The sequence below is a fragment of the Hordeum vulgare genome, chromosome 1H (assembly GCF_904849725.1).
Source record: "Hordeum vulgare subsp. vulgare chromosome 1H, MorexV3_pseudomolecules_assembly, whole genome shotgun sequence".
NCBI lineage: Eukaryota > Viridiplantae > Streptophyta > Magnoliopsida > Poales > Poaceae > Hordeum > Hordeum vulgare.
The window spans coordinates 497,116,073-497,260,251 of NC_058518.1; the positions used below are offsets into that span (position 1 = coordinate 497,116,073).

Genomic DNA, 144,179 nt, shown 5'->3' on the forward strand with positions numbered 1-144,179 from the left:
CATCCGCGCGATCCTGTGGGCCGTCGACTACGAGCTCCCGAAGAACGTGATCGCGCTCCCTGACCCCGTCAAGAACCAAGCCGGCGTGCTCATCGCCTGTGGGGCGACGCTCTACTGGGCCGACGGGAAGATGGCCACCTTCCACTGCTCTTTCCTCACCAACCTCACCATGGACCTGACCGTGGTCGGCACGGACGGCACGCTCCACGTCACCGACTTCGTGATCCCGTACGAGGAGAAGTCCGGCCCGTTCAGCGTGGCGTCCAAATCAAACTTTGCCGAGCTCCACACCGGATGGGCTCCGCAGCCGAGCAAGCACGTTGTCATGACAGACCTGCCGCAGGAGGCCCTGATGGTCAAGGAGTTCTGCAGGCTGGTGCAGGGCATCAGAGACGCCGGCGCCAAGCCTGAGAACAAGTGGCCGGCCATCACCAGGAAGACGCAGGTTGTGATGGACGCCGTGAAGGCTTCCATTGACAATGGATTCAAATCGGTCGACGTCGCCAGCTGAATAAAACACATCACCGGTCATTCCGGTATTATGTTCTTCCAGAACATGGCGTAATTTGCTCAGACTGTACTTCTACGCGGCATGAAACTACTTATATATCGGAATAACTCAAATGATTCTCGTCGTGCCAAGGACGGCATTGCGGTTATCAAGTTAAAAATATCGGCATTGCAATTGTCAAGTTAAAATGTCGTATTACTGCGGATTTATTGTGTGTGATACCTGGGGAATATGGATGCTTTGCGTGATCCACGTACAAATGTGACTGTCCATCCTAACCCAGGTCAATGGAAGGGGAGGTTCAGGGTTCAGTTATGTGCTTTAAGCATTTCAGCTTTATGCTGCAACTGCAAGCTCGCAATGTGTTTTGACCTGCTCATCTGAAGTAAACCCTGTACTATGTGCTTCACCAGAAAAAAAATCAACAATGTATATACAACTAGGAGAGCCGCACTTTGCCGCACTCGACTGTAAATATGACCTTCAAGTAATCAAACATATCAGCCAGCGCGTACCGCGGTTAGAAATGAACAGAAAATTCCAACAGAAATTGAAATTTTAAATGCAAGGCTTTCAAAAAAGATAACTTGAATGCAAGAGAAACGGTTGTAGGCCGGATACAACATTAGAGGAACACACGAAAACAGGGCCCGGCCTATGTGGCCGGCGAAAAAAAAAAGAGGTTGAAGCCAATGAAGTTCAAATTTCAACGATACTGGGCGTAGAAAAACAGACAATTCTTAGAGAAAATTTAGTACCGTCCAGCTGATCCAAAAGGACAAAAAAAAATTCCTATGAAAGCATAAAAAAGAGCATATGTAAACTGATACTTTCTCCACCTGTGGTACAAGGCTTAATTTATCAGAGAAACTAGTAAAAGAATATACGAGGTATTCCACGTTAATAATCTAGCCTGAGTGTAGAACTTGCGGAATTAAACAGGTTATGCTCTAGTATCCTTTTGCTGGCTTGCATGTTAAACATCTATTTCTTCTCTTCCGAATCACTCGCTGGACTCTCCAGTTTGCTGTCCTTCTCAGAAGACGTAACCACGGCGTCTGCGTTACCGAACCCAAGCTCTGCCATATCTTGCTTTGCCATCAGGTTCCTGGATTGCACAAGAATAGCGTGATTTGGAATCCTACTAGATAGAGCAGCATCAAACCAAAAAAATTCAAATGAAAAGCATTTTGTTTATGAGCATGAATAATGAATTTCAGATACCAAAGTTGGTAACAAATCTTACCAATGCAAGTCAGAACTTGAGCTATTCTACAACAAATCATAGAGAAACATCGACAATTGCAAGCATTAAACATCCCCTAAAAGGCTATAGCTAATAGTTCATATTTGTGGTTGCCTGGTTGGCAAGATTGGTTGCTTCAAGCAACCATCAGATAGACAGGCCTGGATGTAGCACATTACACATGTGTTGTCACCACAGGAGGCAAATTCGCTAAAAAAAACATAGGAGGCAAATAACCGAACATGGATGGAGGCCAGGCTTGGTTTGCTGTAGGCCAATGCAGCAATAAACTGTTCATCACTCAACTACTCCCTCTGTAAACTAATATAAGAGCATTTAGATCACTAAAATAGTAATCTAAACACTCTTATATTAGTTTACAGAGGGAGTACTAAATATGGTTCAGAAAATGATCGTAACATGCTGCAGCAATAAATAGACTGTTTTTCTAGTGTGGCAAGATTTGCTAGCCCGTGCATGCTACTCCCTCCGTTCTTAAATATAAGACCTTCTAGAGATTACACTATAGACTACATACGGAGCAAAACGAGTGAATCTATACTCTAAAATATGTCTATATACATCCGTATATAGTCTATAGTGTAATCTCTAAAATGTCTTATATTTAGGAACGGAGGGAGTATAAAACCTTTTAGGGATTTCAGTAGGAGACTACATATGAAGCAAAATGAGTGAATCTATACTCTAAAATATGTCTATGTACATCCATATGTAGTTTATAGTATAATTTCTAAAAGGTCTTATATTCAGAAACGGAGGGAGTAGTTCCTTTGGCAGCCTAGCGAAGCCAATTAATATAAAGTTTGCTTCGGAGGCAAATCCACCCTAGATCATTACACATAAATTGATGGATGTGCCAGAAACAGGTTGAGCTAACTGCATTACTACAATTAATATAGTAGTTTTGAAATTATTACACAGAAAGTAAGCATGGTAACCTCTCCATCCTACTCCCCCCGTCCCAACATACGTGTCTCAACTTTATAGTAGCTCTAGTACAAATTTGTATTAAGCTTGAGACAGTTATTTTGGGACGGAGGGAGTACATTCCAAGTATTTCTTCGAGAACATCCGGCACTTTTCAGACTGAGCTCCCGTCGACTTGAGGCAGGCAAGATATCCCTTCTTCTCCTGTTTGAACATGTAGCTCTCGAATAACGCATACTGACACTATACCCTTCTTCTCATGTTCTCCTGTATGAACTCAGGTCTCTGGCTGGAGAGAGAGAGGGGCAGGATACCACTGGGCTAATGGTCGGCTGGTGAACACGAAGGCGGGTCATTTTCTTTATTAACTAAACCCATGCTGGCTGGAGCTTCTCTCCCAGCGGAGAAGCCGTCGAACGGCGGCGACAGCTGGCTTGCGAGGCGGCGGCGGGTCTGCGGAATCCCATGGGGGTTCCATTTGAGAGCTGGGAACGGCGTTGCAGCGAGGGCGCATGAGCTCGCTGCTCTCAGCCATGGCGGACGGCGAGCAGGAAGCGGTCCGCGCGCGGGGACGCGAGGCAAGGCGAGCACGCGCGGCTTGCCGACGAGCTGCTGCGTGCGCGAGGGGGCTACGGCTACGACACGGCACAACACACGCACAGCAGCAAGGCCACAAAAAAAGGGACTTGGCCAGATCCATCCCCGGGAGCACAAAGATGGCATGGATACTACGACGAGCTCGAGACGAAAATAGGGGACAAGAAAGGGCAGGGATGAGGCGAGGACATGTAGCTTCTCGGAGAGGCTGCAAGGAAGCGCAGAACTTGAAGACCTTCAGATCAGGAAGAAGAGGAAACAGACGCGGTCGGAGAGAGGCCGGTCCGGGAGCCGTCGCGTCGATGCAAGAGATAGAGGGGTCGCCGGCCGGGGCGTCAATCGACGACAACATATAAGTCGGAGACGTCCACAGGCGGCTACCCCGACCACGAGCTTGTGCTCCGCCGAAGCATGGTAGGCGCGGCGATGGCTTTGGCGTGGCTTCTTACCTGAGCGGCGGTGCGAGGCAGAGGAGGGAGGAATGGAGAGAGGGATGCTAGGTATAGGGTTAGGACATGGCTTTTAGGTCTCTGGAGCACCGGACGGCCGTCAAATCACCGAGGCGTCGACGTTTCTCTGCTTTTTTGTTTTTGAGAAAAACTAGTAACAGAAGAAAAACTATCAGGTTATACAGGTGTGATAGATATAAAGAAAAGTATGAATCCAATGCAAATATGACATAAGGATTTTTAAAATGTTATTTCACAAAGTATATCTGAGTGATGGCATGATGAGATAAGGCACTTTTAAAATGTAATTTCAAAAACAAAAAATATAATGCTCATCGTGACTTGATTTGTTAAGGGGCCACAACAAAATATTTTGTGGCTGAGCAAATTGTAAATCACAGACACCTTTTTGTACCCAACGCGAGGGACTAAATAAAATCATAAAATGACCTCTAGAGATTTTCTAATAAAACCTTTATGTAAGTGACAGTTAGTTATCTTCATTATTTAGAGATGTGTTTTAATTTTTGGGAACATTTTCTAAAAGTTGATAGACATGTTTTTCAAATTCCTTAATATTTTTTGAATATCTGATCATTTTTAAAAATCATGAACATTTTTTATTTCATGAAAATTTATTTGAAATCATGATTTGTTTTATAATATGTGAGCAATTTTTGAATTCATGAACATCTTATGACTTTTCGAATATTTTTTAAATACACAAACAGTTTATCATTTTCCTACTTTTTTTAGACTGGCAACTTTTTTTTTGTTCTTTTGAAATCTGGAATTGATTTAGAGAAGAAAATCAAAACAGGAATAAGAAAGTAAAAAAAATACTAAACAAGGGTGTCGTTAAACAGGAATAGAAAGTAAAAAAATACCTGCACATGGCCCGGCCCATGCATAAGGGAGGAAAAAGAAGAGAAAAAGGGTGTGAGAACCAGGGAATGAACCCCTGGTCTCCAGTGTGGAGGGTTGAGGCTTTGGCCATCGGGCTAGCCCATGTTAGTTGTCTTTTAATATATCAGTCTATTAAGAACATACAACGGCGCGACGATTTTTGAAATCCGAAAACTGAATCGTTTTTTGACTTACGGGTGGCATTGGTGGATAATTTTGACCAACTTTAAAGGCAACTTCGATGACGTACGGACAGAAGTTATCCGTGTTTTATTAGTAGGTAAAGATAAAGATGACGTTTCTCTGCTGGATGGACACCGTACAGGAGGTAGACGAAACGCGTGCGGGGTTTCCGGCTGGGCTGCGATGCTGGGCTTTCCTGGCGCTCGCTGGGTCTGCGGGGAGGCAAAGGTCCAAGTTGGCCGCGAACTCTCTTGCTCTCTCCCTCTCCGAAAACAAAAGGGTTTTTCCTTTTATATAAAACTAGAGAATAAAGAAAAGAACCAAGGGAGTTTGGAAAATAATTGGAGCGAAAGTAAAATAGTTTTGGGATTATGAAAATAACTACAATTTAATCAAATTTAATCGAGGAATTTTAAGAAAGAAAACAAAATGCCCTTTTAACACCATTTGAATCTGTTTTTACAACAATACATAAGCGTGGATAGAAGCACATGGCTGAGTACTATTTTTCCAATGATCTTAAGAATATTAGTCATATTAGCAACATTTTATTTAATGTTCTTAGGGAACGTAAAAACACCAATATTCATAGAACTTGCAAAATATGAGATGGAGGTATTTCAAAGCATTTGAAGGTTTTTTTCACACATGGGCATACCACTTGGGTTGCAACACATCATCACAGCTCACACTCAGTCCACATAACATTATGGAAACTTATGGGATGAATGCCATGATGCAAAATGATATGAAGCAAAATATTATTTCTTAAACCACATGAGGCATAACATGGAAGGTTCACACATGGAATATACAAGGATTCGAAAGGATTGCAATTGGTCTGTTACAACTCTCCCCCACTACAAGAGGATCTCGTCCCAAGATTTAGGAACGTAAGGATTCGGGATATTCGGAACGGAGAAGGTTCTCACGTTCTCAAGTGTCTTCTTTGTCAGAGTGATGTGACCACTTCACCTTGAGGAACTTGATATGCTTGTTGCGAGTCTTGCGCTCACTCTCTTCGAGGATAGCAACTGCATGCTCATGATAGGATAGGCCTGCTTGGAGATCAATGTCTTGGAAATCAACGGGGCGCTCGGGAGTCTTGAAACACTTCCCGAGCTGAGAGACGCGAAACACATCATGCACATTTTAGAAATTTGAAGGGAGTTTGAGTTGATAGGCAGGGTCGCCTCTCTTGCCCATAATCTTGAAAGGACCCACAAAGTGTGGAGCAATCTTTCCTTTGATGCCAAAGCGTTGAGTGTCCTTCATGAGAGACACTCGGAGATACACAAAGTCATCTTGGAGCTATCTTGGATTGGTTGTCACCTAAAGCCTTTCCTAAGGATTTTTGCTATTTGCGGTGCTCATAAACGATCCAAGTTTTCTCCTTCTCCTCTTGGTGAAATAATTTTTGCATATGTTGTTGATCCCAAGCAATCAATTGTTTCCGTTGGTGGCCGGTTGTCACCTCATAATTACGAAACGTTTTCCATAAGTCCACAACAAGCTATTATTTTCGTTGTTGATTTTCCAACAACTCCGCTCAACCCTTTCTTTGTTAAGAGGTTTCAAATTTGGGTGGTAGATGTTGTCATTTTCTTCTCTGTTCTTTTCTTTCCAACGATCTAGTTTCTATTCATTTCTTCCGGAGATTGCTCTCTTCGACCCATCATCTTGTTTTGTTAATATTCTGTTCTGTCCTTGCTTATCAAATTAACCAGAGTATTTTGGCTCTCTTCTCAAGTTCATTTTATCTTATCAAGTTTTGCTTCTCTTTTCTATCGAAGTGCTGCCCAAATTTCTTTTGAATTCTTCCTTGTTCCTCGTGGCATTCTTCATGTCTATGCAAACTTCAAGATTCGTTGGTTCCAGTAGTTTGTCAAAGTAGCAACTAAGTTTTACCTATTCCTTTCTTCTTCCTCTTCCCCTTTGTTGGTGTAAAAATCGACAGATCTCAGGTAGGGGGTCCCAAACTATGGACCTTGGATCGATGGGTTGTAGGAAGAAGGGGGAGACATCGGTTTACCCAGGTTCGGGCCCTCCTATGGAGGTAATACCCTACGTCCTTCTTGATTGTATTGACGAAGATGATTACAGAGTAGATCTACCTCGAGATCATATATGCTAAACCCTAGATGATTCAGCCTCCTCTACACTGATAGGGGTCTCTGGTTTATATAGAAACCAGGGACCCTAGGATTTACAAGTTACCGTCTATAATCGCGGACAGATGAGCCGACCTAGTCCTTCTAAGCTTGAAGTACACACCAATCTTCGGAACATTCCTTCTAGAGTAAAGGTCATCATAAGGCCCGATCTTCAACATTACGGCCCAATGAGCCAACGCGGCATTGACCTACCGGCCGCCCAAGGACCCCAGAATCCCGGACTCCCTCAGTAGCCCCCGAACTAGGCTTCAACGCCGGTGTGTTCAGTCTTCGGCTGCCCCACATATCGATAGTAATCGGCTTCCAAGGTGAGTTCCACTCGTGCTCGACTGACTCTAATTTGCTCACTTCAGTAACCTGCATGTCTTTAAAACAAGTATCTTTTTTCCTCAAAGTCGTTGAAAAGCCTATGTGTGAATAGTCCCTCAATTGGCTGGCTTTTCAAACGAAAGGTCGTCTCGAACCGTGGCTCGAGACCATGTTTCAAGGGGCATGTTCTCTCAACGAGGAGATCGTGCCTCCATATTTAATGGGATACGAATAACTGCATAAGCTTACCAACGCGCACAATGGCTCGATAATTTTCAGGGAGTGCCAGAGCAATCGGCACATTAAGAGGGACCGTTGGTATTACTATCCCTTATAAAAAGGAACGAAGATCCAAGAATCTTTACCACCTGCATCCTCGGGTTCTCTCTTGCCGCCTCCAAGCTCGAGCCCTCAGAGCTAATCCCCTTTCCGCTCTCCTTTCCCGTCGCCGTCCTTGAGCTTGCACCATGGACGGCTCTCAGGGCAAGTGGGAGGTGCCGACCGTCTCCGACGCTGACATCCGGGAACTAAAGCGCTCCGGGTATGTTTCCCCCAACATTACCAACCGAGCAGCGGAGGCAGGCCAAGTGATCCCTACACCAAGATCGGGTGAGCGGTTAGTGTTCATTCCACATTTCCTCCGGGGCCTAGGCTTTCCCCTCCATCCTTTCGTTAGGGGCCTCATGTTCTACTATGGATTAGATTTCCATGACCTTCCTCCTAACTCCATCATGCACATCACCTCCTTCATCATCGTATGCAAAGCTTTCTTGCGGGTTCATCCGCATTTTGGACTCTGGCTCAAGACGTTCAACGTCAAGCCAAAATTGGTGACCAACTAGCACGCCGAGTGCGGCGGGGCGGTGATAAGCAGGCTTTGCAAAGTAGTACGGCTGGAGGGCACATTTATAGACACTATCAAGGGCTGGCAGAAGAACTGGTTCTACATCACCGAATTACGGAAAGCAAACTGGGAAGCACCCACCGAATTCAAATCCAGCCGAATAGTGTGCTCGATCGGTGTCTTGCCAAGACGAGACATCAACCACACGGTCATTGCCGATAAGAGTGTGCGTTGGTTTTACACCGGCGTGGATCGATCTCCACCAAAATACCCCCGCGAGGTGTATGAATACCCCAACGAGGTCGTCAAAAAGTCGGATGATGGAAAATTCCAATGTAAATTCGAGATTGCAAAAGGAAGTGAATATGATGATAAATCAATATCCATGAGCCATGCAAGTTGAGCTTCAGTTTCATCGACGAGGTTGAGAGGCAGAATCTAGTGTACATCCATTACATGGGTACCGATCGGGACGGCGGGTTCGGTGTTTGTTACGAGAGGGAGACGATGGTTTCGTTTGGGGCATGAAATCCTGCGCAGTGGTCGATCGACAATCGGTAAATCGACTAGGCCTTTACTGATCGAGTGGCCAACAAAAGGAAACAAAAAAAAACTCTGGAAACAAAAGGCCTAGCTAGCTACTCCGGTAATTAATACTGGATGACACAAGGTATAAATTAAGGTAGTAAATGTACGTTGCAGTAGGTGGTGCACGTACGTAACAAGACCCTTGGTCAAGAAAAGAATGTCAAACGGTAACAATGAATAAGCAAATGTACGTACTTGTACATGCACATTCAGTATATAGAAACATACTTATACATGAACGAATGAATGACAAATGTATATGTACACGAACGAATCATGACTACAAAAGTGCAAAATCAAAAAGCAAAGACGACCGTACTTTACAAACAAAAACATCTTTCATTTCACGATCAACCTTAAGTGCCTGACCCCTCGATCACAGAATCATGAATCCATCCATCTAAGCTTGGAGCTAACTAGCCTCTCTTTTCGTAACAGTCGCACGTGCTTTTTACCCTGTACGGTACACATACATAGGTAAGTTGCAGAAAGCTATATTATATGTACAAAACAATATCTGGACTAGGTAGTAAAAGCTTTGAGCGAGTAGTACTTACAGAGGCTTGGCCACTGCTGCAAGGAGGGCAATGTAGAGCTCAGCCAAGTCATCTTTAAAGTAGCTCCCCATAATGAGATGGACTTCCTCAAAGTGCGTCAACAGTGTGATGATTGGAGTCTAGCAAGTACTGCGGGGCGTGGACCTCAAATATACGCAAGAAATGGGATCCGTCGTAGAGGTTGTCTGTCTTGTTGAAAGGAACCATCACTTTACCCGTGTCAGCCCTAGTGTTCACGTCTTGCATTAGCTTAACAGCCTTGACGAAGTCCCTCCAGGCGTGTGGCTTGCCGGTGGTCTTCTCCCTTACGGTCATAGCCTTCTCTATCTTTGCTACTTCAGAGGGCTCCAAGCACTTAATTAGCTTTCCATAGTTTATAAGAAGAGTCTGCTGGCGAGCAAAAGATGCCAGTGCCATGTGATTCCTGACGGATAAGAGGTACTTCTCCTTCGCACTGCTTGACGTGTCAAATTCTTGGGGAATGTTTAGCAGGAGATCAAGCAGGTGATCCAAAAAAGGTGGCCTGCAAGGACCTGGAGGAAAACATGCATGCGTGTATCTGAGAGAAGTCGAGTGCGACATTGTGCGCGGTGCCCAATTCAGTGGGGCGCATTCGAAAGGTACAGGCTGAATTTTGTACCAGGACGTCGTATAGCTGCAAGGTGCCACCAAAGGAACCAATTGGTCCTTGAAGAAGAGGGTCAACGGCTCGAATCATAAGAGAATCAAGTACACGACGAACCTCCTCCCTCAGAGGAAACGACTCATGCTTGGTGGTAGGATCAGAATGAACTGACGCAGCACGGGACGTCTGCAGCGCAGAGGGTGAGCATTTTCAATAAAGTCTGGCAAGGTCATAGCGTCCAAAGCTTCCAACAGGTCCAATGACTCTTCTGCGATCCTCAACACCTACAGGGCGCAAAGACGGTTGACATCTCGCTCCTCCAAACTAGACTAATTAAGCATGAAAGCGACGATCTAGCAGGCAGCCGGCCGGAGAACCAGAAGCTGATATCCAAGTTTGGAGGCACACGCATACCTGGAACACCACGTGATGGGGATCGTGATCGGGCAGTAGCTTCGTCTCCGCGAGCTCCAGGAATCTCTTGTACGGCTCGACATTTCCGAGGATGAACGGCCGATCTCCAACAAGATAATGTGGTAGGTGTGCGATTCTTGGCCTTGGAGGGACTAGCCGCTCCGCTGGTGTGCACCTCCTTCTGCGGGTCCTGACTGTGAACGAATCTTGGGTCTTCGAGGTTGAAGGATCTCTAATGATCACTGGCACCACCAAACTGTTGCGTGGTACCACGAAGGGGGCGGGGGCGGGGGCGCGAGGATGCACTCCTGGACGTGGAGCAGCTGTCGCCGCCCCAAGCCCAAGCCCGGGATCCCGATGCACTCCTGGTCCTGGACGCGACTCCTGACGCGATCTTGATTTTGGACTTGCGACCGCTCCAAGGCCGGGAGCCCAAGCATCTACTCCCGGCGGTGGTGGAGGAGGCGTCGCACGACGGCGCTTCTTGGGCGGCAGCAACATGTCAGGAGGCGCCCCATGCAGGAGCAGGACGGGGGGAGGCCGCTGCTGCTGCGCCGACGCCGCCTCCGCCTCCGCTTGACCTTCAGATCCAAATCTAACCCCGAGTTGGCCGAGCGGGGTCGGCTGGCAGCCTTGCTGGTGCTGAGGCGGCTGGAGGAGGGCCGCCGCTTGACCTCCCGATCCATATCCGACCCCGTGATGGCCGAGCGGGATAGGCGGGTAGCCTTGCTGGTGTTGCTGTGCCGCTGGCGGGTACCACCCGGTCCCGGCTTGAAAGAGCGCCTCTGCGTTCCCCGCTTGAACTCCCGGTCCGAATGCGCCGCCGTGATGGTAAGCGAACCCATGGAGGGGCGGCGGCGGCCACGGCCGCGACTGGTGGTGCTGGTGGTGCGGCAGCTGCTGCTCGGGCGCCCACGAAGACGGGGGAGGGGGAGGAGGAGGAGGAGGAGGCAGGCAGCCCGCCATGGCGGCGCGCGGCTTTTGCCTCTATGTTTTCGATATCTAACCGCTCAGAGACAGGGCGTGGGGAGGACGCAACCGCCCGGCCGGGCAGCTATTTATATAGTATTACTCTACCCCTAAAAAAGGACTAGTACTAGTACAGTGGTATTAATTAATTATTTAATTTTAATCTGGGTTTCTGAGATTCGTCTAGAACCCTGCAAGGCGTATCCAGACGGATTCGGTGTTTGTTACTCACTTTATAAACTTTTATTTATATTTATTATTAGACGTTTTAGTTTACTACTCCCTCAATTCCTAAATATAAGTCTTTGTAGAGATTTCACTAGCGGACTACATACGGATGTATATAAACATACTTTAGAGTATAGATTCAATCATTTTGTTCCGTATGTAGACCCTTAGTGAAATCGCTTAGAAGACTTATATTTAGGAACGGAGAGAGTATATACTTTGGTGATGTACTCTTCTTGTTTCTAAATACTCCATAAGTTTTTGAAGAGCATCTTCAAATAGACGCGTTATATAAACACCACGTTAAAAAAATAGTGGTTTTTGCTCGTGCTACCGCAGTATTTACTGGACTCCAATGGAGGTGCAAAAACCACGCGCGGCATAACTAGTTCAACGCGCGGGCCGAAGCACCATCGCGCGTCGTTTATTTGCTGTGTCCGCTTCCGCGCGCTGGACATTCGAGCGCCCGCTCGCAACTCCACCTACCCCAACCAGCCGTTGGCGCCGCCGTCGCCGCCCCATTTCTTCCGGCGACCATTCATGCGCTTCCCCGGCCTATCCCCGCGCCGCCGCTGCTTCCTCCGTCTCCCTCTCGTCACCGCCGCCCCTCGCGCGCGGCAGTCCTCCGACGAACGGCGCCCGACCGCCCAGTGCCGCTCGGGGCCCGCAAGGTGTTCGACGAAACTTCACATTTTTTACATGAATTTGGTGCATGTTGGTTGTAGTTTTTATAGCCTAGTTTAAATTAAACATTATAGATGAGTTCGTCACATGATTCTTCCGAAGAAGAATTTGATATGGAAGAGGAGGAGGATCTTGCAATGATCCTAGCTATGCACATCAATAAAAAACCGAAGCCCGGTGGTTCGGTTATGGGTCGACAGAAATTTGGAGGGATAAGATCGATGCCCACAACAGATTGATCAAGCACTATTTTGCGGATAATCCCGTGTACCCCGAGTCGTACTTCCGGCGCTCGTTTAGCATGAGCATCGAGTTGTTCAGGCGCATTGCAAAGAAACTAGCGAGCCATGACCGGTTTTTCAGCAAAGGAGCGTGGCCAAGATTTGATCATGCACAACATGACCATCGAGAATGAGTGTGGCCTGTGAGAGCGCGCGTGCAGCATTTTAGCGCACCTGCTGGAGCTACGCGCGTGCGTTAAAGTTTACAGCGGCCGCTGGAGCCAGCGCTCCCCACCGTGCCAAAACAGGCGATCGGTGCGCTGCAAACGCATTTTTAGCACGCCGCGCGTTGGCGGCTGTTGGAGATGTTGGGGAACGATGCATGGGAAACAAAAAATTTCCTACGCACACGGAGACCTATCATGGTGATGTTCATCTACGAGAGGGAGATCGGATCCACATACCCTTGTAGATCGCTAAGCGGGAAGCGTTAAGAAACGTGGTTGATGTAGTGGAACAGCTTCGTGATTCAAATCACTGCCGTCCCATGATCCATCCTCATCTAGCACCGAACGGACGGCACCTCCGCGTTCAGCACACGTACAGCTCGATGACGATCTCCACCTTCTTGATCCAGCAAGAGAGCCGGGGAAGTAGATGAGTTCTCCGGCAGTGGGACGGCGTGCCGGTGATGGTGATGATCTATTCCTGCCGGGCTCCACCCGAGCTCCGCAGAAATCCGATCTAGAGGAAGAACTACGAAGTAGAGGTTTAGGGTTGCACGTGGCAAAGTTGTGTCTCAAAAATCCTAAAACCTCTAGTATATATAGAAGGAGGAGAGGGGCTAGCCTTGAGGCTCAAGGGAGCCCCAAGGGTATCGGCCGAAGGGAGGAGGGACTCCTACTCCAATTCGGTTTGGAAGGAGGAGTCCCCTCCTTCCTTCCCACCTCCTCTTTTTTTTTCTCCTTTGATTTTTCCCTTGGCCGAAGTAGTCCTATTGGGCTGGCCTCACCATCCCACCAAGGGCTGGTGCGCCACCGATGGGCCTATTAGGTTCTCTCCCGGGTGGGTGGCCCCTCCTGGTAAAAACCTGGAACCCATTCGTCACTGTCGGTACACTACCGCTAATGAACGAAATCTTTCCGAAAGCCAAATGGAACAATCATATATATCAATCTTCGTTTCCGGACCATTCCGGAAACCCTCATGATTTCCGTGATCTCATCCGGGACTCCGAACAAAACTTTGGTCACCAGCACCTATAACTCAACTATACCGAAACGTCACCAAACCTTAAGTGTGCAGACCCTACGAGTTCGAGAACTATGCAGACATGACCTGAGACACTCCCCGGTCAATATCCAATAGCGGGACCTAGATGTCCATATTGGATCCTACATATTCTACGAAGATCTTGTCGGTTGAACCTCTGTGCCAAGGATTCATATAATCTCGTATACCATTCCCTTTGTCCTTCGGTATGTTACTTGCCCGAGATTTGATCGTCGATATCCCTATGCCTATTTCAATCTCGTTACCGACAAGTCCCTTTACTCGTTCTGTAATACAAGATCTTGTGACTAACACTCTAGTCACATTGCTTGCAAGGCTTATATGTGATGTTGTATTACCGAGTGGGCCCCGAGATACCTCTCCGTCACACTGAGTGACAAATCCCAGTCTTGATCCATGCTAACTCAACGGACACCTTCGGAGATACCTGTAGAGCACCTTTGTAGTCACCCAGTAACGTTGCGACGTTTGATACACACAAGGTATTCCTCCGGTGTCAGTGAGTTACATGATCTCATGGTCATAGGAATGAATACTTGACACACAGGAAATCAATAGCAACAAAATGACATGATCACATGCTACGTTTATAGTTTGGGTCTTGTCCATCACGTCATTGTCCCAATGATGTGATCCAGTCATCAAGTGACAACACTTATATATGGTTAGAAAACCTTAACCACCCTTGATTAACTGGCTAGTCAACTAGAGGCTTACTAGGGACATAGTTTTATCTATATATCCACACATGCATTTATGTTTTCATGCAATACAATTATAGCATGGATAATAAACGATTATGTTGAAACAGGAAATATAATAATAACTATTTTATCATTGCCTATAGGGCATAGTTCCAACAGTCTCCCACTTGCACTAGAATCAATAATCTGGTCTCACGTCGCCATGTGATTTACATTGGAATGAATCTAACACCCATACAGTTCTGGTGTTGATCATGCTTTGCTCGTGGGAGAGGTTTAGTCAGCGGATCTGCAACATTCAGATCCGTGTGCACTTTGCATATATTTACATCCTTTCCTTCGACATAGTCGCGGATGAGGTTGAAGCGTCATTTGAAGTGTCTGGCCTTCTTGTGAAACCTTGGTTCCTTGGCTAGAGCAATGGCACCAGTGTTGTCACAGAACAAAGTTATTGGATTTAGTGCACTCGGCACAACTCAAAGATCCGTCATGAACTGCTTCATCCAGACACCCTCCTTAGCCGCCTCCGAGGCAACCATGTACTCCGCTTCACATGTAAAATCTGCTATGACGCTTTGCTTGGAACTGCACCAGCTTACCGCATCCCCATTGAGAATAAATATGTATCCGGTTTGAGACTTAGAGTCATCCGGATCAGTGTCAAAGCTTGCATCGACGTAACCCTTTACGACGAGCTCTTCGTCGCCTCCATAAACGAGAAACATTTCCTTAGTCCTTTTCAGACACTTTAGAATATTCTTGACCGCCGCCCAGTGTTCCACTCCTGGATCACTTTGAAACCTGTCTGCCATACTTATGGCCAGGCTGACATCCAGTCTTGTGCACCATATTGCATACATGATAGATCCTACGGCTGAAGCATAGGGGACGGTACTCATCTTTTCTCTATCTTCTGCAATTACTGGACATTGAGTCTTACTCAACTTTATACCTTGTAACACAGGCAAGAACCCTTTATTGGATTGTTCCATTTTGAACTTCTTCAAAACTTTCTCAAGGTATGTTCTTTGTGAAAGTCCTATCAGGCGTCTCGATCTATCTCTATAGATCTTAATACCTAATATGTAAGCAGCTTCTCCTAGGTCTTTCATTGAAAAACTTTTGTTCAAGTAATCCTTTACGCTCTCCAAAAACTCCTCATTGTTTCCAATCAGCAATATGTCATCCACATATAATATTAGAAACGCTACAGAGCTCCCACTCACTTTCTTGTATATACAAGATTCTCCTACAACTTGTATAAAACCCAAACGCCTTGATCACCTCATCAAAGCGCTTATTCCAACTCCGAGATGCTTGCACCAGTCCATGAATGGATCGCTAGAGCTTGCATACTTTGTCAGCATTCTTTGGATCGACAAAACCTTCGGGTTGCATCATATACAACTCTTCCTAAAGAAAACCATTAAGGAACACCGCTTTGACATCCATCTGCCAGATTTCATAATCGAAAAATGCAGCCATTGCTAACATGATTCGGACGGATTTAAGCATCGCTATCGGTGAGAATGTCTCATCGTAGTCAACCCCTTGAACTTGTGAAAAAACCTTTGCCACAAGTCAAGCTTTATAAACGGTCACATTACCGTCCACGTGCGTCTTCTTCTTAAAGATCCATTTGTTTTGAATAGCCTTGCAACCTTCAGGTAATACTTCCAAAGTCCACACTATGTTTTCATACATAGACCCTATCTTGGATTTCATGCGTTTACTATATTGCTAGGCTGTAGCTTTAGTAGTAATAGCATAGATAGCACGACAACCTCGATGGCGGCACGATGATGGAGATCATGATGATGAAGATCATGGTGTGGTGCCGGTGACGATGAAGATCATGCTGGTGCTTTGGTGATATAGATCAAGAAGCACAAGATCATGGCCATATCATGTCACTTATGAATTGCATGTGATGTTAATCCCTTTATGCACCTTATCTTTCTTAGAGTGGCGGTAGCATTATAAGGTGATCCCTCACTTAAATTTCAAGATAAAATTGTGTTCTCCCTGACTGTGCACCATTGCGACAGTTCGTCGTTTCGAGACACCACGTGATGATCGGGTGTGATAGACTCAACGTTCACATACAACGGGTGCAAAACAGTTGCACACGCGGGACACTCGGGTTAAACTTGACGAGCCTAGCATGTACATACATGGCCTCGAACACAAGAGACCGAAAGTTCGAGCATAAATCGTATGGTTGATATGATTAACATAGAGATGTTTACCAATATTTTATGTTGTAGATCAATGGCTCGCGGAGTAGCAACCCTGAATTTCAATACGTTCCTAGAGAAAGCAAAGCTGAAAGATGATGGTAGCAACTTTGTAGATTGGGCTCGTAATCTAAGGCTTATCCTACAATCTAGGCAAAAGAATTATGTCCTTGATGCAGCGCTAGGATATGAACCACCTGCTACGGCTGATCAAGATGTTTTGAATGCTTGGCAAGCGCGTAAGGAGGACTACTCAGTAGTTCAATGTGCAGTCTTGTATGTCTTAGAACCGGGACTTCAACGACGCTTTGAATGTCATGGAGCATATGAGATGTTCCAGGAGTTGAAGTTAATCTTTGAGAACAATGCCCGGATCGAGAGGTATGAGACCTCCGATAAATTATATGCTTGCAAAATGAAGGAGAATTCGTGCGTCAGTGAACATATGCTCAAAATGTCTGGGTACTCAAACCGTCTAGCTGAGTTGGGGATTGAACTCCCGCAAGAGGCTATCACTGACAGAATTCTTCAATCACTGCCACCTAGCTACAAGAGCTTTGTCTTGAACTGTAACACGCAAGGGATGAATAAGTCACCCGACGAGTTATTTGCGATGCTGAAAGTCGTGGAGTCAGAAATCCGAAAAGAACATCAAGTGTAGATGGTCAATAAGACCACTAGTTTCAAGAAAAGTGGCAAAGGAAAGAAGGGTAACTCCAAGAAGAGCGGCAAAACTGTTGCCCCTCCGACAAAGAAACCCAAGGCTGGACCTAAGCCGGAAATCGAGTGCTATTATTGCAAGGGGATGGGTCACTGGAAGCGCAACTGCCCCAAGTATTTGGCTGATAAGAAGGCGGCCAACGCCAAACAAGGTATATGTGATATACATGTTATTGATGTGTACTTAACCAACTCTTGTAGTAGTGCATGTGTATTTGATACCCGTTGTGTTACTCACATTTGCAACTCGAAGCAGGAACTGCGAAATAAACGAAGGCTCGCGAAGGATGAAGTGACGATGCGCATGGGAAATGGTTCCAAGGTTGATGCAATCACCGTCGGCACGGTCTCACTTCAATTACCATCGGGATTAGTTATGAACTTAAATAATTGTTATTTAGTGCTTGCGTTAAGCATGAACATTATATCTGGATCTTGTTTATTGCGAGACGGTTACTCATTTAAGTCAGAGAATAATGATTGTTCTATTTATATGAGTAATATCTTTTATGGTCATGCACCCAATGTGAGGGGTTTGTTCATATTGAATCTTGATTGTGATGACACACATATCCATAACATTGAGACCAAAAGATGTAGAGTTAACAATGATAGCGCCACCTTTTTGTGGCACTACTTCTTAGGTCATATTGGTGTAAAGCGCATGAAGAAACTCCATGCTCATGGGCTTTTGAAGTCACTTGATTTTGAATCACTTGACACATACGAACCATGCCTTATGGGCAAGATGACTAAGACTCCGTTCTCTGGAACAATGGAGCGTGCAAGTGACTTTTTGGAAATCATATATACTTGGAGATACCTGTAGAGCACCTTTATTGTCACCCGATAACGTTGCAACGTTTGATACACACAAGGTATTCCTCCGGTGTTAGTGAGTTACATGATCTCATGGTCATAGGAATGAATACTTGACACGCAGAAAACAATAGCAACAAAATGACACGATCATATGCTACGTTTATAGTTTGGGTCTTGTCCATCACATCATTCTCTCAATGATGTGATCCAGTCATCAAGTGAAAACACTTGTATATGGTCAGAAAACCTTAACCATCCTTGATCAACTGACTAGTCAACTACAGGCTTACTAGGGACATAGTTTTGTCTATATATCCACACATGAATTTATGTTTTCATTCAATACAATTATAGCATGGATAATAAACGATTATCTTGAAACAAGAAATATAATAATAACTATTTTATCATTGCCTCTAGGGCATTTTTCCAACAGGAGATGCTCTAAGAGGTTCCACTAGGGGACTACATACGAATGTATATAGACATATTTTAGAGTATATATTCTCTCATTTTGCTCTGTATATAGTCGTCTAGTGAAATCTTTAAAAAGACTTATATTTAGGAACGGAGGAAGTAAGTACTAAGACATCTTATAAAAGTATATATACAGAGGTAGTACATAGTTTCGTTTGTGGCACATGAAACCTTGCAGGGGTTTTGATGCCTTCTTGTGCAAGTTTTCCTGTAGTTGGTGTAAGATTTGGTACAAGCGCGGTCTTAGGAACAATGAAATAAGGACAAGACTCGTCACCCCCCGGAGTGTCCGTTCGCGGGCGCTAGCGCACTTCCAAAAATGGAAGCACCAGCCGCACACGCGAGGACAGTCCAAAAAAGGAAAGCCTCGTCCGTCTTTTGCCCACGCATGGTCCTGCATGTACCAGATCGCGCGGATCACGCAACGCGGTCCTTCCTCGCGCCCCTCCTGGTCCCCCTCGCTCCTTCCTCCCCTCTTTTCCTTGAGAAGCAAGCCCCGCAGGACAAACTTCTCACTCCTTCCTCCTCACATATGCAAGTTTCCATCAATGGCGCCATAAAAAATAGCAAAGGTAAGCACCACCAACCTCCGCCGTCCCCATCTCCCCCACTCCCACCCAATCCTCCTCTCTTAGGCGTCCCCCTCTCCCTACTTGACCATGAACTAGCTAAGAAACATGAAGTACCTATGTTCTTAGCCATCCTTAGATGTGAAGTAGCACAATTTCAATCTAACAACAAAGCAACAGCCCCCCCCCCCCCCCAAATAGATGTAGTGGTTTCCTGTAAAAAAAACAATTCATCTGTTTTGAGGCAACAGATAACCCACAAGTATAGTGGATCGCGACAGTCATCACAGATAGTATTTCACCCTATTTTATTGATCCGACACAAGAAAAGCCAAAGAATATTTAGTGGCCTTAATAGTTGAGTTGTCAATTAAACCGCACCTGGGATATCTCTCTGCAGCAAAGATTTAGTAGCACGGCAAATAGTAGTAGCAAGATAAATAAAATGGTGCCTTTTCACCCTGTCATTCCTGGTACACAAGATAAATAAAATGCAGTCAGCTATAGCAAACAAGAGGGAAATTCTGCCAGGAGGTTGCAAACTATTACTAGTGGTAAGAAAAAAATAAAATTGCATCTTGTATGTTGTTTCTTCTGGTCAAAGTCAATTTTCTATTTGACTTTGGTCTTGATAGCTTTTTTCAACCTTTTTTTCCAGGTTGCACACTTTGAATTACTGATCACTTCTAAGTACAAGATACCAACAAATATCTTCCCAAGACTTCCTTTGTTGTCATCAACAATGCTAAGATCATTCATTGCTCTAGATACAATCCTGGAGTGAGTCCTCACTTTGGAAGGCTGCAAGTAAGGGCATAAGAAACAATTATTTATATTTCAAGTTTTTGTTATTCCGCTTATTTATTTTGTTTATTTCTTTAACTGAAAAACTATTTCCGCTATTTTTTGGAAACAAAAACAGATGAAGCACATATCAACTACTCCATTTAGAGATTCATTGACTGAGTGTGCTATCCAATTACCTGAGTCAATCATGCAGTACATCAACACTAAGCTGCCCTCTATTCACAACATTCAGGTGTGGAAAAGGATTCTTGAGCAGGAGAGCTTCACCAACTTAAATTCTGTTTTGCGCTATGTTCATATTCAGAGAACAAAAGTATTATTTTACTTGTACAGATTTGTTTGAGTCACCCAAATTTACAAGAAATTTGGATCATCAAGAATTTGGAGTTACTACTTTTTCCAGTGCATCATCACTATCTTTCTATATGTATATAGTTAAACAAACTGAACAATAAATATTAGTTTCACTGGAAATAAAAAGAAACTTTGAAAGAAACATAGTTAGTTTTATGCTTCTTATAATTTAATGTACCTTTTTTTCCCGAAATCATGGACTATTTTCAAATTTGAAACAGTCCAACGAAAAGAAAAACGTTTACAGAAAGAAACAATCAAACGATCGAAGCAACGAATCAGCTGATCGAATGAAACAGTCCAAAGAACGAAACAGATCTAAATAGGCCTTCAGGAAAACAGCCCAATGCTGTTTCGTGCAGGCGGCAGAACCGCTAGCCGGCGGCAATGTTGACGCTTGACACTCGAAAAAACAAAAAAAGACAGCCAAAGGCCCACGCTCCAACTTTCCGTTCCACGACCAGAATCGGAAGCGGCCCGAATAACCAACTCTTCCGATGGGAAGAGGAACCAACTTCGACCCCGGTCATCATCATATATTGGGTGCTCGACTCGATCTATTGATCTCGCCACGAAGAAACCACCAAAATCCCCTTGGATCCACCGGCCGCCGACCACCAAGAAGTTAAAGAATCCCTCCGACCAAGAAATCATCAAGAATCCCTCCGGCCGGCGTCTCGATCGGTAAGAAGAAGAAGAAGAAGAAGAAGAAGAAGAAAGAAGAAGAAGAAGAAGAAGAAGAAGATGGTAAGGGCGGAGGATGATCCCAGGTTCGACGCCTCCTTGTGCCTTCCCCCGGACGCCCTCGACCTCCTCTGCATCTCCGGCGGCCTCCTTCCTAGCTGGGTCCTCCTCGACTCGCTCGCCTACATGGTGCCCCCCGGACCAGGCGGTGTCCGTAACCGCACGACCGCCCAAACCCTATTGCCCGATGGCCGCACCATCGAGGTAACCTTTCTCATCGCCGACCCCCCGCGCCGCTCCTACTGGTGCATCTCCGTCTGCCCCGCCCCCGATGTTGCTGCTCATAAGGAGGACGAAGAAGAAGAAGACAGCCCCTTCGACTCCATCCCCAAGATGGTCTCGTCGGCGGGCCACCTCGCCCTCATCAAAGTCGGCTTAACCACTTGCAAACACTATCTGTGGTTGGTCTACTCCGCCAGAGGGCCACCGTCGCTCCTTCTTCTCCCAGACATCCACGAGCATCAACCGCTGATGGAACCCTATGGCATCGTGCCGTCCTCTGACAGCAACAGCAACAATGGCTGCGTCGTGGCTGCTCTCAGTTACAACTACGAGGTGGATGCTCAGTACGACCTCCACCTCTTGAGCTACGCGGACTCCACTTGGACTTGTAAACGGCAGCACCTACCGGTGGACTATGGCCGAACCAGGAAGCCCTACCGCATCTATCCCACCAAGGTGATCGCCCTCGGAGACGGGGTGATAGGCTGGGTCGATCTATGGGAGGGGATCCTTGTCTGTGATGTGCGCGCCACCGACAAAGCACACTTCGTCCCCATGCCGACACCGCTGCCCGGCAACCAACACCTCTACAGCAAGGATTATTCCTCGGCGCGGCCGCTGCGCGACGTCACCTTCGGCCACCACGGTCACATGACCATGATCAGGTGTGTCGAGATGGAGCAACTGCTGAGACCCAAGCCCAGAGCAACACCGGTCGTGCATGACCCCTCAGAATTGCTTCTGCTCTTTGATTCCAAATCACCCATGGTGCCACAGAAAGAAGAATACGAGGTCGTCGGCTGGCGGCTCATCACGTGGTTTAGAGCGCTGACGTGGGGCCATTGGCAGAGGGGAACCCTACTTTGTTCCGATGATCTAATTGGAACAAGGGGAAATCTGGCATGGGAGCACCTACAAACTTGCTCTCCCGTTCTCTGCGCCACCGACAAGGACGCTGTTTACCTCATGTCCATGCTGAAAAATGACCAAGACAAAACTGCTTGGATCGTCACCCTTGACACCAGAACCAAGTCCTTGACACATGAGCCTATGCCGTTTTCTGCAGACAGAGCTCCACATGACGATCCAACCCACGTCCCCTGCGCCCTCACCACATATCTCACCTCATCATCAGCTTCAGGTATATAATACACATGAGCCTATAGTGTTTATTCTAGTTAATGTGGACCTGGTTCTGGTTTTAATGTGTATGTTGTTCGCTGTCCATCCCAACTCGACAAAGTTATGAGCGATTTGGTGGTGGCGTCTTATAGGTTTTTTTAACATACTAGCACAAATGCCCGTGCGTTGCACCGGGTAAAAGAAAAAGTATAATCAATTCATGTATCATTGTACACCAACTTTATATCCGATTTTACTAAATTTTTATGATAAAGTTAAATGTGCAAATTTTCGTTAGATGCAAGTAAACACAACAAGCACATAGACGTGAAGAGCAAACATGCCACATCCACATCAATCTCGGGGAGAAGAGAAGGGCCACCCTTGGAGAGGCTCACTCTTCACATTCATTGGTCAATGTCATTGTCGATTGGAAGAAACCATGAGAACTCGGTCATTTGATTTCCTATTTTACCACATCCCACATAAACCACAACTTCAAAATTATAGTAGTATTGTGGAGATTTTGAAACTCAGTGGCGGTATAGAGATGGCACCATGGAAATATTATTGAAGAAGATGTTTATGCAGCTATGACAACATGATAGTAAGGCGATCACTTTATAATGAAAGTGTCCAACTAATGAAAGTTTTTTCACAACCAAAAGCGCACATGTTCATCGAGAGGATAGGTACATCGAGAAAATGTCACACCTACATATAGACAATGTGCGTCAGTATCATTGGTTCAGACTCCAACTGCATCATAAAGTTGCACAATTACCACAAAAAACACAATTGCAATGACCATAGTATGCCACAAATTCTTGAATCAAACCACAAAATCGCTCAAGGTGCTCGATCCGAGAAGCCCGAGTGCGTCAACCGAGATGATTCCACAAGCGTGGCCCAACTGACGGACAACTGCAGGGGGTCAACGCGAGCGAGCATCTTCTTCCAGACGAACTCGAGGCGGCCATGGCCGATCTTGTGCAGCGCGGGGAAACGACAGGCGATTGGGGACAACTCCTCCACGTGGACGCCGCCGCCGACATCTAGATGGAGGTGGCCTCCCTCCTCCCGCTCGAGCACGACGCCAACAGCGGCCAGATGGAGGCGGCCTCCCTCCTTCCGCTCGAACACCGCGACCTCCCTCCTCCCGTCCGACCACGGCGAGCCGTCCTCCCTCCCCCCGCCTGAGCACGTCTCATGCGCCTCACCTCGCGTGGATAAGATAAACAAAGGACCGCAGGGTGAATTCTTACAAATGTAGGGGTTGTTGTGTAGAAACGAAACGTTTTTTAGATCCACTTAAAAAGGGACCGCGGATTAAATTATCAAAAACTATAGGGACCTTTCTGTAAAAACGACGACGACTGGACGGATGCAAAGCGGGTGTACGGTAACAGAACTCAAAATTATATCAATGCTCATAGCTTACAGAGGGCGGAGCACACAAGCAGTATCGTCGATGAAAATGGCCGCCAAAAATCGTTTTAGCAATACTACTACAAGCTAGTAATTCATATCTAAACTGGATTAGAAGCGTCACTCGCACGCTAGCGCTTGCATCGACGTATATTGCACAGCATGAACAACACCTTGCTCTGAAGGCCAAGAGCATGCCCGTGTCGATGCTGGCACGGCAGACCTCAAGGGCGGCACGGGGGATCAGGGAGCAATGTGACGACAGCAGGAGGTGGATCTGCGGATGAGCGCCTTGTGACATATTAAAGCACAAGAGCGACTTTAAGAATGCTCAGTTATTTGGCTGCTGTTCATGTAATGTAGTCAGGCCTAAACAGGATACAACGATGCATTTGACACAATGCCAGAATAGAGAATCGACTTCTGCACTAGCTTCGTATCAGGGTATATTAACTCTCGACTTGTAGTACATAATGACTGGCAAAGAAAAATGTTGCCCCATTACATGCCTTTGTTGAAACTCTTTTGTGGCTCAGTAAAAAACTATCCAAAATCCTCGACTCAACTTACATATACGGCACACCAGAAATCATTGATCAACCAAATGATGAAAACGTTATGCCTTCTAATTTGTAAATAAGATACAACTGTTGGGGAACGTCGCATGGGAAACAAAATTTTCCTACGCGCACGAAGACCTATCATGGTGATGTCCATCTACGAGAGGGGATGAGTGATCTACGTACCCTTGTAGATCGTACAGCAGAAGCGTTAGAGAACGCGGTTGATGTAGTGGAACGTCCTCACGTCCCTCGATCCGCCCCGCGAACAATCCCGCGATCAGTCCCACGATCTAGTACCGAACGGACGGCACCTCCGCGTTCAGCACACGTACAGCTCGACGATGATCTCGGCCTTCTTGATCCAGCAAGAGAGACGGAGAGGTAGAAGAGTTCTCCGGCAGCGTGACGGCGCTCCGGAGGTTGGTGATGATCTCGTCTCAGCAGGGCTCCGCTCGAGCTCCGCAGAAACGCGATCTAGAGGAAAAACTATGGAGGTATGTGGTCGGGCAGCCGTGAGAAAGTCGTCTCAAATCTGCCCTAAAAGCCCCATATATATAGGAGGAGGGAGGGGGACCTTGCCTTGGGGTCCAAGGGATCCCCAAGGGGTCGGCCGAGCCAGGGGGGAGGACTCTCCCCCCCCCCCCAAACCGAGTTGGACTAGGTTTGGTGGGAGGGAGTCCTTCCCCTTTCCCACTTCCCCTTTTTTTTTCTCCTTTGATTTTTATTCTTGGCGCATAGGGGACTTGTGGGCTGTCCCACCAGCCCACTAAGGGCTGGTGTGGCTCCCCAAAAGCCTATGGGCTTCCCCGTGGTGGGTTGCCCCCCCCCCCCCCGGTGAACTCCCGGAAGCTATTCGTCATTCCCGGTACATTCCCGGTAACTCCGAAAACCTTCCGGTAATCAAATGAGGTCATCCTATATATCAATCTTCGTTTCCGGACCATTCCGGAAACCTCGTGACGTCCGTGATCTCATCCGGGACTCCGAACAACATTCGGTAACCAACCATATAACTCAAATACGCATAAAACAACGTCGAACCTTAAGTGTGCAGACCCTGCGGGTTCGAGAACTATGTAGACATGACCCGAGAGACTTCTCGGTCAATATCCAATAGCGGGACCTGGATGCCCATATTGGATCCTACATATTATACGAAGATCTTATCGTTTGAACCTCAGTGCCAAGGATTCGTATAATCCCGTATGTCATTCCCTTTGTCCTTCGGTATGTTACTTGCCCGAGATTCGATCGTCAGTATCCGCATACCTATTTCAATCTCGTTTACCGGCAAGTCTCTTTACTCGTTCCGTAATACAAGATCCCGCAACTTACACTAAGTTACATTGCTTGCAAGGCTTGTGTGTGATGTTGTATTACCGAGTGGGCCCCGAGATACCTCTCCGTCATACGGAGTGACAAATCCCAGTCTTGATCCATACTAACTCAACTAACACCTTCGGAGATACCTGTAGAGCATCTTTATAGTCACCCAGTTACGTTGCGACGTTTGATACACACAAGGCATTCCTCCGGTGTCAGTGAGTTATATGATCTCATGGTCATAGGAATAAATACTTGACACGCAGAAAACAGTAGCAACAAAATGACATGATCAACATGCTACGTCTATTAGTTTGGGTCTAGTCCATCACGTGATTCTCCCAATGACGTGATCCAGTTAGCAAGCAACAACACCTTGTTCATAATCAGAAGACACTGACTATCATCGATCAACTGGCTAGCCAACTAGAGGCATGCTAGGGACGGTGTTTTGTCTATGTATCCACACATGTAAATGAGTCTTCATTCAATACAATTATAGCATGGATAATAAACTATTATCTTGATACAGGAATTATAATAATAACTATACATGTATTATTGCCTCTAGGGCATAATTCCAACAGTCTCCCACTTGCACTAGAGTCAATAATCTAGCCCTCACATCACCATGTGAATTACATTGTAATAAATCTAACACCCATACAGTTCTGGTGTCGATCATGTTTTGGCCGTGGAAGACGTTTAGTCAGCGGGTCTGCTACATTCAGATCCGTGTGCACTTTGCATATATTTACGTCCTCCTCCTCGACGTAGTCGCGGATGAGGTTGAAGCGTCGTTTGATGTGTCTGATCTTCTTGTGAAACCTTGGTTCCTTTGCTAAGGCAATGGCACCAGTGTTGTCACAGAACAAGGTTATTGGATCCAGTGCACTTGGCACCACTCCAAGATCCGTCATGAACTGCTTCATCCAGATACCCTCCTTAGCCGCATCCGAGGCAGCCATGTACTCTGCTTCACATGTAGAATCTGCTACGACGCTTTGCTTGGAACTGCACCAGCTTACTGCACCCCCATTAAGAATAAATACGTATCCGGTTTGCGACTTAGAGTCGTCCGGATCTGTGTCAAAGCTTGCATCGACGTAACCTTTTACGGCGAGCTCTTCGTCACCTCCATACACGAGAAACATCTCCTTAGTCCTTTTCAGGTACTTCAGGATATTCTTGACCGCCGTCCAGTGATCCACTCCTGGATTACTCTGGAACCTACCTGCCATACTTATGGCCAGGCTAACATCCGGTCTAGTGCATAGCATTGCATACATGATAGAGCCTATGGCTGAAGCATAGGGGACGGAGCGCATATGCTCTCTATCTTCATCAGTTGCTGGCCACTGAGTCTTACTCAATCTCGTACCTTGTAACACTGGCAAGAACCCTTTCTTGGACTGTTCCATTTTGAACCTCTTCAAAACTTTATCAAGGTACGTGCTTTGTGAAAGTCCTATCAGGCGTTTTGATCTATCCCTATAGATCTTAATGCCTAGTATGTAAGCAGCTTCTCCTAGGTCCTTCATAGAGAAACTTTTATTCAAGTAACCTTTTATGCTCTCCAAAAGCTCTACATTGTTTCCAATCAGTAATATGTCATCCACATATAATATTAGAAACGCCACAGAGCTCCCACTCACTTTCTTGTAAATACAAGATTCTCCAACCACTTGTATAAACCCAAATGCTTTGATCACCTCATCAAAGCGTTTATTCCAACTCCGAGATGCTTGCACCAGTCCATAAATGGATCGCTGGAGCTTGCACACTTTGTCAGCATTTTTAGGATCGACAAAACCTTCGGGTTGCATCATATACAACTCTTCCTTAAGGAAACCGTTAAGGAACGCCGTTTTGACATCCATCTGCCAGATTTCATAATCGAAAAATGCAGCTATTGCTAACATGATTCTGACGGACTTAAGCATCGCTACGGGTGAGAAGGTCTCATCGTAGTCAACTCCTGGAACTTGTGAAAAACCCTTTGCCACAAGTCGAGCTTTATAAACGGTCACATTACCGTCAGCGTTCGTCTTCTTCTTAAAGATCCATTTGTTCTGAATAGCCTTGCGGCCCTCAGGTAGTATCTCCAAAGTCCACACTTTGTTCTCATACATGGATCCTATCTCGGATTTCATGGCTTCTAGCCATTTGTTGGAATCTGGGCCCACCATTGCCTCTTCATAATTCGCAGGTTCATTGTTGTCTAACAACATGATCGATAAGATGGATTACCGTACCACTCTGGAGCAGCACGTGATCTCGTCGACCTGCGTGGTTCAACAGAAACTTGAACTGGAGTTTCATGATCATCATCATTAACTTCCTCCTCAACCGGCGTCGCAACGACAGAGGTCTCCCCTTTCCCTGCGCCACCATCCAGAGGGATGAGAGGTTCGACAACCTCGTCAAGTTCTATCTGCCTCCCACTCAATTCTCTCGAGAGAAACTCCTTCTCGAGAAAAGTTCCGTTCTTAGCAACAAACACTTTGCCCTCAGATTTGAGATAGAAGGTGTACCCAACCGTCTCTTTTGGGTAACCTATGAAGACACACTTTTCTGCTTTGGGTTCCAGCTTTTCAGGCTGAAGCTTTTTGACATAAGCATCACATCCCCAAACTTTAAGAAACGACAACTTTGGCCTTTTGCCATACAACAGTTCGTATGGTGTCGTCTCAACGGATTTCGATGGTGCCCTATTTAAAGTGAATGCAGCTGTTTCTAATGCATAACCCCAAAAAGATAACGGCAAATCAGTAAGAGACATCATAGATCGCACCATCTCTAATAAAGTACGATTACGACGTTCGGACACACCATTACGCTGTGGTGTTCCAGGCGGTGTTAACTGTGAAACAATTCCACATTGTCTTAAGTGAGTACCAAACTCGAAACTCAGATATTCACCCCCACGATCAGACCGTAGGAACTTGATCTTCTTGTTACGATGATTTTCCACTTCACTCTGAAATTGCTTGAACTTTTCAAATGTTTCAGACTTGTGCTTCATTAAGTAGACATAACCATATCTACTTAAATCGTCAGTGAAGGTGAGAAAATAACGATATCCGCCGCGTGCCTCCACGCTCATTGGACCACACACATCGGTATGTATGATTTCCAACAAGTCACTTGCACGCTCCATTGTTCCGGAGAACGGAGTCTTAGTCATCTTGCCCATGAGGCATGGTTCGCACGTGTCAAGTGAATCAAAGTCAAGTGACTCCAAAAGTCCATCAGCATGGAGTTTCTTCATGCGCTTTACACCAATATGACCCAAGCGGCAGTGCAACAAAAATATGGCGCTATCATTGTTTACTCTAACTCTTTTGGTCTCAATGTTATGTATATGCGTATCGCTATCAAGATTCAATATGAACAATCCTCTCACATTCGGTGCATGACCATAAAAGATGTTACTCATAGAAATAGAACAACCATTATTCTCTGACTTAAAAGAGTAACCGTCTCGCAATAAACAAGATCCAGATATAATGTTCATGCTCAACGCAGGCACTAAATAACAATGATTTAAGTTCATCACTAATCCCGATGGTAGTTGAAGTGACACTGTGCCGACGGCGATTGCATCAACCTTGGAACCGTTTCCTACGCGCATCGTCACTTCGTCTTTCGCCAGCCTTCGTCTATTCCGCAGTTCCTGCTTCGAGTTGCAAATGTGAGCAACAGAACCGGTATCAAATACCCAGGCACTACTACGAGAGCCGGTTAAGTACACATCAATAACATGTATATCAAATATACCTGATTTTTCTTTGCCCGCCTTCTTATCTGCCAGATACTTGGGGCAATTGCGCTTCCAGTGACCCATACCCTTGCAATAGAAGCACTCTGTTTCAGGCTTAGGTCCAGCCTTGGGTTTCTTCGGCGGATTGGCAACAGGCTTGCCGCTCTTCTTCGAATTGCCCTTCTTGCCTTTGCCGTTTCTCTTGAAACTAGTGGTCTTGCTCACCATCAACACTTGATGCTCTTTACGGAGTTCAGACTCTGCGACTTTCAGCATCGCAAACAACTCGCCGGGAGACTTGTTCATCCCTTGCATGTTGTAGTTCAACACAAAGCCTTTGTAGCTTGGCGGCAGTGATTGAAGGATTCTGTCAGTGATAGCTTCTTGCGGGAGTTCAATCCCCAGTTCAGCTAGACGGTTTGAGTACCCAGACATGTTCACTGACAGACGATTTTTCCTCCATCTTGCAAGCATAGAATTTATCGGAGGTCTCATACCTCTCGATCCGGGCGTTCTTCTGAAAGATAAACTTCAACTCCTGGAACATCTCAAATGCTCCATGACGCTCAAAGCGACGTTGAAGTCCCGGTTCTAAGCCATACAAGACTGCACATTGAACTATTGAGTAGTCCTCCTTACGCGCTAACCAAGCGTTCTTAACATCCTGATCAGCCGTAGCGGGTGGTTCATCTCCTAGCGCAGCATTAAGGACATAATCCTTCTTTCCAGCTTGTAAGATTAGCTTAAGATTACGAGCCCAGTCTACAAAGTTGCTTCCATCATCTTTCAACTTAGCTTTCTCTAGGAACGTATTAAAATTCAGGATGACACTTGCGTGAGCCATGATCTACAACACAAATATATTCAAAGTGGACTTAGACTATGTTCAAGATAATTAGAGTTCAACTTAATCAAATTATATGCTAAACTCCCACTCAAAAAGTACATCTCTCTAGTCATTTGAGTGGTTCATGATCCACTTACACTATCCCAAGTCCGATCATCACGTGAGTTGAGAGTAGTTTCAGTGGTAAGCATCCCTATGCTAATCATATCAACTATATGATTCATGATCGACCTTTCGGTCTCATGTGTTCCGAGGCCATGTCTGCACATGCTAGGCTCGTCAAGCTTAACCCGAGTGTTCCGCGTGCGCAACTGTTTTGCACCCGTTGTATGTGAACGTTGAGTCTATCACACCCGATCATCACGTGGTGTCTCGAAACGATGAACTGTAGCAACGATGCACAGTCGGGGAGAACACAATTTCGTCTTGAAATTTTAGTGAGAGATCACCTCATAGTGCTACCGTCGTTCTAAGCAAAATAAGGTGCAAAAAGGATTAACATCACATGCAATTCATAAGTGACATGATATGGCCATCATCACGTGCTTCTCGATCTCCATCACCAAAGCACCGGCACGATCTTCTTGTCACCGGCGCCACACCATGATCATCCATCAACGTGTTGCCATCGTGGTTGTCGTGCTACTTATGCTATCACTACTAAAGCTACATCCTAGCAAAATAGTAAACGCATCTGCAAGCACATATGTTAGTATAAAGACAACCCTATGGCTCCTGCCGGTTGCCGTACCATCGACGTGCAAGTCGATATTTCTATTACAACATGATCATCTCATACATTCAATATATCACATCACATTGTTGGCCATATCACATCACAATCATACCCTGCAAAAACAAGTTAGACGTCCTCTAATTTTGTTGTTGCATGTTTTACGTGGTGACCAAGGGTATCTAGTAGGATCACATCTTACTTACGCAAACACCACAACGGAGATATATGAGTTGCTATTTAACCTCATCCAAGGACCTCCTCGGTCAAATCCGATTCAACTAAAGTTGGAGAAACCGACACTTGCCAGTCATCTTTGAGCAAAGGGGGTTACTCATAACGATGAAACCAGTCTCTCGTAAGCGTACGAGTAATGTCGGTCCAAGCCGCTTCAATCCAACAATACCGCGGAATCAAGAAAAGACTAAGAAGGGCAGCAAAACGCACATCACCGCCCACAAAAACTTTTTGTGTTCTACTCGAGAAGACATCTACGCATGAACCTAGCTCATGATGCCACTGTTGGGGAACGTCGCATGGGAAACAAAATTTTCCTACGCGCACGAAGACCTATCATGGTGATGTCCATCTACGAGAGGGGATGAGTGATCTATGTACCCTTGTAGATCGTACAACAGAAGCGTTAGAGAACGCGGTTGATGTAGTGGAACGTCCTCACGTCCCTCGATCCGCCCCGCGAACAATCCCGCGATCAGTCCCACGATCTAGTACCGAACGGACGGCACCTCCACGTTCAGCACACGTACAGCTCGACGATGATCTCGGCCTTCTTGATCCAGCAAGAGAGACGGAGAGGTAGAAGAGTTCTCCGGCAGCGTGACGGCGCTCCGGAGGTTGGTGATGATCTCGTCTCAGCAGGGCTCCGCCCGAGCTCCGCAGAAACGCGATCTAGAGGAAAAACTATGGAGGTATGTGGTCGGGCAGCCGTGAGAAAGTCGTCTCAAATCTGCCCTAAAAGCCCCATATATATAGGAGGAGGGAGGGGGACCTTGCCTTGGGGTCCAAGGGATCCCCAAGGGGTCGGCCGAGCCAGGGGGGAGGACTCTCCCCCCCCCCCCCAAACCGAGTTGGACTAGGTTTGGTGGGAGGGAGTCCTTCCCCTTTCCCACTTCCCCTTTTTTTTTCTTTTCTCCTTTGATTTTTATCCTTGGCGCATAGGGGACTTGTGGGCTGTCCCACCAGCCCACTAAGGGCTGGTGTGGCTCCCCAAAAGCCTATGGGCTTCCCCGGGGTGGGTTGCCCCCCCCCCCCGGTGAACTCCCGGAACCCATTCGTCATTCCCGGTACATTCCCGGTAACTTCGAAAACCTTCCGGTAATCAAATGAGGTCATCCTATATATCAATCTTCGTTTCCGGACCATTCCGGAAACCCTCGTGACGTCCGTGATCTCATCCGGGACTCCGAACAACATTCGGTAACCAACCATATAACTCAAATACGCATAAAACAACGTCGAACCTTAAGTGTGCAGACCCTGCGGGTTCGAGAACTATGTAGACATGACCCGAGAGACTCCTCGGTCAATATCCAATAGCGGGACCTGGATGCCCATATTGGATCCTACATATTCTACGAAGATCTTATCGTTTGAACCTCAGTGCCAAGGATTCGTATAATCCCGTATGTCATTCCCTTTGTCCTTCGGTATGTTACTTGCCCGAGATTCGATCGTCAGTATCCGCATACCTATTTCAATCTCGTTTACCGGCAAGTCTCTTTACTCGTTCCGTAATACAAGATCCCGCAACTTACACTAAGTTACATTGCTTGCAAGGCTTGTGTGTGATGTTGTATTACCGAGTGGGCCCCGAGATACCTCTCCGTCATACGGAGTGACAAATCCCAGTCTTGATCCATACTAACTCAACTAACACCTTCGGAGATACCTGTAGAGCATCTTTATAGTCACCCAGTTACGTTGCGACGTTTGATACACACAAGGCATTCCTCCGGTGTCAGTGAGTTATATGATCTCATGGTCACAGGAATAAATACTTGACACGCAGAAAACAGTAGCAACAAAATGACACGATCAACATGCTACGTCTATTAGTTTGGGTCTAGTCCATCACGTGATTCTCCCAATGACGTGATCCAGTTATCAAGCAACAACACCTTGTTCATAATCAGAAGACACTGACTATCATCGATCAACTGGCTAGCCAACTAGAGGCATGCTAGGGACGGTGTTTTGTCTATGTATCCACACATGTAAATGAGTCTTCATTCGATACAATTATAGCATGGATAATAAACTATTATCTTGATACAGGAATTATAATAATAACTATACATGTATTATTGCCTCTAGGGCATAATTCCAACAACAACACGGCGGAACATTCAGGCAAAAAGTCACATCAAAGTTCAGTCAGCTGAACTCCATTTTTTCATGAATCAAAATTGTGTCAATGTGCTGCCATTGCCACAGAGATCCAAGTGTGGTATAGTCCATGTGTTTTTGGCCTGGAAAATACACAGTTAGTAAAACGCATACCATTTTCATGCAATATGCATGCTCTGAAAATAACATGGAAAAATCTAGGAATACAACAACAAATTGTTTCAACAAAAAAAAACTTGAGGGTGAAGCAGGGGAGTCTACTCACGAATAAATATTCTGGGGATCAATCTCGTTAAACAAATTGATGTAGAAGCGGAATCCATCTGGGCTGACATCCCTGCAGAGGAGACCTGGGAATTTGCTTTATATTGGTTAGTTCATTCAGCCTGGAACTAAATACATGTCTTGCAAAATACTTGAAAGGAGCAATCTCGGGACACCTTTGTTTTGTGCATTTAGAAGATGCTCCTTCGCTAAAGCTGGTGCAACCGTATTTGCTTTATTATTAGGGAGAGATTGAAAGGAGCAATCTCAGGACACCTTTGTTTTCTGCATTTAGAAGATGCTCCTTTGCTAAAGCTGGTGCAATCCCCAGTATAAATGCAGCGTCGCTGGGGCTTATTCCTTTCAGAAGAGCATCCGGTTTTTGCGCGAGTGATGAGATTCTTGCAAATACCTATTTTTATCGGGGGAGATTAGTATGTGACTATATGCTACTATAGCAATCCCCAGTGTAAATGCAGCGTCGCTGGGGCTTATTCCTTTCAGAAGAGCATCCGGCTTTTGCGCGAGTGATGAGATTCTTGCAAATACCTATTTTTATCGGGGGGAGATTAGTATGTGATTATATGCTACTAAAGATGGTAGGTGCAACGCAACTGGCGACAAGCCGACGAGTGCATGGAAACATGTAGATACCAGTAACAACACAAAAAAAGAACCAGCCATTCGTTCATACTTTTGGTTAAAACTATGATTTAGGTGGGAATCATATTTGCCAGGTCTAGACACAAAATCAAGGCATTGTTTTGTATGGCTGCCAGCTTACTCCTCCTATGTCATGCAATGCTATTCAGTATGAATCTAAAATGACATCTGAACTTATCATTGCCACGACATACCTCATCATCACTATGCGTCTTGGTCTGGATCACCTTCACTCCACTATCAAATTTCCGGAGCATTACTGGGCTGCTTATTACAAATCAACATCTATAAGCAAAACATCAAAAACATAATGAATGGCTGGCGACAAACCAATTGAAAAGACATATTCTTTCTTTTTACAGAACCATATCTAGGGATCAGATTACTCTTGTTTTTATATCATGTTGCATTTGTATATTCTGACAATTAAAGGTTTCAGCGATTATATCAAGAAAATGATATACATACACATCAAATTTCTCCCAAAGGGAGCAAGCTTGCAAAAGATCCTCTAATGAGATCAACTCTAGAACAAACAAAAAATCAATTTCAGAACACAAGTGACAAGGGAATTTCGTACAGATATTCATCAGCAAAAAAACAAACCTGTTCCCCTAGCGCGGTTGAAGAGACAGTAGACATCCGTTCGTAAGCGTGGACATGCCCTGCAAACACGAGATCGACTTTGTACTTCACAAACCACGGCTCGTACATCACTCTCATGCTATCACCTTCCATGTAATGGTAGTTGTAGCTGTCGTACCACGGGGCGTGCATCAGAACGATCAGCTATGGCGTCTCCCTCCTGTTCACCTTGGGGAACTCGGATTCAAACCACTTGTACCGAGGGGTGTATTTTCCTAGGAAAGAAGCAACAGAGCAGTCAATTCACCTTCAGCTTCAGCTTTGGAACTGGATTATCTGCAAATACGCCGAGGAGTGAAAGCATGGAGAGGATAATGGACTGACCAGCGTCGCCCTCCGTCGTCGAGGTTGCTCCGCCGCCTGCCGTCGCGTCGACTCGCGGCCGGCGTAATGCCGGATCCAGGGTTATTGGGTTCGGTCGCCTCTTGGCAGCTGGGATCGGGAGGCGAGGGCGCCGGCCGGGGTAGTACCGGATCGAGCGTTGCCGGGGTCGTTCGCCCGATGACGGCTGGGATCGGGAGGGAAGGGGGAGCTCCTACTTTACCCCGCACCCCGCGCCGCTCTTCTCGCCCGTAAGTTTCAGCTCCCCCGCGCGGTGCTCCTAGACAGTGGTGCTGCTGCGACCTCGCCTGCGCTGACGGATGGCTCCGCGGTGGTGCTTCGCGTTGCTTCTGCTGCTGTGTGCGTTGGCGGGGGCGGACGCCTCGAAGGGGAGGTGGGACCCGGTGATCCGGATGCCGGGGGAGGAGGAGCCCGCCACGGCGCGCGGCGACGGGGGCTCCCAGGAGGAGGACGACGACGACGTCGGGACGAGGTGGGCGGTGCTCGTCGCCGGATCCTCCGGCTATGGGAACTACAGGCACCAGGTGCTCCGGCTATGGAGTTTTACACGTCGCCGTCGCCCCTCCGGATCTCCGTCGCTGCTGGAAAAAGGATAAGATAAAACAAAGGATCGCGAGTGAAAATGTTACAGATGTAGGGGCTTTCTTGCAAACCTGAAACGTTTTTTCATATATCCACTGAATCAGGGACTGCGGGTTGAATCCTCAAAAACGAAGGGACTTTTTTGTAAAAAGGCCGCGACGGACGACAGAAGCGCTCCGCGCTTTATTATTAGGGGAGAAGTACAAACGCAAGCGCCCATATACACGCGCACCCTACCCCTATAAGTACCTCCGATAGACTAAGCCGACATATCATCTTGAGATTTACGAAGTCACCGTAGGGCCTCCTCCCACTAAGGGCGTAGGGCCTCCTCCCACTAAGGGCGTATCGTCTAAAATAAATCCAGGAAAATAATGCAAGCATCAGGATTTGAACCCTGGTGGGCTGGGGATACCAGGGTCCCTCTTACCATCCAACCACAAGTTGGTTGCCATATTATAGGGGGTTAATGTGTATGTTGTTCGCTGTCCGTCCCAACTCGACAAAATTATGAGCCATTTGTGACAAAGTTATGACAAGCGCGAGGTGGTCCGCCGAGGGGACTATTTTGTTGCAAATCCGAATCACCGTCCCAAGGACATTTTCGTCATTTTGAGTGGTCCATTAGCATAAACAGACCACGGAGCTTTGCTGTGAAATGAAATGTGATATTTTCGTCATTTTGAGTGGTCCATTAGCATAAACAGACCACGGAGCTTCGCTGTGAAATGAAATGCGATATTTTCGTCATTTTGAGTGGTCCGTTAGCATAAACAGACCATGGAGCTTCACTGTGAAATGAAATGCGATGAACAGGGAACAACAACGCAATATGTTGAAAACCAGCACGTGACGAAAGCATATACGGCAACGTAAGCATATATCATCAGAAATGGTCATAATTAGGACAAACAAATAAATGAATGGATCGTTGGCGACATCAAATGAAACAATCCTCCACTAATTTACATATATATATACATACACGCACAACAAAACAAATGACAGTCCTCTTAGTTTAGCAGCTTGATCCCTTCTTGGTTTGGCTTGTGCTTCTTAATTCCTCAACTGCACATGCGTGCAGCTCATCATAAAATATTATGATGCTAGTGGCTGCGCCTGCATCTGTAAATATCGATTCAAGCACACCCCTTGGGATAAAAATATATGATTGTGAAAAAATAAAATGCCCAGTACTCTATTAAAGGGCCACATATCCTTATTTTGCAAAAATGATGTTGTATATGAGGAAACAAACCTTAGTTTCTGGTTCCTAGCTCGTGCAAAAATGACCAAGGTCCTGATTTCCATAGCAACCTGAGATTTGTCCAGCGGTTGAAGTGAGATGAGAACATAAAAGAGCATCGATCACATCAACAGAAGAAAAAAATTGCTCATATATGAAAACAGCCATCACCATCAATTACCGTTTGGCCTTTGATCACACTATTAATGTATAGTTCAGTATGCCAATAATTTGCTCGATATACTAATGACGGTATAGTTCAGTTAGAATCTGGTTAGTGTGGCCTTTAATCACACTACTATTGCTGTAGCTAACGTATTGACACCACTATAGCCATTATATTTTTCTCGCAAGAAGAAAAATATATCCAGCATATTTTTCAGTGCAAAGTACAATGGTAGTAGCATATTGTTACAGGAAAACTAAACATATTGCCGCAGTATCATACATACATGTATGCTTTGCACAGGTGCAATGTAACTGAACAACAAACAAGAAGCATAATTAATCACCTCAGGATGTCTGCAGCCATGCGCAGTCCCATGAGCGTTGTCAAACCAGCCCAAACTCCGGCCAGGCCAAGCCAAAGACACGTGGAGCATATAACAAGACCAACGATGATATCACCGCAACCACAATCTATGTAATGCAAACAAAATCAAGAAATCAGTACAACAGAGACAGAACATATACGAAGCTGGTGAGAAGTGGTTTCCATACCGTAGCTTGAGCGACATAATCAAAATCTGAGACGCCGTAATGGAAACCATCAAAGATGAATGCCAAGGCATTAACTGGTTGACTAGCACAGACAAACTGAAATGAATTTTATTTTTTTAGAATAAGGCTAGATATGATGTGCGTAACAATCAAATGATAATGTAGGAAGACATACCAATGCACAGTAGCTCACGACCGTCAGGACCCGAGGGTCGTTGGTAAAAAGCCTTGCTATACTGCCAAATGAAATATACAGGCCAACTGCCAAAGCTAACCCGCTAACTAGCCCTATCTGCAAAATAATAAATGAGTTAATTGTATCCGTGCAGATAAATTGAACTTCACGATGCAAACGAAATGATGGATTACCTGCAGAGCAAATATTGCTGCCTTCTGGACCCTTTTGTAGTCCAATACTGCATAAGAGCTTGCTATCAGAGCCTAAGAAATGCAAACATAGTTAGCCTGCACTTATGGAACAGATAAATTATGACAGGATCCCTCAGTTAGAGAAATGATATTTGAATTTAGTAGTATGCCGTGTAAGGTTCTGTATAAATTGTACTAATACACAACGACATCTGCAAAAGGAAGCTGACCTAAAAGTAGGGATGATTTCTGAGAACTGAAAATGCATACCTGGGCAGAAACTGCTAAAGCGTCTGCAAGCAAAGATACAGCAAGCCATACTTGCAAACAAATCTGATGAGCAGCCATAGCTGTTGGGCCTTGTCGAGCAGCCATTGATGTACCGATGGTCATAGTTAACAGTATTGAGAGGGTTCTTCCCAATAGCTCAAGAAAACAGAGATTGTAAAAAATAATCTACATGTGAACAGAGAAAGAAGGGAAGAAAAAGAAAACAGAGAAAAATAGCACAGGTGCATTAGTGCAAGCAAAGATGGGATGCAATCTCTAAATAATATCGGTGTAACAAGGACAAAAGGATCTTTGATTGCCCATTGCCCAGCGGTCAGATAATGTATCATGAGAAGATACAGTACAAGAAACATATCATATGCCGGGGCATGGGATGGACTTTAGGTATCCCCAAAAAAAAGTGTTTTTGAAGTGCTCAAGTGTACATTTCAACGGGAATGCACTTTGACTAGAGCTGGGCCCAACTAAATGAAAAATGAAGCCATAAACAGAAATTTCGGGAGGAGAAACTTCTATAGAAGGACCTAAACCGCACTCTGAATGTACAAAATCCATACTCTGAAGGCCAGCAGAAACATATCTGAAGAACTTTTTCAGTAGCCTACACCATAGTCCACAACTGACCAAACAAGTAGGACAATAGCATCATAGACTCACCAGATTTCAAATATCCACCGAACTCTAACTGGTCCATCCTTGGAGGAAGCAGAACAGCTCTTTTACTTAGAGACCACATAAGCAAAATGGCAATAATGTAACTATATGGCTACATCGTAATAAGCCATATAACAGGTGAGATTCCCAGCAGCTCTAACTGGTCCATCCTATGTTTGTTCCAATTAATAAAACTACAAAAAAAGGTGAGGCACCCAACAGCCCGGTATTATGTCATGAGTACTATACTTCATGTTTTGATAGTAAATCTGACATGTGTAATCATATAACTAATAAACTGAATGACACAATATCAGTAGGTCTGCTAATAGCCACTAATCTCATAGTACTGCATATGTTTGTCGCAATTTAAATGTATCCAGATAATGAAAAAAAGGTAAGTTTCAAGTTTGACAGCAAGTGTTATTTCCTTTGATTATTTCAGCAACATATAGGAACCAAACTGGGAGAGACATTTGCTGGTATATGTCGAATTGACTTCCATAATTCTCTTGAACTCTGATTACACCGAGCTAATAGAAAACTTACTGGGATGCGACTGTAGAAATTGCGGCTCCTGTTATACCAAGCTTAAAACCATATATAAGTAGCGGAAGAAGGACCACAGCAGAAAGATTCCCCAAACCTACAGGTGTTTTAAATAATCAGTAAGTCCGTAAGAAAGGAGACTATTTTTACATCATATAACTGTATGGAACGCCTCCAATTCAAACCCGACTTGCTTACAAACAGCATCAATGTGCAAATGCGTGAATGATAAACTATTCATGGCATTTGGCGTGGGAAAATAGAACATAAAAACAAAAAATGCAGTACTGGCATGTTACTGCAAAATAGTTCCAAGGAATATAAGAGGAAAATATCATTAACTTAGGGGGACACCACCATTATGTGCATCAAAAGTTACATTTTGCACTCACCACTGGTGAGAACACAATGCCAATAAGCAAACAATGAGGTAGTTACCTATAAAAAGCACGGGGGTGTTGGTATCCTTGAATCCATGAAAGATACCCTGCACTGCTAGCATAATCACATTTGCAGGTGCTCCTAAGGCTCCCAGCGAAAGAAAGAGACGCGCAGATGTATACATCGGAGAGACCTGCAGTGTAAGAAGTAAACTTAGACTTTATGCTAACAAGCACAAGTGGGGGAAATGCACTATTCTGAATCCATTCCAGTTAAAGATCCATAATTCGGAAAAAAGAGGGGAAGGAAAAGATAGTACTCCATAAGAAGAAGAAGAAATCAAACATGATAACAGGCAAGGCAATCATGATTTTTTTTTTGAAAAAGGAGGAACTTAGCCCCCGGTCTCTGCATCAATCGATGCATGCAACCATCAACAAGGCAATCATGATGGTATAAACATACATACAAGTGAGACACCCATTAGTTTAAGAAACAATCCTGATCCTAGGAACAATGCAACTCTTCGATTGTACCAATAGCAGCAGCTAAAACCAAAGCCGATGACACAGATGTCAACTCCGGTTTGCCTGCAACGTGGAGAAGAGAGTCAGGTTGCACTGTGTGAACGAGCAAAGCAAAGCAAAGTTGCTCACAAACTTAAACTTTTTATTCATCAGACGAGATAATGGTCCTGTTACCTGAAGTAGAATGCTTGGTAGCATTCTTGGAAATATCCTCGGCCACAAATGAGGTTGCTATGCTCGGCAAGGGGATGTTGAAAATCTTTGATATGATGTTAAAAATAGTGACGCCAATACCAACTGACGCTAGCTCCAGAGCACCTTGAGAACACACATGCCAGGATTGAGATAGAGAATAATTAAACAAGTTGGTTCCATGCAGCAACAGCAGCAGCAGGGGATGTGTTTATGCAGTAGTAACATTGGTAGTAAGGCTCCCTCCGAAAATTCGTTCTTGTGACCGAGCACCTCGGTGCACTACATCCAGGCCGTTTGCATGTGCTTGGGATGTGTGCTCTTCCGGTATTTTCGTTCCCTGCCCCCTCCTATCACTGCAGCAGTCCGTGTATTTAGGCCAAGGTCAGCTAGGAGAGAGGTGCAGAGTCTAGGTCCTGTCCACGCCACGATCTTGACTACTAGTACTACTACTCTGAGAGCACATGCGAAGCTTAAATAATTTAATCTACAACTGTGACTACTACTATGCCAGCCAATGCAAAGCTCTCTGCTTCAATTAATCTTGACAAGAGATTAGATAAAAGACGTGTTAGATACCAATAACATCTTAGCTAAGAATGCCAGTTAAAAAATATCTTAGCACAGAATAGCGGTTCAAATTAATTTTTAATTATGCTTAATAGGAAATATAATAAGCATAACCTGTTTTCCCAGCAGCATATATTTTTCAATCTTGTCGTAGTTAAACACTATTATATCCTAGCACGCAAGTTATCATAATTTTACAGCAATATCATGGCCCATATGCCGAATGTTGTACATGTGCTAGTCATTTAGATTCTAAACAAAAGTTAGCATATTTTGGATTCAATTAATATTAATTAAGCATGCATATTTAAATTAGTCCGCTAAAAGCGCTACATTTTTACTGTCAGTTATTAAAAAAAGGCACTAAAAAACTCAAGCGCATTCGTTAATACTCATTTGGTTCTGAAAATACGTTTACAATTTTTTTCCCTGACATGTAGGTGCTAATTGAACCTTAATACCTCAAAATCAACGACGTGGATGAGCTGTACGAGGCTTATCTTCACATGCATGTGGCCAGTACCAGCGTGCAGCTGGGTGGAGCATTTCCTGCCTGGACATAGAGCAAACAGTTGTGCCAAATAGCTACGCCTAGGCATCCTAGCACCTATTCCTAAGCGGGGAGACAATGACCTGACAGTTTATTACAATCCCAATGCATGTTTGGACGCTTAGGAGGAAGTGCACCGAGGTGCTCGGTCACTATAACTTCGCTCTCGGCTCCCTCCCCATATTATGGGGTATTCATGGTTTTGAAAAGTCAGTCATGAACTCATGATCAGTTAATAAAGGAAAGGAAAGACCAGACCATGCATATCTAATTTACCGATGTATGGGGTCTCCATGGGCTGCGCCATGGGGTCGATGGACTGGCCTAAGACTGCAGGCAGGGCTAGGAGAATGAGGTCGATGCCGACAGTCCCAGGATAAAGGGCAGTGCCGCGTATTTTTTTAATGATTGTTGTTATGTTATTAGAAAAGGCAGAAACATACATATGAGCTCGCAGAAAAATGAAAAGATATTTAGTGATGTGGACCTCCCCATATTAATAAACTAAATATTATTGTAGATACTATTCAGTTAGCAAATTATTGTAGTAGCAAATATAATAAGAAGAAGTAAATTTTGGTCCAAGATAGGTAGGTAGGTAAGCATCTCCCTTATCTGAGTATTTTGGTGAAAGAGTATTTTGGTAAACATATGAATGGAGAAACAGGAGATGGAAACTGAAGATGAAACAAACAGGTATAGTACTGTACTTAGTATAGTAATATTACTGAAAGAGAGCTCATGTGAGAAGGGAAGGGAAGGAAATGAATCTTACAACGAGAGAGCATTGTCCTCCTCCTCCTCCTCCTTTTCGATAGCAAGAGCAAGAGCAACAGAGAAGGAGGAGGAGGATGACCCCCGGCCTATGCATCTGGGAGATGCATGCGTCCATTTTATTGATTATTCTCGAAGATCTTACAAAGTAGTACAACAATATGCATGAATCCGCCAACTTGGCAACATTTGCCGCTACTCCTATCCATATGATGAAGGGGTGCAAGCTGGACCAAATACCCAGACCTCTCACCTAAGCCTAACATCTAAAGGCGGAGGCCCCGACCGAGCCACATACCGGTTCGGGGCACAAACCGGTCCGACGCACTCACATGTGTCGTCGTCATCTTCCACTGGTCCATCTTCAGATCAGATTGAGGAACCAGCCTTGGCAGGTGCCTCCGCCATCGATGCCACCATGACGCCAAACGACGACCTCCACCTACGCCAGTCCATCTCCAAGCAACGAACGCAGATTCATGCTAGGATAGGGCCGCACCACCGCCGTCGCCCACCACCCGCAAGCGCCACTCCTCCCAAAGCGGCGCCTTCAAGAAGGGAATGGCGCCGTGAGCGCCGCCGCCGCCCAACAAAGTTAAGGCTTTCGCCCGGAGAGCTAGGGAAATGGGAAGTGAGGGGATCAATCCATACCGACGCCTCCAAGGAGGGCAACGGCGCCCTCAGGCGTCGTCGTCGACGCGGGCGGCCATGACCGACCAGGAATTTCGCCCGAACTAGATCCCCGCCACCAACAGCGCCTCCTGTACAGAACCGACGACCCAAGGAAGCGCGGCCCGACCAGGCTGGCCTGCACGCCGAACAGGGAAGAAGGGGGCGCCAGATCGCGTGCACCGGCCACCGCAGAAGCCACCGCCGGACGCCAACGATCACCGGATCCCACCGCCCACGCGGCCGGGACGCCAGATCCACCGTCCGACGGCTGCTAGCCTGCCTTGCCTCGCCAATGAAGCCGTCGCTCCAGATCCGAGACTCCCCACGCAGAGGCAGGGCAACCTAGGCCCCGCCGCCACCATCCTTGGCGCCCCGGGCTTGCCCGGCGGCTGCCTCAGGCGGCAACGAGGAAGGGAGGGGGAGGGGGTGAGGCCGGGGGCGGCGTGGTTGGGGAGGATGCTGGCCAGAAGGACGGGAAGGTCAGGGGCAAGAAGCTGCAGATCCGGCCGCCGGCGCTCTGGTGTGGAGGAGGAGACGCACGGTGATGTTGTATTTTTAATGAGTTTTTTGGTTAGTGTGATGCTGTATTTTTCTATACTTTTTTACGTGAAGACATGTGATAGCAAAAATGGAAGGCTTAAAAAATCGCCAAAAATAAATAATAGAAAATGTTGATATGTGATAGAGAAAACCAGGCTACTTAAATTTTCAGATAGATACATGACAGTCAATGGGCGTATCTGACAGGTTGCAAGTTAATGTTCCTTAGCATTATACCTTTGATCAGGACATAGCAGTATGTTCCCTTATCAAATGTTAGCGCAAATAGATCACACTAGTAGGGCAGAAGGTGCGGTGGCACGCCGCACCCGAGTTAAAGCCCGTCAGTTAGCAAATTTGTTTTTTATGTAATATTTGTTTTCATATTTGTTTTGGTAATTTTATCTTTTCACTTGGAAAGAAGTGTGAAAAATTATTCGTCATAATTATTGGTTAGTTATAGTTACCGTTTACCCACTATTATTATTTGTAGAAAAGTGATGTAATATTTTTTTTTGTAAAGTTATCTTTTTAAGTTTAATTTTAAAGGAGGAAAAATGTGGATTCGTTGTAACCATAGCTTATTTTTTGACTGCAAATACTATTTACAAAAAAGTGATGTAATGTTTGTTTTCAATTTTTGTTGGTAATTTTAAGTTTTTAAGAAGAAGGGGGAAAATGGTAATTTTGTAATCTTAATAATTTAAATTTCAACGGAGAAGGGGGAAAAGGAGAAATAATATATGTTTTCATTTTTCTTGGGAACTTTATCTCCTTAATTTGAATTTTAAATAAGAAGGGGAAAAATAAATAATATATGTTTTCATTTTTCTTTGGAATTTGATCTCCTTAATTTGAATTGTAAAGAAGAAGGAGAAAAAAGACGTAGGTTGTTCATGGGGAGGGGTGGTATTGTTCACGCACTTGTAGTTACTGTTTGACTACTATTATTATTTTGTAGAAAAACGATGTATTTATTTGTTTTCATTTTTTGGTATTTTTATCACCTTGATTTTAAAAAGTGGTGTAATATTTGTTTTAGAACTTGGAGAAACTTTTTTTTTATTTTAACTTTAAAATTTTCATTTAGACAAAGAGGGGAATTTCAAAAGGAAAAGGAAAAAAAATAAGGGTTATTGTTCATCGCACGGTTCATTTTTGTTTTGTCTTTTTATCTCCTTAATTTTAATTTCAAAGAAGATGTCATGCAGGGGAGAGCCCCGGCCACAAATTTGTTTTTTTGTAATATTTAGGGAAAAGGAAAAAAATAAGTGTTATTGTTCATCGCAAGGTTCTTTTTTGTTTTGTATTTTTATCTCCTTAATTTTAATTTCAAAGAAGATGTCGTACATGGGAGATAAGAAGATGTCGTACATGGGAGATAAGAAGATGTCAAACAGTAACTACAAGAAGATGTCGTACATGGGAGATAAGAAGATGTCGTACATGGGAGATAAGAAGATGTCACACAGTAACTACAAGAAGATGTCGTACATGGGAGATAAGAAGATGTCGTACATGGGGTGGTACGTAGGTTGTTCATCGCAAGTACTATTATTATTATTTTGTTTTGTATTTTTATCTCCTTAATTTTAATTTCAAAGAACTAGTTACAATATACTCCGTATTTATCATAAAATGAACCAGCTGCATCAAAGAAAGATTCTGGGCCTTTCTTGAAAATTAATGGGTTTAAAACATCGATCCCATTAGACAGAAATGGGCAACAGTAGTATTTTGGCGGGAGCTTACCTGTAGTGCTGGGGGTTGCTCAGACACATAGCAAGCTGGAGTAGTATATTCAGGATCTCCTTTTGCTGGTTCATTTGAAAATGGAGAGCCAAATGTCTTGTACAGATTGTCTGGTGAATTCAAATTCAAACCCAACGTTGTCAAATCTATTCCCAAAGCAAGAGATGACAAATCAGGATCATTCATCCTTATAACTCCCAGCTATCCTAACAAGCCGTATGGATCAGGTGGGGTTCGGCCTCCCAGAATGGGCTTTAGACCATAATCCGCATATGTCTGTGCAGCTGAAGAAGACATCTGCTGCAACCTGAAAGGACTCTGAGTCTGCGGCTGCTGGTATTGCTGGAGCAGTTGCTCGTATGATCCCAAACTAGAAGTTTGACTCTGAGAGTTTAGTGGTCTTAGTCCAATATTTTGGGGCCCACCACTCTGAATCTGACAAAACATAATGAGGATTATTACTCTATGTATGTATTTACAGGTAAATAAATATGAGCGGTAAACCATGATGACAATGCAAGAGATGTTGAATGTTTGATGATCAATTCAAGGGATGGATTTCTGATATAACTTACTGAATTAACAGCACCCTGGTGATGTTGCTGTCAATTTGGTTGGTAGCTACTTCCCAAATTAAACCCAACTGACCTTGACATCTGCGTACGTGTTCATAACATGTCAAAATAAATGCTCGGGGGGAGAAACAAGGATTCAAAGTTCAGAGGCATGAACCCACAGGATATTGCTGTGCTTGCATTACAGGTACATTCTCATGAAGTTGTTCCTTGTGATTACATAGGATAATCTGAACTGCCACCTCATAATTCAAAATGTCAGTATTCTGTATAACTCAGTGAAAATAGAGTAAAAAAGGAATGTATTAAGGTAGCTAGCACAATGATTAGCCTAACAATATACCCCCTCCGTTCTGAATATAAGACCTTGTAGAGATTTCACTATGGACTACATACAAATATATATAGACCTATTTTAGAGTGTAGATTCACTCATTTTGCTTCGTACATAGTCTATAGTAAAATCTCTAAAAGGTCTTATATTTAGGAACAAGAAAGTACTATATGAAAGAGTTTTTAAAGCCTCAAGAAACACTACAAAGGTCTTATTTTATTCAGTGCACATTTATAAAGCAATAAAGCTTGAGCATGTCGCACGTTGAAAGAATAGGTCCAAAAATTGAAAGATTAAAACCATGCAGAACACGTGGCACCATTAAAGGAGAATGACACCAGAGTTGACCAGAAAAACGACAAACTACATTTAGTGGGAAGATGGTTTGTCAGCCTAAATTGTAACCATAATACTCCCTCCGTCACGGTTTAGAAGACACAGTTAAACTTGCGTGTATTTTTAAAATAGACAAGGTTTAAGGCGCGAAAGCAATTACTCCTATTAATTAGTAGGAGTACTACTCATGCATGTGTCCTTCCAATTTACGGCTCATACATTAGTACTAGTATTTTCTCAGTTGATTAGGCGCATTAGCATCTACACCTGCTACATCTCACAACCAATCGATGACTACATTGGTCCCAGAGATTTTCCAAGCGTGCCTTCTAAACCGTGACGGAGTGAGTACTAAGATATCTCTCCCTAATAATATGTTTTGCAGAAAAACCCCTGACATTGTACATATTCAACCCGCACTACCAATTTAAGTGGAAAAAAATGGTTCAGTTTTACACAAACACCCCTTCTCCCCAGTTCACGGTCGCGAGTCTCCTCTTATCCATTCCGGTTGCTTACTGCCGTCTCCGGCGCGGCACCGACGACCGCCACTGCCGGGCCAGCGCCGATGGAGATGCCTCGCGCCGCCATCGCTGTGTTCTTCTTCCCGTCCCCACCAGCCTGAGAGGAGGAGCAGGAGGGGAGTCATGACGGGTCACGAGGCGCGGCTCCAGATCCAATCAGGAGCAGCACGACGACGGTGAGCACAGAAAGGGCACGGGCCCCATGCTCATGGACGCGGAGTATCCCTCGCCGGCTGCAGTGCTATAGGAGGCGGAGATGGAGGTTGTGGAGGAAGACGAGGACGGCCTTCGGCGCGGCGCGGCGCCCTTCTCGGCCCAGAGCAGCTCCTGTGACCTGACGGAGGTAGAAGAGCCCCATGCGTGGAGCGCGCAGCAGCAGAGGCAGAGGAGCCCCGCGGCGGCGGTGGCGCCCCGACCAGCGCGGTGGATGTAGCGGTGGATGTACTTGCGGCCGAGGCAGTCAAGGCACTTGCGTCCCTCGGTCATGTCGCCCATGTCGGCGCCCACGCAGCGGCGGCAGTATGCGCGGCCGCAGACGAGGCAGCGGTGGCGGAAGACGTGCACATACCGGCTGCAAGTGCCGCAAAGGTTGGAGTGTGGGATGCCGGCCCGGCGCATCTGCCGGCCGCTTCTACTGGCGTGGGCGCGCGGGAGGAGGGCGCAGGTGTTGCTGTTGTCCTGCCGTGCTGCTTCTGCAGGTGGCGCGGGCCGAAGGAGGGGACGGAGATGGGGAGAGCTGGAAGCAGAAGTACATCACCACCGTGTCTGGCCGTGCCGTTGCCCACGTCCGCAAACAAGGGCGCGCGGAAGTACATCACCCCCTGGTACGGGTACACGCACCCGCAGCTATTCGGGCTCATGCTCTGCTCCGGCGGGCATACCCTGGAGAAGCACTTCACCAGGCTCGTCGTGTACACCGGCGAAGGCGCGTGCTGCGTCAAGTTGCAGTACGCCGTGTTCGGTAGGTGGTTGCACACCGGGTTCCCGGCCAGCCTGAACGATGCCATGCCGTGGCACGAGTCTGTAAGTAAGGTGACAACACTGCCACCGCATGAAAACGGGGATTGGTCACTACTAATTGGTAGTTGGCACTCATGCGAGGGTGCCGTTGTAGCTGGAGGTCACCGTGACGGAGGAGAACTGAAGAAGTCATTGTCCTTGAAGCTCACCATGCTCAGCTCGCTGTTGATGCTCCTCCCCAGGTCCAGGGTGCCATTGAACGCGTTGCCGTCCAGGATCCTGCAAAGAGGCCTTGTCAAATTTGCCACGGAACAGAAAAGGTTTTTGCGCGAGTTTACACTTGCTGCAGTTGCGGGCTGCTGAACAGCCTCATCGGCACCGTGCCGTAGAGTCTTCCAGATTGTATGATCCTTGGTTTGGCATCACAATACAATTACAATGTCAGAATTAGCCATCCGAGCATATGTACTGTGAAGTTGCAAAGTTATTTCAGGGGAACTTACAGAGCCGAGAGTTGTGGAAACTTCCAAAACCACTGTGGGCTCGGGGAAGAATCAACTGTGTTGTTACCTATCTAGCAAAAAGGACGTACTTGCTATTTCTGAAAAAAGAAGCTTCGCTGTTGGCTGGCATCTCTGGTGATAGTTTTACCTATCTAGCAAATGAAAGGGCTTCTCATAATTCAATAAATAAAGACCAACTGAGTCAATTACATATAGTTGGTTGTAAATGACATTTAGTTTCTAGCTTACAACGGAATCTAGACATGTACTCTTTAACAATATTATGTGCTTGATTATGGTCCCATGTATTGGTTGAGATTATCATGTTGTTTACTACCTATATTTTTTCTTGCCTAGACAGTCAACAAGCAAACAAGAAAATAAAAATCGAGGGAAAGCAAACCTCAAGGTATAAATGTTTGGGTGCATAGTTCAGCTTGCTTTTTAGTCTGAACCGCTAGCTTGTGTAAACTGAGGTGAGTGGGCTGGAACAATGAAGTGTGGATGGGAGGGAACCGGTGCCGCTACAAAAGCCAAGTAAAACATAATTATTCATAAGAGCAAATAGCGACAAGATTCAGGAAGAAAAATGGAAATTTACATTTATGTCAGCATAATAATTCAGAGTGGAAGCATATGTTGCTTAGTGAATGAAGTTGCATCTTGATACCATGTCTGAGTTTACTTGGAAGGCTTTTTGTTTATGAGGAAAAAGAAGGCCCAACAAATACTGGAAATGTGATCTGGAGAAAGCTTACATACTAAAAAGGGAGCCTGAATGGTGGGACGATTTGTTGGGGATGAATTAATTATGTTTGACCCAGTGAGATGCACAAATTGATTTCCTCGCATACTGTAACCATGCATCATCGGATAGCCATTGCCCCCACCAGAAATGGATGGGCTTAATTGGCTAAATTGTTGGTTAGCAGTATTTGCTGCAGCTGAGACTCCATAAATTGGAACATATTGCTGACCAACATATGGGTTTAATGTACCCTGCAAAGAGACATTTTTTAGAATAAGTTAATCCTTAGTATGACCTATGTTCCACAAGAATATTGAAGTGCACATGTTCACAGTTTAACCTGTGGATAGATGTATTCAGTCCCATATGTGGAGTAACTGCAAAAAAGAAGAATATGAACTGAATGTACTTCTTATGGCTTCCAAACAATGATATTTTGCTCCATGAACACAAGCGAATGTGTTGGTTTGATCATTTCAAAGGAACACAGGAAATAGTGGGAGTGGGGATAGATGATAGATGGCTATAGAGGGACAAGCAAATGCACAATCTACATAAAGTAGGCAAATCAAATGCATCTGGTCGTACTTTTGTGCCCAAGTGATACAAGGTGAAGAGGGATTGGGGAAAAAAACTAGACAAGAATATCTTGCATAGTATGGTTGCATTCTAATTTGATCGTTCACATGTTCATTAAATCAAGTACTCCATACTTCCTCTGTACAGTAAGGTAAGACGTTTTTGAACTGCAAAACCGTCTTATATTAGTGTATGGAGGTAGTACCTTTGTAGTTAAAAAGCAGTAAAAGAATTGCAATCTACTCCCTCCGTTCCTAAATATAAGTGTCGGTGAATACTCATAACATATGCCATAGGTAGGCTAAAGTCGGTGAGAACCGAAGGGACAAGGGTGGACGCTGGGAACGAGGTTGGTACACGCATGGGACGCACGATGTACCCAGGTCCAGGGCTCTCCGTAGAGATAATACCCCTAATCCTGCCGGGGTGTTTGATGTGTATGAACAGAGTACAATGTTGCTCCTCGAGCTGTGTTGAGAGGAGGAAGAGGGGAGCAGCCGGCTCGTCTCTGCCTCTCTCTGTGGTTGGTGAGTGTGTAGTGTTGTTCGGTTGTGGAATGATCGCCCCCCTTGCATGGAGGGCGACCGAGGGGTTTTATAGACGAATCCGCAGGCCTACAATATGGATAAAGGGTACAAGATTGGGACCCGGCTGGCAGCCTCGCCGGCTGTCCAGGGGCCCACTAGAGTCTTGTCTTGTCGCTTGAGGGACCCGCCGGCTGCATGGTCTCGATTGGCAGTAGGACCCGTCGGCTGGCCAATGAGGCTCTCGCGTAAGGTTGACGCCGAGCACGCGTTGTACGTCAAGTGTTGCCCCGCGAGATTCGTCATGGGCAGGTAGTACGGCCGCCTCCACTGTTCCCCACGCCGAGTGCACTAATGGAGTGGGAGTGTGATGGTCCGATACTATGCTAGGTGATGGATCAGAGCCGGGGTAGGTTAGCGGCGTGGCCGCCGACGCTCGTACCTGCCGCGCGCCCCGATCCAGTACCTTTGCTGATGCGTAGCTACCTTTAATCGTAAGGTCTTATCCTGACCTACGATCTGATGTGACTTGTGATCTTCGGCCGGCTAGCCTGCTTGGCTAGCCGGCTTGGGCGCGGCCGCCTCCTTCCTAGCCGGGCTAGTGGGACCAGGCCGGCTCAGGAGAGGTAGCCGCCTCGACTCTAGCCGGCGGGGGTTGCCTGGCCAGCCAGAGGGATGGCCGCCTCGTCCTCTAGCCGGTAGGCGCTGCCTAGCCGGCCGGAAGACTTGGGCCTTGGGAATCTGTATATGTTCATGTCCTTTGGGCAGGAAATGAAGGAGCAGGCTTGATGAGCCTACCCCGGGGTTATCCCCCCGACAGTAGTCCTCGAAGCTAGCGAGGCCTGACGCCTGAGAGCGGGCGGCCTCACCGGCTTGTTGATTTGTGTTGATATTTTTGCCGCCACTCATGACGAAGGGCGCCGGCTTCGAAACCGATTGGCTTCAAAACGACGCCTCGGCCTTGTCGCAATTCACTCGGAGAACACCATGTGCCAGGCCCCGCCTGGCGTAATGATGGTGATTACTGATGACGGGACCGGGCCTGAGCCCTGGGTCCCGCTACGACGCCCCCTCGGCCTCCGCGTGGGAGATCCTCGGATTTACTCCGTGACGGTTGGGCTTTGGGAAGCGTTACCGCCCGTAATACACGGGATTAATGGGGGTCCGGCGCGCACCGGATCCCCTCCCCACGACGCTTCGTGGGGGTTTAAATGGGATGCGGGGGTTCCGAGGAGGCCATTCACCCCCTTCTTGCTCTGCATCCGCCCTCTCTTCCTAACTGCGCCCAGAGAGAAAGAGCTCGCATCCTTCGTCTTCTTCGTCTTCGTCGCTGCGAAGTCGCCAACCCCTTTGGGTTCCCTTCACCCCAGCCATGGCCGGTGGTTCTTCCTCGAAGAGGCCCTCGACGCGGAAGGCGTCCTCGCAGGGAGCCTGGCTGGGCAGTGATGTCGGCGAGGGGCACATCGAGGCGCTCCGTCACCACCGACTACTGCCCCCGGCCTCCCAAGCGCTGGTGCGACTCCCTGGCGCCGAGACCTCTCCCACACCCGTCATGGGAGAGGTCGTGGTCTTCGTTGAGCATTTCTACCGGGGCTTCGGGCTTCCGGCCAGCGCTTTCTTCGCCGAATGGCTCCACTTCTTTGGCCTGCAGCCGCATCACCTGGCGCCGAACGCCATTCTGCAGCTGTCGGCCTTCGTGGTCCTGTACGAGGGCTTCGTGGGGATCGAGACCCGCGTCGACCTGTGGTGCAGCCTGTTTTTCTTCAAGCAGCAATCCATCGCCATGGAGAAATCCGAGGTGGAGAAGCTCCAGGGGCCGCGCCCGATGACGCCGTGCGGGGCCGCGTTGGTGCACCACCGCTCGAAGTCGGGCTTCCCCCAGATGCCTCTGCAAGAATCCATCAAGCATTGGCAGAAGGGTTTCTTCTATGTGAAGAACGCCGACCCTGCCCTGGATGCCCTCAACATGCCCCCGTTCGACATCGCTCCGCCGACGAGGCGGAACTGGGATGCGAAGACCCGCAAGCCAATTCCCGAGGTGGCGCTGATATGTGCCCACCTCGACATTTTGGAGAAGAGCGGCCTCCTTGGCCGCGACCTGCTCACCACCATGGTGGACCGCCGGATCCTGCCCTTGCAGAGGCGGCCGCATCTGGTCTGCCAGATGAGCGGCCGGCATGATCCATGCCGGCTATCCACCAAGAGGTTCACCCTCAGTGCTGTAGCGCGAAGGGTGAATCTGATCTCCATCGCCCACATGGATGAGAGCGGGGAATGGACGTGGGGGATGTCCCCCTTCAACAGGGCCCATCCGCCTCCGATGGTAGGTGGCTTCTTTATTCTTTGTTGTTTGCCTTGAAGTCGGTCGTGTTGCTGAGCCGACGATTGAATCCCTTTCCGCAGTTGTTCGAGAATCTGCAGGGGTCCCTCCGTCCGCCCGCTCCTGACGTGGATGTGTCTGACGCCTCGGAGATTGAGGACGAGGGCGTGATTGAATCCCGCTCGGACTCCTTCGCCGACTCGGAGAATCCCATGGAGTCGGAAGGGACAGAGCCGTCTGGTGAGTACGCACGGCCCTCCGTTGCGGACTGGACGGATGACGACGAGATTCCCTCATTCATTTCTGGTGCAGCCTTCGAGGAGGACTCCGATGGGGTGGAATAGTGTTGGGTAACGTAGCATAAATTCAAAAAAAATCATACGCATATTCGGATCTTCCTACGGAGAGACCAGCAACGAGAGAGGGGTGAGTGCATCTTCATACCTTTGAAGATCGCTAAGCGGAAGCGTTGCTAGAACGCGGTTGATGGAGTCGTACTCGCGGCGATTCAGATCGCGGTGTGATTCCGATCTAGTGCCAAACCATGGCACCTCCGCGTTCAACACACGTGCAGCCCGGTGACGTCTCCCGCACCTTGATCCAGCAAGGAGGAGGGAGAGGTTGGGGAAGATCTTCGGCAGCATGACGGCGTGGTGTCGATGGAGAGACGAGGTCTCCCGGCAGGGCTTCGCCAAGCACCGTGGGAGAGGAGGAAGAAGGGGGAGGGCTGCGCCGAGGGAGATGGAAAACTATGTGTCAAACAGCCCCGAAACCCCCACTATATATAGGAGGAGGGGGGTGCCACCCCTAGGTTTCCCACCCTAGGTGGTGCGGCAGCCCCCCCCCCCAGATGGAAGGTGCGGCGGCCAGGGCAGGGGGAGGGGGTGGCGCGCCCCTAGGTGGGCCTTAGACCTACCAGCGCCTACGGTTCCCCCCCTCTCCACCTCCTGCGCCTTGGGCCTTCTTGTGGGAGGCGCACCAGCCCACTTTGGGCTGGTTGCCCTCCCTATTTTGGCCCATGCTACCTCTTGGGGATGGTGGCCCCTCTCGGTGGACCCCCGGGACCACCTCCGGTGGTCCCGGTGACGTCCGAAACATCTCCGGTGTCCAAAACTATCCATCCTATATATCAATCTTTACCTCTGGACCATTCCGGAGCTCCTCGTGACGTCCGGGATCTCATCCGGGACTCCGAACAACTTTCGGTAACCTCGTATAACAATTCCCTATAACCCTAGCGTCATCGAACCTTAAGTGTGTAGACCCTACGGGTTCGGGAGACAGGCAGACATGACCGAGACACCTCTCCGGCCAATAACCATCAGCGGGGTCTGGATACCCGTGGTGTCTCCCACTTGCTCCACGATGATCTCATCGGATGAACCACGATGTCAAGGATTCAATCAATCCTGTATACAATTCCCTTTGTCTGTCGGTATAGAACTTGCCCGCGATTCGATCGTCGGCATACCTATACCTTGTTCAATCTCGTTACCGGTAAGTCTCTTTACTCGTTCTGTAGCACGTCATCGTGTGACTAACTCCTTAGTCACATTGAGCTCATGATGATGTTCTACCGAGTGGGCCCAGAGATACCTCTCCGCCATGCGGAGTGACAAATCCCGATCTCGATTCGTACCAACCCAACATACACTTTCAGAGGTACCCGTAGTGCACCTTTATAGTCACCCAGTTACGTTGTGACGTTTGATACACCCAAAGCACTCCTACGGTATCCGGGAGTTGCACAATCTCACGGTCGAAGGAAAAGACACTTGACATTAGAAAAGCTTTAGCATACGAACAATACGATCTAGTGTTGTGCTTAGGATTGGGTCTTGTCCATCACATCATTCTCCCAATGATGTGATCCCGTTATCAATGACATCTAATGCCCATGACCAGGAAACCATGATCATCTATTGACCAACGAGCTAGCCAACTAGAGTCTTGCTAGGGACACATTGTGATCTATTTATTCACACATGTATTACTGTTTCCTGTTAATACAATTATAGCATGAACAATAGACGATTATCATGAACAGGGAAATATGATAATAACCATTTTATTATTGCCTCTAGGGCATATTTCCAACAGTCTCCCACTTGCACTAGAGTCAATAATCTAGTTACATTGTGATGTATCGAACACCCATAGCATTATGGTGTTGATCATGTTTTGCTCGTGGAAGAGGTTTAGTCAACGGGTCTGCAACATTCAGATCCGTATGTACTTTACAAATCTCTATCACTCCACTCTGGACATGGTCCTGGATGGAGTTGTAGCGGGGTTTGATGTGCTTCGTCTTCAAGTGAAAACGGGGCTCCTTGGCCATGGCAATGGCCCCAGTGTTATCACAGAAGAGTATCATTGGACCCGACGCGCTTGGAACCACTCCAAGGTCGGTGATGAGCTCCTTCATCCAAATTCCTTCATGAGCTGCTTCTGAAGCAGCTATGTACTCCGCTTCACATGTAGATGCTGCCACGACTTCTTGCTTGCTGCTGCACCAGCTCACTGCCCCACCATTCAAAACATATACGTGTCCTGTTTGTGACTTAGAGTCATCCGGATCTGTGTCGAAGCTAGCATCGACGTAACCCTTTACGACTAGCTCTTCGTCACCTCCATAAATGAGAACCATCTCCTTAGTCCTCTTCAGGTACTTAAGGATATTCTTGACCGTTGTCCAGTGTTCCATACCGAGATCACTTTGGTACCTCCCTACCAAACTTATGGCAAGGTTTATATCAGGTCTGGTACACAGCATGGCATACATAAGAGAGCCTATTGCTGAACCGTAGGGGACAGTACTCATCTTCTCTCTATCTGCTGTCGTGGTCGGCGACTGAGTCTTACTCAATCTCATACCTTGAAAAACTGGCAAGAACCCTTTCTTTGAGTTTTCCATATTGAACTTCTTCAATATCTTGTCAAGGTATGTACTTTGCGAAAGACCTATGAGGCGTCTCGATCTATCTCTATAGATCTTGATGCCTAATATGTATGCAGCTTCTCCAAGGTCCTTCATTGAAAAACTCTTGTTCAAATAGGCCTTTATGCTCTCCAACATCTCTATATTATTCCCCATCAACAATATGTCATCCACATACAGTATGAGGAAAGCTACAGAGCTCCCACTCACTTTCTTGTACAAACAGGCTTCTCCATAAACCTGTATGAACCCAAACGCTTTAATAACCTCATTAAAGCGAATGTTCCAACTCCGAGATGCTTGCACCAGCCCATAGATGGAGCGCCGGAGCTTGCACACTTCGTTAGCACCCTTAGGGTCGACGAAACCTTCTGGTTGCATCATATACAACTCTTCCTTAAGGTTCCCGTTAAGGAACGCTGTTTTGACGTCCATTTGCCAAATTTCATAATCATAAAAGGCGGCAATTGCTAACATGATTCGGACTGATTTCAGCTTCGCTACAGGAGAGAAAGTCTCTTCGTATTCAATTCCTTGAATTTGTCGAAAACCCTTTGCGACAAGTCGAGCTTTATAAACGGTTACATTACCGTTTGCATCAGTCTTCTTCTTGAAGATCCATTTATTTTCTATGGCTTGCCGGTCAGCGGGCAAGTCCACCAAAGTCCATACTTTATTCTCATACATGGATCCTATCTCGGATTTCATAGCTTCAAGCCATTTGTTGCAATCCGGGCCCGCCATCGCTTCTTCATAGTTCGAAGGTTCACCGTTGTCTAACAACATGATTTCCATCACAGGGTTGCCGTACCACTCTGGTGCGGAGCGTGCCCTTGTGGACCTTCGCGGTTCAGTAGTAACTTGATTCGAAGCTTCATGATCATTATCATTAACTTCCTCTTCAGTTGGTGCAAGCGCCACAGGAACAATTTCCCGCGCTGCGCTACTTTCCTGTTCGAGAGGGGGTGTAATTACCTCATCAAGTTCTACCTTCCTCCCACTTACTTCTTTTGAGAGAAACTCTTTCTCTAGAAAGGATCCGTTCTTGGCAACAAAGGTTTTACCTTCGGATCTAAGATAGAAGGTATACCCAATAGTTTCCTTAGGGTATCCTATGAATACACATTTCTCCGCTTTGGGTTCGAGCTTCTCTGGTTGAAGTTTCTTCACATAAGCATCGCAGCCCCAAACTTTAAGAAACGACAACTTAGGTTTCTTGCCAAACCATAGTTCATACGGTGTCGTCTCAACGGATTTAGACGGTGCCCTATTTAAAGTGAATGTTGCAGTTTACAATGCGTATCCCCAAAATGATAGCGGTAAGTCGGTAAGAGACATCATAGATCGTACCATATCTAATAAAGTGCGATTACGACGTTCACACACTCTGTTGCGTTGCGGTGTGCCAGGCGGCATCAGTTGTGAAACGATTCCACACTTCCTTAGGTGTGTGCTAAACTCGTGACTCAAATATTCTCCTCCACGATCAGATCGTAGACACTTAATTTTTCTGTCACATTGATTCTCGACCTCACTGTGAAATTCCTGGAACTTTTCAAATGTCTCAGATTTGTGCTTCATCAAGTAGATATACCCATACCTACTCAAATCATCGGTGAGAGTGAGAACATAATGATAGCCACCGCGAGCTTCAACGTTCATTGGACCACACACATCAGTATGTATTATTTCCAATAAGTCGGTCGCTCTCTCCATTATTCCTGAGAATGGAGTCTTAGTCATCTTGCCCATGAGGCACGGTTCGCATGTATCAAATGATTCAAAGTCAAGAGACTCTAATAGTCCATCAGTATGGAGCTTCTTCATGCGCTTAACACCGATATGACCAAGGCGGCAGTGCCACAAGTATGTGGGACTATCATTATCAACTTTACATCTTTGGTATTCACACTATGAATATGTGTAACATCACGATCGAGATTCATCAAGAATAAACCATTCACCAGCGGAGCATGACCATAAAACATATCACTCATATAAATAGAACAACCATTATTCTCTGACTTAAATGAGTAGCCGTCTCGCATTAAGCAAGACCCTGATACAATATTCATGCTCAAAGCTGGTACTAAATAACAATTATTAAGGTTTAAAACTAATCCCGACGGTAGATGTAGAGGTAGCGTGCCGACGGCGATCACATCGACCTTGGAGCCATTCCCGACGCGCATCGTCACCTCGTCCTTGGCCAGTCTCCGCTTATTCCGCAATTCCTGCTTTGAGTTGCAAATGTGAGCAATAGCACCGGTATCAAATACCCAGGAGCTACTACGAGCGCTGGTAAGGTACACATCAATAACATGTATATCACATATACCTTTAACGTTGCCGGCCTTCTTGTCCGCTAAGTATTTGGGGCAGTTCCGCTTCCAGTGACCTTTTCCCTTGCAATAGAAGCACTCAGTCTCAGGCTTGGGTCCATTCTTTTTCTTCTTCCCGGCATCTGGCTTACCGGGCGCGGCAATGGCTTTTCCGTCTTTCTTGAAGTTATTCTTACCCTTGCCCTTCTTGAAACTAGTGGTCTTGTTGACCATCAACACTAGATGCTCTTTCTTGATTTCTACTTCTGCAGACTTGAGCATCGAGTACAACTCGGGAATGGTCTTCTCCATCCCTTGCATGTTGTAGTTCAGCACAAAACCTTTGTATCTTGGTGGGAGAGACTGGAGGATTCTGTCAATTATAGCATCATCCGGAAGTTCGACTCCAAGTGAAGTCAGACGACCGTGTAACCCAGACATTTTGAGTATGTGCTCACTGAGAGAACTGTTCTCCTCCATCTTACAACTAAAGAACTTGTCGGAGACTTCATATCTCTCGACACGGGCATGAGCTTGAAAAACTAGCTTCAGCTCTTGGAACATCTCATATGCACCGTGTTGCTCAAAACGCCTTTGGAGCCCCGTTTCCAAACTGTATAACATGCCACACCTAACCAGAGAGTAGTCATCACTCCACGTTTGCCAGACGTTCAGAATGTCCTGGGCTGCTGCGGGAGCGGGAGGGTCACCTAGCGGCGCATCAAGGACATAAGCCTTTTTAGCTGCTTCAAGGATGAGCTTCAAGTTGCGAACCCAGTCCGCATAGTTGCTACCATCATCTTTCAGCTTGTTTTTCTCTAGGAATGCGTTGAAATTGAGGTTGACGTTGGCCATCTACAATATTTATAAAGACAACTTTTAGACTAAGTTCATGACAATTAAGTTCATTTAATAAAATTAAGTATGAACTCCCACTTAAATCGACATCCCTCCAGTCATCTAAGTGATACATGATCCATGTTGACTAACCCGTGTCCGATCATCACGTGAGATGGACTAGTCATCATGGTGAGCAACTCCATGCTGATCGTATTCAACCATACGACTCATGTTCGACCTTTCGGTCTCTTGTATTCGAGGTCATGTCTGTACATGCTAAGCTCGTCGAGTCAACCTAGGTGTTTGGCGTGTGTAAATATGGCTTACACCCGTTGTATGCGAACGTTAGAATCTATCACACCCGATCATCACGTGGTGCTTCGAGACAACGATCCTTCGCAACAGTGCACACTTAGGGGAATACGTTCTCGAAATTTTAAGAGGGATCATCTTATTATGCTACCGTCGTTCTAAGCAATAAGATGAAAAACATGATAAACATCACAATGCAATCATATAGTGACATGATATTGCCATTATCATCTTTGCTCTTTCGATCTCCATCTTCAGGCATCGCATGATTATCATTGTCATCGGCGTGACACCATGATCTCCATCATCGTGTCTCCGTGAAGTCGTCACGCCAACTACTACTATCACTACTACTATAGCTAACCGTTAGCAATGAAGTAAAAGTAGTAAGCACATGGCGTTGCATCTCATACAATAAATTAAGACAACTCCTATGGCTCGTGCCGGTTGTCATACTCATCGACATGCAAGTCATGAAACCTATTACAATAACATGATCATCTCATACATCATACATGCAACATCACAACTTTGGCCATATCACATCACATGTCAAACCCTGCAAAAACAAGTTAGACGTCCTCTAATTGTTGTTGCAAGTTTTACGTGGCTGATTTGGGTTTCTAGCAAGAACGCTTTCTTACCTACGTGACAGCCACAAGGATGATATGCCAAAGCTGTTTACCCTTCATAAGGACCCTTTTCATCAAATCCAATCCGACTAGAGTAGGAGAGACAGACACCCGCTAGCCACCTTTATGCACGGTGTGCATGTCTGTCGGTGGAACCAGTCTCACGAAGCGTACGTGTAATGTTGGTCCGGGCCGCTTCATCCCACAATACCGCCGGAAAAGAATAAGACTAGTAGCAGCAAGCAATTGACAAATCATCGCCCACAACCTTTTGTGGTCTACTCGTGCATAGAATCTACGCATAGAAAACCTGGCTCGGATGCCACTGTTGGGTAACGTAGCATAAATTCAAAATTGCATATTCAGATCTTCCTATGGAGAGACCAGCAACGAGAGAGGGGTGAGTGCATCTTCATACCTTTGAAGATCGCTAAGCGGAAGCGTTGCTAGAACGCGGTTGATGGAGTCATACTCGCGGCGGTTCAGATCGTGGTGTGATTCCGATCTAGTGCCGAACCACGACACCTCCGCGTTCAACACACGTGCAGCCTGGTGACGTCTCCCGCACCTTGATCCAGCAAGGAGGAGGGAGAGGTTGGGGAAGATCTCTGGCAGCACGACGGCATGGTGTCGATGGAGAGACGAGGTCTCCCGGCAGGGCTTCGCCAAGCACCGTGGGAGAGGAGGAAGAAGGGGGCCAGGGCTGCGCCGAGGGAGATGGAAAACTGTGTGTCAAACAGCCCCGAAACCCCCACTATATATAGGACGAGGGGAGGGGGTGCCACCCCTAGGTGGTGCGGCAGCCCCCCCAGATGGGAGGTGCGGCGGCCAAGGCAGGGGGAGGGGGTGGCGCACCCCTAGGTGGGCCTTAGGCCCACGAGCGCCTAGGGTTCCCCCCCCTCTCCACCTCCTGCGCCTTGGCCCTTCTTGTGGGAGGCGCACCAGCCCACTTTGGGCTGCTTGACCTCCCTCTTTTGGCCCATGCTACCTCTTGAGCCTGGTGGCCCCTCCCGGTGGACCCCCGGGACCACCTCCGGTGGTCCCGGTGGTCCCGGTACACTACCGGTGACGTCCGAAACATTTCCGGTGTCCAAGACCATCCATCCTATATATCAATTTTTACCTCCGGATCATTCCGGAGCTCCTCGTGACATCCGGGATCTCATCCGGGACTCCGAACAACTTTCGGTAACCTCGTGTAACAATTCCCTATAACCCTAGCGTCATCGAACCTTAAGTGTGTAGACCCTACAGGTTCGGGAGACAGGCAGACATGACCGAGACACCTCTCCGGCGAATAACCATCAACAGGGTCTGGATACCCATGGTGGCTCCCACTTGCTCCACGATGATCTCATCGGATGAACCACGATGTCAAGGATTCAATCAATCCCGTATACAATTCCCTTTGTCTGTCGGTATAGAACTTGCCCGAGATTCGATCGTCGGTATACCTATACCTTGTTCAATCTCGTTACCGGTAAGTCTCTTTACTCGTTCCGTAGCACGTCATCGTGTGACTAACTCCTTAGTCACATTGAGCTCATGATGATGTTCTACCGAGTGGGCCCAGAGATACCTCTCCGCCACGCGGAGTGACAAATCCCAATCTCGATTCGTACCAACCCAACAGACACTTTCAGAGGTACCCGTAGTGCACCTTTATAGTCACCCAGTTACGTTGTGACGTTTGATACACCCAAAGCACTCCTACGGTATCCGGGAGTTGCACAATCTCACGGTCGAAGGAAAAGACACTTGACATTAGTAAAAGCTTTAGCATACGAACAATACGATCTAGTGCTGTGCTTAGGATTGGGTCTTGTCCATCACATCATTCTCCCAATGATGTGATCCCATTATCAATGACATCTAATGCCCATGACCAGGAAACCCTGATCATCTATTGACCAACGAGCTAGCCAACTAGAGGCTTGCTAGGGACACATTGTGATCTATTTATTCACACATGTATTACTGTTTCCTGTTAATACAATTATAGCATGAACAATAGACAATTATCATGAACAAGGAAATATGATAATAACCATTTTATTATTGCACGTAGGGCATATTTCCAACAAAGGGGTCACCAGCCCGCCACTGACGCTTTGCAGGCGCCAAAGGGGCGGAGCGACCGCTGCTGACGAGGCAGCCGGGATGAAGGGAAAGAGTGCCACAGCTTCCCGACCGGCTGCTAAGTGGCCTGCGCCGGGTCCTCCAGCCGGACAGGGAGCAGGCAGCGCAAAGAGACGCCGCGGTGCTGGCCGAAGGCAGGTCCCTGTGGTAGCGGGGTAAGATTTCCTCCCCCCATTTTCTTTGTTTATCTTGCGACGAGTTTTGTTCCTTAGGAGCTTTGCTTGACAGGGAGGCGGAGGATGTGGAAGAGGACACCGCCTCCGCAGCCGAGCGGGTGTTGGGGAACGTCGCATGGGAAACAAAAAAATTCCTACGCGCACGAAGACCTATCATGGTGATGTCCATCTACGAGAGGGGATTTCCGATCTACGTACCCTTGTAGATCGCACAGCAGAAGCGTTAATAAATGCGGTTGATGTAGTGGAACTTTCTCACGTCCCTCGATACACCCCGCGAACCGTCCCATGAACCGTCCCGCGATCCATCCCACGATCCGCTCCGATCTAGTGCCGAACGGACGGCACCTCCGCGTTCAGCACACGTACAGCTCGACGATGATCTCGACCTTCTTGATCCAGCAAGAGAGACGGAGAGGTAGACGAGTTCTCCGGCAGCGTGACAGCACTCCGGAGGTTGGTGGTGATCTAATCTCAGGTGGGCTCCGCCCGAGCTCCACAGAAACGCGATCTAGAGGAAAAACCGTGGAGGTATGTGGTCGGGCTGCCGTGGAAAAGTTGTCTCAAATCAGCCCTAAAACCTCCGTATATATAGGTGGGAGGGGAGGGGCCTTGCCTTGGGGAACAAGGAGCCCCAAGGGGTTCGGCTGAAGGGGGGAGTAGGATTCCCCCTTCCAATCCTAGTCCAACTAGGTTTGGAAGGTGGAGTCCTTCCCTTCCTTCCCACTTCCCTTTTTTCCTCTTTGGTTTTTCTTTATCCTGCGCATAGGGCCTCTTGGGCTGTCCCACCAGCCCACTAAGGGCTGGTGTGACACTCCTAAGGCCTATGGGCTTCCCCCGGGTGGGCTGGCCCCTCCCGGTGAACATCCGGAACTAATTCCGAAAACCTTCCGGTAATCAAATGAGGTCATCCTATATATCAATCTTCATTTCCGGACCATTCCGGAAACCCTCGTGACATCCGTGATCTTATCCGGGACTCCGAACAACATTCGGTAACCAACCATATAACTCAAATACGCATAAAACAACGTCGAACCTTAAGTGTGAAGACCCTGCGGGTTCGAGAACTATGTAGACATGACCCGAGGGACTCCTCGGTCAATATCCAATAGCGGGACTTGGATGCCCATATTGGATCCTACATATTCTACGAAGATCTTATTGTTTGAACCTCGGTGCCAAGAATTCATATAATCTCGTATGTCATTCCCTTTGTCCTTCGGTATGTTACTTGCCCGAGATTCGATCGTCAGTATCCGCATACCTATTTCAATCTCGTTTACCGGCAAGTCTCTTTACTCGTTCCGTAATACAAGATCCCGCAACTTACACTAAGTCACGTTGCTTGCAAGGATTGTGTGTGATGTTGTATTACCGAGTGGGCCCCGAGATACCTCTCCGTCACACGGAGTGACAAATCCCAGTCTTGATCCATACTAACTCAATGAACACCTTCGGAGATACCTGTAGAGCATCTTTATAGTCACCCAGTTACGTTGCGACGTTTGATACACACAAAGCATTCCTCCGGTGTCCGTGAGTTATATGATCTCATGGTCATAGGAATAAATACTTGACACGCAGAAAACAGTAGCAACAAAATGACACGATCAACATGCTACGTCTATTAGTTTGGGTCTAGTCCATCACATGATTCTTCTAATGATGTGATCCCGTTATCAAGTGACAACATTTGCCTATGGTCAGGAAACCTTGACCATCTTTGATCAACGAGCTAGTCAACTAGAGGCTTACTAGGGACAGTGTTTTGTCTATGTATCCACACATGCATTGTGTTTCCAATCAATACAATTATAGCATGGATAATAAACGATTATCATGAACAAATAAATATAATAATATCTAATTTATTATTGCCTCTAGGGCATATTTCCAACAGTCTCCCACTTGCACTAGAGTCAATAATCTAGTTCACATCACCATGTGATTTCAACGAATCCAACACCCATATAGTTCTGGGGTCTGATCACGTCTTGCTTGTGAGAGAGGTTTCAGTCAACGGTTCTGAAACTTTCAGATCCGTGTTTCTTTACAAATCTTTATGTCATCTTACAGATGCTGCTACTACGTGCTATTCGGAAATACTCCAAATATATACTCTACTATACGAATCCGTTTCACTACTCATAGTTATTCGGATTAGTTTCAAAGCTTGCATCAATGTAGCCCTTTACGACGAACTCTTTAACCACCTCCATAATCGAGAAAAATTCCTTAGTCCATTTAGTTACTAAGGATAACTTTGACCGCTGATGAGTGATTCAATCCTGGATCACTCTCTCTACCTCTTAACAGAGTTGCTGCAAGGCACACATCAGGCGCGGTACTCAGCATGGCATACTTTAGAGTCAACGGCAAAAGCATAAAAGACGACCTTCATCTATTCTCTTTATTCTGCCGTGGTCGGGTTTTGAGTCTTTACTCAAATTCACACCTTACAACACAGTTAAGAACTCCTTCTTTGCTGATCCTTTTGAACTCCTTCAAAAACTTGTCAAGGCATGCATCTTGTTGAAACTTCTATTAAGCGTTTTGATCTATATCCATAGATCTTGATGCTCAACGTTCAAGTAGCTCGATCCAGCCATTCCTTTGAAAAACTCCTTCCAAACAACCTTTTATGCTTCACAGAAATTCTACATTACTTCTGATTCAACAATATGTCAACCACATATACTTATCAGAAATTCTATAGTGCTCTCACTCACTTCTTTGGAAATACAAGTTTCTCATAAACTTTGTATAAACCCAAAATCTTTGATCATCTCATCAAAGTGTATATTCCAACTCCGAGATGCTTGCACCAGTCCAATGAAGGATCGCTGGAGCTTGCATACTTGTTAGTATCTTTAGGATCGACAAAACCTCCTGGTTATATCACATACAATGTTTGCTCAAGGAAACCGTCGAGGAAACAATGTTTTGACATACTATGTGAAATATTTCACAAATAATGCAGCAACAACTAACATAATTCTAACAGACTTTTAGCATCGCTACGAATGAGAAAGTCTCATCATAGTCAACTACTTGATCTTGTCGGAAACATCTTTGCGACAAGTCGAGTTTTTCTTAATAGTGACTTATCACCATCATCGTTTGTCTTCCTTTTAAAGATCCATCTTTACTCAATAGTCCTATGACCATCAAGTAGTTCTTCCAAAGTCTACACTTCGTTTTCATACATGGATCCTCTCTCGGATTTCATGGCCTCCAGCCATTTGTCGGAATCCGGGCCCACCATTGCTTCTCCATAACTCGTAGGTTCACTGTTGCTCAACAACATGACCTCCAAGACAGGGTTACCATACCACTCTGTAGTAGTACGTGACCTTTGTCGACCTACGAGGTTTGTAGTAACTTGATCCGAAGCTCTAATGATCACTATCATCAGCTTCCACTTCAATTGGTGTAGGCGCCACATGAACAACTTCCTGCGTCCTGCTACACACTGGTTGAAGTGATGGTTCAATAACCTCACCAAGTTCTACCACCCTCCCACTCAATTCTTTCGAGAGAAACCTTTCCTCGAGAAAGGACCCGTTTCTAGAAACAAACACTTTGCTTCCGGATCTGAGATAGGAGATGTATCCAACTATTTTGGATATCCTATGAAGATGCATTTATCCGCTTTGGGTTCGAGCTTATCAGACTGAAACTTTTTCACATAAACGTCGCAGCCCCAAACTTTCAAGAAATGACAGCTTAGATTTCTCTAAACCTCAGTCTATACTATGTCATCTCAACGGAAATACGCGGTGTCCTATTTAAAGTGAATGCGGTTGTCTCTAATGCATAACCCATAAACGATAGTGGTAATTCGATAAGAGACATCATAGTATGCACCATATCAAAATAGGGTGTGGCTATGACGTTCAGACACATCATCATACTATGGTGTTCCAGGTGGCATGAACTGCAAAACAATTTCCACATTGTCTTAACTGCGTACCAAAACTCGTAACTCAGATATTCATCTCTATGATCATATCGTAGACAGTTTATCCTCTTGTCGCGACGATCTTCACTCAGAAAATTGTCCTGAACTTTTCAATATTTCAGACTTGTGATTCATCAAGTAAATACTCATGTATCTACTCAAATCGTCAGTGAAGTAAGAACATAACGATATCCACTACGTGCCTTAGCACTCATTGGACTGCACATATCAAAAATGCATTACTCCAACAAGTTACTCTACTTGTTTCATGTGGCATGTTTTGCATGTCTCAAGTGATTCAAAATCAAGCGAGTCCAAACGATCCATTTCTATGGAGTTTCTTCATGCATTTATACCAACAGGTATGGTTTGCATGTCTCAAACGTTTCAAAAATGAGTGAGTACAAAGATCCATTAGCATGGAGCTTCTTCATGCATTTTACACCAACATGACTCAAGCGGCAGTGCCACAAGTAAGTGGTACTATCATTATTACTTTGTATATTTTGGCACCAATATTACGAACATGTGTAACACTACGATCGAGATTCAACAAACTATTGAAGGTGACTATTCAAGAAAATAGAATAACCATTATTCTCTTTAAATGAATAACCGTATTGCAATAAACACGATCCAATCATGTTCATGCTCAACGCAAGCACCCAATAACAATTATTCAGGTTTAACACCAATCCCGATGGTAGAGGGAGTGTGCGACATTTGATCATATCAACCTTGGAAACACTTCCAACACGTATCGTCACCTCGCCTTTAGCTAGTCTCCGTTTATTCCGTAGCTTTCATTTCGAGTTACTAATCACTTAGCAACCGAACCGGCATCCAATACCCTCGCGCTACTAGGAGTACTAGTAAAGTACACATCAATATCATGTATATTATATATACTTATGTCGACTTAGCCAGCCTTCTTATCTACCAAGCATCTACGGTAGCTCCGCCTCAGTGACTGTTTCCCCTCATAACAGAAGCACTTAGTCCCCGGGTTGGGTTCAATCTTGGGTTTCATTAGAGCAGCAACTGTTTTGCCGTTTCATGAAGTATCCCTTTTAGCCCTTGCCTTTCTTGAAACTTAGTGGTTTTACTAACCATCAACTATTGATGCTCCTTCTTGATTTCTACTTTCGCAGTGTCAAACATCGCGAATCGCTCAAGGATCATTGTATCTATCCTTGAAATGTTATAGTTCATCATGAAGCTCTCACAGCTTGGTGGTAGTGACTTTGGAGAACCATCACTATCTCATCTAGAAGATTAACTCCCACTTGATTCAAGCGATTGTCGTACTCAGACAATCTGAGTACACGCTCAACGATTGAGATTTTCTCCTTTACTTCATGGACAAAGAATCTTGTCGGAGGTCTCATACCTCTTAACAAGGGCACAAGCATGAAATCAAAATTTCATCTCTTTAGAACATCACTTATGTTTCGTGACGTTTCAAAACGTCTTCTGCGCCTTGCTTCTAAGCCATTAAGTATTTTGCACTGAACTATTGCGTAGTCATTAGAAACGTGTATGTCGGATGTTTTCACAACATCCACAAACGACGCTTGAGGTGCAACACACCGAGTGGTGCATTAAGGACATAAGCCTTCTGTGCAGTAACGAGGACAATCCTCAGTTTTACAGACTTGGTCCACAAAGTTTGCTACGGTCAACTTTCAACTAAATTTTCTTTAGGAACATATAAAAACAGTAGAGCTATAGCGCAAGCTACATCGTAATTCGCAAAGACCATTAGACTATGTTCATGAAAATTAGTTCAATTAATCATATTACTTAAGAACTCCCACTCAAAAAGTACATCTCTCTCGTCATTTGAGTGGTACATGATCCAAATCCACTATCTCAAGTACGATCATCATGTGAGTCGAGAATAGTTTCAGTGGTAAGCATCTCTATGCTAATCATATCATCTATACGATTCATGTTCGACCTTTCGGTCTCATGTGTTCTGAGGCCATGTCTGCACATGCTAGGCTCGTCAAGCTTAACCCGAGTGTTCCGCGTGTACAACTGTTTTGCACCTGTTGTATGTGAACGTTGAGTCTATCACACCCTATCATCACGTGGTGTCTCGAAACGACGAACTGTAGCAACGGTGCACAGTCGGGGAGAACACAATTTCGTCTTGAAATTTTAGTGAGAGATCACCTCATAATGCTACCGTCGTTATAAGCAAGATAAGGTGCATAAAGGATTAACATCACATGCAATTCATAAGTGACATGATATGGCCATCATCATGTGCTTCTTGAGCTCCATCACCAAAGCACCGGCACGATCTTCTTGTCACCGGCGTCACACCATGATCTCCATCAACGTGTCGCCATCGAGGTTGTCGTGCTACTCATGCTATTACTACTAAAGCTACGTCCTAGCAATATAGTAAACGCATCTACAAGCACAAACGTTAGTTTAAAAACAACCCTATGGCTCCTGCCGGTTGCCGTACCATCGACGTGCAAGTCGATATTAACTAGTACAACATGATCATCTCATACATCCAATATATCACATCACATCGTTGGCCATATCACATCACAAGCATACCCTGCAAAAACAAGTTAGACGTCCTCTAATTGTCGTTGCATGTTTTACATGGTGACCATGGGTATCTAGTAGGATTGCATCTTACTTACGCAAACACTACAACGGAGATAAATGAATTGCTATTTAACCTCATCCAAGGACCTCCTCGGTCAAATCCGATTCAACTAAAGTTGGAGAAACCGACACTCGCCAGTCATCTTTGAGCAATGGAGTTGCTCGTAGAGATGAAACCAGTCTCTCGTAAGCGTACGAGTAATGTCGGTCCGAGCCGCTTCGATCCAACAATACCGCGGAATCAAGAAAAGACTAAGGAGGGCAGCAAATCGCACATCACCGCCCACAAAAAATTTTGTGTTCTACTCGAGATAACATCTACGCATGAACCTAGCTCATGATGCCACTGTTGGGGAACGTCGCATGGGAAACAAAAAATTTCCTACGCGCACGAAGACCTATCATGGTGATGTCCATCTACGAGAGGGGATTTCCGATCTACGTACCCTTGTAGATTGCACAACAGAAGCGTTAATAAACTTGGTTGATGTAGTGGAACGTCCTCAAGTCCCTCGATCCGCCCCGCGAACCGTCCCATGAACCGTCCTGCGATCCACTCCGATCTAGTGCCGAACGGACGGCACCTCCGCGTTCAGCACACGTACAGCTCGACAATGATCTCGACCTTCTTGATCCAGCAAGAGAGACGGAGAGGTAGACGAGTTTTCCGGCAGCGTGACGGCGCTCCGGAGGTTGGTGGTGACCTAATCTCAGCTGGGCTCCGCCTGAGCTCCGCAGAAACGCGATCTAGAGGAAAAACCGTGGAGGTATGTGGTCGGGCTGCCGTGGAAAAGTTGTCTCAAATCAGCCCTAAAACCTCCGTGTATATAGGTGGGAGGGGAGGGGCCTTGCCTTGGGGCTCAAGGAGCCCCAAGGGGTTCGACCGAAGGGGGGGGGAGTAGGATTCCCCCTTCCAATCCTAGTCCAACTAGGTTTGGAAGGTGGAGTCCTTCCCTTCCTTCCCACTTCCCTTTTTTTTCTCTTTGGTTTTTCTTTATCCTGCACATAGGGCCTCTTGGGCTGTCCCACCAGCCCACTAAGGGCTGGTGTGACACTCCTAAGGCCTATGGGCTTCCCCCGGGTGGGCTGGCCCCTCCCGGTGAACATCCGGAACCCATTCATCATTTCCCGGTAATTCCGAAAACCTTCCGGTAATCAAATGAGGTCATCCTATATATCAATCTTCATTTCCGGACCATTCTGGAAACCCTCGTGACATCCGTGATCTTATCCGGGACTCCGAACAACATTCGGTAACCAACCATATAACTCAAATACGCATAAAACAACGTCAAACCTTAAGTGTGCAGACCCTGCGGGTTCGAGAACTATGTAGACATGACCCGAGGGACTCCTCAGTCACTATCCAATAGTGGGACCTGGATGCCCATATTGGATCCTACATATTCTACGAAGATCTTATCGTTTGAACCTCAGTGCCAAGGATTCATATAATCCCGTATGTCATCCCTTTTGTCCTTCGGTATGTTACTTGCCTGAGATTCGATCGTCAGTATCCGCATACCTATTTCAATCTCGTTTACCGGCAAGTCTCTTTACTCGTTCCGTAATACAAGATCCTGTGACTTACACTAAGTCACATTGCTTGCAAGGCTTGTGTGTGATGTTGTATTACCGAGTGGGCCCCGAGATACCTCTCCGTCACACGGAGTGACAAATCCCAGTCTTGATCCATACTAACTCAACGAACACCTTCGGAGATACCTGTAGAGCATCTTTATAGTCACCCAGTTACGTTGTGACGTTTGATACACACAAAGCATTCCTTCGGTGTCCGTGAGTTATATGATCTCATGGTCATAGGAATAAATACTTGACACGCAGAAAACAGTAGCAACAAAATGACACGATCAACATGCTACGTCTATTAGTTTGGGTCTAGTCCATCACATGATTGTCCTAATGATGTGATCATGTTATCAAGTGACAACACTTGCCTATGGTCAGGAAACCTTGACCATCTTTGATCAACGAGCTAGTCAACTAGAGGCTTACTAGGGACAGTGTTTTGTCTATGTATCCACGGATGCATTGTGTTTCCAATCAATACAATTGTAGCATGGATAATAAACAATTATCATGAACAAAGAAATATAATAATAACTAATTTATTATTGCCTCTAGGGCATATTTCCAACAGCGGGCTGGCTAGGCAGCAGCCGATGCTGCCCAGAGGGAGCTTGAGATGGAGTCCAAGCGCCGGTGGGACGTGGCTGCGGGGAAAGCGGCCGTGGGCCAGTCTCGCCCCAGCCGGGTCGAGAGGCCGGTGGAGAAGCGTGCGAAGGCTAGACATGACCCCTCCGCACATGCTCGCGCGGAGGAGCCAGCTAGCGAGGCCGCTTCAAGGCCGGCCCCAATGGCTGAGGGAGCCCAACCTTCAGGGCCGGAAGCCTCAGCGCATGTGGACCTGGAAACGGTCCCTGACTCCCCCAGGGCCGAGGCGGCACCCGACGCCCCGGAGCTGGACCTAGGTGTGCCGGACACGGCCCCTGACACGCCAGGGGCGGCCATGGATGCGCCGGATGCGGCCCATCCGCCTCCCGCAGAGGAGGTAGCGCCAGCCGGGACGGCGCCAGAGCCGGCCGCCGAGCCGGTGCCATCGTCATTCCCCAGCACGGCCCTGTTGCGCTAGGAACTGGGGGCCGGGCCGGGAGCCGGCCCATGAAGTCATGGCGGGCGGCCAACCTGGCCCGCCTGTGACTGCCCGCTGGCACCGCGCTTTCCGGCATCCCGGAGCTGGTGTCGATGTTTACCAGCAGTCGGTCCAAGGTGGAGCAGTTGCCCCGCGTGGTGTGTGGCGACATGGAGCGCGTGGAGGCCCGCACCCAGGTAGGTGTTTCTTCTTTGGCTTTTTGAACTTTTTTCTTCCTTTTGCGTTAGTGGGGGCGCGACAGCGCACCCACTGGGTGTAGCCCCCGAGAATTGGGCCGCTCGATCGTCGACCGGTCCGAATCTCTTGGAGGTCCTTTTCCCTGTATTGTTTCTTCAGTGGGGGCGTGCTAGCGCACCCACTGGGTGTAGCCCCCGAGAATCGGGCTGGTTAAGTCTTAACCAGGCCAAATCTTAATCCTGTTCCTTTTTGCTTTTTTGGCAGGAGCTTTATGATGCTCAGACGCATGCTTATAATGAGCTGCGGACCCAGCACCTGGGAGCTGATGGCCGGATTGCCGAGCTCGAAGTCCGGCTGGGCGAAGCTGCCACGGAGCGGGACGCCCTGCGTAATGCCGGCAACCAGCTCCAGGAGCAGCTGGTCCTTCTTCAGACGGAGAAGAAGGAGCTCGAGGCGGCCAGCCCGGTCGAGCTAGAGCGACTGCGCGATACGCTGCAGGAGAAGGAAGCCTCCTACTCTGCCGACGTGGATCGCCTCACGTCGCTTCATCTTAAGGAGATGGACCTCAAGGACGCCGCCTTGAGGGAGAAGGAGGAGGCCCTTGTCCAGAAGCAATCACAGCTGGTCAAGGCCTTGGAGTCTGCGGCGACTCTCCAGGAGGAGGTTGCCCGCCTTACTCATGCGAGTAAGGTGCGGGAGCGCGAGGTCCTCGAGAGCTCCCATGAGACCGATGGCGCCTTCCATCGTGAGTCTCTTTTCTTTGTCTTGTTTTTGGTCTTTTTGGCCGTCTCCTCTTTTTACTGTGCTCTTACGTCCTGGCTGTTGCCATTCCAGGTCTCTTTCCTGAGACCCAGATCGCGGTCGACACCGCCGTCGAGGTGAGCCGCGAGGAGCGCCGCGCGACTAGGCAGGAGGTAGACACTACCTCTGGCTGGAGCGTGGAGGAGATCGAGATGGGCCTTCGGGCCCGCCTGCACACCCTGGGCGAGTCTGTGGCTCAGCTCCAGATCGCAGGCTCGTCGATGGTGGCGTCCTTGTGGCCAGAGGGCGTGGAGCCGGCATCAATGAGTCGGCTCGCCCGCTGGCTTGCCGCAGGCGGAGAACGCCTGGATGCCTGGTGCGCCTCTGTTGCGTCGGCTGGGGCTTATATGGCCCTGTGCTTGGCCAAGTCCTGGTATCGGAACCTGGACTTGGGCAAGCTCGTCGCCCAGCGTGATGGCTCGGAGGCAGAGCTACAGGGCATGGAGGAGGCACTGCATGTGAGGGCCAGCGATGTCGCTGAGTATGCCGCCTGGGACGACTTTGTTTTGGAGCGGGGTGAAGATGGCGGTGTGATCGCTGAAGATCTGCATGTCCTTCAGCCCTATGGCCCTGACGGCAGCTCCGACAAGGCGGCCCGAGCTATGGAATCTATCGCCGCCTCCAGCAGTGCGGCGTACGCCAACTCCGGTGCGGATGGAGCCGGGAGCCCTCGCGAAGGAGACGGTGCAACCGCCTCGGGAGCAGCCGGAGATGGCGAAGCTACCACATCAGGAGCAGCGACCGGGGCGACCGATGAGGCCGCAGCCCCGTAGCCAGTGTCCTTCTGTGTTTTGTTCTACCCTCGGAGGGATGTAATGAACGTGGGCCGTGGGCCAATGCTTTTTTGAATGTATATATTCAGCATTATATTCGTATTGCCATGCGTGTTGTCTCATATTCTTGTCTTTTGATTCCTGGTTGACTCCTTTTTCTCCAATCCTCGTATTCCTAATCTTCCATCCTGCCAACCCGACAGTCGGGAGCCGGTCTGTGGTTGGGTCGAGGTTTCTGATTTTAGAATACGAGACTTAAGATTTTTCGAAGCCATCAAGACTTAAAGAACAAGATATGAACCAAGAGAGGCCGGCTTGAATGAGATCGTATATATGATCGGGCCAGCCCGAGCCGGCGACCCTTTGTAGCCGAACTTTGCATGTATCCGGCCTGACCTGGCGCCACCTCGCAAGCCAGATGGCCGGAGCCAGCCTGCAAGCTCGTACGAGGTGACCAGGGATCAGCCGGTTACACACTTACACTATGTGTTCTTTTACAATAGGGAAGGCGTCCGAGCGGCTAGCGAGCCCCCGAGCTTGTTAAAGCCAGCAAGGGGCGTGCGCTGCGTAGCCTCCGAGCTTGATAAAACCAGCAAGAGGTGCACGCGGTGTAGCCCCCGAGCTTATTGAAGCCAGTCAGGGGGCGTACACTGAGTGAAAACTCTCAATAAAAAGAAACATGAGGCATGCTCTTTTTATTGCATTTGTTGTTGATCCGTGAAAAGGGAGAAAGATACATATGTATGCTCTTTCCCTTGTCTGATTCTTGCCTTCTAGCAATAGAACGGGCGAAGCAGCGCCGTGTTCCATGGGCGCTCCGTTTCTTGACCGGAGTTGTCCCTCTTGCGCTTCCTTGGCTTTTGGACATCGATCAAGTAGTAGGCGTTGTTGTGCAACGCCCTACTGATGATAAAGGGTCCCTCCCATGGGGATGCGAGCTTGTGCTGGCCGGCAGTGTGCTGGATTCTTCTGAGGACCAAGTCTCCCTCCCTGAAAGAGAGAGGCTTGATCTTTTTGCTGTGGTAGTATCTCAGCTTCTGTTGATAGATGGCCGTCCAGCTCAAGGCCAAGTCCCCTGCTTCTTCGAGGAGATCCACACCATCTTCTCTTGCCTCCTTCGCCTCTGTTTCTGTGTATAGGGCGACCCGAGGCGAGTCGAACTCGATATCCGTGGGAATAATAGCCTCGGACCCGTATACAAGGAAGAACGGAGTGAAGCCGGTCGACCGATTGGGCGTGGTGCGCAGGCTCCATAACACAGCCGGCAGCTCCTCAATCCAGCAGCCGACTGATCTGACCAGTGGTGCCACCAGTCTTGGCTTGATGCCGGCCAGAATCAGGCCGTTGGCCCTCTCTGCTTGGCCATTCGACTGGGGTTGTGCCACTGATGCCAAATCGAGCCGGATGCCTACCTTGGAACAGTAGAGTGCTAGAGCGCCCTTGGCGAAATTGGTGCCGTTGTCAGTGATGATGCTGTGGGGAACGCCATATCGGACAGAGATGTCTGTGATAAACTTGACAGCGGTGGGGCCGTCAAGCTTTTTGATAGGTCTGGCTTCGATCCACTTGGTGAACTTGTCGACGGCCACCAAGAGATGCGTCATCCCACCGCGAGCCGTCTTGAAGGGCCCTACCATGTCCAGTCCCCAGACGGCGAATGGCCATGACAGGGGAATGGTTTTGAGGGCCGAAGGCGGCATATGGCTCTTCGCGCTGAAGAATTGGCAGCCTTCGCACTTGTCGACCAGATCCATGGCCTCCTCGAGAGCCGTGGGCCAGTAGAATCCGTGGCGGAATGCCTTGGCCACCAGGGTTCTGGAGGCGGCATGATGCCCACACTCCCCCTGGTGAATGTCTCTGAGGATCTCCTGCCCCTTTTCTGATTCGACGCAGCGTTGGAACACGCCGGTCACGCTGCGCCGTACCAGTTCGCGATTGATAATGGCGTAGGCTGCAGACTTGTGCTGGATCTGCCTCGCCTCCGCCTCGTTCTGAGGAAGTTCGCCGCGAAGAAGGAAGGCCAGAATAGTCTGAGCCCATGATGGAGCCGACACAAGGGTCGCCTCCGCCTTGTCTTGACTGTTGGGGGCTTCTGCAGCCCCCGAGCTTGCTAGAGCCGTGGTTGTTGGCTCGAGACAAGGTGTCTCTGGTGCTGCCGCGGCAGCCAGCTCACCGTCTACTTCGGCAGCCGGCTCACCGTCTACTTCCATGACGTCCACCCATTGGGTGTCGAGACGACAGGATTCGAGTCCAGGCAGAGCCGAGGTTGTTGTTGTAGCCGGTGCCGCCCTTGGAGTCGGTGGAGCCAGTAGAGCCGGCATAGGAACTACAGACGGCGTAGTTGGTGGAGCCGACGGTGCTTGCACCGTGGATTCAGCCGGTGCCGCTATTGGAGTCGGCGTAGTCAGCGCAGCCGGCGTGGGAACCACAGCCGGCATAGCTGACTCCGGAGATGGCTTGATAGACGGTTTATGGAGTTGCTCGAGGGAGACGCCGGCTGAAATGGCCTGTCTTGTGGAGCCGATCTTCGCCAGTGTATCGGCCGCCTCATTTTCTGCCCTGGGAACGTGGTGAAACTCACAGCCCTCGAAGGGGCCGCTGAGCTGCTGAATGAGGAAGCGGTAGCTTGCCATGTTGGCGTCCCTCGTGTCCCATTCGCCAGAGACCTGCTGCACCACCAAGTCTGAATCGCCGAAGCATATGAGCCGCCGGATGCCGATCTCCTTGGCAAGCCGGAGGCCATGAGCGAGTGCTTCGTACTTGATGACGTTATTGGAGGCGGCGAAATGGATCTGGAGAGCATACTTGAGCCGGTCCCCTTTCGGAGACGTCAAGACGATGCCGTCTCCCAGTCATGTCCGCATCTTCGAGCCGTCGAAGTGCATCCGCCAATGCGTGGAGTCTGGAGGCGGTGGCTCAAACTGGGTCTCGGCCCAGTCGACTAAGAAATCGGCCACCACCTGAGATTTGATGGCGGTACGGGGCTCGTATCGGATATCGTGATCCGCCATAGCGATGGACCATTTGGCAATCCTGTCTGTGGCATCACGGTTGCCCATGATCTCTGAAAGTGGAGTAGTGCTTACCACGGTGATGGCATGCTCCTGGAAGTATTGCTTCAACTTCTTTGCAGCAAGGTAAACACCATAACACATTTTTTGATAATGCAGATAGTCCTTCTTAGAGGCGAACAAGACCTCGCTAAGGTAATAGACAGGGCGCTGCACTGGCAGTGCCTTGCCCTCCTCTTTACGCTGAACTACCAACACTACGCTAACCACGCGAGTAGTCGCCGCAATGTATATGAGTATGGGTTCCCTTTCAGACGGCGCTGCCAAGATTGGCAGGCTCGAGATTACCCGCTTGAGGTCGCGGAAGGCTTCGTCCGCCTGGTCGTTCCACGCGAACTTCGTTGTCTTCTTCATGAGTTGGTAGAGTGGAAGGGCCTTCTCGCCAAGCCGACTGATGAACCGGCTAAAGGACGCCAAGCAGCCGGCGAACTTCTGGACGTCGAGGATTCGAGTCGGCCGCACCATCCGCTCGATGGTGCCGATCTTCTCGGGGTTTGCTTCGATACCGCGGGCGGACACGAAGAACCCCAAGAGTTTGCCGCCTGGAACCCCGAAGACGCACTTCTCTGGGTTGAGCCGGATCTTGTACTCGCGCAGATTGGCGAGTGTCTCCCGCAAGTCGTCGAGGAGGCTGAGGTGCTGCTTCGTCTTGACAACGATGTCATCCACATAGACGTGGATGTTTCTGCCTATCTGCGGTAGTAGGCACTGCTGCATGCACCGTTGGAACGTCGCACCTGCGTTCTTCAGACCGAACGTCATGGTGGTGTAGCAGTAGGCCCCGAAGGACGTGATGAAGGAGGTCTTCAGGCGATCAGCTGGATCCAGCTTGATTTGATGGTAGCCCGAATAAGCATCCAGAAACGACAGCAGTTCGCAACCTGCAGTTGAGTCGATCACTTGATCTATCCTAGGCAACGCGAAAGGGTCTTTCGGACAAGCCTTATTCAGGCTAGTGTAGTCAATACACATTTGCCAGGTATTATTCTTCTTCAGCACTAGGACTGGATTAGCCAGCCAGTCCGGGTGGAAAACCTCCATGATGAAGCCGGCTGCAAGGAGCCGGGTGATCTCTTCTCCGATCGTGCGGCGCTTCCCCTCGGCGAAGCGGCGCAAGGGTTGTTTCACCGGCTTTGCATCCGGACGCACGTGAAGTTTGTGCTCGGCGTACTTCCTCGGAACACCCGACATGTCCTTGGGGGACCATGCAAAGATGTCCCAATTCTCACGGAGGAAGTCGACGAGCTCAACTTCCTATTTGGGGCTGAGGCCAGCCCCGATGGTGATGCGCTGCTTTGGGTTGGCAGGGTCGAGTGGGACTTGCTTGGTCTCTTTAGCCGGCTTGAAAGAGCCCTCGCCGGCCGATTGGGACGGAGGAGAAGGAATCGTCGGCTGCTTAGTAGCCTGGGACACGAGCCGGTCGATCTGCCACTTCTCCTCAGCAATCACCAAGGTGTCGGCGAGGCGACTGCTATCTTGGGCACACTCGAGCGACTTCTTGTAGTCGCCAACAACAGTGATGATGCCCTTGCGACCCGGCATCTTCATCTTCAGGTAGGCGTAATGCGGAATAGCCATAAACTTGGCCAGAGCCGGTCTTCCCAGCAGCGCGTGATACGGGCTATTGAGATCCACTACCTCGAACCATGTGGACTCTCGGCAGAAGTGGGCTTTGTCGCCGAAGAGGACGTCCAGCTGGATCTTGCCAATGGGCGAGCAGGACTGCCCAGGCACGATGCCATGGAAGACAGTACTGGTCGGTAGAACGTCCGTCTCCTTGAGTCCGAGCTTGAGGAGAGTGTCGAGGTAGAGGATGTTGATGCTGCTGCCGCCGTTGACCAACACCCGACAGGTGAGCCTCTTAGAGGCGAAGGTGGGGTCGAGGACGAGTGTGTACGATCCCGGGTTGGGCATCACCGCGGGATGGTCCACCCGGCTCCATGTGATTGGTTTGTCGGACCAATGCATGTACTGGGGAACCGGGGGGCCCGTGGCGTTCACCTCGCGCCGCCTCTCGCGCAGGCTGTGATTGTCGTCGCCTTCACTGGTGAAGACGACAAATGCTCCGTCTTGATGAGGGTAGTCGTCTTGGTGGTGGCCGTCGTCGTGAGGCGGCGGCGGCGGAGCCGGAGCGTGGACGGGAGCCGGTGCACGTGGTGACGCCTGCGCACCGGGAGGAGCCGGCAGGCCATCCCCTTGCCACAGCCGGCGTGCAAAGCTGCACTGTCGAAGTGTGTGGATAGACGGTTGCGCCCCAGAATGTATCTTGCAGGGGGCGTCGAGCAGCTGCTCGAAGGACTGCTTGGGAAGCCAGTTGGTGTTGCTTCTGTTGGGACGCTTTCGTGGAGGGCCGGCTTGAGGAGCCGGTGTTTCGCCCTCCACGCTGGCCACCAACTTGTTGTTGGAGCGGGGATCCATCTGATCCACCTTGCGCTTGTAGTTGTTCTGGCCGCCTCGGCTGTCCCCAGCCGGCTTGGGAGTAGCCGGCGTAGGTACAGCCTTGTCCGAGGCGGTCACCTTGACGCGCATCACCGAGTCGGTCGTGGTGTACGTGTCCGCCTTGGCCATGAGCACCGCCAGAGAGGTGGGCTCGGAGCACATAAGTTTGTGCTTGAGGAGGGTGCCGTTGCGGCAACCGTCGATGAAGTACTGGATATCTTGTACCTTATGCACCCCCTCGCAGGAGTTACGGAGCTCTGTCCACCGGGTGACGTAGTCCCGAAGGGGTTCGTCGGGCTTCTGGATGCACATGGCCAACTCGCGGGGCCGGCCAGGGCGCTTGTAGGTGCCAGTGAAGTTGCGGACGAACGCCTCCTCGAAGTCCACCCATGAGTTGACACTGCCGACCGGGAGGCTGTTAAGTCAAGTCCGGGCCGAGCCGGTCAACATGAGTGGCACGTAGCGGACCGCTACGCGCTTGTTGCCCCTGGCAATGCCGACGGCCGTGGTGTAGTCAATAAGCCAGTCCTTTGGCTTGGCCGTGCCATTGTATTTGGGCGTGTCCCGAGGCAAGGTGAAACCTTGGGGGAACGGCTCCCCTCGGATCCGGGGGCCGAAACAGGCCGGACCGACGGGACCATCTTCCTCCAGGAGGGCTGACTAGGCCAGGACGATGAGACGCCGGCGAGCGTCCCAATCATCCTCGGTAGCGTGAGCGCCAGCCCGAGTGGCGAGAGGAGAGGTGCCTCGCGAGCCAGAGACGTGAGTTCTTCGCGGGGGAAGAGTCTCACACTCTGAATCGCCCTCGTCGCCTCCGCGACGCAAGCCCGAAGTGTGCTCGCTCTGGCGCTGAGAGCGCCGGTCTTGGCTTCCCTCGCCCCTTCGGCCGGAAGGGCGATGCGAGGAGGATCCTTCTGCATGATGCTGGCCGCTAGGGTTGCAACGTGCTCCGGGGTTGGGCCCCGGGGACTCCGACTGAGCCTGACCGGGGTCAAACCGAGCGTGTTGCTGGTTAGCAGCGTCAAGGAGGTCCTTGACCCTCTTCTCCTAGAAAGCGCGCTCCTCGCCTTCCAGGCTCGCCATCTCCTCCATGGCTGCCTGCGCCGCTCGCATGTTGGCCGCAGGGGTCTCGTAGGTGGGCAGATTGCCACCTAGGACTTCGGCGATGAACTGGCCGCGGCTGCGGACCGATCCAAGCCGGCTAGGGGCCTCGGAAATCGGAGTAAGGCCGTATGCGGAGTTATACTCGCGCTGCGTAGCCTCCAACCGACGTTTCGCCGAAGCTACGGCAATGCCCTCCTCCAGGATACGCTTGCGAGCCTCCTCCAGCGAGGCCCGAGCGTCAGCAGGGTTTGCGGAAGCGGTGACGGTGTCTTCAGGCCGGCAATGGCGTCTCGAAGAGTATCGGCGGTGGCAGCGGCGGGCTCACCAGCACCTGTTGAGGCCTTGCTGGGAGCCATGCTGGTGCCGGCGCTGATAACCATCACCTCCATGGTGTTGGAGACGGCAACAACGTGGTATGGGGTAAAGAACCCCACCGACGGTGGAGGACCGTCGAAGACGAGGGCGTTGCTGGGATATACGTCGTGAGCAAGCATCTCAGCGATAGAGAGTCTGCTGAAGCTGGCGCAGAGCGCCTCAACGTCGAAGTCCTCGCCGAAGTAGCGCGGACCGTCGTTGAGACGAAGGTCGCTGAAGAGAACGCTGAGGTTCTCCATAGCAGCGGCGACGACGCTAGGGAGTGCCTCGTCATCAGAATCTTCGTTCGAATCCGCATGGCGGACAGGGATGTCGATCATCATGGGTGTTGCCTCGTCGAAAGCGGGCTCCACGGGCATGCATACTGATCCGGATGCGATGCATCCGATGGTGTAGGTGCGGGGCCCCGCCCAGCGCGTAAAGTCAGCCGATGCCGCGATCGGCCCCACGGTGGGCGCCAAATGTCGGTGAATACTCACAACATATGCCATAGGTAGGCTAAAGTCGGTGAGAACCGAAGGGACAAAGGTGGACGCTGGGAACGAGGTTGGTACACGCATGGGACGCACGATGTACCCAGGTTCAGGGCTCTCCGTAGAGATAATACCCCTAATCCTGCCGGGGTGTTTGATGTGTATGAACAGAGTACAAGGTTGCTCCTGGAGCTGTGTTGGGAGGAGGAAGAGGGGAGCAGCCGGCTCGTCTCTGCCTCTCTCTGTGGTTGGTGAGTGTATAGTGTTGTTCGGTTGTGGAATGATCGCCCCCCTTGCATGGAGGGCGACCGGGGGGTTTTATAGACAAACCCGCCAGCCTACAATATGGATAAAGGGTACAAGTGTGGGACCCGGCTGGCAGCCTCGTCGGCTGGCCAGGGGGCCACTAGAGTCTTGTCTTGTCGCTTGAGGGACCCGTCGGCTGCATGGTCTCGATTGGCAGTGGAACCCGCCGGCTGGCCAATGAGGCTCTTGCGTAAGGTTGACGTCGAGCACGCGCTGTACGTCAAGCGTTGCCCCGCGAGATTCGTCATGGGCAGGTAGTACGGCCGCCTCCACTGTTCCCCATGCCGAGTGCAGTAATGGAGTGGGAGTGTGACGGTCCGACACTATGCTAGGTGATGGATCAGAGCCGGGGTAGGTCAGCAGCGTGGCCGCCGACGCTCGTACCTGTCGGGCGCCCCGATCCAGTACCTTTGCTGACGCGTAGCTACCTTTAGTCGTAAGGTCTTATCCTGACCTACGATCTGATGTGACTTGTGATCTTCGGCCGGCTAGCCTGCTTGGCTAGCGGGCTTGGGCGCGGCCGCCTCCTTCCTAGCCGGGCTAGCGCGACCAGGCCGGCTCAGGAGAGGTAGCCGCCTCGACTCTAGCCGGCGGGGGTTGCCTGGCCGGCCAGAGGGATGGCCGCCTCGTCCTCTAGCCGGTAGGCGCTGCCTAGCCGGCTGGAAGACTTGGGCCTTGGAAATCTGTATACGTTCATGTCCTTTGGGCCGGAAATGAAGGAGCAGGCTTGACGAGCCTACCCCGGGGTTATCCCCCCGGCAATAAGTTTTTTTAAAGATTCCACTATAGACTACATACAGAGCAAAATGAGTGAATCTACAATCTAAAGTATGTGTATATACATATGTATGTAGTCCGTAGCGGAATCGTTAAGAAGACTCATATTTAGGAACAGAGGGAGTATTTAAAGTTTGCAAATTCAAGGGGTAACAAAATATAAAACATGAAGAAATTATATTGAAAAATGGTGAAGAGCATTAAAGATGTGAACAGCCAATCTAGGAACAATATGAAACTTCTAAATACGTCGTCTTATATGCGAGTTTGATAGCATCATTGATAGATCGTCAACCCACTTGGTTTTCTTAAAGCTTGCGTTTTCAAAGAAGTTTTCTTGTATGTTTTGAAAATCATTTTACCTGTATTGTGGAACCGGGAATCCGTAGTACCCAATCGGAAGTGGCCTTTGCTCACCGTAACCCCCGACATAAATGCCCCTTGGAACGGGAACACCAAAGTAGGAGCCAGCTGATCTTGGCCGCCCTATATAGAATGCATGTTTTAGAACCATCTTTTTGAACTTTTTTTTGCATTTTTCAAAATATCCCTTCATGTTTCAGATAATCAACCCGCCATTCGTATTTAAATCAGCCGAAACGTTTCTTTTGTGTTAAAAAAAACCTGACTTTTCCGTTAATCAATCCACATTTTACCTAAAACAAAATTATCCATATCTTTTAAACCGTAACTCCGATTTTAACATGTTATATCTAAAATTTGATTAAAAAAATATGTAGAATCTAAATAGGATGTTATTTTTAGCAGTTGAATACTTCTTAAATATTATTTTTATGCAAACTTAATCTGTAGTGCACGGTCCTTTTTTTCTCTCTTTCCAGCGATGATACGAATTGCAATAAACATTCATTAAATTAAAACCAAATTGAGAGGAAAGAAAACATCGTTAACCACACATGCACACCTTTGAAAAACCTCATGGGGAGAAACAACATATTTCTCATCTTATCCCGAGTGACTCGTTCAAACGCGTTGTCGTTGTGTGAGCACTGTGACAATCGTCGGCAATACAAATATGATGCCATGTGAAAATATATTGCGTTTAGAGCATGTGTTATTTTCTCTTCCGTTGTAACGCACGGGCTCTTTTGCTAGTTAGAAATAAAAGACGTTATAGTTACATTTGGGCCTAAAGGCGCAAGTGCAACTATTTGTATTCATCCGTATGGCTGTCTGAGACACTTCACAAAGTTGAGGACTCAACGTATGCGCACGGATGGCCAAATTGGTAACTTCCACGGCAAACTCTATCAAATGCTGCAGCTAATTAATTTTCAGGATGTTATTTTGATCCATATTGGTCCACACGGTAGATCATGAGGCTCATAGTTAACTTACTGCCATAGTGAGCTTAAATGAATTATAGCCATAGTAACACCAGAATTAAATTGGCTTAACCACCTCCCAAATGGCTTAGCTGTTATGCCTCAAATCATACCTAATATTTAGCTCATGTTTTATATGAAGAGTGTGACCAATGGAAAACGCGAAGGGTTTAGGATGCCCTTCCATCTATAACCATAAGTCATGATATGAGAAGCTTACAATAATGAATTCTCTATACGAGTTCTTGCAGGAGAGAGAAATTGATTATCTCCCCCTAACGCAACTAAATAAGAGCTCTATACCCATGTCATGTATTAAAATTGTCCTACATATGTCATAAATAGTCGTACTATCATTTCTCGCAAAAATTAGGGGTACTTATTATTTATATGCATATGAATTTCGAAGCACGTAACCATGTTGCAGAAAGACCCTTTTATCTAAATGTCCTTTCATACCATGTTTCTTCTCATAAACTTGATGTACTTGATCCGGACTGGTTTATCCTTGCTTAAATAAAAGACTGCATGCATCACTCGATGCAGAGGCCGGGGTGACGCCTCCTTTTCTAAAAAAATCTAAATGTCCTTTGGCGCATTTTTCCAAGGTGGTCACCATATATTGTAATGATGATTCATGGTGATTAATGTCCAGTTAGAGCATCACATGATAATAATATGTTATTACGCCAATAGACGGTGCATATATGCATCCTTGATTTGGCATATGTATATCTTATAAAGCAATACCAAATTACTCCCTCCGTTCTTAAATATAAGTTTTTTTAGAGATTTCATTAGAGAACTACATACGGATGTATATAGACATACTTTATAGTATAGATTAATTCATTTTGCTTCGTATGTAGTCACTTAATGAAATATCTTAAAAAACTTATATTTAGGAACGGAGGGAGTAGTATTTATGAGATATTTTTCTGCATTCCCGTGAGGCCACGTCAGCTGCATGGGGTCTTGCCCCGCTGGCCCTCATGAAATCTTTGCATCCTCGTCTTCTGACCTTTCTCTATGATTGTATTCACAAAAACAGTGTTCCATAAATTTTGCTGCAACGATCGCGGACACCTTTGTTGACTTGAGGAGAAGACAAAAATACCCATCAAGGGAAGTAGAGAAGACAAAAATACCCATCAAGCATATAGAAAGGCAGTAAGCCTTTGTTGACTTGAGGAGAAGATCACGGCATTCATACCACACGGCTAAAAAACCAATGGGCTTTATAACAGATAGAATATTTTACGACGGAGTAATTTTGTTGGTAACTAAGCTGTTCAAATACTGAGGTTCAGTATGTAAAGAGTAGCGGGGCTGTATAATAACAGGCATGAAGCCGATATTAGAACTTCAAGATCACAAAGTAACACAGCTAAATAATCATGCTCCACTACACCGGAAACATAATGAGAACAATCTCCCTGAATCAACAGACAGGTTCTAGGAATAATTTAACTGTAACAACCTTTAAATCCTGGAAGAGCGGAGAAATCTTCGTTCTGAATACTGAACTCCTGGTTTTGTTGAACAATGGAGTTAACACCAACTCCTTGCTTCCGTAGTGATCCTGAAATTTAGAGAGATTGGTAAAGAATCCTCCAAAAATAGGGGGAAATATTTACGATTTTCCAGCAATTTTACCATATTGTCCCTGTGGACCACCAGCTGAATTAGGCCGATCGACCAGTTAACTGGGGGAAATCACTGATGTCGAATGGAGCACTGTCACTGGCGTCATGTAGCATCCCCATGGAACCTAGAGAATTATTTCCTGGTTGCATTTGGTTCTGGGATAATGAACCACCAGACGTTGGGTACGAACTTCTAATCATATTCATCAGTTGCGATGATCCTGGTGTTAGAGATTAAAAAAACACAAGCTGAATGAGAACATAGTTAAACAAAAGAAAATAACACACTGTATGCTTCTTTTATCGTTCTCCCACACGAGACTATCACGATTGAATAAAATATAAACAAGCTTGTATCATAACCCAGCTACTATCATAAATTTAAATTGGTAATATCACTGAATAGAACAACATTAAGAAATAGATACAGTAACAGTCACTAAAAAAGCAAGGACCATAACCAACTCAAAATGGATATTCTCAAATAATACTAAGAAAATAGCATTGATTTCTATTTATTTTAATATGTGCGCCTTTGTTTACAGGATTCTATGTCTAATTATTAAAAAATTCCCAACAGACAACATATGCCTGCAAAAGAAAGAATAAAGATGACAGGAATTCCAACAATGTTGGACTTAAATATTTAAGGTAAAGTTCTAAATTCTAAAAAGTTGGCTCCCATTGTACAGAGGTAACAAAATGCCTATTGCGCCAGATAGTGTCACTTCCAATATTGAAGTCTGCAATACACTACAGCATCACATGGTTCATGATTTATGAAGCATGAACTGATGAACATTAACGCTACCTACTGTGTTTTCCAAAAAAGAAGGTCCAATGAAACCTATATAATATGGGAAGTTAACCATTTATTTCATATGCCCAACTTTTTTTCGTAAGATAAAGGCAAGGAACAGAGCATTAACATAGCAATGGTTAAATATGCTTAAAAATAGTATTTCAAGCTTAACATAAATGTATGGAGTAAAAAATCAACCTACTGTTAAGTAAACTACCTTGCGGAATAAGGCCATTCATCATCCTGTTGGATCCTTGCACATTTAGTCTTCCACTTGCAGCATTGCCACTAAAATCGATGTGTGATGAGATACTCGGCACCGACAATCCACCAGAGCTTATATTTCTTCCAATGTTACTTCCACCCACAATGTTTCCCGCGGAGCTTGTAATACGTGGACCCAGGTTTCCTAAAGCTGGATTGCCAGGAACAGAATTTCGATTACCACTGGTGCCCAAGTTTGAGGATAAACCTTGAATGCTACCACCCATGTTCATTCCACTGCTGAATGCTTGACCTCCACCAACATTCATTCCTCTACCACCGACACCAGAATGTGCATGAGGAATCGGCAAAAGAAACAATAATGCCAAAACAGTAAGAATCATCATCCCCGCATGAAACAACAGCAAGAATATGTTATAATTTATTAAGACAACAAAATTGTTCCTTGGATTGCAGATCTATTAGCATCCATGTTCATGATGGTCAACGTATATAAATAATAATAATGCAAACCTCCACAAAGATGAGCATTCGAACCTGAGACATGGCAACAGGAAGGTTGTTTGAAGCAAATCTCCCAGAAATGCTCCCTCCAGGTTGCTGAACCCCGGAGGATGGAAGGCCACTCATGGCAGCATTCCTTTGTGCAAGTGATCCAGGCATATTTGGAAGGCTATAATTTCCATGAATGTTGTGCAGACCTGAAAAATGCAGAAAATGACCAGAGTTAGTTAAGAAGGTCTACTGAATGGATGGCGCACTATGTCGATGCACTAACGGAGTTAGTGTATCTATCGTATGCTCACCAGAGTGATGGAAACCTTGAACTGATCCAGATTGACCAGAAAAGGATGTTGTGAATGGCTCTGGAAGGTTCGATGTGGAACTGTTAAGATTTGACTGCCAAGGGAAGAAAGCATCAAGTTAACAAGACAAGTAATAAGAAAACATAGTAGACAGATAGAATTGGGAAATATATAGTGAATGTGTGGTAGTCCAGTTACAAGGATAGGCAAGTACATTCAGCAAGCCGGACATTGTTGTTGGCAACAGAGGAGCAAGTCAACACTGAGGTTCAACTGAAAATTGTCCACCAAAAATGCATGAAGTGGTGATTGCCGCCAATCTGAATCAGAAACGGATACATCCATTAGTCACTTGTGAATTAGAAAAAAAAACTCAAAAAAGAAAAATCGTGCGTAATAATTTAATAACTTGGTAGAAAGTTTACATCTGAGCCATCCTTCCAAGATGAACCAGGTGAGCATAAAAATGTGCAGATTTCAGTCAGCAGTGAGGAAATGTCACCGTTCTAGGAACCAGACATGATCTGGACTAGTGCTACTACTAAGTGCTTGAGTTTGAAAAGAAAGGCAGGTTTAACTTCCAACCAACTAGTTGTTTGAGTAGCCAAAGCAAAGACCTGGATAGCCTGTCGTTTTACGGGTCTTTTAACCATGTGGCATAATATTTTCATGTGCTCTGTTTCATCGGGATTTTATTAGAAAGAAAGAAAAATCCGCCGATGGCAGAGTTGTTTCGGTCGTGGTGCCCGAACGCTGGAGCAGAGGAACAAGGCACAAGTCATTGAAGTCAACCAAGGTAGACACCACACGGGTCGATGCGGCATTTCATCGAACAAGTCAGGTGCACCCCCAATGGCATCATTGGCATTGCGATTGTCAAGTTAAAATGTCGTATTACTGCGGATTTATTGTGTGTGATACCTGGGGAATATGGATGCTTTGTGTGATCCACGTACAAATGTGACTGTCCATCCTAACCCAGGTCAATGGAAGGGGAGGTTCAGGGTTCAGTTATGTGCTTTAAGCATTTCAGCTTTATGCTGCAACTGCAAGCTTGCAATGTGTTTTGACCTGCTTATCTGAAGTAAATCCTGTACCATGTGCTTCACCTTAAAAAAAATCAACAATGTATATACAACTAGGAGAGCCGCACTCGACTGTAAAGATGACCTTCAAGTAATCAAACATATCAGCCAGCGCATACCGCTGCTAGAAATGAACAGAAAATTCCAACAGAAAATGAAAATTTGAATGCAAGGCTTTCAAAAATAATAATTTGAATGCAAGAGAAACGGTTGTAGACCGGATACAACATTAGAGGAACACATGAAAACAGAGCCCAGCCTATGTGGCCGGCGAAAAAAAATAGAGGTTGAAGCCAATGATGTTCAAATTTCAACGCTACTGGGCATAGAAAAACAGACAATTCTTAGAAAAAATTTAGTACCGTCCAGCTGATCCAAAGGACAAAAAAAAATCCTATGAAAGCATTAAAAAGAGCATATGTAAACTGATACTTTCTCCACCTGTGGTACACGGCTTAATTTATCAGAGAAACTAGTAAAAGAATATACGAGGTATTCCACGTTAAATCTAGCCCGAGTGTAGAACTTGCCGAATTAAACAGGTTATGCTCTAGTATCCTTTTGCTGGCTTGCATGTTAAACAGCTATTTCTTCTCTTCCGAATCACTCGCTGGACTCTCCAGTTTGCTGTCCTTCTCAGAAGACGTAACCACGGCGTCTGCATTACCGAACCCAAGCTCTGCCATATCTTGCTTTGCCATCAGGTTCCTGGATTGCACAAGAATAGCGTGATTTGAAATCCTATTAGATAGAGCAGCATCAAACCAAAAACTTCAAATGAAAAGCATTTTGTTTATGAGCATGAATAATGAATTTCAGATACCAAAGTTGGTAACAAATCTTACCAATGCAAGTCAGAACTTGAGCTATTCTACAACAAATCATAGAAAAACATCGACAATTGCAAGCATTAAACATCCCCTAAAAGGCTAAAGCTAATAGTTCATATTTGTGGTTGCCTGGTTGGCAAGATTGGTTGCTTCAAGCAACCATCAGATAGACAGACCTGGATGTAGCACATTACACATGTGTTGTCACCACAGGAGGCAAATTCGCTAAAAAAAAACATAGGAGGCAAATAACCGAACATGGATGGAGGCCAGGCTTGGTTTGCTGTAGGCCAATGCAGCAATAAACTGTTCATCACTCAACTACTAAATATGGTTCAGAAAATGATCGTAACATGCTGCAGCAATAAATAGACTGTTTTTCTAGTGTGGCAAGATTTGCTAGCCCATGCATGCTAGTTCGCTTGGCAGCCTAGCGAAGCCAGTATTAAGTTTGCTTAGGAGGCAAATGCACCCTAAATCACTACACATAAATTGGTGGATGTGCCAGAAACAGGTTGAGCTAACAACATTACTAGTACAACACGGTAGTTCTGAAATGATTACACGGAGAGTAAGCATGCTAACCTCTCCATCCTACATTCCAAGTACTTCTTCGAGAACATCCGACATTTTTCAGACTGAGCTCCCGTCGATTTCAGGCAGGCAAGATATTCCTTCTTCTCCTGTTTGAACATGTAGCTCTCGAATAACGCATACTGACACTATACCCTATGAAGAAAACAAAACGATCACAACTGACCAGGTCGCACTCGTGCAAGTGGTCGAGAGGGAATACACCTTTTTCAGGAGGTACAGGCCTCGCCCCCCTGTTTCCACCGAACGCGCCACCTGCGAGAACTCACAAGGTTATTCAACGGTTGCTATATTAGTATGATGTCAAGTTAGTGATGGGGCAACACGCTAACGGAACACAAAGTTGTTGGCCACTGTCAGATGTCTTAAGGTAACAACAAAAGTAAACATGAACCTCCAGGAGCACGCATAGGAGAGATCAGTTGAAATCCACGCCCTCACCTGCACTCATTTTTCAAGAACTTCAGGACTCAGATCCCTGTGCCGGCGGTCGTGATGCCCGAACGCTGCAGCAGAGGAACAAGGCACAAGTCATTGAAGTCAACCAAGGTAGAAACCACACGGGTCGATGTGGCATTTCATCGAACAACTCAGGTGCACCCCCAATGGCATCATTGGCATGCCCAGATTTGGAGCGCCAGCTGCCAGGAGATTAGACACTTACAATGGTGGCGAAGGCGCGGCCCTCCTCAGATTTGTATACGCCGGTGCGAGGGACGGCGGGGGAGCAGAGCAGGCTGGTGGTGGATCCGGCCAGGCCAGCGAGGGAGGGAGGAAGGTGGCGCCGGGCCGGGGTGGAAGGAGCGGCGGCAGAGTGGATGACCAGCGTAGCTCCCTGCACGTCGGAGCAGCGCGGGATGGGGGGCAGAGAGAGGAGAGGCCGCCGCCGCCGCCCGCCCGCCTGGCCGGAGCGGGGTGGGAGGAGGATGGCGGCGCGCCGGCGAGGAGGAGGAGCAAGCGAACTGACAGTAACAGCGATCGCGATGGATCGGGAAGGGGATGCTCACCGATCGTCGAGGAGGTGGACAAAGCGCCACGTAGGAGATGACGTGGGATGTCTTTTTATCGGCAAAAAATAATACTACTACTCCATGTCGGAGCCTGCAGCAAGGCGCTTGACACTTCTGAATTTTGTACCGAGTTTCAAACAGTAAATAGACAACTCTTCACATTTCTGTGCAAAGATTTCAGTTAAGCTTCGCAGATGCCTGGCAACAGTTAATCTTTAGCAGCAAACTGAAACTCCTATGTGGAGATTAACACTCTCAAGCGTACCCATGCCATCCTTCCAATGAACTACTAAGGCCCTGTTTGAAACCACAATAGATTAGTAATAATTTAGATTATGAAGATAGATTATATAATCTGGTTTATAAAAATAATCTAGATGGACATGTTTGGATGCCAAATTATATAAACTGTAATCCAGTTTTTATATTGTACAATGACATGACTGCCCTCTGTTTTCTAGCTGCAAAGGTAATAATTTAGATGGGTATGTTTGAAGGACGATGGTGGTGGCAGTAGGTAATTGTCCCAAGTTTCCAAGGGGTAATGGGTCATTAGTAATCCATAATCTGATTTTAGCTGGGGTCGAGTAGATTATGAGTTTTTAATAATCTGGCCATCTAGTTTTTATAAACTGGAATATAATTTGTCCTGTTTGAAGACATAATAGATTATAAAAACCGGATTATATTATCTGAGTGGTTCCAAACAGGACCTAATAAGTTCGGTTAAGCAAATACTTACTAGCCTGAACTAAGTTCAGTTAAGCACTTGCTGAAGCTTATACTCCCTCCGTCTCAAAATTCTTGTCTTAGATTTGTCTAGATATGAATGTATCTAGTCACGCTTTAGTATTTAGATACACTCATTTTTAAACAAGAATTTTATAATAATCAAAGAAGTACCGTACCTTATATATTCCTATGAAAGATGCGTAGCCGAGGAAAACTGTATTTGCGCTGCTTTCTTTTTCTGAATTATCTGTATCACAGTCGTTTGAGGGTGTTGACGTATATTGTGTTGCCTAGTCTCTTCCATCAGATCGGTCTTTTGGTTGCATTGGCTAGAGCATGCACTTCTACATGGTATCAGAGTCAAGAGGTCTCGAGTTCAAGACTCGGCTGGCGCAATTAAATTGCAGCCCACTTTCGGTTCACGTTTAGGCCTGAGGGAGCCACACATGAGGGGGAGCCACAAATGAAGACCATGCTTACATTTTTAGAGAATCGTGCTCTTAAATATCCAACGCTTTGTGATTGTGAGCATGTCCTCATGCTGTGTTTAATGCTACCACAACATCCATACTTTATTCTTGACCACCGCACTTTTGCACGTACCTTTTGCTGGTATGAGATAAAGACCCATCCTTCTCCTTGGCCATTAATCTTTAAATCTCTTGTCAAAAGACCAAGAAACCAGAACCTCCTTCATTTGTGCCATTAATCTTTAAGACTCGGCTGGCGCAATTAAATTGCAGCCCACTTTCGGTTCACGTTTAGGCCTGAGGGAGCCACACATGAGGGGGAGCCACAAATGAAGACCATGCTTACATTTTTAGAGAATCGTGCTCTTAAATATCCAACGCTTTGTGATTGTGAGCATGTCCTCATGCTGTGTTTAATGCTACCACAACATCCATACTTTATTCTTGACCACCGCACTTTTGCACGTACCTTTTGCTGGTATGAGATAAAGACCCATCCTTCTCCTTGGCCATTAATCTTTAAATCTCTTGTCAAAAGACCAAGAAACCAGAACCTCCTTCATTTGTGCCATTAATCTTTAAGACTCGGCTGGCGCAATTAAATTGCAGCCCACTTTCGGTTCACGTTTAGGCCTGAGGGAGCCACACATGAGGGGGAGCCACAAATGAAGACCATGCTTACATTTTTAGAGAATCGTGCTCTTAAATATCCAACGCTTTGTGATTGTGAGCATGTCCTCATGCTGTGTTTAATGCTACCACAACATCCATACTTTATTCTTGACCACCGCACTTTTGCACGTACCTTTTGCTGGTATGAGATAAAGACCCATCCTTCTCCTTGGCCATTAATCTTTAAATCTCTTGTCAAAAGACCAAGAAACCAGAACCTCCTTCGTTGAAAAAAAAACAAAACCTCTTTAAAAAAACAAAAACAAAGAAGAAGACCAAGAAACGAGAACCAAGAGCTATTGCACTCCTTCTCCACAGCCCAAGTCACTGGTTAGATACCATTTTTGGCATCTCCCTGTAGCACATATCAACTCTCCTTTGCATGCTCCTTTGAAGAAACATCAATCCAATCCAATCACATTCCTACAACCTGCAGCATAGCCTCTTTTACATGCTTCAAAATACACATAGAACCTTTGGAACACATGCTTGACATCTTCAACCATCACTTCATAAGACCAGTCACCTTCCTCCGAACTTCTCACACCATCATCCAGGATATTTGCATCTTCCTGTATCACAACATATGCTTCCTTTTCAACTGGAACACCAAGCCTCTTTGCCTTCAGCTCCCTTTTGAATCGAGTTGCATATTTCCTCATTTCTTCCGCTTCGGAATTTTCCGCATCACTATCCTCTTCATTTGGCTCATAATCAACATCTTCGTTGTCATCGCCATTCTCAAGGCCAAGGGGCTCAAATTCTCGAACATTTTCAGGCACTATTTCCTTCCCCTTCTTCTTCTTACTCGCCGCAGTCAAAGACATGCCTTCCTTGCAATCATCAATAAATCTTCACGGCAGAAACCTTTCTTGTTCGCATGGAGAAAACAAAAGAAAAAATTAACCTTCTACTCAAATCTTGCTCGCATAGTTCCGTGGAGCTGGTGGACAGACGAACAGGCCCTAAGTTGGCCACAATGTGATCCATCGTTGTTTTTTCTCTTGGGGGGCATCTATCATTTTTTTTAAGGAAATCCATCGTTTTCTTTTTTGAGAGCTCCGTCAGCGAACGACCTGGCCCAGGTACTACGAGTATGACGCCCCTCAAAAGCTATTTGGGCTGGGCCATTCCCGCAGGCCCCGGGATGGGCCGCGTAAGGCGCGCCAATATAACACCCCTCAGCCCGGCTACCTCCTCCTCTCCTCTCTTTCCCCCACCGCCCGAACTAAACCCTAAGCCGCCGCCGCCGCCGCCGCCGCCGACGCAGCAGCAGCCATGTCGCCGGCACCGCAGCCGCAGCTGAAGGACAAGGCGGCGCACGAGGTGCCGCGCGCGACGGTGGCCAGCGCCGTGGCGTCCCTCACCAAGTGGATGCGCGAGCGCGCGGCGGAGGCGCCGCCGAACCTGCTCGCCGACGAGCGCGACGACCTCGTCGTGCTCCAGCTCTCGCTCCGCCGCGTGCCGCCCAAGCCCACCACCAAGCCGCACCTGCTCCCGCTCCCGCACCCCGTCGTCGCCCACTCGGCCGCCTCCGTCTGCGTCATCTCCGACGACCGCGCCGGCTCCGGCTCCCCCGCCGCTACCGCCATCCTCGACGCGGCCAGGTCCCTCAAGCTCCCCGTCTCGGAGGTCGTCCCCTTCTCCGCCCTGCGCACCGACTACCGCCCCTACGAGTCGCGCCGCCGCTTCGCCGCCTCCTACGACCTCTTCCTCGCCGACCGCGCCCTGCTCCCCATGCTGCCCCGCCTCCTCGGCAAGGCCTTCTACTCCACCAAGAAGGCCCCCATCGCCGTTGACTTCACCCGCGCCGGCTGGCCGGAGCAGGTCCGCAAGGTTCTGGGCTCCACTTTCCTGTACCTGCGGACCGGGACCTGCTCGGGGATCAAGGTGGGCAGGCTCGACATGGAGGAGGAGGAGATCGTTGAGAACGTGATGGCGGCTGTGGAGGCCGCCGTGGAGAAGGTGCCCAAGAAGTGGGCGAACGTGAGGGCCCTGCATTTGAAGGCTGTTGATTCCGTCGCACTACCAATATACCAGGTTGTGCCAGAGTTGGGCATGAAGATTGAGTTTCCGGTTGGGCGATTGGAAGCAGGAGAGGTCATCGATGCTGCAGAAGTGGAGACTGGCAGCAAGGGCAAGGACAAGAAGATGAAGGCACTGAAAAATGTGGATGCCAATGGTGGAGCCGCAGGTGTGAAGTACAAGAGGAAAAGGAAAAACAAGGATCAGACTGAAGATGTTGTGATGGAGGAAGCACAAGAGGTGACTGAGAAGAGGAGGAAGAAGGAGGCTGCGCCTTCCGTAGAGGTTTCTGCCGGTGAGGACCTGAAGACCCCAAAGAAGGGCAAGGATAAGAAGCGTGCATTGGACATGGAGGTGGAGGATGCCAGTCCGGCAGAGAAGAAGGGTAGGAAGAGTGAGGAAGCCAGCTACAAGAAAAGTAAGGGCAAGAAAGAAGGTAGCAAGCAAGTACCTGAGGAGGTGGAGGTGGAGGATGCCAGTCCGGCAGAGAAGAAGGGTAGGAAGAGTGAGGAAGCCAGCTACAAGAAAAGTAAGGGCAAGAAAGAAGGTAGCAAGCAAGTACCTGAGGAGGTGGAGGATGTTGGCAGCAAGAAGAACAAGGGGAAGAAGGGAGAGGTCAAAGAGGGGAAGAAGAAGAAGAGCATGAAGGGTGATTCTGATGATGGTGAAGTCCTCTTGGATGGGGAAAGCACTCCTGCTGCTGTTAAAGTTGACAAGGAAGAGAAGAAGAGCAGGGGGAAGAAATCAAGTGGCGATAAGATGAAGAGATCCAGGGCAAGGGTCTAAGGTTGTATTTGGTTTTCCTGAAATTGCTGCTTGTCAGTTGAATGCCAATCTCTTGAATTGAGACCAAGCTGCATGTTCTATGCATAGATAAGCTGGTAAATCCGATTACTGTCAGCTGTGAGATGCAATCATTGTCGAACCTGCTTCTTTTTTGTATTAGGAGATTGCACTTAAGATTATACTGCTGAGTGTAATACGGTGGTGCCGCGGCAGAATATCTGGAGTAGTTTCTTCAGATTTTGGTAGCTTATAAACAACCTTTGGGGTAAAGTTATGGTGGAACTGTTTCTCTTTTCATCTTTTGTAATCCATCTGCTAGTATGCAACAATTTTGTATTGGTCTGATACTATGCTTGTGTTGGTCTGTCTTCTCTAATGCACCCCTCTAATAGTAGCTTCTTGATGATTCTGGGTAGCAGGTGTACTATGTGATTTGACAGTCATCTAATAGTAGTCTCATCTTTGACAGACATCTGGACTATTATATGATCCAACTTATAGTACTAAAGGTTGATTTACCACCATTTTATTCTCTTCATGTGTTTATTCAGGGCTCCTTTGATACAAAGGAATTCTATAGGATTTTTGGAGGATTGAAACCCTTAGGATTATTTCCTACATTGGTCCTTTGAATCATAGGATTCGATCCCATAGGAATTTTTCCTATGGAATCTTTTGTACTACATTTCATAGGAAATCTAACATCCACTCCAACTTCTTTTTACAATTCCTTTGTTTTTCTTGTGGCATCAAACACTCCTTACTAATCCTATAGGGTTCAAATGGACATTGCCACTTCAATCCTCTATTTTTCCTATTCCTGCGTTTTGAAATTCCTGCGAATCAAAGAGGGCCTCAGTTTGAATAACAGAGGATTCATGCGTTGATAGCTTCGGTGCTGGGCTTAGCTAATTACGTGTGCTCAGTCACGTATGTCTTATCCATCCTAAGATTCATCATTTTTAGGCAAAAACTGTTCGATCGTTTTCAGATGATCATCGCACTAAGCGATAGCAGCTGGATTCCTCTGTTCCCATCATCAAATTTCATTTCTGACATGTTCTTCCAATGGAATGGATCATTTGATCAACTGCTCATAGGTGAAAAATACTCAGGGATAAATACTGCTGTTCTCCGAGGTGGATAGTTTTAGTATTACTTGGTTTGTTTCCTGCCATCTTCTGTTTTGCTTCAATCTGGTAACAGGTAGCATGTTGCATATGTGTAACTATAGTAACAGACAAAACGTAACTATGTCATTCATGTGTAACTGATGTTCCAGATTTCGCCTCTTGCATACAGACAGATCGGTTGTTGGTTTCTTTGAAATGTAATCTTGCATACAGACAGATCGGTTGTTGGTTCTTTTGAAATGTAACTTCTGTAGTAACTTCTGTATCACGCAATGCGCTGGGACGTAAGTACGATGTACTCCCTCCGTTCCTAAATATAAGTCTTTTTAGAAGTTTCATTAGTTGACTACATATGGGTGTCTATAGCTATATTTTAGAGTATAGATTCATTCATTTTACTTTGTATGTAGTGTCTAGTAAAATCTCTAGAAAGACTTTATATTTAGGAACGGAGGGAGTACATGAGTTTTCCGAGAGTCTCTTCAGAAGCTCGTGGTCTATTTGGGTGCAGCAGGAAAGAGTGACTGACTGTGCTGCTGGCAGAGTTTTTTTTTCTCCCAGAGAGAACGGAATCCTTTTTCGTTGGTATTGTTGTGATTGAAAATGAGAGAGATGTAAATGGAAACAACTGTCAACTTTATTCTTGATGATGAACTTTATGTGTCAGGGAAAGACGGTTCCCGCATCGCGTGCGGTTATAAGTAGGGATTAACTTAATTAATTAAACTCTAACAGGTATTACATAAATAGAAGATGTGCATTGGGGAAATACCCTTGGGTTCCTGGGGAAATACATCTGATATAGGATTATTTCTTTAATAAATTCTAAAAAATGTCAAAAAAGTGAATCCTGATATTTAACCTGTTTGCGGCTTCTTTGCGTGCCCTCTTAGGCGGTAAATAGAACATTCGGTGCTATATAGTGTTGACTGCTATAGTTTATTTATTTCATCCAGCTGTAACCTGCAAGATTTTGGTATTCTTGCCGAGTGAAGAAGCTTAAAGAGAAAAACAAAGCACCAGTATGGCACTCTAGTTTAGATTATTTATTAGAATTATTGCTATTGGAGACTGCCATGGCTGATGCTATGACCACATAAGGAGCAACGCTGTTGTGTTCATGTTAATGAACCCCCTCCCCCTCCCTCTGCTGGTGTATGCTGACTTGCTGATATGAACCTCTTTTCTATGCCGAAAGAGAATCAGCATGTGCCATTATTTACTACCTGGAGCTCAGATGGAGGACTATTTTTCACGCATCCTAAACCTCGCTTGGCAGTGATGACAACAGTTAACAACATTTTCATAGGTATCAAGCTAATCATACAGCGCTCCGCAAGGCGCTGAGGTCCACCACGCTGCTAGTTCCATGGATGATCTGGAAATATAGGAATGCGTGTGTATTTGATCATGCCACTCTGTCGCTCTCCGAGCTCTCGGATGGGATCAAAGATGAGATGAGGTGTTGGGCTAGAGCCGGGGACAAGGGGCTTAGGGTAGTCTTGCCCCCATCCTGGGATGTTCATTGAAACTGCTTGTAACCTGCTGTAATCGTCTCCTTTGAGACTGACTTCCCCTCTTTTCAATACAAAGAAACGCACATCTCTGCGTTTTCTCAAAAAAAGCTAATCATAGTGTTTTGATTGATTTAAATCATCCATGAAATAGACTTGCTGATACTCCAGTACACATTGCTGTCTTGTTTCTTTGTTTTTTCTGAATCACCGTTTTGTCTGTGAAGAGTTATCCTTTCCTTCTCTTGAGCAGACTTATTTTGGCATATAATTTTGTTTGTTACATGGATACTAGATATCATTTAAAGATAGGCGCAAAGTTGCGGCGCCTTGAACTAGCAAGAATGTGTTTCATCTACTCTAGAAGAAATCTGATCAAGATATGAGTTTTTTGTACGGTGTTGTTTCTGTTGAGTTCTCTTCCTTTATTTTTATGTGCTGGTATTTTTTTGTTGTCGACAGAAATGTTTTTGGTTGCATCGGTTGGATTCGTCAAGGTCGTGAAGTCCTATTCTCTGCTGCTATGGATATGTTAATGGACAGAGTTCCCCCTTTCCATTAGCAATACCACAGAAGAGTTGTCCAATAGTAATACTACAGAAGACCAAGTTGCAGATAGAATATCCGACATCACAATTTTCAGTAACGGCATATCTGAAATTTGTCAAAAGTTTAGTATTCTTGTGCCTTCGTTAATCAGATAGCGTTAATGCTTACAGATAGCCATGTGTTTTGATCTTGTATCTTGCGTCCGCAATGCAACTCCTTGTGCTATCAGATCATATGCCAGCTGATCGTCCTATCTTTTGCGTGGCTACAGATTGGCTCCATGTGCGAGGTCTGTAAAGTCTCTTTGCAAATGAGATTTATACCAAACTAACCAGGCTAGTTACCATCTTCTGACTTCCGACTTGTGTGTGTTCATCCAAGTGCTCAAGTTCATCGTAGTTGCTAAGATCTGCTGCATACTCACAGATCGCTGCATCGTTTCTGGACAACACCGCAAGGCTCTTCTGAAGATATAGGATGGTTGCAAAGAAACCCAAATGTCACTTTATTCAGTTGATGGAGCATCTCGCTTTCAGGAGCTTTTGCATGATGTCAGGTGAGTTATTTTCCCTATCCAGTGAAGTGATAGTTGGCGAGGAACCGAACCTTGCCAAAATTTTGCCTTGCAATGTTGAATGAACTGTTAGTCAAAGCATACATTCTTTTATGTTGCTGTGAACGGGCACTTTATGAAGGAAGCAACATACAGAAGTGCACGTTTGGAATTACAAATCAACTTGGGCAAAAACATGACACCGAAATGTGCTTAATTTTTTAGAAATGACATGTATTATCTGCCAAATACGCTGGTTTACTTGCTGATCCCCGGTGACGCATCTTTCTCAGATTGTTTACAGATATCCTTAATACGCCGTAGCTTAATAATGACCCATGGATTCCTTTATGCAGGCCTCCTCAGCAACCATTAGTTTCTCAACACTAAAAGATTCTTTTCAAAGATGGGGCTTGCTTGCCATATTGCAAAGATACATAGTGAGGTAATTCAACGAATGTCTCTGTTTTTCGTGTGTTCTGCACATGTCTTAAACCACTAAATGCCTGTGTTTCGCAAGTTCTTGTATGCATCTTCTTGTTGGTCTCTGCAGTTGTATACCTAATAAGTTTGTGTTTCCTTCTGTCAACCCATGTTGCGGACCCAGGAAAAAAATTGAGAGGGGCAAAAAAATGTATGTCCATATTCATGAACCAGCAAGGCAAAAGCATTAATGTAAACAAAACACGGGCATAATCACCTCCTTTTTGCACGCCTCATTTTTCATGCATTAACCAAATTCATCAAAAACTGAAAGAAGACTAACCATTTGAGATTAAATGAATTACATATGGTGATATCTTGTTTCGAAGTTGCAAATATGACACATTGTTCTACCAATCAACCTACAACGTGTAAGAAAATACATTATCAAATTGAGAAAGAATGGAAACATTGAAGAAAGCTGGTACTTTGAAAAAGAAAAAGAAACACTTTAGCGCATTACTTTTTATTTATCCCACGATGATCTTTGACTGTATAAAAAGGTTTAACTATCACTTTTGGTAGGAATTCTAGTCTTTTAGATTGATCCCTAGGAAGCTTGTACAAATCAACAAGTTCGGGCATCTTGAAAGTTGTTGATTTTATTTGATATTTTATTATAAGACTACATATGAAATAAAATGAGTGAATCTATAGTATAAAGTATGTATATATACATCATTATGCTAGAACTGAGTCAGCCGGGTAAACTCTTTACCTACAATCAGACTGATTACCCTTTTTTGTTCCTTCATATAAGAATCTTCAGCTCTAAAAGGACTTATATTTAGGAAAAGGGGAGTATGTTACACAAATATATTTAAACTGACCTACTCATCCAAATTGACAAACTATACATATAAGTTGATTTGAAATTAAAGAATTTGACGGCATACCTTGAAGTCATTTAGAACTAGGGAATTGTGGAATTAAGATCTCTGTTCTCCGATGAAGTAGTGCAAGTCTGATGGTGTAAGGGGCCGGCGACGGTGAGTCAGCGATTTGCCGTAATTAGCCGGTGACCCGATGACTCCGCAGGACCGCGGCGGCGTGAGAGGCGAGGTCGAGGGCTCGAGGCGATGACTTCGTGCGTGGCTGCGTGTGTGGTTTTTATTTGAGTGGACGATGTGCGCGTGTACATGAAATCTGGCCATTGGATTGAGCTAGGCAACGCGTAACCTACAAGGAGGCATCTGACTTACGCTGAGGCCCGTAGCAATTCTTTTTCTTATATATATCGGGTTTTTCCTATGGAGTTGGGCTTTTAAAAATAAAGAGATACTAGGCTGAGTGGGGGCAGGCAATTCGCACGAGTGGGGGCACATCGAATACACCTCAGACCAACTCTAATCAGCTGCAAAAATCGAGTGGGGGCAGCTGCCCCCACAGCCTATAACCTGGGTCCGCCCCATGTAGGTCTCTACTTATACCGTTCCATTTTTTGTCCAGGCATATGTGGAGAAGAATGCACGGGAACCGAAACTATACATCAAAGATCTCTACCTGTGGATCTGGCAAACAGGGGTTGCTCCTGGGGCATAGCAAAGGCAGAGCCGATGCGTCTGCCGCACTCTCATTGTACTCGTCCGAGCTCAAGGGGACCGTCGCTGGCCTGGCATTGGTTCAGAGCCCATACGGCCATACGGTGGCTCCCAGGTGGCTTCCGACTGTTAGATGTGTTCCTCATTCTTGCTTTTTATCACATGTGTATCCCCATTATATAAAGTTTTTTTTTTGCTTTTTATCACATGTATATGTACTGGCCCTTGGTCCTCTGTAAATGTCAGTCGCTCATTCCTAACATGGTATCAGATGCTTAGGTTTTTCTCCCGCACGCTGCAGCTCCGTGCTCACTCCCTCCACCGTCGTCGCCGCTGCTAGCTGCTCCGGCTGCTCCACTCCCCCTCGCCCGGCCGCTCCGGCCGTTCTCTCCTCGTCGGGCTGCGTCAGGCCGTGTCACCGGCCGCCTCTTTGCCTGGCCGCGCCCCTGGTTGCCGCTGCCTCGCCTGCGTCGGGTCCGGCCGCCTCGTGCCTGGCCCCGTCCGGATCCGCTGCCGCTGGCTGTACCTCACCCTCGCGTGGCTGCTGCTCTCCGCGGCTGCCGCCGCACCTCCTCGTCCGGCCTTCGCGCGGCTGCTGCTCTCGCGTGGCTGCAACCGCCCCCTCCTCGTCAGGCCGCCGCCCCCTCCTCGTCCGGCCGCCACCGACCACTCCTTGTCGGGTTGCTACTCTTTCAGCCACTGCTGTTGCCTGCCCCGACTGGCTGCAATCGCTGCCGCCGCTGAGCTCGAACCCGATCCAGATTTGGGTTGACCAAAAAAAAGAGATAGAGAAAGCAGAGAGCTCATCATGTCTTCTTCGAGCTATGTTGCTGTTCCTCGGTGCTCGATGATCTTCGACGGCACCAACTATGTTGAGTTTGTGGGCTTCATTGCGTATCCACATGTGTTGTCTTCTGCTGTGGGGCGTTCTCTCTGGTGAACTCCCCTGTCCGTCATGCCATGTTGCTCCCGTGGCTCCTATCCCACCAGTGCCGCCAGTTCTGGCTGCCAATGCTTCTTAGGCTGATCGGGATGCATCCAAGGCTCTTGATGATGCTGCAGTCGATGCTTATGATCAACATGTATCTACTTATTCAGATGCTCTTTCTGTCTATTGGGATGATATGTCTGCTTACACTCAGTGGTGCAAAGATGATGCTCGGACTGCTGCTGTTCTCACTGCGAGTGTCCTCCCTCAGTTTGCCTCGGAGTTCGGCACCGTTGTAGCAATGTGGTCTTATCTCTGTCAGCGCTATCAGCTCTCTGGTGATGCTCTCTACCTCTCTGTGATGCGTCAGGAGCATGCTCTTCAGCAAGGTGACTCTTATGTGGATGAGTTCTACACAGAGAGTTCCATCATCTGGCACCAGCTTGACTCTCTTCGGGCAGCTGTTTGTGGAGCTTGCCGTTGTTGCCAGACTATTCGGTCTGATTTAGAGTTTTGTCCATGAGTTCTTAGCTCGCCTCCGCTCCGAGTTTAAGCCTCGGCGTGCTCACTTGCTTGCTCGAGGTCGTGTTCCTATCACAGAATATTTGGCTAACTGGGGGCGGGCCCAGCCCAAAAATTCAGTGGGGCCGAAGTGAATGGGAGCCAAATATTTGACTAACTGGGGCCCAACTAATAAAAAAATTAGGCTTCACAACCGTAAAAACAAAAATTGGCTGGGGCCCGAGCCCCCACTCGGCTCAACATAGGTCCGCCCATGCCTGCCCCCCTATCAACGAAACCTGAAGTATCTAATGTATATTTCACTGATATGCGTAAGTATGTATGTATTTAGCTCTCTATCAGCGGTTATATCTAAATCCTGGCTACGTCACTTCTCATTAATGTACAACTACAGGGTAAAATGCAGAATTCATTCTAAAAAAAATCTTGAAAAACCTTTACACTCAATATTTTTAACGAATTACAAACACAGTAAAGCGAATAATTAGCGGCGATTATCCGGCGCGAACGTGGCCGGGTCGTCATACCTCCACGGCGACGAGCTGATCATGCGTTACACGATGGTGTGCTGTTGATTGTTTGAGTTTGATCATGTGTGGCTGACGTCAAAGGAGCAGCAGCACTGCCATAGTCCATTCCGTGTTTAAGAAGGCACGATGGCTTGTTGGTTGAGTAGTAGTACTACGGTGCCAGCTAGGGCGCGACATCGACCCTCACGCGTCCATGGAGCTTGAGCTTCCTTCATTCGCACGAAACTCCAACACATACCATCTATATATACTACCCATCTGCCGGAGAGAGAGGCAGCTTGGCCATGGGGGTTCACCCCGGGCTCCGGCCACAGCTGCTAGCAAAGCAGCCGGAGTCCCCGGACTGCAACGGCCGGTCAGCTATCGACGGCCCAACCTTCCTCATCACCGTCGTGGTCGACGACGCTTTCCGCGCCAGGAGCGTCGTCCAATGGCACGGCTTCTGTCAGGTACGCACGCACGCGCACCCCTCCCAACCTTCCCATGTCCAATCTTTTGTTTCGTTCACCGGCTGACCATCGCGGCGGTGGTCGGCAGGGGCCGCCGACTGGCACCTCACCGGCGGACGGTATCGACGGCGTGACCTCCACGTACTACTACTATGTGGCTGATCGTTCATGCTCTGGCCCTGGCCGAGACAGTGCTACCATTTTCAGTGGCGCGCAAGGAGGCGAGGCCGGTCCCACCGCTGACGTCCACGCGTGCCTCGGCCGACGAGCGGACGCCTCCGCCAGACATGGTATCGCCGGTGTGCCGGAGAAAGACGAGGGACGGATCAACGGCGGTTGCGCGTGCTGCAAACCAAAATGTCCTGTGCATTCTATAGGGCAGGGGCCAAATGCGTGCGCTGAAGCGCAACTCATGGCCAACTGTCCTGTCATTCACCTCGATGAAGGAGGAGTGGTCGAGAAACTCCTCCGGTGGTCCGCCGCGGCATTGGAGGCCACAGCCTTGTGGGTTGCTGCTATATGCGGGGGGCAAGGACAGTGATGTCTATGCGTTCCCTGAACTGTAACTCATGGCCGATAACCCTGTTATCTACCTTAATGTTCAACGCTCAGTCGAGTGGCTCTTCAGGTGATCCGTACCCCGGTGGTCCTTGCATTAAACGTCAAGTTTGGGGGTAAAGCAAATTCGAGCTTCCCTCTGTTTGGCGTTAGTATTATTTTTGTGCACTACAGATAAAAGGTTATACATTTACTTTGATATTTTTGGGCGTTGCCGTTTCACTTGTGCTTTTTTTTTTTTACGATTGCTTCATTTATGCTGAGTTCGTAAGTTTTTCTCGAGTGTATTTCCTTGTAATATAGTACATATGAATTTCGTTATGTAGCATGTCTAATTTATTGGTCAACGGATGTGTAATCAAAATGTTTGGAATAACTACCAATTGTTTTCTCTTTCTTTCATGAGGAACATCTACTCCCTCCGTACCTAAATATAAGTCTTTTAAGAAATTTCATTAGATGTCTACATACGAAGCAAAATGAGCGAATCTATACTCTAAAGTATATAGACATAAATCCGTATGTAGTTCATTAGTGAAACCCCTAGAAAGACTTATACTCCTAAGACCAACTCTAGATGGTCCCTTATAAAATGGAGGAGGTTCCGGCCGAGTAAAGATTAGTGGAGTAAAAATACTCCACTAGCTCTTAGATGGACCTAGACGGTCTTCTAAATATAACGGAGTAAAGTTTCGTTTACTTCATAATTTTTTTCGAACACATGCTATGCGCCTCCGTGATGATGCTGAAAACACAGGCAACGTTGGTGCGCACCTCGGACATGCCGGCAACGCTGGGAATCTTCACGCACGTACTGCCTGTACAACTTCATGATTTGGAACCTACGGAGGGAGCACTGACAAAGAGGAAATTTGCACACACTATAGCTGGATAGGGGATCGGCTAAAGTTGGCCTAATAGACAAAGACATGGGCATATACTGAACCCATGCTCAGCCAACTCACTTGTCATGTATGTATGTGCATTAATTAGTAGCTGAGTGTATCTATATATATGTATTAATTAGTAGCTAACTGGTGTTATCGGAGGTACAACGATAATAGCATAGTCCTGTATGGTGTTCATTATCCAGGTCAAGGGGTTACACACGGAGATGTGGCTATCATGCATTTTGATAATTTGGCGCATTTGAGCCTCACCTTGATCTCTCCAACACAAACTCTAACGTCTCGGAGATGTATTGGTGCGGAATATGATGAATGTTGTATTGAACCTTATGGACGAGTATATATAGGAGTACACATTTGAAGGAAAACAAGCCTCCTCTAATGATAAGATAGGAGAGGGATTACAAATCCTAGAGTGCCAAATACATCTCTAACACGCTTGAAGGAAAAAGAAGAACGAGGTGCAGTGGCGGGGTGCATATACCAGATTAAGCTAACTTTTTGGAAGGGGGTGAGAAACCGCGTGCATCAGGAGCGACGATTTAAGGACGGGGGTGGGGTGATCGAGGGAGCAATGCTACACCTACGTAACTTTCATACTTCAACTAACATATAAGTCTAGGTGACTTTCTTCAATTGGAGGAAATTAGAGGAGCCCCCCCCCCCCCCAGTTGAAATTAGGGGGCGGAGGGATTAATAGCTAGCACGATGTTGCAGTTTTGGTGATCGAGGCCATCTTTCTTCTGGATGAAGGAAAGAGTAGTGGTGTGTGATATGTGGGCCAATCCACATCATAAATGAAGGCCAAACAGTGCAAGCTTGTTACCGTGGACAATGTGAGCGAGCAGCCAAATATTCGGCAAATCCTATTTGGCGCTGCACGTGTCGGTTAAAATGCATCTTTTTTAACAAGCACGTGGAGCGTTCGATCATGGGCCAGCCCCAGTGGGAGGGAGATTTTTCTGGTTTTGTGAAGTTTCTAGAAACTTCCTAAATGTTTTTTTTCATATTGTTTTTTAGGACTGGTTTTTCTTTCGTTTTTTCCTTTTTTTTCTTTACTCTTTTTATTATTCATCATTTTCCATTTTATTTTATATATTATTTTAATTTTATTTTTGAAAAAATGTAGCCTTTTTATGATTTTTTTTCAAAGAACATACTTTATCCAAATCAATTAACGCTTTTCAAAATTTTAAGATTTTTTAATTAAAATTCTATGAATTTTTTAAATATTTTGATGAACTTCTTTGAAATTTGATTATCTTTTTTGGAATAGGTAAACTTTTTTCAAAAATGATGAAATTTTTGAAGATTTGTGAACTTTTTTATTCAGTTTAACGAACTTTTTAAATCTTTTTTCAAATTCATGAACTATAAAAATTGTGAACTTTGTTTAGATCACAGTGAATTTTTTCAAATTCATGAACTTTTGTTTCAAAATTTGTGAACCATTTTTTGCTTTTATGAACTTTTTGTGTTCACTTTTGTTTTTTGCTTTTTTGTTTTTTTTATAAAAAATCCAGCCAAAAAACTGGGCCGGCCCATTTTACAGGGCGTGTGGGCCCTGGTTCTCCCAGCCGGCGCTTAAAGCGCCGACTAGGATCTCTCGAGATATTCGTAGTTGAAGAGTCATTTTAGGTCAGGGTTGTTTGGTACCCGGAAATGCTCTTGGTGCAGTTTTTTTGTCAGTTTGAATAAGTGAATGATCAAATTGGATCTACGATCGTGGAAATTTCATACCAAGATTATTAACCCAATCCAATTAAATACACATTAGGGTGCGCTTGAATTGGGTATATTTAGATACACGTATATTTAATTTACAGGTGTAACTAACCGGATTACTAGCAATTTTTGGTTGGAAGCAAAACGACGGAATGAGATATGTATTGTTTACATGCATATTGCTAAGGGAAACGGCATTCCAAACACAACCTTAGGCTTCCTCACCCATGAAACCGTCCTACGTACGTATCTTCCTCGTGTGAATATGATTGAATCTTGTTTAGTAGACTAGTTGACTGCATGTTAGAATATGATTGAATCGTGTTTACTCGACTGATCGTAACGCGGGATGCCTGAAACACGTTTCTGCTTCCTTCCCACGCACGAAACCAGTTGGATCGATCCTCCGGACTGCAAACAAGTTCAAGTCCACGGAGAGCGAGTCAGGCATCAACGGCCAAGCCACCGCCCCGAGCATGAGCGACACCGTCGTCGACTACTCTTTCTTCAACAGGAGCCGCATCAACCAATGGCCTCGCATCCACAAGGTACGCACCTTCTTCCGCCACGCGCGTGATGTAGAATTCCGTGTTCACCGGTTAGTCCTTGCGGTGGTTATCACATGGCAGGGGCTGCACACTGACACGTCGTCGGTGGATGGGATCGAGAGCATGATGTTCACGTGCAGATTGATGAAGGACCGTCCGTGCACGTACTGAGACCCGACCACAATATCCACTAACGTGCAGGAAAGCTAGGTTGTGACGGTCGATGCGGTGTACGATGCTGTCAATGTGCTTCAAACGGACAAGGGACAAATCACTGTCAACTTTGCTCGCAACGCTCGACAAGAAGTCATGGTGTACGCTCGTAGAGACAGGTGCCATGGCGCCTATGCATGCCCAAAAGCGCAACTCATGACCAGTAATCATGTTATCTACGTCAATGAAGAAGGTCCGGTCAAGCGGCTCCTTCGATGGGTTGCTGGCATATGCGGGGGCGGGAAACATGTTGTCTATGCATATGCCCCGAAGCGCAACTCATGGCCGATTGTCTTTTTATTCAACTGAATGAGGAAGCACCGGTCGAGTGGCTCCTCCGGTGATCCATCACATGTCGTCCCATCAAGTTAAACTTGAGGTTTGGAGGTTTTGCAAAACCTCGTGTCTCACGGGGTTCCAGCTTCCCACTGTCATGTTTTAATACTACTCTCTTTCTCCCGGTCTCTCCTTTTGCAAGTATATATAAATATTATTCATTTTCTTTGATATCTTTGGCATTGTGGCTTCATTTGTGCTTTTTTCTGCGATTGCTTCTTTCATGCTCTGAGGTTGTAAGTTTTTTGGCACTATTCTTTTGCAATCTAGTTGAAATGAATTTGATTTTGTAGTTCTCTAAAATATTGGTCAATGAATTTGTAGCCCAGATGTTTGGAATAACTACTTATTGTTTTTTCTCTCTCCGACCAGTGGCCTGTAGTTATTTCTAATCTGATAAACCTAGACTTCAAAATTCAAATAGACAGGGTAATTTGAGCATAAAGACACATAACAAACATGCAAAAGATGAAACCAAAGCCAAATATACCGATGGAAGTTTTCACTATTAGCAAGCCAAAATTCTCTTGAATTTCTGCTCCGGCAAGAATTGGTCAAAATTCCGTTCAGATCCGCCACGAAAGGAGGCTGTCGCACGGGCACCGCTGACCCGAAGTCATGGTGTACGCTCATGGAGGCAGGCGCCATGCCGCGTATGCATGTCTAGAAGTGCAACTTATGGCCAGTAACCTTGTTATCTACCTCAATGACAAAGGCCCAGTCGAGCGGCTCCTTCGGTGGGTTGCCGGTATATGCAGGGGCAGGAGCCATGCCGTCTATGCATGCCACGAAGTGCAGCTCATGTACGATTGTCCTGTCATTCACCTGAATGAGGAAGGACTGATCGAGTGGCTCCTCCGTGATCCACCATCACATGTCATGCCATTGAGTTAAACTTGAGATTTGGAGGTTTTGTAAATCCTCGTGTCTCACGATGTTCTGGCTTCCCACTATCATGTGTTAATACTACTCTCTATCCGAGTCTCTTCTTTTGCAAGTATATATAAATATTAATAATTGCCTTTGATATTTTTGGCATTGTCGTTACATTTGTGCTTTTTTCTGCCATTGCTTCTTTTGTGCTTTGAGTTTGTAAGTTTTTTGGCTCTATTCTTTTGCAATCTAGTGGAAATGAATTCGATTTTGTAGTTCTCTAAAATATTGGTCAATGAATTTGTAACCGAGATGTTTGGAATAAATATTTATTGTTTTTTCTCTATCCGACGAGGAATCTGTCGATCTTGCTAATCCGAGAAAGCTAACAAAACACCTGTTGGCTATTATTTGAGGAATAAAGTTTGAATTGTTAAAAAAAACCAGGGTAACTACAAGGCTAGGTACATGTATATATACTAGTCTAAAGTAGCTAGCTACATGACCAGGTCGGCCAGGACTACTAATCCTATTCGGACTAGAAATCCCACAAGACCATACGTACACATGCCGTGTACTAATTCGTGTTTAAGTTTAACAAAAAATATGTGATTAAAATAAAAGTATCTCTTGAATCACTAGTGCATATCATAACTATTAATGTCTCGAATAGCAAATGTTAGCGAGAATCTGATTGTCATTACCTCCACACCTACTCCCTCTGTTCCGAAATATAAGTCTTTTTAAGGATTCAACTAGAAGACTACATACATAGTAAAATAAGTGAATCTACATTTTAAAGTGTGTCTATATACATCCGTATGTAGTCTTTTAGTGAAACCTCTAAAAAGACTTATATTTAAGAACGGAGGGAGTAGTTGATAAACAAAACCGTGTGGGATGGAGAACTCATCATGCAAACCTGGATTAAGGAAAACCGCGTGCAATGCCTTTCACGCAATTAACAGAAATAAGTCATGTATGGTGAGGGCCCACATTGCATGTAACGAATTGTAAGTGATGCATAGTCAAAGGACCTTTTTTTTCCTCAATACTGTTTTTTTCTCGCGATGGGCAGAGATAAGCAGTTCCTAAAACATTTTTTCTGTCTGAACTTATTAAAAATAATATTAAGTTCCTTTTTGTTAAAACATATATTTGAGCCTAATGAAAACAAGTACTTGAGCTTGTTCCATTAGTTAGTACAACCGCGCATCCCATAGGTGCTGCCCCCAGATTGCGTGTTCGAGTCTCTGCGGTACATCATTTTTGCCTTCTAAAGTCAGCTAATATTGAAAACAAATATGGTGGAGACCAATGGAGTCAATCCCTAAATATGGTGAAGACCAATGGAGTCAATCCCGTTACAATACGGTACGAGAGCAAGAGCTTTGCTGTCAAGCTAGTGGCTGCATTGTACCATGCCAAAAAAAAAAGGTTTCTTTGATACAGCCCTGTGCGTTTAAATTCAAATCCATTTGAATTTTTCAAATGTTAAGAATATTTTCCTAGGTCCTTAGGTATTTTGGTTTCCGTCGGCTTTTAGATTTCTAGGACTAGAATAAAAAAAACTGCACATGAGTCCTCAACGTGTATTGTTTTCCATGTAGCTCGCATGGTTACTAGAACGGGCGGAGAAGAAATGTGGAAGCATATATCTTAAACTCTTCGTTATGTATCATGCAAGGTTGAGTTATTCCATTATGACATTTGCCCGTGTTCAAAAGTATGCAGGTCGCCTACTCCCTCTGATTCAAATTAAAGTTATACTTGAGCAGCTACAATTAATTTGGATCGAAAAGAGTAGTATGGGTTACTCCCTCCGTTCCATAATATAAGAGCATCTCTAGTAGAACCCTCAAACCCTTAAATCCAAAATCAGTTTTAAGGGTTGAGAATTGACCATTTTTGACACTTTTAAGGGATGAAAAACACAGGCAAAGACTAGAACCCTCAAACCCAACCCTTATAGCCTAGTTTTGAACACTATGAACATGCACGCGGAGGAACAGAGGATACAAAAATGACTTCAGCCGCGGAGGAGCTCGCGCTCGCGCTGCCTGGACGAGGCCGTCTCCCTGGCGTACCGCGCGGTGGAGCTCCGCCGGGCGCCGCGGCCCTTCTCGGCGGGCGGCCGCGGCAGGCGCGGCGGCGGGCGGGGCCGCGGCGACGGCGGCCGCGGCTGGAGCGCGGGTGGCGGCGGGCGGGGCCGCGGCGACGGCGGCCGCGGCTGGAGCGCGGGTGGCGGCGGGCGGGGGCGCGACGGCAGCGGCTGGAGTGCGGGGCCGGGGCCTGGGCGCAGAGGGGCGGTGGGGCCGGGGCCGGGGCGGCGGCCGGAGCGCGGGGGGCGGCGGGGCGGCGGCTGGAGCGCGGAGGGCGGCGGGCTGGCGGCGGCCGCTGCGGATTCCTCCCGCGCGATGTGGGAAAATGAGTGCGGTTTGGGGGCAGTTTTCCCCCCCAACCCTCACTTCTACAGGCTGGGAAGGGGTTTGAGGGTTCGACCTCTAAATTTTTTTACGGGTTTAAGGGTTTAAGGGTTCTAGTCTACGCCGTTTTTCCGATGAAAACTGTAAAAAAACGGTTATTTTTAAGGGTTTGAGGGTTCTACTAGAGATGCTCTTAGAGGACTACATACGAATGTATATAGACATACTTTAGAGTGTAGATTCACTCATTTTGTTTTGTATGTAGTCTTTTAGTGAAATTGTTTAAAAGACTTATATTTAGGAAGGGAGGGAGTATTCAATAATTACACATCACCACCAGGATTCCAAAAATTACACGGTCCCCTTGTCGGATTTTCCGGTGGCGCAAAAGTTACGTCATGATCCGTGTAAACTGTGACGTCATGCTGGTGATTGTGTTGGATCTCTACGAGAGCTCTCGTGGTGAAAACTCATGACAGGGACGGCGATTTCACCCAGCATGGTAATGTGGGTGATCCTTGATGGTTGCGGCTTCCCAGCATATGTGTGACATCAGCATGCTTACGTCGGCTAAACTAGAAACAGGTACCTCCATGAAGCTTCCAGAGTTTGAGTTTGAATTCGACAGATTAAGCAAGGTGAGACCCAAACGCGCTATATTATAAGTGCGTGATGGCGACATCTTTTCCCTATTTGAACCCCCTTACCTGAACCATGTACTCCCTCAGTTCCTAAATATAAGTCTTTGTAGAGATTTCATTAGTGGACTACATACGGATGCATATAGTCATACTTTAGAAGTACATTCAATCATTTTGTTTCGTATGTAGACATCTAATGAAATCGCTTAAAATACTTATATTTAGGAACGGAGGGAGTAGTACACATTATGCAGGAACATGCATGCTACGCTGTTGTCAATAGTACTATCACTGGTAACAACAGTTAGCTACTCCCTTCGTTCCTAAATATAAGTCTTTTTAAGATATTTCACTAAAGGTCTACATACGGAGCAAAATGTACAGGTCCTCCTAAAAAAATATCTTTTTTGCTCGTGCTTGTTTTTTATCACATTGAATTCGTGTGACCATATCTTTTTTGATCGTGCTTGTTTTTTTATCACATTGAATTCGAGTCAAGTCGTGGCAGACCATAATCAATATCCATCAACATGCCGTTCTCCTAAAAAAAAACTTACCGAGCTCAATAATATAATCCATCACCTAAATAAAAGAGATTGACTGAAGAGCTCATTGACCTATAAGAAAGATTTTGTGTTATACTTCCTCCGTTCCTAAATATAAGTCTTTAAAAATGTTTCATTAGTGGACTACATACGGATGTATGTAGATATACTTTAGAGTGTAGATTCACTTATTTTGCTTCGTATGTAGACTTCTAGTGAAATATTTTAAAAATGCTTATATTTAGGAACGGAGGGAGTATTACACTACGGAGGTGATATTGGCACATGCCTCACGCAACAAGTTTGTGTACCTCTAATGTATTTACATCTTTCTGATTTGTCCAACGAAGCCTCAGACCCATTGTCAATTAGCATGATGATAATAGATAGTAGTTTTGGTTAGAAGTCTTCAAGTTCCCCTAAAAATACCGGTTGCCGCTGCCAGGCACCCTTCAAGATCCTAGCTGTTTTCGCAGTTAAATTTGTCTCCTCCACTCTGATGACCGCTACGTTGTCATAAGGTTGGGAGATGCTGATTTTCAACATATTTTTTAGGTATGTTGTTTTTGTTGTCTCGGTCGAGTATGTCAGTTTGACTTGCATAATAAGTCGTCCTTCTCCTTCTACATGGTGGTTCGCCTCCAGATCGAGATATGGGGTTTGTTTCACGGCGGTCTCGAGTTCCAGGTATGTGGTCTAGTTAGCTGTGACATCCCGGGATTCATGATACAATAACCCCTATAGTTAAGCTATAGTAACCTTTATGGTTACTGCTAATATTTTTTTTCTAAACAGTGTTTGATCATCTTTAAATCTTTTTTTTTTCAAATTTCTTTGAAATTCGAAATTCAATTAATAAGTGGTTTATATATTTTGGCAATCCTGAAAACAAAAATCTTGTTTGAGTTACAAATATTCACCTGGTATGTATAAAAGTAAATTTAAATATTTTATAGAGTAATTTAGTGCCCTAAAACAATAATAACAAGGGCCAAATCAATTAATTAAATGCCTTTTTAATTGTAGGAATCCAAAACAATTTCAAATGGCAGCAAATCTTATTGTGGCACTGCCTAATATTGCATTTGTAATAAAGGGCTAAACTCCATATGTTACAAAAGTAAATTGATATTGTTTTTAAATTAAACAAAAGCAATTATTTTAAAACCAGAAATAAAACAAAATAAATAAATAAATAAAGCAAAAAGGAAACGAAATAAAAGAAAATGTGGCAGCCGTCGCCGCGCCATCCGTGCTCATTTGCATGCGTTTGACCACCAGCCACCCCGGGGCGCTTGAGCATGTCCAGGAGGACCACTGAGACGCCGCGTTAACGCCGCCCGCATTGATCCCCTTCATTGGACGCCGACTTTGTCTCGCCGTCGATCTGCTCACCTGCGACCACCTTTGGCTACACCGAGACCTCCCTCGATCTCCACTGTGAGCGCCGCCTCGATTCACTCCCCCCTCATGCTCCCCGTCCCCCACTACGCAACATGGATGCAGTCAGCTACTCGGACAATTTCATTGTTCGACCCTAGCTACGTAAATAATTCACAGAACGAACTCGCCTCCAAAAAGATTTCACGATCTGATCCTTTTTAAAAATGCCAGAAACTGTGGCGTTGCTGCGACACTTAAAAACTCCAGTCTAACGTGACGTTTCTAGTTCATATTCAGACGTCAGTGCGTCAACACGTTGCAGTCTGAAACAGAAACCCGAGAAGTGTTGGCGTTTCTAGCCAGGAGGCAAACGCCATTGTGCTTGGCGTTTCCACCCTCATCCTTCTGCATGCATGGTTATCGACTATCCTAGCAGCTACTCCCTCCATTCCTAAATATAAGTCTTTGTAGAGATTGCACTAGTGGACTACATACGGATGTATATAGACATACTTTAGAGTGTATATTCAATCATTTTGTTTCATATGTAGACATCTAGTAAAATCGCTTAAAAGACTTGTATTTAGGAACGGAGGGAGTACTAGCTTCGTTAACTATCCTCATCCTTCAGCTGCATGCATGCTGCTCATGCATGGTCAGCGCGCTGGCTAGCTAGCTAGCTCTAGCCAGAAATAGCTACGTATCACTAGCACTAAGGCAGGGGTATTGATGTCATCATGTGGGTGCATTAACCAGGCGATGCACGGATTTTTTCACTATTTTAACTTTTTTTTAAACATGAACAGAAAATGAACCAGATTTGAAATCATTTCACAATCTGACCCTTTTAGAAACGGCACAAGCCGTGGCGTTGCTGCCCCATTATGCAACCCTGTCTATCGTGGCGTTGCTGCCCTACAGTGATACGCCTGTCTACCGTAGCATTTTTTCTTTTTTGCAACACCAGTCTACAGTGGCGTTGCAGACCCACTGTGAAACGCCAACAGTGCTGGCATTGCAGCCCTACAGTGACACGTCTGTCTACCGTGGTGTTTTTTCTTTCTTGCAACGCCAGTCTAATGTGGCGTTGCAGGCCGATTGTGAAATGCCAACAGTGCTGGCGTTGCAGACCCACTATGGAACGCAGCGACGACATCCAGCCAGCCCACGACATGCTGCCAGCAACATGTGTAATGCTGAAACGCCATGGACCATGGCATTTCACTCGTGGCCTGCAACGCCACGTTAGACTGGCGTTTGAGTGGGTCTGCAACGCCACATTAGACTCACGTTTCTATGTGCGTCTGCAACGCCACATTAGACTGGTGTTTCTATGTGCGTCTGCAACGCCACGGGCTCTGGCGTTTCAAAAAAGGTCAGATCATGAAATGCTTTCAATCAGAATTCATTCCTTGAAATATTTTCATCCTATGAATTAAAATCGAGAAAAAATCCGCGATGCACGTACAGGTTTCACCATGCTGGGGGCTGGGAGGATCGAGGCGCATGAGCCCCATGCAGCGCAAAAGTACTGCCCGGGCTAGGAACTAGCCTGTGGCCTATACGTATTACTCCAACATCGATCACCTGCAGCGTGTGTCTGTTGGAGTAGGAAAGGCTGGGGGTTCACGGGCTCAGGCGGCTCAAGGGTTGCACGAAAACTCCATGGCCATGGCGTTTGCTCCGTGGATAGCAGCGCACTACTTCGACGTGTGAATATGGAGCAGAAATGTCTTGGTTGGCTGGCGTTTTCACGTACAGCAGCAACGCCACGGGTTATGACGTTTTTAAAAGAATTAGATCGTGAAATTGTTTCGTATAGAGTTCATTTTATACTATAGTTTCAGATTAAGATCAGAACAGTGAAAAAACTCCAACTACACCAAATCGCCAAGGAAGATACGTGCATAGTATATGACTATGATGTCAACAATCCTACGTATCATCGAGCGAACTGCTATGATCCACTACCTAGTTTTCCTTGGGAATCTTTACGCACGTACTGCCTGTACAACTTCAGGATTTGGAACCTGAGGAACCTACGGAGGGAGCATTGACGAAGAGGAATTTTGCACACACATACGAGTAACTTCTTTTTACAGGATATGAAGTATCTAATAATCTCAACCACAAATGCACCCACATAAATAGTAATTTTTGAAAAAATGAAGTAAAAACAACAGAAAAACTGGAATGTTTTGAGTATGAACATCAACAAAATTTATAGTATCCTGCAAAATTTCACTCTGAAAATACATCCTTGGAGCCCTGTAAAAATCGAAATTCAGTACTCAAAACAGACGCATTTTGCATCACTTGTTTGTTTTCAGACACCTCTAGAATGTCTTTTCGGAGCGAAATTTTGCTGGATGTAAAAAAACTTGTTGATTTTCATCCACAAAAACATTCATATTTGTTTTGTTTTTTTGTTTACTATCTTTTCATAGTTTACTAGTCATGCGGCTGCATTTGTGCCCGAGATTAGAGTAACACTTTCACTTTTTACAAGCCTTTTTAAAACCAATTAATGGGTCTAAGTTCCTGCGAACTTGTGTGGTTGCTGCCCTTTCTCCAATTTTGATTCACCAATATACTCATTGAAATCTTTATTGAAAATCAGCATTAGCCACAGTGTGAACTAGGAAGAATGCATTACATTAGCCTTTATACATTGTAATTTGCATACATTTTCTCACATGAGAATGCATTAAATTTTATGGTTGCCCATCCATTCATGCATGTGGAGCCAACCTTTTAAGTGGGTTGGAATAATGCGTGGATAATCAACGCAACTCCCAAAGTCCCAACAGTCAATGGCACAACCTTAGTCTTAACTAGAGGCCCTCCATATGATAGACTACCAAGCGGGTCGCCATGCTGCAAGTCCATGTGTATTTTCCAATTTTCATACTGCCTTCATTTTTATTTCCTTCACATATTAGCTTTCTCTCGAGTCAAACTATTTAAGCTTTCATAAAGTTTACATAAAAAAATATTAACGTCCACAATATCAAATCAATAACATTGGAATCGTTATTCAATACATTTGCATACCATATATAATTTATTGTGAAAGTCTAGATTGTTTTTGATAAACTTCATTTGACTCAGGTCATGGCTAATGTGCGGAGTAAATAAAAAGGGAGGGAGTACTAGTATTTCAAGCAATCATATTCTTGTGAGGAAGTGGAATGGCTCGGATCCCAGTGATAACCTTGCTTTGAAATAGTCTGACCACTCGTCACGTGTTCAGCTCAATCATTCACCTAACTATCAAACCGCCAAGAAAACTGCCCCAAGAACTTCATATCTTGTTACTTATTCTTAAATCTAGGTCATAAACCATGTTTCTCTTTATTGCTACCTAGCAACCTGTAGCCTAAAATGTAATTCGATCGCGGGAAGCCCAAACACTACAACTCTACAAGGGAAAGTTTGGTTGGTTGTAGTATCATTTCTCCTTTCAATTTGATGTGGAGCCCGCAACCGGCGGAGCAATTGCAAGGCTCAAAGGGCCATGGCCCGCCAAGTGCTGAAGTAATATATGAAGTTTATCCTATAATAATGTACTGATTTTTAATTTGATACCAGTTTTTTATATCCAGCCCACCCAATTTTTTTTTGGTAGATCGGTGCCCGCGCATCTTTGGCAGCATCTATGGTCGGCTCTTTTCCAAAATGGAGAGAGCCAGCACACTAGCTAAAGAGCACTGCCACTAGTAGAAAATGTGTCTTTCGGCCAAAGCAGAAAAGACCACTACTCCTGGTTCAAATTAAAACCGAGACCAATGTCAGACATTGGTCCCGGTTCGAGTTGCCAGGGCAATAGTCCCGGTTCGTTTCGTTTCATTAGTCCCGCTTCGGAGCAAAAACCGGGACTAAAGATTCAGCGACTGCCACGTGGCATGCCGCGGAGCATTAGTTCCGGTTTGTGGCCAGAACCGGGACTAATAGTTAGTCTTCTGTCCCGGTTTGGCCACAAACCGGGACCAAAGAGATGCCTATATATACGCCCCCTGCCCACCATCTCCTCTGTTTTTTGCTTGTGTGAGGTGCGCATGTCATGCTCTTGCCACCCTTCTATATATGCATGCATATGAGGTGTTCGATGAAATGTCCGAGCCACACTACTTAAGCTTTCTGCTCTCCAAGCTCGACCTACAAGCTCCATTTTCCTCAATATTTGTCTAGGTTTGACAGTGCACCAACTACACAAGTGTTCTAAAAGGTTAGCTACTTCATCCTTTCATCTCTCGCTGTTATTTTGATTTAGATGCAAAATTTGAGCTCAAATTAACTTCTTAGAGTCTGCACATGTGTAGGGTGCCGTCCCGTGCCCGTCCTCACCGTTGTCGATCGCCCGTGCCGATCTATATGGAGAAGCGACCAAGGCTCATGACATGTCTATTGATGAGTAATTAAACCATATGCAGGAATTCGCTGACATAACATACGTGTACCGGTACGGGGCTCCTCTTGTCAAATCTGAGTTAGTCAACGAGCTACCAACAAAAATGCAAAGATTGCATGACTGGTACATGCGAGCATGTGCTGAACAACAAAACTGGATCTACTGTGCATATAAAGACGAGCATTACGGGCATAGAGAATGCGTGCTAATGATTGAATTCGACGAATTATTTCAGTTATACAAACAAGACGCCCTCGACAAATCTATCATCAGTGCCTATTATTTGTAAGTATTATTAATTTATGTCATTAAGTCTTACTCAGCTCGTTCTTGCATGTATAATCTTACTCATTACTATATTAATTTTACAGAATGAAGATTCTCGAATGCAAAAGAGGACGAATCTATGACATTGGGTTCATTGACCCATATTCCATTCATCACCGAAGTCTCGCAATGAATCCCCGCGAGACAGAGAATAACTTGGTACAAGGGTTAAGGTTTTCCGCTACCAAAAGGAAAATATATTTCCTTACAACTTCAAGTGAGTGTTACTACACATATTCTATTTTCGCTTACTCGATGTTATTATAAGTGTATAATTGACTCGTTATGCGTGCGCAGGTTCCACTATATTTTGTTAATCATTGTACCTGACGAGAGACTAGTAAAAGTCATGGACACGAAACGCACACCCCTCACTGAATGGGCGAACATGCAGAAATGCCGCCAGAGATAATTTCAATCATTATGGCACTATATCGACAACTTTTCGTTCATTTTCTGATAGCAAGGAATTAATATAGAACTCCTTTATTCATTTACTTTTCTTGGCAGGGCTTGGAAACGGTTCACCGCCAAGGCTCGGGGTGTTTGGAAGTCAGATCTTATAATTAGACAAATGGATGTAAATAACTACTAGCTAGATCCGCGCATCTCTTTATTCTAATTTTATTACACGACCCATGAGACGGGCAAAAACCGGGACATAAAAATATATTAAAATACGTTAAACAATACTCACAACTTTATTTTATTACCATCAATTGTGTTCGGTTTCATTGATATATATTGACCTCTTCTTTAAATTAGATCAAACGTTGCGGGACGGTCTTCTACCACAGGAACGTGTACGAGCAATTTAAGAGAAAATTGCCGAATTATTAGATGCATAGGTCCTAGATGTGAAGGGAGAATATTATTGCCCGTCGATGCAATTCAGATGAAATGTTAAAGTGTAAAAGAGATGCATATGTGCATGTGTAATTCGCGTCTACATTTTGTATTATGTTCGACAAAGCACGACGGATGAGATGGTGTAATATATTCGTGACGATGTTCTGCAATATAGTTGTTCCTTTATTGCTGTGTATGTACCATCCAACTTAGTGCAAAACAAGAATTAAAAAGTGTTCAAAACAAATAAATGGGAAAATAGGGGGAGCAAAATAGCCCATCCAATTTAGTGCAAAATCGTAAACCATAAAAAGTGCTAAAAAGCAGCGAAGCAATAGACCCGGTTCGTAATAAGAAACGGGACTAATACCCCCCTCGCCCCAGCCCCGCAACTTGGAGGAATATTAGCCCCGGTTCAGGGCCTTACCGGGGCTAGCATTAGTTCCGCCTTGCTAGCCCCGGTTCATGCTAAAGGCCCAACCGAATCAAGGCTATAGCCCCTTTTTCAACTACTGTGCTACACAAACGTTATTTAAGGGGACGATTTATGCACGACACGTGATCGATGCCATCCATCACTTTGGCTCCATGGGTTAGTGCCATCGATGACAGCTTAGCTTATAAATCGTTCGCCAATGTATCAAGTGCACAGTGATTTCGTTGGCAAACAAAGGAAAACAATCTGGCTAGGATACCTTTAACGTCATATGTAGTACTTCCTCCGTCCCAAAATAAATGTCTTAAGCTTAATATAATTTTGTACTAGCATTAGTATAAAGTTGAGACAGTTATTTTGGGACGGAGGGAGTATTACATGTGATTACTTGGGTCTTTGTCACAGTCGGGGCCTCGGGGGCAGGATCTTGGTTTCACTGTTGTTGCTTGTCGCGTCATCTTCTTTCTTTTTGGGTTCCCATAAGTATTCCATATATAAATAACTCATAAATAAGTATGAAATCATGAAGTCACTGAGTCTGGCGTCAAACCGATAACTGCGCCTGCAAGTGACCACAATAATAAACTCTTAAAAAGATAAATAGGAAAGGAAAACGATGAACCCAATGTCTGAGACTGACTATATATACCAGTAAGAGTCATGAGGCCTAGGCTCCACATGCGCAGAGAGCTGAGTCATCAGCCGATTAACTTGGAAGCCTTTCCATGAGAGACTTGGGTACGTGTCTGTCTTTGTCAACTCGACGAGCACATCGAAGTCGAACAACTCGTTTTTCTTCTTCTGGTATTGCATTTTCAGTTCTTCCTGAGCCCCTGGAGTACTAGGTTTCGGCTGCCATACAAGAATGAATGCATATATATTAACATCTGTGAGCATTGGATAAGAACAGAATTACTTGCTTGCTTCAGACAGATGAAGCGGTATATCAGCATCCTATACTAGACCTATATTGGTAGCATACATAGCAGACCTAGAATCGCTGTCCTGGGGTGGCCAAATAGCGCAATTTGATCTAAATGTCATCATAATCCTAGCAAATACTCCACAACAACATTAAGAACAACTCCAATGGGATGATAGAAACGGACGACGATTTTGTCCGTTTGGGTCGTCCGACGGCTCCATGTTCGTCCGGTCTATGATTTGGGTCGATAACGCACCCAACGTGCCGACCCATATTTAACCGCGTGACCGGCTAGCAGCTGGTTTTTAACAAATGCAAACATTTTGCATATTTTTCAAAAGCAAATGAAGTTTCACAACCGAAAAAAGAAGTTTTCATCCACGGTGATGAATATATATAAAGCCGAACATGTCACCAAGCGTTCGGAATCCAGCATCCACGGTTACCAATTTACATAAGGGTATCTATAAGAGGCGCGCAGGCCAGGAAGATACAGTACTATCCAAAATTTACATAAGACTATATATACATATATATAGGAATCAGGAGTAGCATCGAACGAGGACCAAATCGGTGCCATGGACTGATAGACGTCAACCTCGATCTGGTCCCGACGGCTTTGGAGGGAGAGGGCTTGAAGTGCAGCGCGTACCTTGGCACCGATGAGGGAGGTGAATATGGACCGGTGGCCAGGCGAGATCCGCTGCCCTCCACCTCGCTGGAGACCCCGCTCTCAAAACCTCCTCGCCGCGTACCTCAGCGCCGCCATGGATGATCGCACCGTACGAGGGGATCGGGATTACTTTTGCCTACTTTGTACGCCATCGATTAAGGAGTGGTTTATGTAGGCCGGGCCCGTTCCGCCTGTGTAGAGTTCGGTTTGCCCTCTTTCCTTCTTTTCTCGAGGGACTCTTTTTATTTTTATCTTTTATCAGATTTTCTATTTCATATCTAGATATAAATTAAATAAAAACGTTTAAAATAAATCGAATGAAAACAATCAAGGAAAATTATAAAGAGAAGCGCCGCATCACAGCTTTTCCATGCAGCGGCTTCCGCAGCCCCATGCGCATGCAAAAATCTTTCACCTCTACATCATCGCATTAAATGCTTTTTCAAATTTTAAAAATGATTTATCTCATAAATTAATAATTTTATTCAAGATTCGCTTTCACCGTTAGGTTCATCTCGATGAGACCTTCAAAATAAGATCCCATGTTGACATGTTTCGTTGATTTTTTTTCGTCGTTCCTAGTTGCCACATTTATGTCATCTTACTGATGTATAGTTGTCACAAAAGTTATACATAGTTATCAGGATAATATTTTTATACTTTTCAAGCATTGCAATGTTATGTGAAGCTAAAAAGTGGGTATTAAAATACTAATAACAAGCAAGTAAATGCATAAAGCAGCACAAATATAATGAATCAAGTTTTTTTAGTGGTGTATATCAACATTCATAAACCTGATAACCAAGTTGATTTAATGTGAGAACTATGTAACAAATAATATGACAAGTAAGTGATAGTAATCTGGCAAGTAACGAAGAAAACGAAAGTTATCGAAACATATCGACATGGTAGTTAGTTTTGAAGATCTCGTCGCGAAAAAGTCAGTGATAAAAGCGGATCATTAATTGAATTAACGGTTTTGTAGATAAAACTTTTTGAATTTCAAACATCGAAGGGAATCTTCGTCATTGCATGCATGCATAATAAAAAAAGAGGAATTTGCCGCTGCATGTTCAAGCTGTTTAAAGTAATGAGTATGCATCTAGGGAGTACTAATTTTGCATGCGTGGTAATGTTCCATTAGCTGGCCGCCGCACCGGAAACCCCAGATACGGCGCTGCTCCGTAGCGTGGTCCAACAATCAAACATCAGCCTCCTCGTCCAGTCGACACGCGTCCCTTCGCTCGGCCCCACACACCGTGTTACCATCACTCCATCAACCTTTTCCTCCCGCAAACACCCACATTTTTTTCTGCTGCCTCACCGTCTCCCTCCTGCAGATCTCCTCTCTCTCCTGCTAACCACATGAAGGGCGCTCTCCTGCTGCCTATTGACATGGTCGCGCGCTCTCTCGCTGCCCACTGCCATAGCCGTGCTTGCCTTCTCTTTCATGGTCGAGGTGTTGCTGCTGCAAGGGGCATCGCTGCGCTGTAGCGAATCGGCAGAAGCTACAACGCCGACCATTGCCTGCCATGGCCATGGGAGCATCTGCGTAGGGCGTCGGAGATGTGATTTGAAAATCGTGCATCGGCTTCCTGACTGGCAATGGAGCGGCACTGCGAAGGTTCCGGCGTAGTTGCCTTGAAGCTGTTTGGGAGCACCACCGGTGTTGCAATGGGGCAACCTTGGACCCCCGGAAGCAAAGCCAGTGCTACAACGAAGCTTCACCGGTGTTGCAATGGAGCTTCATCAGACGACGTCTGTGCTGCGTTTGGAGCTTAGTCGGAGCTGCACTGAAGCTTTACCGACGCTCCCAGTGCTGCGTTGGAGCTCTGTCGGAGTTGACTCGATCTGTCAGTACCACGTTGGAACTCTACCAGAGTTGTATTGGAGCTTTGTCGGACGTCGTCGATGCTGCGTTGGAGCTTCGAACGCCCACAGTGTGCGATGAGAGATGAAGTGAAAGTTTTGCCGGATGCAACTGGGCAGCATATAGAGGCATTTTCTTTCCTCACATATATGTTTCAAATTCAATAAAAAAATATGATTTTTTATTTTTTTAATTTACGAATATTCTTCGTATTTATTAGTTGATTGTCCACCATTAAATAGGTGTTCTTATTTTTTTTCTGTTGTAAATTCATCCTTAACTTACAACTCGATCTAACTTTTTTTTCTTACCTATAATTTCACACTCGACTTGTTACTGGGTCTCGTCATTTATTTGTCTCAGTTGCAAGTCTATCCTTGATTCGTAATTGGGGCATCGACTTTTTTATGTCTCAGTTGCAAGTCCATCATTCATTATTAATTGAGATCTAAACTTTTTTTGTCTCAGTTGCAAGTCTAATCTCGACTCGTAACTAGAGCCCGATCTTAATTGCAAGTGATGTTGTGTTCTACCGTAGGCGCACTGCATGCAAATTAAAAAAAATTATACACAAAGAACAACCAATAATATTCTACGGAGATGGATCGCACATCGTTATCACTAGAAGCGTATTGCCATGCATCGGAAGTAGAGTTGGGGCAGTGCGTCCGGGTGGTCCATCTCCTCCTTGTCCGATCTCCCTCCACCAGTTGGTCACATGATCTCACGTACAGGTTCGCCGGAGCGGCACAAGTACACTGCCACTAACGGTATCCGCGCGTGAAGGAGGAACACCGTGCGGTGGACTGCTAGGTCCGGATCACACGACCAGCGGCGGCGAGTGGAGGTGACTAGTTGCAACACATGCAAAGCCCTAATGACGACCCCAAAGGGATCAACTGATTAAGTGTGCCACACCTCCACTATATATAGGCATCCGGTGCGGGCTCAACTCTTGGGCCTCGCACGGATCCTAAAGCCCATGTGTTCCTTCCCTTAAGTGTGCGGCCCTTTAGGTTGTCGTTCACTTGGTCAAGAGTCAGACCACGGCCGACTCGGCTAGTCGGTAGCGGCCTCTAGCAAGGCGTGCCGACTCCAAGTGTCAGATGAAGCTGGTTAGGTGAACCTGTACTTCATACTCCTGTTCCCTTTGCCACACGATATATGTTGTCGTGCTTAAGGCGACATGGTCATCCTTGTTGCCCCACAACCTCTTTCTCGTTTCGGTGAATCTGACCAACACTTCGAATTATCTCATAATGCTCATCGCATGGCCATGCTTATCCAGGTCAGATCACCCGAGGGTCCTAGAGTATATCTCTCCTGATCGGAGGGGCAAATCCTATCTTGCTCGACCATGTCTCGAAGCATTGGTCTTGAGAAGCCCGCAACCTATCTTTGTAACTATCCAGTCATGGAGTAGTGTTTGGTTGGCCCCAAGCAAGTCTGTCACCATCTCGAGTGCATGTCAGCTCAGGTCTTAGGACATAGAACTTATGTTGTACTAGAGACTCAAAGATGACCTATCGTTGCGTCTCATAGTTGGGTCTGTCCAACTCAGACATTATCTCGACTTGGATCCGACTACGTCAAATTTGACCATATCTTTTCGAGTCCATATTATCCGGCTAGCATCCAATGCTACATGGTTAGTAAGACCGGACCATCCACCGTATCATATGCTAGTCTGGTTGGTTGCGTGTCCACACAACGCTTTCGATTAGGGACCATTTAGGACAGTTGTCATACAATGCATAGTCTCACAAACAAGTCACGTACTTGTTAATACGCATCATTGATACTGTCCAAGGACTATCTTTATTCATAAACACATAGGAAATATCATCATACATGATTGCCTCTAGGGCATATCTCCAAAAGTCTCCCACTTGCACTAGAATCAATCAAATAGGCATTGAATGAACATAGCTCTAACGTGCCCCTCATGCTTGGGTGGTGGAAGCGCCTTAGTAAATGAATGTGCAACATTTGCATCCATGTGGATCTTGCATAAATTAGTATCACCATTCTGTGCGAGCTTTCGTATCAGGTGATACTATCGGTCTATGTGCCTGGTCTTGTGGTGGTGTCTCGGCTCCTTGGCTGGTGCGATGGCACCTCAATTATCATGATAAAGGTTCAAAGGTTTTGACCAGCCCGAGAACACACCAAGTGTTGAGGAACGTTGCATGGAAAACAAAAAAAATCCTACGCACATGAAGACCTATCATGGTGATGATCATGTACGAGAGGGAGATCGGATCCACATACCCTCGTAGATCACTAAGCGGGAAGCGTTAAGAAACGCGGTTGATGTAATAGAATGTCTCCCGATCCAAATCGCCGCCGTCCCACGATCCGTCCCGGTCTAGCACCGAACGGACGACACCTCCGCCCAGCACACGTACAACTCGATGACGATCTCCGCCTTCTTGATCCAGCAAGAGCGACGAAGAGGTAGCTGAATTCTCCGGCAACATGATGGCGTGGCGGTGATGATGGTGGAGCTACTCCAGCAGGGTTTTGCCGTGTCGTACCGATCTAGCTACGATGTGTCACGAAGTAGTGGAGGGAGAGAGGGCTACACAAAGGCTGGAGGTGCAAAAACCCTCTCAAACCTCCACTATATATAGGAGGAATCAAGGGGAGGGTGACTTGCCTCCTCCTCCAAGGAGGAGGCTTCGGCCGAAGCAAGGAGGGAGGAGTCCTCCTCCAATTAGGTTTGGTGGAGGACTCCTTCCTATCTTGTCCACCTCTTTCCTTCCTTTTTTTTTTCTTATTCCTCTTTGTTTTGCCTTGGCTGAAATAGGCTTATTGGGCTGGCCTCACCAACCCACAAAGGCTGGTGCGCCACCCATGGGCCTATTATGTCCTCTCCCGGGTGGGTGGCCCCTCCCGATAAAACCCCGGAACCCATTCGTCACTGCCGGTACTTTACCGGTAATGCCCGAAATCTTTCCGGAAGCCAAATGCAACAATCCTATATATCAATCATCGTTTCCGGACCATTCTGGAGACACTCGTGACGTCCGGGATATCATCCTGGACTTCGAACAACATTCAGTTACCAACATCAATAATTCAACTATACCGAAGACGTTACTGAACCTTAAGTGTGCAGACCCTGCGGGTTCGAGAACTATGTAGAAATGACCGATACACTCTCCGGCCAATATCCAATAGCGGGACCTGGACGTCCATATTGGATCCTACATATTCTACGAAGATCTTATCGGTTGAACCTCTATGTCAAGGATTCACACAATTCCGTATATCATTCCCTTTGTCCTTCGATATGTTACTTGCCCGAGATTTGATCGTCTGTATCGCCATACCTATTTCAATCTCGTTACCAGCAAGTCTCTTTACTAGTTCCGTAATACAAGATCCCGTGGCTAACTCTTTAGTCACATTGCTTGCAAGGCTTGTTTGTGATGTTGTATTACCGAGTGGGCCCCGAGATACCTCTCCGTCACACGGAGTGACAAATCCCACTATTAATCCATGCTAACTCAACGGACACCTTCGGAGATGCCTGTAAAGTACCTTTATAATTACCCAATAACGTTGTGACGTTTGATACACACAAGGCATTCCTTCGGTGTCAGTGAGTTACATGATCTCATGGTCATAGGAATGTATACTTGACATGCAGAAAACAATAGCAACAAAATGACATGATCATATGCTACGTTTATATTTTGGGTCTTGTCCATCACATCATTCTCCTAATGATGTGATCCCGTCGTCAAGTGACAACACTTGTCTATGGCTAGGAAATCTTAACCATCCTTGACCAACATGCTAGTCAACAAGAGGCTCACTAGGTACATTGTTTTGTCTATATATCCACACACGCATTTGCTTTTTCATTCAATACCATTATAGCATGGATAATAAATGATTATCTTGAAATAGAAAATGTAATAATAACTATTTTATTATTGCCTCTAGGGCATATTTCCAACAGTCTCCCACTTGCACTAGAGTCAATAATCTAGTTCACATCACTATGTGATTGCAATGAATCTAAAACCCATACATTTCTGGGGTTCGATCATGTATTTCTTGTGAGAGAGGTTTTTAGTCAACATGTCTGAACCTTTCAGATCCGTGTGTGATTTACAAATCTCTATGTCATCCTATAGATGCTGCTACCACGCGCCATTTGGAACTATTCCAAATGACTGCTCCACTATACGAATCCGGTTTACTACTCAGAGTTATCCGGATTAGTGTCAAAGCTTGCATCGACGTAACTCTTTACGATGAACTCTTTTATCACCTCCATAATCGAAAAAATTCCTTAGTCCACTAGTTACAAAGATAACTTTTGACCGTTGTCCAGTAATCCATTCCTGGATCACTTCTATACCCCCTGGCAGATTCATGGCAAGGCACACATCAGGTGCGGTACACAGCATAGCATACTATAGAGCCTACGGCTAATGCATAGGGGATGACCTTCGTCCTTTCTCTTTCTTCTGCCGTGGTCGAGCTTTGAGTATCACTCAAATTTACACCTTACAACACAGCCAAGAACTCATTTTTTGCTGATCTATTTTGAACTCCTTCAAAAACTTGTGAGGGCATGCATTTCGTTGAAAGTTCTATTAAGCGCTTTGATCGATAGATCTTGATGCTCAATGTTCAAGTAGCTTAATCCAGGTTTTATTTTGAAAAACACCTTTCAAACAACCCTTTCTGCTTTCTAGAAATTCTACATTATTTCCGATCAACAATATGGCTACCACATCTACTCATCAGAAATTCTATAGTGCTCCCACTCACTTCTTTGGAAATACAAGTTTCTCACAAACCTTGTATAAACCCAAAAACTTTGATCATCTCATCAAAGCGTATATTCCAACTTCAAGATGCTTGCTCCAGACCATAGAAGGATCGTTGGAGCTTGCATACTTGTTAGCATCCTTTGGATCGACAAAACCTTCTGGTTGTATCACATACAACCTTTCCTAAAGGAAATCGTCGAGGAAACAATGTTTTGACATCCTATCTGCAAGATTTCATAAATAATGCAGCAAATGCTAACATAATTCCAACAGACTTTTAACATCACTATGAGTGAGAAAGTCTCATCATAGTCAACTCCTTGAATTTGTCGAAAACATCTTTGCGACAAGTTGAGCTTTCTTAACTGTGACTTTTCACCATCATCGTCTGTCTTCCTTTTAAAGATCCATCTGTACTTAACAGTCTTACGACCATCAAGTAGTTCTTCCAAAGTCCACATTTTGTTTTCATACATGGATGCTCTCTCGGATTTCATGGCCCCCAGCCATTTGTCAGAATCCGGGCCCATCATCACTTCTCCACAGCTCGTAGGTTTATTGTAGTCTAAAAACATGACCTTCAAGACAGGGTTACCGTACCATTCTGGAGTAGTACGTGACCTTGTCGACCTACGAGTTTTGTAGTAACTTGACCCGAAGCTTCATGATTACTATCATTAGCTTCCACTTCAATTGGTATAGGCACCACAGGAACAACTTCCTGCGCCCTGCTACACTCTAGTTGAAGTGATGGTTCAATAACCTCATTAAGTTTCTACCATCCTCCCACTCAATTCTTTTGAGAGAAACTTTTTCTCGAGAAAGGACCCATTCTAGAAACAAACACTTTGCTTCCGGATCTGAGATAGGAGGTATACCCAACTGTTTTGGGTGTCCTACGAAGATGCATTTATCGGCTTTGGGTTCGAGCTTATCACGCTGAAACTTTTCCACATAACCGTCGCAGCCCCAAAATTTTAAGAAAACTTAGGTTTCTCCATACCATAGTTCATACAGTGTCATCTCAACAGAATTACGTGGTGCCCTATTTAAAGTGAATGCGGTTGTCTCTAATGCATAACTCATAAATGATAGTGGTAATTCGATAAGAGACATCATAGTATGCACCATATCAAATAGGGATCGGCTATGATGTTCGGACACACCATCACACTATGGTGTTCTAGGTGGCATGAGATGTGAAACAATTTTCACATTGTCTTAATTTTCACATCTCTATGTGATTTATAATGTAATGAATCTAACACCCATATAGTTCTGGTGTTGATCATTTTTTGCTCGCGGAAGAGGTTTAGTCAGCGGATCTGCAACATTCAGAGACGTGTGCACTTTGCAAATATTTATGTCCTCCTGCTTGATGTAATCGCGGATGACATTGAAGCATCGTTTTATGTGTTTGGTCCTCTTGTGAAACCTTGGTTCCTTGGCTAGAGCAATGGCACTAGTGTTGTCACAGAACATATTGATTGGGTCCAGTGCACTTGGCACTACTCGAAGATCTGACATGAACTGATTCATCCAGACACCCTCTTTAGCCGCCTCTGAGGCAGCTATGTACTCCACTTCGCATGTAGAATAATCTATGACGCTCACTACTGGAAATCAGTTTTTTGCCATCTGCCAAATCTTTGCCGTCAGCTAGCTGATGGCAAAGAGTGTCTTTGCCGTCAGCTGCCACAAAGCAGACGGCAAAGAACTGGATGATGGCATAGAGTGTCTTTGCCATTAGTCACATCTTTGCCGTCAGCCGCAGACGGCAAAGAGTCGCACAACGGACGACAAACATGTAGATGGGGCCCACCTGACCGCGGGGACGTTAGGTAAAGCTGGAGTCCCTTCTTTGTCGTGCGCTAACGGACGGCAAAGAGTCCGGAGGCAGACGACAAAGCGCTAACTCCGTGTGTAACGGCTCCACCCCGCCCCTCTCTCTCTCTCACCCACTGTGTAACGGCTCCACCCCGCCCCTCTCTCTCTCTCCCACTCCTCTCCCCGACGCCCACCGCCGCCACCACCGTCGCGCCGCCGCCCCTGTCGCCCCCGGCGCCGCCCTGGTGCCTCACAGCCCCGCCGCCACCGCCCCACCGCCCTCGTCGCCGCCCCGGTGCCCCACAGCCCCCTGGCGCCGCTGCCCCACCTCTCCCCGACGCCCACCTGAGCCACCACCATCGCGCCGTCGCCCCTGACGCCCCCGGCGCCGCCCCGCCACCCCCAACACCCCAGGCCCCGCCACCCACGACGCCACAGCCGCCCCTCCCGGTGAGCCCCCCCCCCCCCCCCCCCCGTGCACGGGAAAGTTGATTTTTTATTGTTTGGTATTTAGTTTTTTGGAATTAGATTATAACTACAAAGTTGATTTTTTATTGTTGTTGTAGTAGTTGTTCTTGTTATTGTAGTTGTTGTAGTTGTTGTTGTTATTGTAGTTGTTTTTTTACGGGTAGTAGTTGTTGTTGTTATTGTAGTTGTTGTAGTAGTCGGTGTACCGGTTGATGAGCCCTATATTCTTAGCTTTTCATATAAAGACCATCTGCCACTAGTTAGTTAGCTTAATAGAAAGAAGAGGAAGAAGAAGGGAAGAACATAAGAAGATAAGAAGGGAAGAAGAGAAGAAGAAGAAAAAAATAAGAAGGAGAAGAAGAGAAAAAAAGAATAAGTAGAAGAAGAGGATAAAGAAAAATAGAAATAGAAATAAGAGGAAGAAGAAGAAGAGGAGGAGGAGGAGAAGAGGAGAAGAAAGAGGAAAAATGAAAAGAAGAAGAAGAGAAGAAGAAGGAGAAGGAGGAGGAGGAGAAGGAGCCCTCCTTCTTCTCCTTCTTCTCTCCTCCTCCTTATTTTTTAGCTTGTTTAGCTAATTATCCTCCAAAATGACATAATAAGCTAAAAACCTTGGTTAGCTCATGAATATTATATTCTTAGCTTGTTTTCCTAAAAATGACATAATTAGAATATTTGTGTTGATCGGGTGGATTTACATGTGATAGTTGTCTCGTCGCTGTGAGGCTGCTGCGCGAAGACCTCCCCGTGCGTTGTACGAGCTCCGCCCGTGCATTCGTGGGTCAGTACAAATTTCATCTCCTCCTCGCCCCTTCATTTTCTGTGGCTCGGTTTCCGGATGAAACTTTCTAGATTTAGGTAATTAAATTAATTTATCAGTATGCGTGACCAGTATGCGTCTCCCGTTCGAAAGGACGACATCTATAAATATGCATGTCTTTGCATATTTATAACCGCCATCCTTTCGAATTGTCCAACATTATCCATGGACAGCCCGAGTATGTGTAGATTGGGTTCATTCAATAAAATGACTAATTAAGCTCCTAAAAGACACAATAAGCTCAAAATGGCATAAGAACCTTGGTTAGCTCATTAATATTATATACTTAGCTTGTTTTCCTATAGAATGACATAATTAGCCCATTTAGCTGCAAAAAGACATAGTTAGCTAATTTAGCTCCAAGAAGAAGAGAAGAGGAGAAATGAAAAGAAGGCAGAAGAAGAAGAAGAGAATAAGAAGAGAAGGAGAAGGAGAAGAAGAAGAAGGAGGAGGAGAAGAAGAGAAGAAGAAGGAGAAGGAGGAGAAGAAGGAGAAGGAGACCTCCTTCTTCTCCTTGTTCTTCTCTCCTCCTTCTTCTCCTCCTTCTTCTCCTTCTTCTTCTCTTCTTCTTTTTTCTTCTTCTCCTCCTCCTTCTCCTCCTTCTTGTTTTTCTTCTCCTTGTTCTCTTCTTGCTTCTTCTCTTTCTTCTGTCGTTGTTCTTTTTCTGACTTTCTTATTCCCATTTTGCAGATTGAATGTACTACATGCATGGAAGCTGGCATTGATGGAGTGCTTTAGTTCTAGTTTTCATTTGAGTTGATGAACAATGTGAAATTATATGTATATGTATATATGGATGAACAGTATATGTGGAACTATATGTATATGTATATATATATAGATGAAACTTTGTGCTATGAATATGTGTTGTGACCTATATATGTGCTATGAATTATATGTGCTATGTATATGTATATGTGTTGTGACCTATATATGTGCTATGTATATGTATATGTGTTGTGAAATAAACAAAAAAACAAAACTGTGACAATATAGGCTCTTTGCCGTCTGCCAGCTGATGGAAAAGGCCTTTGCCATCAAGCAGCTGACGGCAAAGGTGTCACGTGGCGCCCAGCTGTGCAACCTGGGCAGCAGCAGCTGGCCATATAGTCTCTTTGCCGTCCGCTTCCTGGGGGGACAGATGGCAAAGAAGAGGGCATAAAGGAGGGGGGAGGAGGGGTAGGCAGACGGCAAAGAGTGGAGTGTGGTGGTGGGGGAGGTGGAGGCAGACGGCAAAGAGTGGAGGTGGAGGCAGACGGCAAAGAGTGGAGGGGGGAGGAGGTGGAGGCAGACGACAAAGAAGAGGGCGAGGCAGACGGCAAAGCCTCCGTTAGCCCCTAACGGAGGCAACGCCTGTCGGCTGCTGTCTCGACCTCTTTGCCGACTGCTCCTACGAAAAGCTGACGACAAAGGTCTTTGTCGTCCGCTTCGGTGAGGCTGACGGCAAAGAAGCTACAATGTCGTCGTAGGCTGACGCAGAATTTTTGCCGACAGGAGTTTTCTTTGCCGTCTGTCTATTACTTTTTGCCGTCGGTGGATTACTCTTTGCCGTCTGTGATGGCACACGACAAAGAAGCTAATTCGTGTAGTGGCTTTGCTTGAAATTGCACCAGCTTACCGCACCCCTGTTAAGAATAAATATGTATCCGGTTTGAGACTTAGAGTCATCCGGATCAGTGTCTAAGCTTGCATCGACGTAACCCTTTACGACGAGCTCTTCGTCACCTCCATAAACGAGAAACATGTCCTTAGTACTTTTGAGGTACTTCAGAATATAATTCCAAAATCTTGCGACCTTCAGGTAATACTTCCAAAGTCCACACTTTGTTTTCATACATAGATCCTATCTCGGATTTCATGGCTTCTAACCATCTGTTGGAATCTGGGCCCACCATTGCTTCTCCATAACTCGCAGGCTTATTGTTGTCCAACAACATGATTAACGAGACATGATTCCCATACCACTCCAAAGCAGTACGTGCTCTTGTCGACCTGCGAGGTCCGACAGTAACTTGATTTGAAGCTTCATGATCATCATCATTAGCTTCCTCTTCAACTTGTATTGCCTCGACATAAATTTCTTTCTGCCCTGCGCCACCATCTTGTTGAAGCATAGGTTCCGCAACCTCATCAAGTTCTATCTTCTTCCCACTCAATTCTTTCGAGTGAAACTATTTCTCAAGAAAAGCTTCGTTCTTAGCGACAAACACTTTGCCCTCGGATTTGATTTAGAAGGTATACCCAACTATCTCTTTTGGGTAACCTATGAAGATGCACTTTTCCGCTTTGGGTTCCAGCTTTTGAAGCTTTTGACATAAGCATCACATCACCAAACTTTAAGAAACGACAATTTTGGCTTCTTGCCATATCATAGCTCATATGGCGTCGTCTCAATGGATTTTGATGGTGCCCTATTTAAAGTGAATGCAACTGTCTCCAATGCATAGCCCCAAAATGATTATGGCAAATCAGTAAGAGACATCATAGAACGCACCATATCTAATAAAGTACGATTATGACATTCGAACACACCATCACGCTGTGGTGTTCCAGGCGGTGTCAACTGTGAAACAATTCCACATTGTCTTAAGTGAGCACCAAACTCGTAACTCAGATATTCACCTCCTCGATCAGATCGTAGGAACTTGATCTTCTTGCTACGATGATTTTCAACTTCACCCTGAGATTGTTTGAACTTTTCAAACGTTTCAGACTTGTGCTTCATCAAGTAGATATAGCCATACCTACTCAAGTCGTCAGTGAAGGTGAGAAATAATGGTATCCGTCGTGCGCCTCTATGCTCATTGGTCCGGACACATCAGTATGTATGATATCCAACAAGTCACTTGCAAGCTCCATTGTTCCAGAGAACAGAGTCTTAGTCATCTTGCCCATGAGACATGGTTTGAATGTGTTAAGTGATTCAAAATCAAGTGACTCCAAAAGTACATCAGCATGGAGCTTCTTCATGCACTTAACACCAATATGAACTAAGCTTGCAGTGCCACAAGAAAGTGGCGCTATCATTGTTAACTCTACATCTTTTGGTATCAATGTTATGGATATGTGTGTAATCACAATCGAGATTCAATATGAACAAACCCCTCACATTGGGTGCATGGCCATAAAATATATTACTCATACAAATATAACAACCATTATTTTCTGACTTAAATGAGTAACCGTCTCGCAATAAACAAGATCCAGATATAATGTTCATGCTCTGCAGGCACTAAATAACAATTATTTAAGTTCATCACTAATCCCGATGGTAATTGAAGTGAGACTGTGCCGACGGCGATCGCATCAACCTTGGAACCATTTCCCATGCACATCGTCACTTCATCCTTCGCGAGCCTTAGTTTATTCCGCAGTTCCTGTTTCGAGTTGCAAATGTGAGCAATAGAACCAGTATCAAATACCCAGGCACTACTACGAGAGCTGGTGAGGTACACATCAATAACATGTATATCATATATACCTTGTTTGGCGTTGGCTGCCTTCTTATCGGCCAAATACTTGGGGTAGTTGTGCTTCCAATGACCAGTGTGTTGGAAATATGCCCTAGAGGAATTAATAATTAGTTATTATTATATTTCTTTGTTCATGATAATCGTTTATTATCCATGCTATAATTGTATTGATTGGAAACACATACTTGTGTGGATACATAGACAAAACACTGTCCCTAGTAAGCCTCTAGTTGACTAGCTCGTTGATCAAAGATGGTCAAGGTTTCCTCGCCATAGGCAAGTGTTGTTACTTGATAACGGAATCACATCAATGGGAGAATCATGTGATGGACTAGACCCAAACTAATAGACGTAGCATGTTGATCGTGTCATTTTGTTGCTACTGTTTTTAGCGTGTCAAGTATTTGTTCCTATGACCATGAGATCATATAACTCACTGACACCGGAGGAATGCTTTGTGTGTATCAAACGTCGCAACGTAACTGGGTGACTATAAAGATGCTCTACAGGTATCTCCGAAGGTGTTCGTTGAGTTAGTATGGATCAAGACTGGGATTTGTCACTCCATATGACGGAGAGGTATCTCGGGGACCACTCGGTAATACAACATCACACACAAGCCTTGCAAGCAATGTGACTTAGTGTAAGTTGCGAGATCTTGTATTATGGAACGAGTAAAGATACTTGCCGGTAAACGAGATTGAAATAGGTATGCGGATACTGACAATCGAATCTCAGGCAAGTAACATACCGAAGGACAAAGGGGATGCCATACGGGATTATATGAATCCTTCACACTAAGGTTCAAACGATAAGATCTTTGTAGAATATGTAGGATCCAATATGGGCATCCAGGTCCCTCTATTGGATATTGACCGAGGAGTCTCTCGGGTCATGTCTACATAGTTCTCGAACCCGCAGGGTCTGCACACTTAAGGTTCGACGTTGTTTTATGCGTATTTGAGTTATATGGTTGGTTACCGAATGTTGTTCGGAGTCCCGGATGAGATCACGGACATCATGAGGGTTTCCGGAATGGTCCGGAAACGAAGATTGATATATAGGATGACCTCATTTGGTTACCGGAAGGTTTTCGTGCATTATCGGAAAAGTTTCGGGCTCATCGGTAGTGTACTAGGAGTGCCTGGAGGGGTGCCGGGGACCATCAGGAGGGGTGTCACGCCCCAAGGGGTCTCATGGGCTATGGGAAGAGATAAACCAGTCCCTAGTGGGCTGGAATAAGTTCCCACTAAGGCCCATAAGGTTTGAGAAGGAAAAAACACAAGGTGGAAAGAGTTTCCAAGTGGGAAGGTGGAATCCTACTCCAAGTAGGATTGGAGTAGGACTCCTCCACCTCCAATTTCGGCCAAACCTTTAGGTTTTGAGGCTGCCTCCTCCCATCCCTCCCTCCTATATATAGTGGGGTTTTAGGGCTGATTTGAGACAACTTTCGCCACGGCAGCCCGACCACATACCTCCACGGTTTTGCCTCTAGATCGCGTTTCTGCGGAGCTCGGGCGGAGCCCTGCTGAGATTAGATCACCACCAACCTCCGGAACACCATCACGCTCCCGGAGAACTCATCTACCTCTCCGTCTCTCTTGCTGGATCAAGAAGGCCGAGATCATCGTCGAGCTGTACGTGTGCTGAACGCGGAGGTGCCGTCCGTTCGGCACGAGATCGGAGCGGATCGTGGGACGGATCGTGGGACGGTTCGTGGGACGGTTCACGGGGCGGATCGAGGGAAGTGAGGACGTTCCACTACATCAACCGCGTTTCTTAACGCTTCTGTTGTGCGATCTACAAGGGTACGTAGATCGGAAATCCCCTGTCATAGATGGACATCACCATGATAGGTCTTCGTGCGCGTAGGAAATTTTTTGTTTCCCATGCGATGTTCTCCAACAGTGGCATCATGAGCCAGGTTCATGCGTAGATGTAATCTCGAGTAGAACACAAAAGTTTTTGTGGGCGGTGATGTGCGTTTTGCTGCCCTCCTTAGTCTTTTCTTGATTCTGCGGTATTGTTGGATCGAAGCGGCTCGGACCAACATTACTCGTACGCTTACGAGAGACTGGTTTCATCGCTACGAGTAACTATGTTGCTCAAAGATGACCGACGAGTGTCGGTTTCTCCAACTTTAGTTGAATCAGATTTGACCGAGGAGGTCCTTGGATGAGGTTAAGTAGCAATTCATATATCTCCGTTGTGGTGTTTGCGTAAGTAAGATGCGATCCTACTAGATACCCATGGTCACCACGTAAAACATGCAACAACAATTAGAGGACGTCTAACTTGTTTTTGCAGGGTATGCTTGTGATGTGATATGGCCAATGATGTGATGTGATATATTCGATGTATGAGATGATCATGTTGTAATAGTTAATATCGACTTGCACGTCGATGGTACGGCAACCGGCAGGAGCCATAGGGTTGTCTTTAAACTAACGTTTGTGCTTGCAGATGTGTTTACTATATTGCTAGGACGTAGCTTTAGTAGTAATAGCATGAGTAGCATGACAACCCCGATGGCGACACGTTGATGGTGATCATGGTGTGACGCCGGTGACAAGAAGATCGTGCCGGTGCTTTGGTGATGGAGATCAAGAAGCACATGGTGATGGCCATATCATGTCACTTATGAATTGCATGTGATGTTAATCCTTTATGCACCTTATCTTGCTTAGAACGACGGTAGCATTATGAGGAGATCTCTCACTAAAATTTCAAGACGAAATTGTGTTTTCCCCGACTGTGCACCGTTGCGACAGTTCTTCGTTTCGAGACACCACGTGATGATCGGGTGTGATAGACTCAACGTTCACATACAACGGGTGCAAAACAGTTGCACACGCGGAACACTCGGGTTAAGCTTGACGAGCCTAGCATGTGCAGACATGGCCTCGGAACACATGAGACCGAAAGGTCGAGCATGAATCGTATAGTTGAAATGATTAGCATAGAGATGCTTACCACTAAAACTATTCTCGACTCACGTGATGATCGGACTTGAGATAGTGGATTTGGATCATGTACCACTCAAATGACTAGAGAGATGTACTTTTTGAGTGGGAGTTCTTAAGTAATATGATTAATTGAACTAATTATCATGAACATAGTCTAATGGTCTTTGCAAATTACGATGTAGCTTGCGCTATAGCTCTACTATTTTTAATATGTTCCTAGAGAAAATTTAGTTGAAAGTTGATAGTAGCAAACTTTGCGGACTGAGTCTGTAAAACTAAGGATTGTCCTCATTGCTGCGCAGAAGGCTTATGTCCTTAATGCACCACTCAGTGTGCTGCACCTCGAGCATCGTCTGTGGATGTTGTGAACATCCGACATACACGTTTCTCATGACTACGCGATAGTTCGGTGTAAAATACTTAATGGCTTAGAAGCATGGCGCGGAAGACGTTTTGAAACGTCAGGGAACATGAGTGATGTTCTAAAGAGATGAAATTGTGATTTCATGCTTGTGCCCTTGTTAAGAGGTATGAGACCTCCGACAAGATTCTTTGTCCATGAAGTAAAGGAGAAAAACTCAATCGTTGAGCGTGTGCTCAGATTGTCTGAGTACGACAATCACTTGAATCAAGTGGGAGTTAATCTTCCAGATGAGATAGTGATGGTTCTCCAAAGTCACTGCCACCAAGCTGTGAGAGCTTCGTGATGAACTATAACATAGCAAGGATAGATACAATGATCCTTGAGAGATTCGTGATGTATGACACTGCAAAAGTAGAAATCAAGAAGGAGCATCAATGGTTGATGGTTAGTAAAACCACTAAGTTTCATGAAAGGCAAGGGCTAGAAGGGATACTTCGTGAAACAGCAAAACAGTTGCTGCACTAATGAAGAGACCCAAGTCTAAACCCAAACCCGAGACTAAGTGCTTCTGTTATGAGGGGAATGGTCACTGAGGCGGAGCTACCCTAGATGCTTGGTAGATAAGTAGGCTGGCAAAGTCGAAAGTAGTATATTTGATATACATGATGTTGATGTGTGCTTTACTAGTGCTCCTAGTAACGCGAGGGTATTGGATACCGGTTCAGTTGCTAAGTGATTGGTAACACGAAATTAAAGCTACGGAATAAATGGAGACTAGCTAAAGGCGAGGTGACGATACGTGTTGGAAGTGTTTCCAAGGTTGATATGATCAAACGTCGCACGCTCCCTCTATCATGGGGATTGGTGGTGAAACCCAAATAATTGTTATTTGGTGTTTGCGTTGAGCATGAACATGATTGGATCGTGTTTGTTGCAATACGATTATTCATTTAAAAGAATAATAGTTATTCTATTTTCTTGAATAATTACCCTCAATGGTTTATTGAATCTCGATCGTAGTGTTACACATGTTCATAATATTAGTGCCAAAAGATAAAAAGTAATAATGATAGTACCACTTAGTTGTGGCACTTCCACTTGAGTCATGTTGGTGTAAAATGCATGAAGAAGCTCCATGCTGATGGATCGTTTGGACTCACTTGATTTTGAATCACTTGAGACATGCAAAACATGCCACATGAAACAAGTAGAGTAACTTGTTGGGAGTAATGCATTTTTGATGTGTGCAGTCCAATAAGTGCTAAGGCACACAATGGATATCATTATGTTCTTACTTCACTGACGATTTGAGTAGATACAGGAGTATTTACTTGATGAATCACAAGTCTGAAATGTTGAAAAGTACAAAGCTATTTTAGAGTGAAGATCGTTGTGACAAGAGGATAAACAGTCTACGATATGATCATAGAGATGAATATCTGAGTTACGAGTTTTGGTACGCAGTTAAGACAATGTGGAAACTATTTTGCAGTTCATGCCACCTGGAACACCATAGTGTGATGATGTGTCTGAACGTCTTAGCCACGCCCTATTTGATATGGTGCATACTATGATGTCTCTTATCGAATTACCACTATCGTTTATGTGTTATGCATTAGAGACAACCGCATTCACTTTAAATAGGGCACCACATATTTCCGTTGAGATGACACAGTATAGACTAAGGTTTAGAGAAATCTAAGCTATCGTTTCTTGAAAGTTTGGAGCTGCGATGCTTATGTGAAAAAGTTTCAGTCTGATAAGCTCGAACCCAATGCGGATAAATGCATCTTCATAAGATATCCAAAACAGTTGGATACATCTCCTATCTCAGATCCGGAAGCAAAGTGTTTGTTTCTAGAAACGGGTTCTTTCTTGAGGAAAGGTTTCTCTCGAAAGAATTGAGTGGGAGGGTGATAGAACTTGATGAGGTTATTGAACCATCACTTCGACTAGTGTGTAGCAGGGCACGGGAAGTTGTTCCTGTGGCGCCTACACCAATTGAAGTGGAAGCTGATGATGGTGATCATTAAGCTTCGGATCAAGTTACTACAAACCTCGTAGGTCGACAAGGTCGCGTACTACTACAGAGTGGTATGGTAACCCTGTCTTGGAGGTCATGTTGTTGAACAATAATGAACCTACGAGCTATGGAGAAGCGATGGTGGGCCCGGATTCCGACAAATGGCTGGAGGCCATGAAATCCGAGAGAGGATCCATGTATGAAAACAAAGTGTAGACTTTGGAAGAACTACTTGATGGTCGTAGGACTATTGAGTAAAGATGGATCTTTAAAAGGAAGACAGACGACGATGGTGATAATGTTGGAATTATGCCCTAGAGGCAATAATAAATGTATAGTTATTATTATAATTCCTGTATCAAGATAATAGTTTATTATCCATGCTATAATTGTATTGAATGAAGACTCATTTACATGTGTGGATACATAGACAAAACACCGTCCCTAGCATGCCTCTAGTTGGCTAGCCAGTTGATCAATGATAGTCAATGTCTTCTGATTATGAACAAGGTGTTGTTGTTTGATAACTGGATCACGTCATTGGGAGAATCACGTGATGGACTAGACCCAAACTAATAGACGTAGCATGTTGATCATGTCATTTTGTTGCTACTGTTTTCTGCGTGTCAAGTATTTATTCGTATGACCATGAGATCATATAACTCACTGACACCGGAGGAATGCTTTGTGTGTATCAAACGTCGCAACGTAACTGGGTGACTATAAAGATGCTCTACAGGTATCTCCGAAGGTGTTAGTTGAGTTAGTATGGATCAAGACTGGGATTTGTCACTCCGTGTGACGGAGAGGTATCTCGGGGCCCACTCGGTAATACAACATCACACACAAGCCTTGCAAGCAATGTAACTTAGTGTAAGTTGCGGGATCTTGTATTACGGAACGAGTAAAGAGACTTGCCGGTAAACGAGATTGAAATAGGTATGCGGATACCGACGATCGAATCTCGGGCAAGTAACATACCGAAGGACAAAGGGAATGACATACGGGATTATACGAATCCTTGGCACTGAGGTTCAAACGATAAGATCTTCGTAGAATATGTAGGATCCAATATGGGCATCCAGGTCCCGCTATTGGATATTGACCGAGGAGTCTCTCGGGTCATGTCTACATAGTTCTCGAACCCGCAGGGTCTGCACACTTAAGGTTCGACGTTGTTTTATGCGTATTTGAGTTATATGGTTGGTTACCGAATGTTGTTCGGAGTCCCGGATGAGATCACGGACGTCACGAGGGTTTCCGGAATGGTCCGGAAACGAAGATTGATATATAGGATGACCTCATTTGATTACCGGAAGGTTTTCGGAGTTACCGGGAATGTACCGGGAATGACGAATGGGTTCCGGGAGTTCACCGGGGGGGGGGGGGGCAACCCACCCCGGGGAAGCCCATAGGCTTTGGGGAGACACACCAGCCCTTAGTGCGCTGGTGGGACAGCCCCAAGGGGGCCTATGCGCCAAGAATAAAAGATCAAAGGAAAAGAAAAAAAAGGAGGGAGGAAGTGGGAAGGGAGGGGGACTCCTCCCACCAAACCAAGTCCAACTCGGTTTGGGGGGGGAGTCCTCCCCCCCTTGGCTCGGCCGACCCCTTGAGGGTCCCTTGGACCCCAAGGCAAGGTCCCCCTCCCTCCTCCTATATATATGGAGCTTTTAGGGCAGATTTGAGACGACTTTCTCACGGTTGCCCGACCACATATCTCCATAGTTTTTCCTCTAGATCGCGTTTCTGCGGAGCTCGGGCGGAGCCCTGCTGAGACAAGATCATCACCAACCTCCGGAGCGCCGTCACGCTGCCGGAGAACTCTTCTACCTCTCCGTCTCTCTTGCTGGATCAAGAAGGCCGAGATCATCGTCGAGCTGTACGTGTGCTGAACGCGGAGGTGCCGTCCGTTCGGTACTAGATCGTGGGACTGATCGCGGGATTGTTCGCGGGGCGGATCGAGGGACGTGAGGACGTTCCACTACATCAACCGCATTCTCTAACGCTTCTGCTGTACGATCTACAAGGGTACGTAGATCACTCATCCCCTCTCGTAGATGAACATCACCATGATAGGTCTTCGTGCGCGTAGGAAAATTTTTGTTTCCCATGCGACGTTCCCCAACAGTGGTATCAAAGCTAGGTTCATGCGTAGATGTCTTCTCGAGTAGAACACAAAAGTTTTTGTGGGCGGTGATGTGCGTTTTGCTGCCCTCCTTAGTCTTTTCTTGATTCCGCGGTATTGTTGGATTGAAGCGGCTTGGACCGACATTACTCGTACGCTTACGAGAGACTGGTTTCATCGCTACGAGTAACCCCCTTTGCTCAAAGATGACTGGCAAGTGACGGTTTCTCCAACTTTAGTTGAATCGGATTTGACCAAGGAGGTCCTTGGATGAGGTTAAATAGCAACTCATATATCTCCGTTGTGGTGTTTGCGTAAGTAAGATGCGATCCTACTAGATACCCTTGGTCACCACGTAAAACATGCAACAACAAAATTAGAGGACGTCTAACTTGTTTTTGCAGGGTATGATTGTGATGTGATATGGCCAACGATGTGATGTGATATATTGGATGTATGAGATGATCATGTTGTAATAGAAATATCGACTTGCACGTCGATGGTACGGCAACCGGCAGGAGCCATAGGGTTGTCTTTATACTAACGTTTGTGCTTGCAGATGCGTTTACTATTTTGCTAGGATGTAGCTTTCGTAGTAATAGCATAAGTAGCACGACAACCCCGATGGCAACACGTTGATGGATGATCATGGTGTGGCGCCGGTGACAAGAAGATCGTTCCGGTGCTTTGGTGATGGAGATCAAGAAGCACGTGATGATGGCCATATCATGTCACTTATGAATTGCATGTGATGTTAATCCTTTTATGCACCTTATTTTGCTTAGAACGACGGTAGCATTATGAGGTGATCTCTCACTAAAACTTCAAGACGAAATTGTGTTCTCCCCGACTGTGCACCGTTGCTACAGTTCGTCGTTTCGAGACACCACGTGATGATCGGGTGTGATAGACTCAACGTTCACATACAACGGGTGCAAAACAGTTGCGCACGCGGAACACTCGGGTTAAGCTTGACGAGCCTAGCATGTGCAGACATGGCCTCAGAACACATGAGACCGAAAGGTCGATCATGAATCATATAGTTGATATGATTAGCATAGGGATGCTTACCACTGAAACTATACTCAACTCACGTGATGATCGGACTTGGGATAGTGTAAGTGGATCATGAACCACTCAAATGACCAGAGAGATGTACTTTTTGAGTGGGAGTTTAGCATATAATTTGATTAAGTTAAACTCTAATTATCTTGAACATAGTCTAAGTCCACTTTGAATATATTTGTGTTGTAGATCATGGCTCACGCGACTGTCATCCTGAATTTTAATACGTTCCTAGAGAAAGCTAAGTTGAAAGATGATGGAAGCAACTTTGTAGACTGGGCTCGTAATCTTAAGCTAATCTTACAAGCTGGGAAGAAGGATTATGTCCTTAATGCTGCGCTAGGAGATGAACCACCCGCTACGGCTGATCAGGATGTTAAGAACGCTTGGTTAGCACGTAAGGAGGACTACTCAATAGTTCAATGTGCAGTCTTGTATGGCTTAGAACCGGGACTTCAACGTCGCTTTGAGCGTCATGGAGAATTTGAGATGTTCCAGGAGTTGTAGTTTATCTTTCAGAAGAACGCCCGGATCGAGAGGTATGAGACCTCCGATAAATTCTATGCTTGCAAGATGGAGGAAAACTCGTCTGTCAGTGAACATGTGCTCAAAATGTCTGGGTACTCAAACCGTCTAGCTGAACTGGGGATTGAACTCCCGCAAGAAGCTATCACTGACAGAATCCTTCAATCACTGCCGCCAAGCTATAAAGGCTTTGTGTTGAACTACAACATGCAAGGGATGAACAAGTCTCCCGGCGAGTTGTTTGCGATGCTGAAAGTCGCAGAGTCTGAACTCCGTAAAGAGCATCAAGTGTTGATGGTGAGCAAGACCACTAGTTTCAAGAGAAACGACAAAGGCAAGAAGGGCGATTCGAAGAAGAGCGGCAAGCCTGTTGCCAATCCGCCGAAGAAACCCAAGGCTGGCCCTAAGCCTGAAACAGAGTGCTTCTATTGCAAGGGTATGGGTCACTCGAAGCGCAATTGCCCCAAGTATCTGGCAGATAAGAAGGCGGGCAAAGAAAAATCAGGTATATTTGATATACATGTTATTGATGTGTACTTAACCGGCTCTCGTAGTAGTGCCTGGGTATTCGATACCGGTTCTGTTGCTCACATTTGCAACTCGAAACAGGAACTGCGGAATAGACGAAGGCTGGCGAAAGACGAAGTGACGATGCGCGTAGGAAATGGTTCCAAGGTTGATGCAATCGCCGTCGACAC

The 144,179-nt window shown here is 46.1% G+C and overlaps 6 protein-coding genes, 1 long non-coding RNA gene, 1 other non-coding gene and 4 pseudogenes across 13 annotated transcripts in view; 6 read left to right on the top strand and 6 right to left on the bottom strand.

The window, feature by feature from the left end:
• The window catches only part of LOC123449864 (uncharacterized oxidoreductase At4g09670-like), a 3,989-nt gene extending 3,290 nt beyond the window's left edge, over positions 1-699 (top strand). Inside the window, exon 2 of the mRNA XM_045127220.1 lies at positions 1-699. This exon is cut by the window's left edge and continues 110 nt beyond it. Coding sequence (XP_044983155.1) covers positions 1-511 — 511 coding nt within the window. The 3' untranslated portion in view covers positions 512-699.
• Positions 700-33,555: 32,856 nt separating this feature from the next.
• LOC123449872 lies at positions 33,556-35,253 on the bottom strand. Of its 4 annotated transcripts, none has more exons than XR_006632051.1 (6): positions 35,239-35,253; positions 35,082-35,140; positions 34,670-34,739; positions 34,089-34,361; positions 33,814-33,898; positions 33,556-33,670 (listed from the first exon to the last, which is right to left on the bottom strand). It is a non-coding gene; the product is annotated as an uncharacterized LOC123449872 (long non-coding RNA). The 4 variants fall into 4 exon arrangements; XR_006632050.1 differs by having other exon boundaries at positions 34,670-34,760; XR_006632048.1 differs by lacking the exons at positions 35,082-35,140; positions 35,239-35,253 and adding an exon at positions 34,944-34,996 and having other exon boundaries at positions 33,559-33,670.
• A 2,545-nt stretch (positions 35,254-37,798) lies between these two features.
• LOC123401983 lies at positions 37,799-43,901 on the bottom strand (annotated as a pseudogene).
• Positions 43,902-45,771: 1,870 nt separating this feature from the next.
• On the bottom strand, positions 45,772-46,502 carry LOC123401997 (annotated as a pseudogene).
• An 884-nt stretch (positions 46,503-47,386) lies between these two features.
• Positions 47,387-49,384, top strand: LOC123449886 (annotated as a pseudogene).
• Positions 49,385-49,507: 123 nt separating this feature from the next.
• LOC123402007 lies at positions 49,508-82,671 on the bottom strand. Its single transcript, XM_045095864.1, has 4 exons — positions 82,520-82,671; positions 50,152-50,188; positions 49,822-50,062; positions 49,508-49,587 (listed from the first exon to the last, which is right to left on the bottom strand). The coding sequence occupies exons 1-4, from the start codon at positions 82,669-82,671 to the stop codon at positions 49,508-49,510; spliced, it is 510 nt and encodes a 169-aa protein (XP_044951799.1).
• Positions 82,672-84,462: 1,791 nt separating this feature from the next.
• Positions 84,463-87,333, bottom strand: LOC123402018 (probable NOT transcription complex subunit VIP2). The gene is given in 9 exon segments (XM_045095875.1): positions 84,463-84,530; positions 84,652-84,723; positions 84,954-85,085; positions 85,160-85,196; positions 85,198-85,370; positions 86,169-86,521; positions 86,715-86,877; positions 86,983-87,076; positions 87,197-87,333. Coding segments are annotated over 9 exon segments (1,110 nt in total). The 5' UTR covers positions 87,215-87,333.
• On the top strand, positions 86,983-87,048 carry LOC123424025. Its single transcript, XR_006621516.1, has one exon. It is a non-coding gene; the product is annotated as a small nucleolar RNA snoR35 (small nucleolar RNA).
• Positions 87,334-88,393: 1,060 nt separating the features above from the next.
• On the bottom strand, positions 88,394-90,433 carry LOC123449896 (cytochrome c oxidase assembly protein COX19-like). The gene is made up of 5 exons (XM_045127261.1): positions 90,156-90,433; positions 89,933-89,997; positions 89,658-89,746; positions 89,483-89,580; positions 88,394-88,775 (listed from the first exon to the last, which is right to left on the bottom strand). Exons 2-5 carry the CDS (start codon positions 89,940-89,942, stop codon positions 88,652-88,654), a joined length of 321 nt encoding a protein of 106 aa, XP_044983196.1. The 5' UTR covers positions 89,943-89,997; positions 90,156-90,433; the 3' UTR covers positions 88,394-88,651.
• Positions 90,434-93,615: 3,182 nt separating this feature from the next.
• LOC123449905 (ribosomal L1 domain-containing protein 1-like) lies at positions 93,616-95,533 on the top strand. 3 transcript variants are annotated; one of them, XM_045127288.1, is made up of 2 exons: positions 93,616-94,859; positions 94,971-95,533. In XM_045127288.1, the coding sequence occupies exons 1-2, from the start codon at positions 93,654-93,656 to the stop codon at positions 95,184-95,186; spliced, it is 1,422 nt and encodes a 473-aa protein (XP_044983223.1). In that variant the 5' UTR covers positions 93,616-93,653; the 3' UTR covers positions 95,187-95,533. The 3 variants fall into 3 exon arrangements, with proteins under 3 accessions (XP_044983223.1, XP_044983215.1, XP_044983207.1); XM_045127280.1 differs by having other exon boundaries at positions 93,616-94,754; positions 94,866-95,533; XM_045127272.1 differs by having other exon boundaries at positions 93,616-95,533.
• Positions 95,534-97,556: 2,023 nt separating this feature from the next.
• On the top strand, positions 97,557-101,731 carry LOC123402028 (annotated as a pseudogene).
• Positions 101,732-103,215: 1,484 nt separating this feature from the next.
• LOC123419046 lies at positions 103,216-104,147 on the top strand. Its single transcript, XM_045107118.1, has 2 exons — positions 103,216-103,388; positions 103,477-104,147. Exons 1-2 carry the CDS (start codon positions 103,224-103,226, stop codon positions 103,927-103,929), a joined length of 618 nt encoding a protein of 205 aa, XP_044963053.1. The 5' UTR covers positions 103,216-103,223; the 3' UTR covers positions 103,930-104,147.
• The last annotated feature ends 40,032 nt before the right edge of the window (positions 104,148-144,179 follow it).

Coding starts and splice junctions, on each gene's coding strand:
- LOC123402007 (XM_045095864.1), bottom strand. CDS start 82,671: ATGGTTCTAAAACATGCATTCTATATAGGGCGGCCAAGATCAGCTGGC. Junction 50,063..50,151: donor CTGAATACATCTATCCACAG/GTTAAACTGTGA, acceptor GTCTCTTTGCAG/GGTACATTAAACCCATATGT. Junction 49,588..49,821: donor TCAGGCTCCCTTTTTAGTAT/GTAAGCTTTCTC, acceptor TGGCTTTTGTAG/CGGCACCGGTTCCCTCCCAT.
- LOC123449896 (XM_045127261.1), bottom strand. Junction 89,581..89,657: donor ACTTGCACGAGTGCGACCTG/GTCAGTTGTGAT, acceptor ATGTTCAAACAG/GAGAAGAAGGAATATCTTGC. Junction 88,776..89,482: donor TTGGAATGTAGGATGGAGAG/GTTAGCATGCTT, acceptor TGTGCAATCCAG/GAACCTGATGGCAAAGCAAG.
- LOC123449905 (XM_045127272.1), top strand. CDS start 93,654: ATGTCGCCGGCACCGCAGCCGCAGCTGAAGGACAAGGCGGCGCACGAG.
- LOC123419046 (XM_045107118.1), top strand. CDS start 103,224: ATGGGGGTTCACCCCGGGCTCCGGCCACAGCTGCTAGCAAAGCAGCCG. Junction 103,389..103,476: donor AATGGCACGGCTTCTGTCAG/GTACGCACGCAC, acceptor GGTGGTCGGCAG/GGGCCGCCGACTGGCACCTC.